The sequence below is a fragment of the Microtus pennsylvanicus genome, chromosome 2, assembly GCF_037038515.1.
Source record: "Microtus pennsylvanicus isolate mMicPen1 chromosome 2, mMicPen1.hap1, whole genome shotgun sequence".
Taxonomy (NCBI): Eukaryota; Metazoa; Chordata; class Mammalia; order Rodentia; family Cricetidae; genus Microtus; species Microtus pennsylvanicus.
In genome coordinates this window covers 17,387,972-17,511,357 of record NC_134580.1, presented here as the reverse complement: position 1 = coordinate 17,511,357, position 123,386 = coordinate 17,387,972, and the positions used below count along the sequence as shown (strand labels likewise).

Sequence of the window (123,386 nt, the reverse complement as noted above, 5' to 3'; positions counted from 1 at the left end):
GGCTGGGTGGTCTCTGCATGAAGCTGGGGCGGGCATCTCTGCTCCACTTAAGTAAAAAAATGAGGCCCGGCTGTGGTGGTGGTGGTGGTGGTGGCGCACGCCTTTAATCCCGGCACTCGAGAGGCAGAGGCAAGCAGATCTCTGTGAGTTTGAGGCCAGCCTGGTCTACAAAATGAGTTTATGATAGCAAGACAGCTTGGACTGTTACACAGAAAAACCCTATCTTGAAAAACAAAAACAAAAAAATTAAAAATAAAGCCCACAAAACAAACAAAGCAAAGAAAGGTGAAGAATTTCCCCACCGAATGTGACCTTAGGAGTGATTTTTTAGAAATTCTACAAAGAGAGATGCCCCCCTATTCCAGTTTTTCTGAGGATTTTATTTTTGAAGGCAGGGGTATGTTATATACCTAGACTGCCTATGAACTGGCGATGTAGCTAAGGATGCTTTTACAGTCCTGATTCTCCTGCTTCTATCTCCCAAGCCCAGAGCTTACAGGCCTGTGCTACCACACTGTTTTATGTGGTGCTAGGGATTCACAGCCTGACATGCTTGGCAAACATTGCTTCAACTGAGCTATATCCCCAGCCTGTAAAGTGGTTTTATTTTGTGTTTTTTTAAAGTAATTATTTTTAAATTATGGATTTCTGTTTAATTTTTGATTAACTTGCATCCTACATAATTTGGCTTACAAGTTTCTTTTCTTTCCTTTCCTTTCCTTTTTTTTTTTTTTTTTTTGGTGTGGTTTTCTTGACCATATAGGATATTTTATTTTGCTGTTGCTTGTTTTTGTTTTGTTTTGTTTTCCAGGCATGTTTGCATATGACTTAGAGAGTTTCTGCTACTGATCTCATTTCATGTGGTCCTAGATAGTCAAATCTGGATGACTTCTGTTTTTAAAATTTATCAGGGTAAGGTGGCCCACACCTTTAATCCCAGTACTTGGGAGGAAGAGGCAGGCAGATTTCTGTGAATTCCAGGCCAGTCTGGTTACATAGTTAATTCTAAGCCTACCAGGGTTACATGGAGAGACCCCATCTCAAGATGAAATAAAACACAAACCCTTATCAAGAATTTCCCCACTACATTAGTCTCCTGAGCCTCCTCCTCTGTATGTTCTGTGTCATAAACGAGATGTATTCTGATGAATTAGTTAGGGGTCTGATTTAGTTCTAGATTAGATTTTTAATTTTTTAAAAAATACATCAGATCTGTAAGTTTAATTTATACTCTTCTTGAGAGAATGGGAGAGAGCATTTCTTTCCGTAAACATTTAGGGGCCTGTCATAAAGGCTTCCTCTTGGGTGTGTTGCTGGGGATACATGGGAAAAAGGAAAAAGGACCTGAGAATTTATAGGGTTGGAGTTACCTTCAGAGACGAAGGCTGGATACACCGTCAGGCTCCCTCTCACGGGGTGTGGTAGAAGTACTGCTCTTCAGGACTGTATGTGGACGTGGCCAGCCTGAGCTGCTCTCCTGCATCAGTCTCTTCTGCATTTCCATACAGACACCCTACGGCCATTGTATTTGTCCATCATATCTAAAAGAAAACATGATGTTGCTTCTAGACCTTTCTCTCTGATGGCCTAAATAGCCCACAGTACTGATCGAAAATGGGATGGATTGGCTCTTCCATATCTACCTGGAATTGATCTCTCGTCATTTTGAGTCACACCTCCTCCCATCCCCAGCCTGTTCTCCATCCAGCATCCGACGTCAGTCCACCTCAGGGTCAAAGTCGACCGGCTCCCATGCCACAGATACCTTGTACCTGGATGGCCTCTGCATTCTATTTCCCAGAATCCTCAGTTCACCCCCCCCCCCTTCCAACCTTGCTCCTGCCTGCTCCAGGACGTCTAGGAGACCTCTGGCTTTTCTGCCCAACCTCTGTGCCTTTAGTTCCATCCGCTGCCTCTTTTCAAACTCACACAAAGTCAAATGTGTTGCCATATGACACAGAAGAACTGTGGCCTGTAAATATTCAAGTGGGCAGAGGAGGAAGGGCAGTTGTTTAGAGATTACACTGAAAATCAGGACTTGCTCTAGAAACTAGTACAGGAATAACAGTGAAAACACACTTCTGCCAGGTGATGGTGGTGCACGCCTTTAATCTCAGCGCTCAGGAGACAGAGGCAGGTGAATCTCTGTGAGTTCTAGGCCAACCTGGTCTACAGAAAGAGTTCCAGCACAGCTAGGACTGTTACACAGAGAAACCCTGTCTTTTCCAAGTCACTGTAACTTGGGGAGCTCAAGTAGTGCGCTTTCCCTCTCTGATTCAAAGCAGCTTATTTGTGTTTCTCAGTAGAAAACACTTTTGAAAGTCACGAAAGTCATGAAATTTGCTCACCATTTTCCCCCAAAAGAACACACAGAAGAGTTCAATCCAGTTGGATCGATTCCCATGAATTCTACTGATTTTAAAACTCAGTAAATTTGGGAGGTTCCTCAACCCCTTCAAAAGAAGTTCCAGATGTGTCAGGAACAGTGTGAGAGAATTGTTTCTTGTTTTAATCTATTTATATTTTATGAGTATGGGTGTTTTTCTTACATGTATATGCACAATGTGTGTGTCTTGTGCCCACACAGGCCAGAAGAAGGTCCCTGGATCTCAAGTATAGACGGTTGTGAGATGCCACGTAGGTGTTGAGTTGTAACCTACTATGTGGATGCTGGGAATTGAACCCAACATCCTCTGTAAGAGTAGCCAGTGCTTGGCTTTGTGGGAGCCTAGGCAGTTTGGATGCTCAACTTGCTAGACCTGGATGGAGGTGGGGGTTCCTTGGACTTCCCAAAGGACAGGGAACCCTGATTGCTTTTCGGGCTGAGGAAGGGGGGGGACTTAACTGGGGAAGGGGGAGGAAAATGGGAGGCAGTGGCGGGGAAGAGACAGAAATCTTTAATAAATAAATAAATTAAAAATAAATAAATAAATAAATAAATAAATAAAAGAGTAGCCAGTGCTTTTAACCTCTGAGCCATCTCTCCGGCCCTGGGTAGATTGTTTCTAACCCTTCTTGTTTGGTTGAAAAACGAAGATAACTGAACATTCCTGATTAGAAACCAGTGACGGAACCCAGACTGCACGTTGTTCTGCTGTTCAAGGGCCTGTGTTTTCCAAGTACTCTGGGCTAAGCCTCTTTGCAATGTGCACAAAGAAATTGTTTCTGTAATTGCCAGGACACCAGTGTCTCCAGGCAAATGAAACACATTCATGTCCCTTTTCTCTGCCTAGTGAGCAGAAATAAAGGGTGCAATGGGACGATTTTTGCCAATCCTTGGGGCTACCATGGGAACCTGCGGTGGAATTCCCAGCAGTTCAGGGGCCAGCCTTGCCAAATCGAGAACATAAAGGTTTATAAGGCCTGACAAAGGAGATTTCCATCGCGTGTTAATAGGAGATAAAGAAAGACTGCTCAAAGAGATGTATGATGTGACCTGGGAGCAGTTTTCTGTTTCAGGCCCTAGGCTGGTCAGGACCCACATCCAGTGCTGGACTCTGTCTTTAGCAGTACTTCTCTTTCCAAAACACCCTCCTGGCTATTATGCAGGGAGTGGGACCAGGGGTTCTTCCTCTCCTGCTTGAGTTAGGAAAGCCCCAAGCCAGGGCTTATGCAACCAAGGCGGACATTTCTAAGATCCACTCCCTTAATCTCATTGAAATTCAGGAAGCTGTGTGCCTGCTCCTGGCTGCAGTGCAGTTTGGCTGAGCTTTTGTTCCACTTCTGAATAGTTCTTGCTGGAAGTCCATCACCCAGAGGCCAGCTCTCCCAACAACCGGACAGCAGCAGAGGTAAGCATGAAGACATTAAATTACAAAGTAAGTACATCCTTTGTAATCTCACGTTACCAGTTTGTGTTCCCCCTCTGGTTGGGACTCATAAAGTTGCTGGTGGAATTTGGAACATACTATATCTGAAGGCTCAGATGAATCCGGATGGGTTTGGGTGGTTTTACTCACTTTGAAAATTAAGTGCTTTTTCCTTTTTAAGTTCACGCCCCTAGTGTATGAGCATATTTCTTTGTGTAAGAAAGTGTTTACTTAAGCCGGATATGGTAGTGTTTACTTGTGCAGAAGTTTAAGGCCAGCCTGGGCCATAGAGTGTGATATTTTGTCTCAAAAGAGAATTTTTAGAGGAATTTCTTGGGAGTGACTTATTATGACTAGAGGTTTTTTTCCCTTGTCGAGACTGTCCATGATGGGTTCATTGCATAGGAGGGAATGTGGTCCAAGTCTGTCCATGAGTCTCAGCTTGGCTGAGTGTCACCCTCAGTAGTATGCCTGTTTCCAGTGCCATGACACGGGAGGGGCAGTTCAGGGAGGAGCTGGGTTATGACCGGATGCCCACACTGGAGAGAGGCCGGCAGGACACAGGACGGCAGGACACGGGCAGCTACGCGCCTGACTCAAAGCCGAAGGACCTGCAGCTGTCGAAGAGGTTGCCCCCATGCCTCAGCTACAAGACATGGGTATTCTCGGTGTTGATGGGGGTGAGTCGCTCAACACTGTTTCAGAGGACTTCCGGTGCTGGCCTTGTTCTGTAGAGTATGTGACCCCGTAGACTGGGAATCAATCTGCCTCTGGTGGGCCAGGCAGGAACAGTTCCCATGTGGGTGGGGGGCCCCTAGAGTGCCAACATATTATTTTTGTTTGTGTTCTATTAGTTACTTTTCTCAATATCTGCCGGGGCGGGAGTGTTATGTCCCTAAACCACACTTACCCTGAGCCCACAGGTCACCTGTCAGGTAGCTGGCATGTGAAGGTTGGAAGCCATCTTCAGGGTAGCTCTGTGGAGTGAATGACAAGAGCTGTGGCCAGGGCTGGGGTCAGGACTATAGAGCAGGAAGAGCTACAGCAGCCATAAGGACTTTGGGGACTATGGGGGACCACAGAGAGGGTTAAGTTGGGTATGGCTAGAGAGCAGATATAAGCTAGCCCAGGGTAGGGCAGTGCCATGTGGGGCCCCAGGATGCATGTACACAGTCTTGCAGATAACCCCGGGTGCTTAAAGTGTGCACAGTAGCTGAGGACCAAGCCACTGCATGCATCTCTCTATGACCCAGACATAGGCAAAATAAATATGGGAGGGTGTTGGTTAATATGGAAACAGTTAAGTTGCACTCACAGGGCTGGGTACTGCCTCCTCAGGTGTCTCATCATCAAACAGTTATAACCTGAATCTATGCCGCTGTTTTGCAGAGCTGCCTTCTTGTGACTTCCGGGTTTTCGCTCTACTTGGGGAATGTGTTCCCCTCTGAGATGGATTATTTGCGCTGCGCAGCAGGTTCTGTAAGCACACCCCTCAGCCACACCAGCACCCTAATTCTCCCGTTGTGGGTTTGAACCTCTGTGACCTGGGGTTTATAGGTTGCTGGTAACTATTTATGTGACTAGTTTTGTTTCTGGTAACTACTTGTGTGACTAGCTTCCTCTCTGGTAACTACTCGTGTAACTAGTTTCAGTAGTCTGACCCCTGTGTGGGAAACAGCACTTTTGAACCCGGTGTGCTGTGGTGTCTTCCCGCTCCTCTTGTCCTGGGTGCCATTATGGCCTCCGCTCTTGGTAGTTAGGAGACTGCATCCCTGCTCCCCCCAAATCCTGATGCCATGTTTCTAGAATCTCACCCATTGCCAAAAGATACTGTCCTCAAGGAGGGAAGGAGAGAGCCACTAACACCCCCAGACTCTGTGTCTCCTGCCTCCACAGTGTCTGGCCAGCTAAAGAACAGAGCACATTATCATCTGTGTGGTAGCTGGGCTCTGGGGACCTTCTCATGGTGTCTGTTAAGAGACTCCATGACCACAGAAACTCTTATAAAGGAAAACATTTAATTGGGATGACTCACAGTTTCAGAGGTTCAGCCCATTATCGTCATGGCAGGTGGTGTGCAGGCAGACATGGAGAAAGAGCTGAGAGTTCTACATCTTGGTCCACAGGCAACAGGAAGCGAACTGTCTCTACACTGAGTGTAGCTTGAGCATAGGAGACCTCAAAGCCCACCCTCACAATGACATACTTTCTCCAAAAAGACCACACCTACTCCAACAAAAACACACTTCCTGTTACTGACACTCCCTCTGAGGGCCATTTTCTTTTAAATGTCCACACACCCTAAGGTCCTTCGAGGTCTTGGATCCCTAGGTTCATTCCTTATGCCTTTCCCTATTGAGCTGGGGGCCAGCACAGGTCAAGGTTCCTGGGAGTCTTTTCTTCCCTAAACTCCCTGCTAGGATCCCCTACCCCTCTCACAGGACTGCTCCCATCAGTGGCCTGAGTTATCTTAAAAGACAAAGGACCACATGGGGCCCAGCAGTTAGGAGCATTTTCTGCTCTTGCAGAAGACCAGGGTTCACTTTCCATCACCTGTAATGGCTCATAACCATCTGTAACTTTAGTTCTAGGGGAGCCAATGCCCTTTGCTGATCTCTGTGAGCACCAGGCACACACGTGGTACATAAGAACACATGTAGGTAAAACACCCACACACATAATATACAATAAATAATTCTTTTTAAAAAAAGAAGAAAATAAAGACTGCAGACACCAGTTTCTCTTAGCGCCACACCCCAGCCATGTGCACATGCTATCGTTGGCCTCTTTGCTCCTTTGAAAGAACGTGAACCCCTTCCTGCTGCTTCCTCTCTGGCTATGTTTACTGTGTCCTCATCATGGGAGCAGGATCGCTGTGTTTCTGACCAACACTGATCCAGGGTGGCAATGATCCCTCAGTCTCAACGGTGGGAAACACTCATGCCTGCCTTGTTACACCCCTGGCAGCTGTCTTCCCAGAAGCTGGGGTTTGATCGTTGGGTTACCTAAGTAGGTCCTAAGCCTTACCTGGGGCCTTGACACAGGTTTCCTTTCCCTCCCATACCACCCACTATATGTGTTATGTAGACATTCCCATTGACCTCTGTCCCATGAGCCATATCCTTTTAGGTCCCATCTATTGTTCTAGGGGACTAGGGTCCCATTGCCCACATGATTGATGCCACAAGGCTTACCTGACCCAGATTGGTCCACCTCCAGCTCTCCTGACATTCTCACTAACCACCTCCCCTGGTTCATGATCTGGCTTTGGAGTCACAGCAGGGTCAGACATGGCCTGGATGACAGCCACTGAGATAACGGGATCCCTAAGTAAAAGGGGACACTTCTATTTTGGCCACATGGATACATTTCCCTTTTGGGTAATTGTTCAACAACACCAAGTTATAGTATGACTTCCACTAGATGCTTTTAAAATTAACTTTTGAAGTATAACATTTTAATAAATTCTTTGAGAATTTCATACACATGCATACAATGTATTTGAACTATATTATTCTTCCACTCCTTCCCCTGTTCTCTCAGATCTATCTCTGACCTCCCTACTCCCCTCAACTTCATTTCATTTTTCTTTTTAATAACCCACTGAGTCCAATTTGAGCTGAGTTAACCCACCAAGGGCCATGTCATTAAAAAAAAAAAAAGACCTGTCTTTCCCTTCTCCCACAGTCAGCAACTCCTCAGTTAGCGGTGGGGACTGGTGAGCCCCTTCCTCCTAAATACTGTTTTTAAATACAGTTACTTTGAAATATCAAGGGACTTTCAGAGTTGAGGGAGCTCCTTGTATCAAGTAGACTGACTCAGATCACTGTAGAGACTTAAACACTGTAACACATGATTATCTTAATTATACTCTGAGCTGGAGTTAAAACCCAAAATCTGTAGCACCATTGGCAAGAGCCCTAGCTAACACTGGGCTACACCCAGCCTGCCACGCACTATTTGAAGGTTGACACCATGACCAGGGCACAGGACTCAGGCGAACTCTTGGCTCACCCAGATTCTGGCTTCTTTTCAGTGCATCCCCTCCGCAATTGTGAGCTTCGCTGTGGGGAGGAGAAACGTCAGCGCGGTAAGCAGGCTTTGTACTTATTTTTTTTAAAAATTATTTAATTAATGCATATATGTGTGTCTTCATGAATTCATGTGTACTGTGTGTATCCAAGTACTTGTGGAGGCCAGAGGGTGTCAGATCCCCTGCAAGTGGAGTTCTAGGTGGTTGAAGGCACCTGAGGTGGGTGCTGGGAATCAAATCCAGGTCTGATTCCTCGGTAAGAATGGTAAGCATATCTCTGCAGCCCCGCACTGGACTTAAGCCGCTGGTGAAGCCTCTCCTGCAGACTTGGAGAGCCCACAGCGCCGAGCTGTGGAAAGCAGATGTCCTCTTGATTTCATTAGTATTTCTAATGAAGGAAATGCCTCCTGCTCTGTTTTCCAGATTCCCAACTTCCAGATCTTGTTTGTCTCCACGTTCGCCGTTACCACCACATGTCTGATCTGGTTTGGGTGTAAACTGATCCTGAATCCCTCAGCTATAAACGTGAGTCACTGGAAGGGAATTGGGTCACATGGATTTATGTTTTGACCCGAGTCATGTCTTCCCACTGATATCGAATGCTGCTCCCACTGAGCAGGGGCAAGCCCTGGTTAGAGAGTCACCGTAAGCCGCCTTTGCTGGCGGGTGTTGAGGAATTTTGCCTATGCTTCTGAAGGAAGGAATCATCTCTATTGAATTCTGAGTTTCTTCCATTGGACAAATCTATTGAAAAATGATATTTTAGGGTCAAATTCCCAACAGCAACAGGCTTGGGATGCAGCTCGGGGGCAGAGCATGTGCTTCTAGAATGTGCAGTGCTTCACATTTTAGTCCATTACCACACATGCTAGAAAAGACAGTAACTTACTAATGTATCTTATTCAATCTATGATACTCCTGTTTATGAGGCATTCTGCTATCTTTTGTACTACTGAGAAAAGTGGGAAAAGATTACATAAAATGTAATATTCTATGAGAAAAAAAATCTCACCAGAATTAAGGATGCTCTATCTATTCTTGTGAGAACATACAAGAGTTCAAGGACCACCCAGGCTGCTGTGTAGAGAAGAAACGCAGCCGACTGCATATGGCAAGTTGCTGGATATGAACAATAAATATAAAAATTTAATTGTGCCACAAAATTGAAAATATTCTCTAAACACAGATGCTTTATAGAATTAAATGTGTAGAACTGGTTATGCTAACTCTTCCTGTTATTCCCAGCACTTAGGAGATGGAAGGAGGAAAATCAGAGAAGTTTAGGGTCAACCTTGGCTATATAGTTTGAAAACAGTCTGGGCTATATGAGACCATGTTTCAAGAAACAAACAAAAAACAAAAACAAAACCCTAACCAACCAAACAAAACATATAAAGTTCCTGAGAATATGCCTAACAAGAAATTATAAACTATGGCAATTACCTTTTTATAATTATTTTATGTTTACCTGCATGTCTGTCTGTGCACTGCGTGTGTGCCTGGTGCCAATGAAGGCCAGGAGAGGGTGGATGCCAAGTACACACCCCAAACAAATGGAGGGTGAGCCCATGAGACAATGCAGGGCACAGTGAGAGGCCCCTCTCCAAAGTCTGCATAGGGCCTGGTTCAGGGGAGAACAAAGGAGAAGGATCCCTCGAGGACAGGTGGGGACATGTCCTCCCACAGCCAAAGTACTGGAGAAGGGTAAGCTGGGTGTGGGTTACAGGAACTATTGTAGCCGGTCAGACCAGAGTCACATCGTACTGGGGCGTCAGGCTATGATATGAGTTACAGCAAGTACTGAATCAAATTATCCGGATAGACCCCTTACCTCTTACCTGCCACATAGATGAAGACTTGAGCTGTGTGGGTGCAGCTAGAAGAGACTGCTCTCTCCCAAGCATGGGAGCACCCTTGACAGAGGATACCTTCAACACACTAGGATCCCCAAGAGAAATTGGTGCCCAAGGAGGAGGAAATCACAGAGCAAAGTAACTCGGCACATGCCGAGAGTCTCTCTGATGACAGCAGCAGGCCCTTCAGAGAACTATTTGGAACTTGTATGTATTTTCTTAAAATGAAGACATTGCACCATCCCAAGTGGAAGCCTTGGAGAAACACTGGTACACCATGGATAAGAAGCATGCATGAGGGGCTAGAGCTCTGGCAAGAGACCAGCAGTCCCAACCTCACCTGATGTTTACATCTGCAAGACTTCAGTCCCACCTGCGCTAGAGGTCAGACTCCATAAGTAACTAGGCCCTCCACAGCCCCAACCACCTTGAGACCTGATGGTTATTGAGCTACCTGGGGTAGGAGGAACCTGAGGAGCACAGTATTTGTCCCAGTCCTGCTCAGAAACTATGTCTCCTTCAAGGACATCCATGTGAATGGGACATTCAGGAGCATGCTCCATCTGTGTGGGTTGTGCCACACTGCAGGCCCTTCCTCAGATCCTCTGGGCTCTGCTAAGTGCTGGGAAACCTTTGGGGTCCCTACACAGCTATTACCTGTGGTAGGACTCAGCCGTTCATGCTCTCTACCCATTTCCTCATGGGTTGGTGTCATGGCTAATCTTGTCAACTTGAGCACATCTGGAACCAACCAGAACCCAAGCAGCTGGTGACAGCTGTGAAGGGTTTGCCTTGATTGTATCTTTTGAGGTAGGAAGACCTCTAAATCTGGGCCATACCTTTTGGTAGCAGCCCACATAAGAGACATGGAATAAAGCACTCTTGCTTTTGGCCTGCTTGTCCTCGCTGGTGCTGGTGAGTTCATGTGTCCCGTGACCGAGGCGTTCCTTTGCTCTTATATTAGAACCTACTTTCAGGGGATTCCAACACAGACTGGAGGCCGGCAGCTCTCTAGGATCCCAGCACCAGACTGAACTACTTCATATGACTTTTCCAAAAGACATGAGAAGAGTCATCTATTTACCCCAAATAGAAACAATTTTACAGACCCAAGAACCATGCCTTGACCCGAGTTACTCCATTTTTAATGCAGGTGCCAAGAAAGAATGACTCAATCTACATCTTGTTTATACAAATTAAGAAAAAACATTTGCCAAGATGTTTATGTTAAATGGTAAATGACACCTGGGATATATCGGTAACACCAGGCACGTGAGCTTTTCTCCTACTAGATGGAACCCCTCACTTTGACTATAAAAGAAGGTGCATCCCCAGACAGAAGTGTGGCAGGCACAGAGACTTAGAAACTTGTCATGAGTTCACCAAGACTCCCTCACTGCCCTCATCCCTATGTTTCAGACCTAGCATAATATCTTTTTGTTTTAATCACACCAGCCCACTTCAAACTGACCATTGACCCTTGAAACTGACCCACTTGCAAACCCTCCCCGACCTGCCTTTGACGTCCTTTGCCGGAGCAGCTTGTCCAGTCCCTTCTCACACCTGTGTCAACTCTGCCCCTGACTTCAGAACTTCAGCTTCTCCAACTTCTCCTATTGTCAAGTATGGTAATACACTCGGTTGCAGGTTTTTATCTCAGCTCAATGCTATTTGGTTCTCCTTGCCCCTGAAGATCTGGGGATGGGGATTAAGTTGCGCTTGTCTACCAGTACTCTCTAGCCTGGCCTCAGGGACGGCTGGACCTATTTTTTCTCTGGCTTTATCCTCACTGGTCTGGCAGGGCTGGGTCTACAAGGCAGGTGGTCTCAGTTGTAACCACTCTATATGGAGCTCCCTGGGGAAGCTGCAGTCCCTGAGGTAATCTACTCTAACCGTCACAGGCTTCTCTTGTCCGAGAACTCACTTTCGTGAATTATCTGTCACTGAAGTGAGTGTCCTGACTGTTCATTGTCAGGATCCCAAGGAAGCAGGCACGCGGAATTATTTTAAATACCATCCACATATAATTATTTCTGATATCATTATGTTACAACACAAATGCATAGTCCAAGTACGTTGATTCTTTGATATTTACCAAGGCTCCCCATGTGGAAAAACAGATTTCTCTTAGTGTTCCATGGTAGTTATAAAAGAATGAACGTTTTGTTTTATTTATGTAGAGAATTGCATTTGTTTTTTAAATGTTGACTTTATAACTGTCTAGATATGGTGAAGACAGTAGTTCAGGAGACACTTGGCATTGAAAAGAGAGTTACTGCTCACAGATTCCAGTGGAGGAAACACCCACACCATCAGAGCCACCAGGGGAGCAGCAGGGCAGTGTACAAGCAGAGGTAGTGACGGGGAAATAGGCAAGCATTTCCATTGTGGCCACCACAGAAAAGGACAGGTCAGACAGGAGAGACAGATGACCCTCCAGCTTGAATAGCTTCCAAAGGTGCTGGACTCTAGGCCATCCCTAGTTGCCTGGATCCTGCCCTGGGGTGACAGGCAGATAGATAGTAACCAAGTTAGGGGCCATACAGGATTGGAGGGTTGTGTACACTGTTTTTTTTTTTGCCTACTCTAGTGATTACCCATCCCTAGGAAGATCAAGGCTGTCCAGGGTCAGCATGACCACATGCCAAGCATCAGAACACAAAAAATAAAATGTGCTTAACTTAGCACATTTCTGGTTTTACGTGTGTGTGTGTGTGTGTGTGTGTGTGTGTGTGTGTGTGTGTTGCTTGTTTTTGGCGAGACAGGGTCTCACTATATAACTCTGGTTGACCCAGAACTTGATTTGTAGACCAGGCTGGCTGTGAACTCACAGAGTTCTGCCTGTCTCTGCCTCCTAAGCACTGGAATAAGGTGTGTACCATCACGCCCTGCTGGATAAGAGTTTGTATGTGTTTGTGCTTTGGATCAGTTTCTGAGAAAAGTAAGTTAAATTCTTTACCTGCAGTTATTGGTTTATCTATTACTCCCCTAAAGTCTGTCATTACTTTGTATATTCTGATGTTCTGTTAGTCAAATATTACTGTATAGTCTTTCCCTTACAAATTTGCTTTCAAAGCTACACATATAGTATACAACTATCATCCCACAACTTGGGAGGCTGAGAGAGGAGGACTGTGAATTCCAGACTAGCCTACTACATACAGAGTGAGTTCAAGTTCAACCTGGGCAACTTAGTGAGACTATTTTGAAAGAGGGGCTATGGTATAGTCAGTGGTAGAGTACTTATTTAACATGTAAGGGATCTCAAGTCCATCTATTGCATAGTGAGTGTGTCCATATCAGTTAAGTATTTATTATTTATGTAGGGCCAAGGCACAACTTCCAGTCCTTGTGATGCTAGGCTTGTGCTCTGCAAATGTGAACATTTATGTAACTGCTGACACAGTTGGCCTCAACGTGGTTCTGCCAGCCTTTGAGCCTTGTATTTGCAGTTTCTAGAAACTGCACATGGAGCTGAGCATACTATGAAAACTGTGCTCGTGTTTTCTGTGTGCTTAGAAGAGCGTGGGAGCTTAGAGTAGGGTGGGAAATACAGTTTAAGGGCTTTGACATGAGGCAGTTATGCTCCAAAAGGGATAAAATGTAGTTTATCATGAGCAAGATAGAAGTAACCAAGGCCCAGGAACACAAACTCAGGCTACCTTGAATGACGTTCTACTGTGGAAGAGGGTATATGAACCATTATAGACCCACAGTAAATGGAAGTCCTAAGGCAGTGCATTTACCAGGAAGGCAAGCGGTGGGCAGTGGGGAGCCACTTTTGTACCTTGCAGATGTTATGACATGTTTAGCTTGATGGTAATGGAAGCTAGAGGTCTTTTACATATACATTCCAAATGTTTTCCCTAGGAGTCACAAAGATGTTAGGCCAGATACAGATACTGATTGTGAGGGGCTGTTCAGGGACTAAAGACAGGCCCAAATGATTGGGCTCTTTATCTGCCATATTTCAGTTCTCCACAACTACGAGGTTCTAGTTATTCAATCAGTATGGGAGATTTCAGCCCAGGTGAGACTTCTATAGAGAACTTTGGCTTCCAGGCCCGGTGGCCTATGTCATGTCTTTGCATAGCCATTCACTAAGAGTAGTTTTAAAAACAAGAACCTGGGGCCAGTGATGTGGCTTAGCAGATACAGATGTTTGCTGTCAAGCCTGACTACCTGAGTTCAATCCCCAGGACCTACAGGTAGAAGAAAATGACTGACTCCTGCAAGTTGTCCTCTCCTCCACATGCATGCTGTGACTGATGCCCCCACCCCCAGTGAATAGGTGTAATTAAGAAATTTAAATATCAAGAAGTTTAACAGTGGGGAGAGAGAGAGAGAGAGAGAGAGAGAGAGAGAGAGAGATTGAAAGAGAAAAAAAATCAAACTAAAAACAAGACCCACACAAAAGAGAGGCAGTTTGTCGCCCATGGCTTACTCAGGCCTATGAGAAGGAAAGGAGAGCGGGGTTAGCCAGAAGAAGGAGGATGGTAGCTTTCTGGGGGAAGGACTAGTATGGCTGAGGCACATTTCCCTTTGCAGATCAATTTCAACCTCATCCTGCTCTTGCTGTTGGAGCTCCTCATGGCAGCCACAGTGATCATCTCAGCCCGGTCCAGTGAGGAGTCCTGCAAGAAGAAGAAGGTGGGTCTCCCACAGCTACCTCCTTATGTCCCTGAGCTGGGCCTGGCTGTGGGAGGCCACGAGTGCAAGGGCACAGGTATGGGTTGGGGAGCTGCTGGCTGAGCCTGGGGGCGATGGTACAGCCCCACTGCCTTCCCAGTGTCCTTCCCCTCCGGTACTGTCTTCAGGACTGTTACTGGGAGACCAGTTCTGCAAGAATGTTGGTAAGCTGCAATTGCAGTGACTGGACACATCCGCATGCAAGTGGAAATGTCTGTACTTGCATTGTTCCTCCGGACTGAAGGGCACAGACCCTGAGGCTTTTAGAAGTATAACTGTGCCCATGCAGCCAGCACCCTTCTCCAGCATTCTATGGCTCCACAAGGCTTTCCTTCTTCCTAGGGTTCCATCTCAGATGGCGCCAACATTCTGGATGAAGTGGCTTTTCCTGCTCGGGTCCTAAAATCCTACTCTGTAAGAAAAACCCCTTCCTCTTCTTTCTTATGTTGACCTAGGGCTTGGCTATGTAGCCTAGTTTGCTCTGAGCTACCGACCCTCCTGACTCAGCCTTCCGTGTGGTAGATACCGCATGGGCACCTCTGTCACTACGCGGGGCTCCTAATGGGGCAACTCCATGTTCATCCCCCTCAGGCTGAGTTCTGCCCATGAGCCTCGCTATGGCTCAGGTTGTAGCTCCCACCATCATCCACCTCCTTGGCCTTGTCTAGTGGTCTCTCCATGGTCAATGTGAAGAGGCCAAAGAAGGGCACCTACTGAGCCCATGGCCTCTTCCGGGGAGGTCTGTATCTATACTCTGCATTCAGAGACTTCCAGAATGTCTCTTATCTCACCACAGGGGCAGACCATTGGCGTGGTGGCCTAGCAAGGTAACTGTGTCATTTCCCCCCCCCCCCAGGTGGTAGAAGTAATTGCTGGTGTCTCCGCTGTCCTTGGTGGGGTGATCGCTCTAAATGTAGATGAAGCTGTCTCGGGCCCACATCTCTCAGTGACATTCTTTTGGATTTTAGTGGCTGTGAGTACTTCCTGGATGGTCACCTTGTCTATGTATATAGCTAACTAGACATGGTTATTGCCAGTTTTGAGCTTCCCTCCTTACACCCTACATGGCTGGATTTTTTAGCACTGTGTTGGTAAACTTCACACAGGAGAGCACACAGGAGAGTCTCCCTCCCCCAAAGAATCTGGGAACCAAGGATTAAATGTATTTCCATAAAAATTATCTTAACTGCTGCCATTATATTACTTTCATATTTTTCTAAGAAATCCAATTATATTAAATGCTACTATGGTAAACATTTAGCACAGGTCTAGCATATGGGAATGTGTGACACTCGGCCACTCCTTTAAACACAATCCTTTTGCCATTTTAAAACATTCCAAGTCTACCTGTGTGATTTATTGTCAAGAGTCTTAACAATCTGTTGGGTTCAGATGCAGCCAAAGTTCGCTTGAGCTCATGATGCGCCCCAGAACAGTCAGCCTAAAGCGACTCCTCCACATTCAGTATTTCTGCACATCTCAGATGGATGCTGAAACCATACCCATTGTGGCTTGTGTTTCCAGATGTCCTTTTACACCATGCCATTGTAACTTGTCATTGGCTCCTGGGATGAGAGGTGGGGCTGAAGCCTATCCTTGGCATTCACATGGCTGAATGCAAGAGCCTTACCCCTGCTTGTTGGCCTGCTTGTTCTGTTGCTTCCTGATTGGTAGCTTTGTATCCTGCTCCTGCTGTAGCCAAAGGGCACTTTTGGAAAGGCCACGCACGTGCAGCCACCTCAGCCTCGCCAATTCCTCTGCCATCTCCACTCACCTTTTCTCTAAGGCCTTGACAAGTGCAGACCCCTTCTTGGTTTATCTAGGCTCAGGTATCCTGGGGCCAGTGCTGTTATCCTGGGGCACATATATTTCCTTTACAGTTGCTTGTATGGATAAGAAGCTTTGAGCTGGAAGACAGTTCCAGGAGCCCCTCAGGCTGTTTAGGGTCCTTGGAACTCCTGGGGCCATGGCCCAGACAGATGGCCAAAGGGCATCCATCTCTAAGATGTTCTCTTCTTTCCCCAGTGTTTTCCAAGTGCCATTGCCAGCCACGTGACAGCAGAGTGTCCCAGCAAATGTCTGGTAGGTGAGGCCCAGCCCTTCTATGGTGGCATGGGTCACACTCTGGGTGTGGCTGAACAGGAGTTGAGAAGGAGAGGCTCTCAGGGGCCAGTGGGAGGGCCAGGACAGGCATCACTGCCCTGGAGAGGATCCACAACTGTCCTGGGGCTCCAGGGGCCAAGCTACCCTATCTCTGAAAACAAGACATAAGCACTTCATGTTTGGAAGCCAGAAAGTCCTGTTGCTAAGGAAGGATGAAGGAAGAGACCACTCTAGCTTTGTCCCACCTCCTGTGGGAGCCGGTTAGATGTTAGCAACCACTGGTCTTTGGGCCTAACTGTTCTGAGAACGAGTATCCGTGCTGGGTTGTGTGGCCCCAATACACGGGGGAGTTTAGAACAGGTCTTAGAAGAGTGGGAGAAATGGATAGCACACAAGAGCTGAATTTTCGTCAGATTAGATGGTCTCATGTGAAATTCAAAACCTCACATGTCATACACAGCACTGAGGGAATGAATGAGTAGAGTTTGTCCGGGGCCATACAGTGGTCCAGCCTCACAAATTCCCAGACAGGTAAGCACTGGCGACACCTGCTGCCCAACCTCGTCTGTTGTGTCTGCCAGGTGGAGGTGCTGATTGCCATCAGCAGCCTGACATCCCCACTGCTGTTCACTGCCTCCGGATATCTGTCCTTCAGCGTGATGAGAATCGTTGAGATTTTTAAAGATTACCCACCAGCCATCAAAGTATGTATCCATTCTGTTTTGAAACTCTTTGTTAACAAAGTCTGGGGAGGTGGCTCTGGGGCATCCACTATTTTCCTGAGAGTGGCCAGGACAAATGGACATTCGCCTGAAGAAAGTGGCCTTGCCCAGTTTGCTCTGGGTGGGGTGGGTTGTGTGTGGATGGGGTAGGATCTGATTTGCTTTCTCCATGTTGGTTCTATCCCCATGGGCTCAGAATCTGCTTCTGTGTGCTCTCCCTGCTTCAGGTCCCTTCTGAGCCCTTTCACTGAACAGAGCTGGAAAGAATTGTATGTTTACAGATAGGCTTTTGTATTGTTTCCAATTCAAGTTGAACATTCTCTGTTTATCTTCCTGAAGTTCTTTTCATTTCATTTTATTTTTTAAAAGAAAACAAACCATCTTTTTTCATTTTACATACCAATCCCAGTTCCCACTTCCTCCCTTCCTCCCACTACTTCCTGAAGTTCTTTTACTTGATGTTCCATAGACCAGGCTGACCTCCTCAGACTCACAGAGATCCTCCAGCCTCTGCCTCCCGAGAGCCAGGATTAAAGGCATGCACCACCACAACCTCCACTGGGGGTCATTTTTTTAAAACCCAATAATTTACCCTAGTGTTTGGTAAACACCCAGAGGAATCAGGACTCTTCTATACCCTTTCATTAATCTGTTCAAATGTTGCTCCACTGACCTGACAAGTCCCTGGTGATGGGAACTGGGTTACTTCCCCCACCTGCTGTGATGAATAGCTCCTGGTGACCAGCCTTTATGCACATTTCGTATGACTCTGAGGATGAGCACCTGGGAGAGGGACTATACAGACAACAGATGATTCTGGACTCCTAAGTCCTCACTAGACGACTTTCTAGCACGAGTTTTGCAGACCACAGCAAAGCCATGGACAACAAATCTGATCTTAAGATGCTTCTCTTGTTGAAGCCACGTTTGTATAACACCCCTTGTTTCCATCAATCCTTTCACACACTTTCTCACAGGCTATGCTCCTGCCTTCAAGGCCCTCTCTTTATATCCCAGCACCTGCTCCCACCTGTCGCTATGTACTGGGACTGCCCTGTGCTAACGGGAGAGGCTGTAAACCTGCCTCTTTCTCCTCCAGACAGGAGAGCTCCTCTCTGTGCGACACACATAGCTTTTGCTCTTATGCATGAATTTATATTTTAATTTTTGAGACAGGGTCTTGTTGTATAGTCCAGTCCATCCTTGAATTTGAGAGCCTCCTGCCTGGGCCTCCTGAGTGCTGGGATCCTGGGCTCACGGTATCATGTCTGTCAGCACTATGTCCTTTCTGTGTTAACATTTAGTGGCTCTGTGTCTTTGTGGATCGGTGGAAGGCATCCATCTGGTTGCTTTGTGGATATTTCTGAAGCACTCCTTGCTATGTGAAGTGCATTTTATTGCCTCTGGTCCCTGGGCTCCCAGGACAAGGACTCTTGCCCTGTCTTCTTGTTCTCCCTTATTGCCTCCCCCGCACCAGCAGCTGGTGTTCAGGTCTCTTTGCTGGTAGGTCTGGGCCCTTGACTTTCCTTCAGCCAAAGGCCCTTCAGAACCAATTGTACCAATCTCAGGATTGTGTTTCCTGCAGATATATAGTGGAAAATTTTGATTTCTCCTGCTCTTTGCACACCCTCAGCACGAGCCTCGAGAGCCTCACATGAGGCTCTTTAGCCTCCCTATGGTTGTTGGATCCGAGGGGTGGAAGAAACACAACCTGGGTCCTTTTTATGCTTACTTGTTAACTGCAAGCTAGCAGAATTGGTTGAACTGGAATGTTCTGATTCAGATTACTGAAACAAGAAAGCGTGTTTGGGCTTCTAGGGCTCGGTGGCCAAGGGGGGAGTGTTCTGACTCCATGGAAGCCTTAGACAAGGTGGAGAATGTGCAGGGTCTGCTTGTGGATCTGCTCACGTCCCGGTCTTTCATCCTAGTCCTACGATGTGCTCCTCCTGCTGTTGCTGCTAGTGCTGCTGCTCCAGGGGGGCCTCAACACTGGCACAGCCATCCAGTGTGTGAGCTTCAAGGTCAGCGCCCGGCTACAGGCTGCATCCTGGGACACCCAGACCTGTCCCCAGGAGCGCCCAGCAGGGGAGGTGAGTGGCCTGCCTCCCAGGATGTCTATCCTGGGTCCTCAGAGGGACCCTCCACTGATGTCCTTCAATATTTGTTGTGGCATTTTGTGTTTTTTCTTATTTGCAGTTTTAAACACCTAAGAGAAATCTTGGAGAAATAAAGTTCAAACTAGGTTATTTTTTAAATGACTAAATGAGCATCAATCCATTCATGAAAAAATACCATGGCCATAGTGCTTTAAGTTCTGCTCTCACAGACACGGAAAAAGCCTTCCAAAGACTTCCCCAGAGGGTGCCAGGCTCCATGCTGTGCACAGGAGGGCTACCCCTGCCTGGCATGTGGGGCTCCCTACACCTGGACATTCCTATTCTGTGGCCAGTGGGCTGGGAGTGGTCAGCCCACAGTTACCTGGACAATACTCTCCCCGCCCCCACCCCCACCTAAGTTCTGATGCTCCCACAACTGAGGGTGGGTCTGCTAATGTCTCCCTAAGCCATCTGACCCTGCAGTGTCTTCCTGGACAAACTTGCCCACTGCCATCACGGAAGTGACCACAAAGTACCTAGCTGTTCTGTGCCCAAGGAGATGTCCAGGCAGGTCCTGCCTGGAAGGTCTTTCTTTGTCTTGGGCCAAATGAAGTCCACATTGGTCTGTGTCCTGACCAGCAGGCCACAGAGCCAGATGAATAAATTGTTCTTGCCAGGTTCTAGAACTGTCCATCTACGGAGGTCTGAATAAGTGTGCAAGCTAGAGTTACTCTATCTCATGCTGGAGGTGTGTCTCTGCCTCAGTTGTCCACTTCTTTTGCTGCCAGGTACACCTCCATTTTAAAGCCTACCCCACTGGACACCTACAGAACTGTGGGAGGGTGTGTGGGCATTTCTGAGATGCGTCGTCCCTATTCTAGCGCCCTCTCCCCTCAGATTGCACATGCAAAGAAGCCTGCATACAAGAACACAAGACGCTGCCTAGGCCCAGCTGAATCTGCCTTCCGTCCAGGTCTGGCCCTGATGAGGTAACACTGTCCTTGTGTCTCATCACAGGTGGCCAGAAGCCCCCTGAAGGAGTTTGACAAAGAGAAAGCCTGGAGAGCTGTGGTGGTACAAATGGCCCAGTGACTACAGGACGAGAAGACCGAGTCTCGGCGTCTGTCTGGCCTCCGGCATGGTCAACTGCACAGACTCTGTCCTGCAACCGCTGCTTTCTAACACACGCTTTCGCTCCTGTGCAGCAGCCAGGCTGCAAGGCGGTTCTCACTTCCTGTAGTAGTTTAACTTTGGAGCAGGCAAGCGTTGAAGGTTGCGCCCTGTCGAGTGGGTCATTCTGTGCTTCTCAGATGACCCTGCTGGCCTGGGTAAACCTTGTTTTCCAGCCCTCTTCACTTCCTGATTTGATCCTCACTCACTCATGGGAGCTGATGTTTTGGCCTTAGGGCACTTCCATGCCTCGGCATGCTTGCCATAGTGTGGGGATAGTTTGATTGTGAGAATTGCATTGGCTTTGATTAAAATCATGGCCAAGAGATGATGTGTATGCCACCTCCCGAAACGCCAGAGGACACCTGGATTCTCTCAGCTGGCAAGAGCACCAGGGAATCCACAGTAGGTTGGGTGGGTGCCTTGTGAAACCGGGAACCATTTCAGGAATGTCTTCACTGAATCGGTTTGGTTCCTCCTCCGGGAGGTGAGCCGCAGTGTTCCTTTCCTGAGCTGGGGTGTATCAATGGGTTCTAAGGAAGCTATTGAAAAGACCAGAGGTGCATTTTGTGCCCCCGAAGAGCTGCCAGGGTCAGAGAGGTAATAAGAAGCCTCCTAGGCTTCTCACTTCTAAATGCCCTGACTCTGACTTCCAGGACTCATGAAAAGTGCAATAGGTTGTTTTTAGTCCAACGGAAATGCAAGTGAGGCACCTGTAGGGTGGAAAGTACCCAGTAAAGCAGCTCCATCTCCAGCCTCGGGAGTCCCCGTTCTATCTTCATCCTCTGCGGCCCCAGAGGGCTGGACCCTGCACCAATAAGTACCATGAGAGGTCATTCTTGCCTGCATATGTGCAGAGCTCTGTAGGCTTTGGACCTACTGCAGCTCTGCCGCACGATATTGGGTGGCAAGGGAGCCATGGGCAAGCTGGGATGGCAAGCCATCTGCTAGGAGATGAGAGAGACTCGAATGTTCAGGACCAGAATGAGGCAGCAGGGGATTGCTGAGGACTTGCACTTTCTCATTTTAGAGAGCTTAAAAAAACCAACTCATATAAATGGGGCCTAAAAATTGTCTCTTGTATACTTTTGTTTGGTAGAGTTTAATATGCTTGGATGCTTGGGCAATAAATGCTAACATGCAAATGTGTTCATAGCCTGTTATAAATGCTTCTGAAAAGAAACAAACCCAAAACAAAAACAAAACAAAACAAAACAAACAAACAAACAAACAAACCAGGGGTGAGAAATAGGACCCTAGAGTGGAATGCCCATTTTTATTGTATTCTTTGATTTGTATGATAAAAGCTGGGCCACCAGTCAGGGAGAAGCCTCCTCTACCTGGGAAATAAAGATGCCTTTGATCCAGTGCTTCTCAACCTTCCTAATGCTACCTAATGTCTCCCCGCCCATAAAATTATTTCACTGCTACCTCATAACCGCAATCTTGCCACTGTGATGACTCCTAATGTAAATATCTGATATACAGAATATGTGATATGTGACCCCTGCAAGGGGGTCATGACCCACAGGTTGAGAACCACTGCTTTAAGCCAAACAAAAACGATTTGAAGTTTGGGCTTTAAAATAATGATGACTCTGTGGATGGGTGGGCCTTCCTCACCACTGCCCAAAGTGCCACATAGGAAGGCAGCCTGGAGCACCAAGGACACAGCATAGGTACCCCACTAATGAACCAAGGTACCAACGCCCCTCTATATTCCTCTGGGCACAGAGGACTTCTTTGGCCACCCTGATCTCAAGGAGACAAACGGACTGGGGAAACACGCGCCTGGAAGGACCGTGGGACTCTAGTCTCCACCTCGGGCATCTTATGGACAGTAAGGGAGCCAGGAGGGAGGAAGTCCAGGGTGGGGCAGGGTGTGACCCCCTGGTCTTTGTGACTTGGTGCAGTCTGTAGTCTGAGTGCCAGGTTGTCTGTGTGACTCTGACAGGTGCATGGGACATGTGGAGCGGGAGCTCATGACCCTGGCGTGGGTTGAAGGCACTTGAGAGGTAACCCTGACTCATGGCCCGCCCCCGTACCCGCTCCGGCACTGGCCACTCCCTGGAACGTGGCATGGGACTAGATCCAGAACCAAAGCTCAGTAAAAGCTCCAGCAACTGTGTCCGGACTCTGTCTGCTCCTCGGGTACCGACTGCCCACCGCAGCCGGCGGCCTCTCCTCCTGCGCAGCCGTCCGCATGCCTCACCGCCTGCGCGTCCACGAAGCCCCACACCCCGAGTGGGGCGCCGCTCAGCATGCCTCAAACCCGGCCACCAGCGCCACCTGTCTGCACAATGCGCCGCGCAGCCAAGGCCCGTTGCCAGGGGCGACCACAGGACGCCCAGCCGCGACATCCGCGGCTGGGGCAGAGCAGCACGCGCTTCAGGGCGGGTCCCAGGTGAGCAGTTTTCCCTTCCACACGCCAGGCCTGTCCTCGCTGGCGCCCAGGTCCCCCTCCCATCCCGCGTTCCGAACCCCGCCCCGCCCCCTTCCGATTGGAACCCCAGACCTCGCTCCTTAGAACCGCAGAACTTTCCCAGCCTTACTCTGACACCTGTCCGCTTTCACCCCACCCCGCCTTTCCAACCTTCTTCCCCTCACCTTCCCACCTTCCTCCAAACTCCATAACTGCCTCCCCTCCCTGACCCTAAACCTGTATCCCAGTTTTTAACCTGTCTTGACCTCCCCTTTTGAGCTCCGGACCCGTATTCCACCCCTGACTCATTCTTCTCACTCGGAGGCCCCTAACTCTGCTCTAAACTTATCTTTTCAACCTCAGACTTACTTCCTTGATCCTTAACTGTCCTCCTACTCTTAACTTTACCCATCTCACCCTCAAACCATCCCCCCACTGGCCCTTTCTTCTCATCTGACTTCTCACCCCCAAACCTCCCTCTCATGACGTGTCCTATTACCCCAGACCTCCTCTCCAGACCTCCTTTCCACACCTTGGGTCTCAGAACCCCATCCTTGCTTCCCTGGGTATGTCTGACCTCTCCACCCTTGTCTACAGGGGCTGGGGGCCAAAGGAACCAGCAACGCGAGGCTCGCATGGAAAATGGCGAAAGGAAGAAGCTGTCTTCCACTTCACCGGATGAAGATCACAAAGAAGAAAATAGTCCGTACCGTTTGTGTTCCACGTTTGCAGTCAGTCTTACTCAAAGGAGCAGGCATGGGGGTTTGGGGAATAGAGGACGGAAGCCCAGATTTTGCCGCCCACCCCGGGGTCCTGGAGCTTTTGAGGACTGTGTAAATCAGTTTATGTTGGTCCTGGGAAACTTCTGGGGGTAGAAGGGAGAGCTCTTTATCCAAGCGGATTCCTGCGCTTGCCCTTCAGACATGGTTCACGTTCATTGGTGAATACCTAAATACCTTTAAGTAAAATCACGTGTCATAGAACACATTCAGTTTTAGAAGATATAGTTCAGGCTTACCAGCTGGGGTACTCCCCATCTGCTACACAGCTGGTATTTGCCTTGTCATTTGGACCATTCTGTGAGTTTTACCAGTCTTTCTCTTATGGCCATGATGGTGGAATGTTTGCTTCAGATCTTGGCCATTACTGATAGTGAGTCTTACTGGTTTGAAGATATTTCTTGTACAATCTGGATACCAATTCTGTGTCAGAACAATGTATTATAAATACTCAGGATCTGTGGCTGGCCAGCCATTTCGGTCTTAATGATTGCTTCCATAATCTTAAATTCTAGGAGTTTGGTTGATTGGTTTTGTTTTTCTTTTGGTTTTCCACGGCAGGGTTTCTCTTTGTAGTTCTCTCTTCGAACTCATTCTGTAGACCAGACTGTCCTCAAACTCAGAGATCTGCCTGCTTCTGCCTCCCTAGTGCTGGGATTAAAGGTGTGTGCCACCACTGCCCAGCCCCTTTTCTTTTTTGAGACGAGGTCTCACTACGTAGCTCTGGCTACCCTGGAACTCTCTGTAGACCAGGCTGGTCTAGAACTCACAGATACCCACTTATCTCTGCTGGGATTAAAGGCGTGCACTATATATATCCTGGCTGGCCTGGAACTCACTATGTATGTCCGATTGGCTTTGAACTCACATAAATCCACCTGCCTCTGCATCTCCAGTGCTGGGATTAAATAATGAAATCACAACTACCCAATCAGTGAATTTCTGTTTGTAATGAGACCTACTCGCCTGGCAGTGGTGGCACACACCTTTAATTCCAGCACTCGGGAGGCAGAGAAATGATCTTTCCATAGATCATGAGAGCCCTCGTATCTTAAAGACTCTACCCACCTTCCTTCCAGAAGGGCACACCCTTTTGTTTCTCTTTTCTTTCAGAAGCGTTGTCACTTCACTTTGTACATCGCAGGTCCGCTAGCTAAGGGGATTGAGGCGGACAAGGCTTGGAACTCTCAGCCCAAGTTTGACTATTCAGTGACTCAGCTTCTGCCTGGCAGTGTCTCTGGGGTCAGCCGGGTGTAGGTCTTCTTTGGGGCTTTCCGTTCTGCTGTTCTGGTCTTTCTGCTCATCCTCTTTCTGTGCCACTGTTGTAATTCCAGAGACTTTCTAAGGAAGCGCTCTGAACTTGTCCTTCAAGGTTGCTGAGGTTCTCTGGGATATTTGCACTGCTGGGGAAATTTTAGGACCTGATTAACTTATATACACGTATATCTCCTGCTGGGGCTGTAGTTGTTGTCTATGTTGAATTTATGGGTCAGTTTGAGGGTGAATTAACATCCTAATATTAAATGTTCTGGAACAGAACATTTAGTTATTTCGTTCTTCTGAGCACCTGTGTATGGTTTCCACTGGACAAGTTCACAGTGTGTCTTTTGCTAGATTTACTCCTATACACTGGGGTCTTTTAAAGGCTGCCATAGATGACATGTTAATTTCATTTTCTTTTGTGAATGTACATGTGTGTACATGTACACGTTCATGTGTGCGTGCACTGTGTGGAAGTCGATGTCTGTCACGGAACCTAAAGTTCACGAGTTGAGCTTGACTGGTTGGCCAGCAAATCCCAAGCATCCTCCGTTATCTGTCTCCCTCGTGTGGGATTACAGGTGTATGATATGATGCTCAGCTTTTCGTGGATGGTGGGGACCAAACTTGGGTCTTCATGCCTGCACACTAAGCACTGTACCCACAGAGCCATATCCCCAGCCCTGGAGTTTCATTGTCTAATAATGATTTCTTCTGTGTAGAACTACAATTGATTTTCATGTACTGACTTGCTATTTGCTAAATATATTTTCTATCTCTAGCAAGATTTGGATTTTCCATGTGAACACTCTATAAACTCTTTCAGTCCTTAGGCTTTTTATTTGTTTCTTGTGTTATTAAATCGGCTAACACATCCAGTAAAACACTAGAAATGGTATATTAGATATTTTCATTTCCCTCCCCAATCTCAAGGGGGAGAGTATGATGTTCTATGAGCATCAGAGGAAGTTTCCTTTCATTGCGGCCTTAAAAAGTGTGCATGTGTGCATACGTGCATGTGCATGCATGTGTGTGTGTACAGAAGCCAGAAGAAGGCATCTGATACCTCAGAGCTTGGGTTACAGGCATTTGTGACCTTGTAACATGAACTCTGGTCCTCATGGCTGAGCAGCCAACACTCTTAACCACTGAGCCGTCTCTCCACCCTCTCCTTTTTTTATTTATTTATTTATTTATTATGTATACAATATTCTGTCTGTGTGTATGCCTGCAGGCCAGAAGAGGGCACCAGACCCCATTACAGATGGTTGTGAGGCACCATGTGGTTGCTGGGAATTGAACTCAGGACGTTTGGAAGAGCAGGCAATGCTCTTAACCTCTGAGCCATCTCTCCAGCCCCCTCCACCCTCTCCTTTTAAAGCAAACCATTACCAACTATTTTGGTATGTTTTCTTCTGCATCTTTTGAGGTCACACTGTTCATTTTATTAGTTAATTTTATGTTGTAGAATATTAACTGTGAAACGTTGTGTTATATTTGTTTATGCTACAGAATATCTGTGTAAAGGTATGTTACTTTTGTTTATGCTGTATTTGTTTAATGATGTAAGGATGAGCATTTAATTACGTAATGATGCGTTGCATCTGTTTCCCCTTGCCTGTCTAAGGCACCTGATTTGTCTGAAAAAGAGCAGAATGGCCAAGAGCTAGGAGGAGAAAGGACAGGTGGGTCTGGTGGGCAAAGAGAATAAATAGGAAGAGAAATCCAAGCTTGTAAGAAAATATGAAGTGTGAGAGGAGGAGAACAAGAGATAATCCTGGGGCAAGAAGCCAGCCAGACATAGAGAAGCAGTGGAAGGAAAATATGCAGAAGTTTGCTCTAGGGCAAAGGGTAGAAAAAGAGAAGCAGGTTAAGTTACAAGAGCTAGCCAGAAAAGAGCTAAGCTAAGGCCGAGCATTTAAAACTCATAAGAAGCCTCCATGTCCTGATTTGGGATGGTTGGTGGCTAAAAGAAAAAAGCCTGGTATAATTTTACATATTAAGGTGGTGGGTTGTGCTAACAGCTTTTCAAACACTAAACCAACTTTCCATTCCTGGAATAAGCTCCATCTGTGTTTAGAGTTCTTTCTTCTCCCTTTCGGATTTAATTGATGAACATATTAGGACTTGTGCCTGTCGTTAGGAGTGTGCACTGTTTCTTCCTCGGAATGCCCTTGTTGGGTTTTCGTGGTGAAGGTATAGCCTCGTGGTTTTGTTTTTCCTTTAAATATTTGAAAAGACTGACTTGCGATGTCATCCACAGCTCAAGCTGTCATTTGGGGCAATGTTTTAATTGTGGAATTAATATCTTGAACAGAAGCGAGCTGATCTGGATTTTCTATTTATGTTGGTTTTTATGTGTACTTCAAAGAAAACGTTCATTTCATTTGGGCTGTTGAAGTGTTGATATGCAGATGCTAATAAAATTTTGTTAATACCTTAATATCCACAGTCAGTGGCAATAGCTCCTTTTTCTTGCTAATTTGTGTTTTAGATATTTCTTCTTAACCCGTCTAGTTTCAAGTTTTCTTTTCCTTCTTTTTTTTAAAAAATTTATTTTTTACAACCCAACAGCTGCTTCCCCTTCTTCCTGTCATCCCAATCTTTCCCCACCTCTCCTCTACCCTCCCCCATCCACTCCTCCTCCATTTCTGTTCAGAGGAGGGCAGGCGTCTCGTGGATATCAACCAAACATGGCATATCAAGTTGAAGGCTGGACAAGGCAGTCCAGTATGAGGATAAGGATCCCAAAGCCCAGCAAAGGAGTCAAAGACAGCCCCTGCTCCCACTATCAGGACTCCCACAAGACCAAACTACACAACTATAAAATGTGTGCAGAGGGCCAAGGTCAGTCCCGAGCAGACTCCCCGGTTGTTAGTTTTTGTGAGCCCCTGTGACCCCAGGTTAGTTGATTCTGTGGGTTTTCTTGTGGTGTCCTTGACCCCTCTGGCTCCTACAATTCTTCCTCCCCGTCTTCTGCAGGATTCCCCGAGGTCCACCTAAAATTTGGCTGTGAGTCTCTGCATCTGTTTCCATCAATTGCTGGATGAAGCCTCTCTGATGACAATTGGGCTCAGCATCAATCTATAAGTACAGCAGAATATCATTAGAAATCATTTCATTGATTTTTTTTTAGTCGTATTTGGTTCTAACCTAGGCCTCTGGGTCCTGGCCTTCCAGGCAAGTGTCAGGTGGGTTCCCATTTGTGGCATGGATCTTAAGCTACCCCAGTCATTGGCTGGTTACGCCCATGATTTCTGCTCCACCTATACCACAGTATATATCATAGGCAGGACAAATTGTAGGTTGAGGGTTATGTGTCTGGTTTGGTGTCTCAATCCTTGCCTGGTTACAGGAGATGGTCAGTTCAGGCTCAGTATCTCCTGTTGCTAGGAATCTTAGCTAGAATCACCTTCATAGATTCTTGGGAATTTCCATTGCACTAGGATTCTAGTTTATCCCCCAAGATACCCCACAATTCTAGTCGTCTCTCCCAGTACTCTCCCCATCCAACCTCCTTCTACCAGATCCCTCCTGTTCCCATTTCTCCCACCCCCTCCTCTACCTGTGATGTCCATTTTCCCTTCCCAGGGAGAGTCATACATCTTCCCTTGAGTCCTCCTTGTTTCTTAGCTTCTCTGGGTCTGTGGATTGTATGTAGCATGGTTATCCTTTACATCTAATATACTCTTATAAGTGAATACATACCATGTTTGTCTTTCTGGGTCTGGGTGACCTCATTCAAGATGATCTTTCCTAGTTCCATCCATATGCCTGAAAATTTCATGATGTCATTGTTTTTAATAGTTGAGTAATATTCCATTGTGTAAATGTACCACAATTTCTTTATCCATCCTTTGGTTGAGCAGCATCTAGGCTGTTTCCAGGTTCTGGCTATTATGAATAAAGCTGCTATGAACATAGTTGAGCAAGTGTCCTTGTGGTGGAGTATCCTTTGGGTATATGCCCAAGAGAAGTATAGCTGGGTCTTGAGGAAGATCGATTACCAATTTTCAAAAAAACTGCCATATTGATTTCCAAAGTTGCACTCCCACCAGCAATGGAGGAGTGTTCCCCTTGCTCCACATCCTCTCCAATATAAGCTGTCATCAGTATCTTTGATCTTAGCCATTCTGACAGGTGTAAGATGGAATCTCAGAGTCGTTTTGATTTGCATTTCCCTGACAGCTAAGGTTGTTGAATATTACTTAAGTGTTTCTTGGCCATTTGAGATTTTTCTGTTGAGAATTTTCTGCTTATATCTGTACCCCATTTTTAATTGAATTATTTGGTTTGTTAATATCTAGTTTCTTGAGTTCTTTATGTATTTTGGAAATTAGCTCTCTGTCAGATGTGGGATTGATGAAGATCTTTTCCCATTCTGTAGACTGCTGATTTTTCCTATTGATGGTGTCTTCTGCCTTACAGAAGCTTTTCAGTTTGAGGTCCCATTTATTAATTGTCGAACTCGGTGCCTGCACAATTGGTGCTCACTTCAGGAAGTGTCTCCAGTGCCAATGCGTTCAAGGCTATTCCCTACTTTCTCTTCTGCTAGGTTCAGTGTATCTGGTTTTATGTTGAGGTCTTTGATCCACTTGGACTTGAGTTTTGTGCAGGGTGATAGATGTGGATCTTTCTGTATTCTTCTACATGCCAACATCCGGTTAGACTAGCACCATTTGTTGAAGATGCTTTTTCCCCCATTGTACAATTTTGGCTTTGTCAAAAATCAGGTGGTGTCCATAGCATATGAATTTACATCTGGGTCTTTGATTTGACTCTATTCCATTAGTCCATCTGTTTGTTTTTAGGCTAAAACAATGCAGTTTTTATTACTATAACTCTGTAGTAGAGCTTAAAATTGGGGATGGAGACACCTCTGGAAGTTCTTTTGTTGTACAGGACTGTTTCCGCTATTTTGGGTCTTTTGTTTTTCTATATGAAGTTGAGTATTGTTTTTTCAAGGTCTGTAAAGAATTGTGTTGGAGTTTCTGATGAGGTTGCATTGAATCTGTAGGTCGCTTTTGGTAAGATGGTTAATTTTACTATGTTAATCCTACTGATCCATGAGCATGGGAGATATTTTCATCTTCTTATATATTCTCTGGTTTCTTTATTCAAAGACTTGAAGTTCTTGACATATAGGTCTTTCACTTGCTTGACTAGAGTTATACCACGATATTTTATATTATTTGTGGCTTTGTGAAAGGTGTTGTTTCCCTGATTTCTTTCTCAGTCCATTTATTGTTTGTATATAAGAGGGCTAGTGATTTTTTTTTTAGTTAATCTTGTATTGGGCTACTTCACTAAAGGTGTTTATCAGCTGTCGGAGTTTCCTGGTAGACTTTTTGGTGTTGCTTATGTATAGTATCATATCTCCAAATAATGTTACTTTGACCTCTTACTTTGCAATTTGTATCCCCTTGATCTCCTTTTGTTGTCTTATTGCTCTAGCTAGAACTTCAAGCTCTATATTGAATAGATATGGAGAGTGGACAGTCTTGTCTTGTTCCTAATTTTAGTGGAATTGCTTTGAGTTTCTCTCCATTTAGTTTGATGTTGGATATTGGCTTACTGTATATTGCCTTTATTATGTTTATGTATGTCCCTTATATCCCTAATCTCTTCCAAGACTTTGTATAATGAAGCAGTGTTGGATTTTGTCAAAGGTTTTTTTTGGCATCTAAATGAGATGATCATTTTTTTCTTTTACTGTTTAATCATTAACAAATTTTTATATGTTGAACCATCCCTGCATCTCTGGAATGAAGCCTACTTGATCATGGTGGATGATTTTTTTGGTGTGTTTTTGGATTCAGTTTGCCAGTATTTTATTGAGCATTTTTGCATCAATGTTCATGAGCGATATTGGTCTATAATTCTCTTTCTTTGCTGAGTCTTTGTATAGTTTGGATACCAAGGTGATTGTGGCCTCATAAGATGAATTTGGCAGTGTTCCTTCTGTTTTTTGTTGTTGTTGTTGTTTTTGCCAAATAACTTGAGGAGTATTGGCGTTAGCTCTTCTTTGACAGTCTGGTAGAATTCTATGCTTAAAAACGGCTGGTCCTGGGCTTTCTTTGGTTGGGAGAGTTTTAATGGCTAGTTCAATTTTGTTAGATGTTATAGGTCTATCTAGATTGTTTATCTGATCTTGATTTATCTTTGGTAAGTAGTATCTGTCAAGAAAATTGTCCATTTCTTTTAGATTTTCCCAATTTTGTGGAGTACTGTTTTTTTTTCCTTTTAATTTTCTTGGTGTCTGTTGTTATGTCCCCCTTTTGGTTCTGATTTTGTTAATTTGAATATTCTCTTTCTGCTTTTTAGTTAGTTTGGATAAGTGTTTGTCTATCTTGTTGATTTTCTTAAAGTTCTTTGTATCATTCTCTTTGTTTCTACTTTATTGAGTTCAGCCCTGGGTTTATTTTCAGCCATCTTTTCCTCTTGGGTATCTGCTTCTTTTTTGTTCTAGAGCTTTCAGGTGTGCTGTTAAGTTGCTACTGTGAGATCTCTTTAATTTCTTTATGCAGGCACTTAATGCTATGAACTTCCCCTCTTAGCACCACTCTCATGGTGCCCCATATGTTTGGGTTCACTGTGCATTCATTTTCATTGAATTCTAGGAAGTCTTTAATTTTTTTATTTCTTTCTTGAACCAGTAGTCATTCAGTAGAGAGGTGTTCAGTGTTCATGAGTTTATAGGCTTTCTGTTGTTTCTCTTAGTGTTGAAATCCAACTTTAATCCATGGTGGTCTAATAAGATGCAGGAGTTATTTAATTTTCTTATATCTGTTGAGACTTTCTTTTTTTAAAAATATTTATTTATTATGTATACAATATTCTGTCTGTATGCCTGAAGGCCAGAAGAGGGCGCCAGACCTCTTTACAGATGGTTGTGAGCCACCATGTGGTTGCTGGGAATTGAACTCAGGACCTTTGGAAGAGCAGGCAATGCTCTTAACCACTGAGCCATCTCTCCAGCCCCCCTTTCTTTTTTTTTTAATTGAGAAAAGGAGAAAAAAAAAAAACAAGTTTCCACCTCCTCCCAGCCTCCCATTTCCCTCCCCCTCCTCCCACCTTTCTCCCCCTCCTCCCATCCTTCTCACCCTCCCCCCACTCCTCTCCCCCTCCCTCTCCAGTCCAAAGAGCAGACAGGGTTCCCTGCCCTGTGGTAAGTCCTAGGTCCTCCCCCCTCCGTCCATATCTAGGAAGGTGAACATCCAAACTGGCTAGGCTCCCACAAAGCCAGCACATTACGTAGGATCAAGACCCTGTGCCATTGTCCTTGGCTTCTCATCAGCCCTCATTGTTCGCCATGTTCAGAGAGTCCAGTTTTATCCCATGCTTTTTCAGTCACAGTCCAGCTGGCCTTGGTGAGCTCCCAATAGATCAGCTCCACTGTCTCAGTGGGTGGGTGCACCCCTCGTGGTCCCGACTTCTTTGCTCATGTTCTCCCTCCTTCTGCTCCTCATTGGGACCTTGGGAGCTCAGTCCAGTGCTCCAGTGTGGGTCTCTGTCTCTATCTCCATCTATCACCAGATGAAGGTTCTATGATGATATGCAAGATATTCGTCAGTATTGCTATAGGATAGGGTCATTTTGGGTTCCCTATCCTCAGCTGCCCAAGGAACTAACTGGGGACCTTGGCTTGGGCTCCTGGGAGCCACTCTAGGTTCAAGTCTCTTGTTTCTTTGTGACCAAGAATGTGGTCAATTTTGGTGAAGGTTCTGTGGGGTGCTGAGAAGATGGTATATTCTTTTGTGTTTGGGTGAAGTATTCTGTAGATTGTTAGGTCCATTTGAGTCTGTTACTTCCGTTTTTTATTTAGTTTCCATCTGGATGACCTGTCCATTGGTAAGAGTGGGGTGCTGGGGTCTCACACCATTAATGTTTGGGGTTCAGTGTGTTATCTAAGCTTTAGTAATGTTTCTTTTACAAATGTGGGTGTTCTTGCATTTGGTACATAGATTTTAAAAATGGAGATATCATGGTGGCTTTTCCCTTTGATGGGTCTGATGTGTCCTTCCCCATCTTGTTTGATTAAGTTTGATTTGAAGCCTATTTTTTAGATATTAGAATAGCTACATCAGCTTCTTGAGTCTATTTACTTGGAAAATCTTTTTCCAACCCTTTACTCTGAGGTAATGTTTATATTTGATGTTGAGGAGTATTTATTTGTTTAGTTAGTTTTTCACAATCCCACTGCAGTTTCTCCCCTCTCTTCCTCTCCTTCTAGTCTCTCAACACCACTTCCCCTCTGCATCCCCATCCACCCCTCCTCCTTTTCTGTTCAGAATCAACCAACCTGGGCTGATAGGGGCTCACAGAAACTGAATTAACAACCAGGGAGTCTGCATGGGACTGACGTAGGCCTTTCCCACCTTAATACGAGGGGCAAGGAGGTTCTCTGTCTTACTGCAACTTGACATGCCATGTTTGGTTGATATTCATGGGAGCCCTTCCTTTTCTTTTTCTTTTCCTCAGTACTGGGGTCTAACTCAGAGACTTGTGCATGCTAGGCAAGTGTCTGACCACTGAGCTACAGCCCCAGGACCCCCAAAATTGTTTTATATATCTAACTTTTGCTTGTGTTAATTTTCTCTAGAATATTGTTCACTTAATTGAATTTTACTCTTATCTATTATTTCCTTTTCTCTAACTGTCTTAAGTGGAATTGTCTTCTTTCTAGCTTCTTGGGATGGTGATAAAGATAACTTTCAATATGTTTTCTTTTTCTGAAATCTGCATTTAATAATCTACAGTTTCTTATTACTATTTTAACTGCATTGAAATGCTTTGACATGTCATATTTTATTATATTTAATGCATTTTATTTTCAAATTTACATTTAATTTGTCCCAAGTGTGCTAATAATTCTGGGGCATTTAGAAATTTTCGACTTGTCTTTATATACTCCTGGTTCAATGCGATAATTGGCAAGAAATTTGGTCTCTGTTTATTGTTGCTGTAACAACAGATCTAACAAGACAACTTAAAGGAGAAATTATTTGTTTTGGCTCAAAGTTTAAGAAGATTCAGTCCATCATGGTTGAGAGCGTCAGGAGGAGGCAGAGAAAGGAAGTCACAGAAAGGGACCCAGGCAAGATATAGCCCTAGAGATACTACCACCACAGATACCCAGAAGTGTGCTTCAGAAATGTAGGCATCTCTCAACCCAGTCAGGTGACGATCATAGTAGCCATCACAAGCTACATGGCTGTATATTCTTTTAAATGTGTTGGAGGCTGAGCCTATGACCTCTGTGTGCAGTTGAGGTGTCTAAGTATGTCTTTTAAATGTGTTGGGGGCTGAGCTCATGACCTCTGTGTGCAGTTGAGGTGTCTAAGTATGTCCTTAAATGTGTTGGGGGCTGAGCCCATGACCTCTGTGTGCAGTTGAGGTGTCTAAGTATGTCCTTTAAATGTGTTGGGGGCTGAGCCCATGACCTCTGTGTGCAGTTGAGGTGTCTAAGTATATCTTTTAAATGTGTTGGAGGCTGAGTTCATGACCTCTGTGTGCAGTTGAGGTGTCTAAGTATGTCCTTAAATGTGTTGGGGGCTCAGCCCATGACCTCTGTGTGCAGTTGAGGTGTCTAAGTATGTCCTTAAATGTGTTGGGGGCTGAGTTCATGACCTCTGTGTGCAGTTGAGGTGTCTAAGTATGTCCTTAAATGTGTTGGGGGCTGAGTTCATGACCTCTGTGTGCAGTTGAGGTGTCTAAGTATGTCCTTAAATGTGTTGGGGGCTGAGCCCATGACCTCTGTGTGCAGTTGAGGTGTCTAAGTATGTCGTTTAGGTCTATGCAGTCATCATGTCCAAACTGCCGAATTATACTGCTTCTTTGTTTAATCTTCCATTTTCCAAAAGAAGCATACTAAAAATGCTCCAGGATGCCTGTATCTTTGCTCCTACCAACTTGTGTCTCTATCTTGAAGCTGTTATTATGTGCATATGCATTTAGAACTGTTATTTTTTTCCTGGCAAATTATTTTATTAAGTTTATTGATAATCTGATATATGTATAGAATGCTTTCTGAATACTCCTTCATCTCCGTCCAGTGCCTATCAGCTTCCTGCCCCCTACAAGCCCCTTTCCCAGGTTCATCTATCTTGATTCAGTCTGTGATCCACTAAGTTCAGCCAGGGCCACTTAAGTCATAACCAACTTGGAGCCACTGACTGGAGTCTGGTGGGATCACCAGTTGGTAAACAACTAGCGGAAATAACTCCCCATCCCCCAGAACCTGCCCATAGCCAGTCGTTGATCTGTGGGGTGCAGGACCACTGGCACCTGCCCCTGATTGTTCACAGGCCCAATTCTGGTAACCCAAGCTAAAGTGTGTTTGAGATTGTTGTGTCTTGCCTGCCCAGATGGTGACATTTTGAAGTCCCTTCCACAGTGTTCCTTGAGCCTTGGGATGGCATAAATGTTGTTTACAGCTGAGCAGTCAACTGTCACTTATCAGCCCTCTGAGCAGCCACGAGTCCACATTATTAACCAACAAGAGAGACTTTTCCGATTAATGCCAAGAGTAGCATTTATTCCTATTTTTTAATTTTTTTGTGTATGAGTGTTTTGCCTGTGTGTGTATATGTCCACCATGTGTGTACAGTGCCCACTGAGTATCGGATCCCCAGGAACTATGGTTATGAATTGTTGTGAGCAGCCTTATAGGTGCTGGCAATGAACTGGACACAGGTCCTCTGGAAGAGCAGTGAGTGCTCCTAGCCACTGAACCATCTCTCCAGCCCCACTGTGAGTGCTCCTAGCCACTGAGCCATCTCTCCAGCCCCACTGTGAGTGCTCCTAGCCACTGAGCTGTCTCTCCAGCCCCACTGTGAGTGCTCCTAGCCACTGAGCCATCTCTCCAGCCCCACTGTGAGTGCTCCTAGCCACTGAGCCATCTCTCCAGTCCCACTGTGAGTGCTCCTAGCCACTGAGCCATCTCTCCAGCCCTACTATGTCTATTTTTAGGGTTGCGAAACATCTCTCTTTTGTCTTTAGTAGTGATTTTCACCATATCCTCACTTGTTTTCTGTTGCTGTCCTTAGGGGTCACCCCACAGTGTTAGCATCTCTAATATACTAGGCTCTCCACGGAAACTAAGGCTACACCTCACCAAAGGCCTCTCCTCTCCTCTCCACCTCTTCAGAGTGACTTTGACCCTGCCACACGGTGCCTAGTTTCAGCCATTCTCCATGGCGCTTCATGCCTTCAGCACTTAGCACCAAGTGGGAAACTCTGACACCTTACCAGCTTCAGCTGCTAGCTTGGGTTGCAACCTTGGCCCTTGTAGTGATTCTGAGGAAAGGCTTCCCAGATTTTGCCTCAACAGCACTGGTCTCTTGTTAGCCACAGCTCAGTTTTGAGTCCCAGCCAACCCTCCTCGATTGTCCCAGTAAAGCAGTTTTCACCTAAGTGATGCATGTTAGTCACAGCCGAATGCTCAGCTCCAGATGGCCAGAAACCAGATTCTTAACTTAAAGTACACATGAGCTCAGCGTGGTAGCACATGCTTTAATCTCTGCACTTAGAAAGCAGAGGCAAGTGGATCTCTGTGAGGTTAAGGCTAGCCAGGTTACAATAATGGCTTAAAAATAATAATAATTTTTTAAAAAAGCCAGTATACAAAAAACAAAAGGTCACATGAGCATCTCTGGTAGACTTTTGCTTCCCTCTGAAACCTCACAAGTCAGGCTTCCACTGTCTGTACTTCTCTCAGCGTTTGGTTCTAGTTCCTACAGCTCAACAACCCAACCCTGAGCACTTCCAACTCTAAGTTTCAAATGTTTCCACAATCCTCCATGCCCCCGAAACAACACAGTCAGGTCCAGCAGCAATCCCCCACACCCCAGCAGCAATCCCCCACACCCCAGCAGCAATCCCCCACACCCCTGGCACAAATTTCTCTCGTTCGTTATCGCTATGACAAAATACTTGACCCAAAGGAACTTGAAGCGTAACCGCAGAGGGCACAGTCGATCCAGGAAAGCCAGGGCAGGAGCTCCCCAGCTGGCAGCCTAGAGGCAGGAACTGAGCAGAGACCATGCAGGAATTCTGTTTACTCACTTGCTTTCCTTGGCTTCCTCAGCTTGCTTTCATGGACAGCCCAGGACCACCGAACGAGGCTTGGCATCACCCAGAATGGGCTGAGCCCTGCCACGTCATTCATCAACCTAGAAAATGCTCCACATGGAGAGATGGTTCAGCAGTTAAGAGTGATTGCTTTCTCTTCCAGAGAACCCAGGTTCTATGTCCAGCACCTGCCTGGCAGCTAACAACCCTTTTTAACTCCAGTTTCAGGGAGAATCGAAAGACATCTTAACTGGCCTCTTTTGGCACTGCGTGCGCACACACACACACACACACACACACACACACACACACACACTCCATGGTATATAGACATATGTGCAGGCAGAACATCCATATACATAATTTTTTAATATGCTCTTAAAAGAAAACACTCCCACAGACACAGACTTGACTACAGGCCAGTCTGATAGAGGTGAGGTTCCCTCTTCCCAGAGGACTCTAGTTAGTGTCAAGTTGACAAAAACTAACAGGCTCACACCTTTACATGGGTTCCAGAGTTGAAATTCCAGTTTCCAGGTATTTGTAGCAAGTGATTTTACCTATTGAACTACCTCACCAGCCTGGCTGGCTGGTTGAACTTGTACCCAGTCTGCGTGTGTGTCACTCATTGCGATGCCCCAGGGGATTATTTATTGTCTCCACCCTGCCTCTGGGTCTTTTGGCTGTAGCCTGGTAGTCTTTTTTTTTTAAGAAATCGCTTATTAGTTTTATTAGTGTGCACATAGATAGATTCTTTTGGAACATTTGCATGTGCATATGTGTGTATATGAGTGTGTATGAGTGTGAATGTGTATGAACGTGAGTGTGTGAGAGTGTGTATGAGTGTGTGTGTGCATGTGTGAATGTGTATATGGGTGTGTATGAGCGTGTGTGTATGTGTATGAGTGAGTGTGTGTGTGTGAGTGTATGAGCGTGCGTGTACATGTGTATGAGAGTGTGTGTGTGTGTGTGTGTGTGTGTGTGTGTGTGTGTATGCACATTAAGGCCAGAGGTTGCTATTGTATGCCTTCTACTATCACTCAGCACCCCATCCTTGAGATTGGGAGAAAGGTGGATGAGCAGGAGCCCTTGTCATTCTTTTTATCGTTGTGGCCAGGACTCATCACTGATTGGCTAGACTGCCAATTAGCTACCAAGAAGGTTCCAGACCTGCCTGTCTCCATCTTTTACAGTCAGGATTACAGAAATTTATGACTGCACCCAGTTTTTTTACATGGTTATTGGAGATCCAAACCCCAGGCCTCATGCTGGGTGGCAGGCACTTTGCCAACTGTGTCATCTCCATCCATGTGCTGGTCTCTAAACGCCCCCAGGATACCTGAAATCACTGGTAGTCTTTCCTCCTGACCCCATTCCTCCAGTGAGTGACCTTGTCCTTCCTGGCTTGGAGTATTATAACAACTGAAGACTAATGATTAGTATTGGTTGTTAGATTGGCATGACCTGGCGTCACCTAGGAGGCAAGTCTTCAGTGAGGCACAACTGTGAAGAATTGTGTAGATTGGGGTAGCCTCTGGGCATGCCTGTGAGGGGAGTGTCTTGATCACGTTTACTGAAATGGGAAGACACATCCTATCCATGGGTGACATCCTTCCCTGGGTTCCCTGAACTGTATAAAAAAGAGAAAGCTAAACAACTATGGCATCTGTCACTCTCAGCTTGACATCACATGCAGTGTGCTCGGCTCACCACGATGATTTCCACCCTGGAAGTATGAACTAAAATAAATCCTCCCTCTGCCCCTTAAGTTGTTTTTGTTGGGGTATTTTATCATAGCAACAGGAAAAGCAACCAAGAAAGAAACCAAAACACCAGGATTGGAGCCAGGTTCTGTGTTTCCCACAGAGCCAAGCCAAGAGATTTAAGCCTGAATGGAAATTCATTTTTAGTAGTGATTTTTTTTCTTTAAACTTTCGAATTACGTGAATGTGTGTATGTGTCTACGAGTGCTGTTGGCAGAGGCTAGAAAAGGGCATTGGAACTGGAGTTATAGGTGGTTGTGAGCCATGGGATAATGTACGCTGAAATTGAACACTAATAAGAGTAGCAAGCATTCTTAACCCCTGGGGGAACCTCTCTGGCTCCTATAAAACAGTGTTTCTATACCTAGGAGAACTAGCTATTGGGATTTCATTAATGGTTCACTGTATCTATTAAACCGGAATGAAAGCTAGTTTTCCTTACAGACTTCTCTGTTTTATTTATCAATATCTCTTTATCTATGGTGTGACTTTTCTCAATCTCTTTATCTACAGTGTGACTTTTCTTCATTCTGTTCGTGTGGCCCATGACAATATTGACTTTTTTTGATTTTATTTTATTTTTATTTTTTATTAATTACATTTTTTCATGTATTTTACATCCTGATCACGGTTTCAAGTCCAACACGGGAGGCCCCCCTGGTGGTAATAGCACCTTCACATGTAGCCAGAATTTGCTCAACTCTTCTGTTTGATCTTCTGTTTCACCTATGGCCAATAAGCCTGTGATCTCATTTTCCAGTCGTAACTAGGCAGGATTCAGGCACCACAGACAGGGCAGGTTGTGGGTATGCTTCTCCTCTCGGCAAGAGTTGTGTAGGATGAAAGGTGGGAGGAACCTTCCTTGATGCATCAGGCGGCCAGGAGCCATCTGAAGGTCCTCTTGAAGAGCGGTATGTGCTCTTAACCACTGAGCCATCTCTCCAGCCCTGGGAATTTCTCTATGGACACAGCTATAACTAACTATATCACACCAGTTTTGAAATCTGGTGTTTCAGTTGTCTTTGGTTAAACAGCTAAAAGACCTCTGCATCTTGGATTGTTTTTCCTGACCCACAGATTATTTAGAAGTACATTTGCTAATCTACACATATTCAGTAGTTTTCTGTTATTTTTTACACTTATTTCTGACTTCATTGCTCTGTGGTCAGGAGAATTTTTATGACTTCCAAGCCCTTTAAAATCAGCCTAGAGTTTAAGATGAACTTTAACGACTGTTTCAGCATCGAGCGAACTGTGAGGTGCTGCCAGCCATGCCTGTTCCCGTGACCTCTGTTCATTCCGTCCACTAATGAAAGCCATGCGCTAATTCTGACTACAGACTTAGGGGTTTCTTCTTGTTTGATAACCTCTGCTCCTTGCATTTAGAGGCATTATTATTTGAACATCTTTAAGGACTTGCTCTTGTACCCCGTCCTATCCCCTATTATGGTCTCCACATTCATAGAGGACTTTGGGAGCTCTGGTCAGGGCTTGTCTGAATGGAGCCCATTACTCTACACCTTTTTGTGTCCAAGTAGCATATTTGTAAATATCGCTCCCAGTCTACGGTTTGCCTTTTCATTGTCATTTTCTTTCTTTCTTTTTTTTTTCTTTTTGGTTTTTTGAGACAGGGTTTCTCTGTGTAACAGTCCTGGAACTTGGTTTGTAGACCAGGCTAACCTCAAACTCACTGAGATCCGCCTGTCTCAGCTTCCCAAGTGCTGGGATTAAAGGTGTGCACCACCACCACCCGGCATCATTTTCTTAATAAAGCAGAACATTTTCATGTTTGTGCATGCCATGTGCTCTTGTGTACGCATTTGTGTGCACATACACATGGCGAAGGCCAGAGTTCAACCTTGGGTATCATTCCTGAGGAGCTAGCCACCTTGTTATGAAGCAAAGTCTCTCCCTGGGACTTGGGGCTCACTGATGGGCTAGACTAGCTGGCCAGCAAGCTCCAGGGATCCTCTTGTAATTCTCAGTGGAATTACAAATGCATGTACATTATATGTCAGTGCTGGCGACAGGGCTCATGCTCTCCCGCTTGCAAGGGAGGCATAGTACCAACTGAACTGTAGCCCCAGCTCCAGAACACTCACGTTTCAACAGCTCCAGACTTACCAGTTCCAACTTCTATTTTCTATGCATAGGTGAGGTTGCAATGTTTTCCTCCTGTGCGTTCTGCTAGGAACTTTGTGTGGCTTTCACACGCTTCAGAATAAACCCTGAACATCTTGTGGCAGTTAGGGTTTGCCCTTCCTACGTGGGCGTACAGTCCTTCACCACCACCACCACCCCCAAGCTGCTCTGTGCTCTAGTTTAAGTCCATGAATCTGGTACCTGTGGATTTAGGGTGAAGAGAGCCGCAGGAAGAACAGGTAGGCAGCATTGGACTGATGTTCCCTGAAGCTCTTTGGCGATCAGGGTAGTCTGGGAGGAATCTGTACATTTCAGGGAAGCCGTAGAAATGTACTGTGAAGACTACATTTAGCCAGGTGTGGTGGTGCCCACCTTTAACCCCAGCACTTGGGAGGTAGAGTTAGAAGAAGGTGGATCTCTCTGAGTTTGGGGTCAGCCTGGTCTACAAAGCAAGTTCTAGGACAGCCACAGATGTTATGCAGAGAAATCCTGTTTTGAAAAATCACACACACACACACACACACACACACACGAGTTCACATTTAGGGCATGGAGAGAGAAGGGGAAGCAACAAGGGGTCTGGGGAGGGGAATGTTGTCAACCAATAGCCTTGCTTCCTGGAGGGAAGACTCATTGACACTGCAGGCATAGCCTATGGGAACCCAGCCGATACTGGGGGACCAAAAATGGACCCAGGACATTGTGCTATGTGGCATGTGCCCTTGGGAATGATTGGCATCAAAAGGTTGCCAAGGGAGATGTTGATGTTAGGGAGGACATCCAGAGGAAAGGGAGACGTTGGGGGCCTTTGCTCCATGGAGAAGGAGGATAGCCACTGAATAAAAGCTATGGACTCAGGGGGAGATAGTGGGAGGCTGTATCCTCTCTTGCCACATATTAGACATGTGTGATCTAGATCTAGAGAGGATCAAGACTACCCAATGCATGGTAGTGGACATGTTTAGTCCCAGCACTTGGGGGGCAGAGACAAGTGCATCGTTGTGATTTTTAGGCCAACCTGGTCTACATAGTGACTTCCAGGACAACCAAGGCTATAGAAAGGGACTCTGTCTAAAAAACTGTGAGCAACAAATGACAACAACAGCATGAAAAAGACTACCCAATGCCAGAGTGGCCTGGGACAGGCAGGGAGGAGGAGAGCACCTGGGGCGGAGGTGGGTCAAAGACTCACGCAAGGTTGCAAGGGCATAGACGACTGAGAACCGCAGGGGACTGGGGGGGCAGAGTGGGGAGAGGCAGGTGGCAATGAGGCCTCCCCGTGTGTCCACTGTCAGGCTGGATGACTGTTCTTTGCCTTGATGTCTGTTTGTCTCTTGCAGAATTAAAACAAGAAGTTCCCCAAGATTTGTCTTCTTCCCCCAAATTAGACAGATACAAAATAGCAAGACAATTAACAGAAAAGGCCATCAAGGTAAATGTGTTTCTGTACTCGTGGGTTGGGATACTGTTTATAAAAAATGGGAAATTAGTTTTAAATTTCATTTTGGGCATTGACCTGACTGGATGACTTCCTCCTGAATGGAGATGGTGCCAGGATTACTTTTGACTTTGTCTGAATTTCTTGATTAGCCCCTGCTGGCAGCCAGCTCCTCCTTGTTCCCTGTGAACTTATACAGCAATGCATGGCAGTTTAGTGGGGCCCTCTGGCCCGCATATCTCCTGTGAGTGCCAGGACTTAGTTCCAGGTATCTCCTGAGCATGCTCTTGGGTAGGGTCAGATCTTCCGGTAGGACAAAGTTAGGTGTGTTGCCTAGCAACACAAACGTATCTATAGAAAATAGCACTACAGACTGCCACCAGAAACCGTGTCAGGGCCATGTTGCCACTGGAGGCCATGTTGATGTCTGTGGTCAGTATTGCCGCCAAAGACCATGATGGTGTCTGTGGTCTGTGCTGCTGCCTGAAGCCATGTTGGTGTTTATGGTTCATGTTACCACTAAAGGCAACGTGGATGTCTGTGGCATGTGCTGCCCCCTGAAACTATGTAGATGTCCATGAGCCGTGATGCCACCAGGGTGTCTGTAGCCATGTTGCTAGGGGAGGCCATGTTGATATTCATGGCCAACCCTGCCACTGAGGGCCATGAAGGTGTCTGTGGCCCATGCTGTGGCCAGGACTGTATCAGTGTCCATTGTCTGTGCTGCCACCAGAGATCATGTCAAGGTCCATGGTGTGTATCGCTGACAGAGGCTGTATGGATGTCCACAGTTCATGCTACTGCCTGAATCCATGTTGATGTCTGTGACAGGGATGCCACCAGGGACTAGATTGGTGTCTGTGGCCCATGCTGTAGCAGAGAACTGTGTTGCTGTCTATGGTTTGTGCTGCCACCAGAGACCGTGCTGAGGTCCATGGAACATGCCAGAAGCCATGTAGATGTCCGTGGTTCAAGCTGTCACCAGAAACCATGTGGAAGTCCATGATCCATGCTCCTGTTGACTGTAAAGGGCAAGGAAGCTTCTTTTGCAGTGCTCTGGGTGACTGCAGATTCATGGCTGAGAGAGACATAGAAGGCTTCTGTGACAACCCCATTCCCACACCAGCACCCTAAAATAATAATGGCCTAGACAGGAAGCCATCGAAGAGAACTCTTAAACATCCGGTGGCTTCTGGCGAAGGTGGAGGGGAAGGACTCAGTTTTCTTTAAGGGACTGCACTGGGAGTTTGACCAAGCTCCAGTGACTATATGGGCAATACAAATTGGACTTTTTGGAGGTGGAGAGGTCACAAAGGTGGTGATGGACCTGGGAGGACTGGGCAGTGAGTATGATGGGGTGCATTATGTGAAAGTTCCAAATAATCAATAACATATTATGTTGGGGAAGAGTAAATAAATGAAATTACTTTTAACCCATATAGGGTGCAGAACACATATACATACATGCACACACACACACACACATACGCACACACTTCAGTGTGGCAGGATCTAGGCTCAGCTTGTCTCCACTGATGTCTCTGTGATGGAATCTGAGTCCAGCTTGTGTTTCTATCTTGGGTCTCTGTGATAAGGTCCGAATTCAGATTACCTTCGTTTGGGATGGACTCTGGGCTCAGCTTGTCTCTCTGTCTCTGAGACAGAGTCTGGGCTTTGGTGATACCTTGGTGTGCTGACCTCAAGATCTCAGGCTGCCTAAGGTGTCTATCTGCTTTCAGCTCTTTTTTTTTTTAAATATTTATTTATTATGTATACAACATTCTGCCTCCATGTATGCCCACATGCCAGAGGAGGGCGCCAGACCTCTTTACAGATGGTTGTGAGCCACCATGTGGTTGCTGGGAATTGAACTCAGGACCTTTGGAAGAGCAGACAATGCTCTTAACCGATGAGCCATCTCTCCAGCCCCTGCTTTCAGCTCTTTGATAGTCAGCCAAATCCCTTCCCTGTGGTATTTTTTACAGCTCTCAGTGGGGGACATTCTGAGCTTCAAGTCTCCATTAGGGACTTCCTGATGAGGTTAGATCCCCCCAGAAATTGGCTGCTTTTTCATCAGAGTCACTGATTTAGGACCTCAGTGACATTTGCAAAACCCAGTCACATTTGTGAGATGATGCCAGGGACTGTGGTTTGATGTCCTGTCACCCTGCTGCAGGACTCCAGTGGCTCTGAGCCGCTCCTCCTGCCTGACTCCAGCTGGTTCTGCTCATCCCTGACCCAGCTAGTGACAGTACAGGCCCTGTCACTGCCTTCACTTAGGTGCCCATATGAATACCAGCTTCTTTCCCGCAGCTACATAAAATACCCGCAGCTGTGTCTTTTATTAAGAAAAGAGATGTATTTGCCACCCAGTTTTAAAGGCTGAAGCCAGAGCTTGAGCAGCCCCACCTGTTTGGCTGTGTCGCATAAGTGGCAGATGGCATCGTCGGAGGCATGCGTGTGGGAGGGAGAACACATTTGATGGAGGAGACCAGAGGGAGATGGGGACTTGGCTCACTTTCATAACCGCTCACTGTGTGAGGCACATCCCCACTCTACCCCCATGCTGGTGACCTTGCCTCAAGCACCTGAGCCTTTGGGGGACCAGTCACCATCAAGTCCTGTCAATGGCAGTTCCTTCCCTGACCTTGCCCTCAGCTGGGAAAACTGAGGTAATACAGCTTACTCCTCCCACTAGCTGCCAGCCACCTGCTCATCCACAAGTAGCTAACCCTCTCCAAGTGATGACTCAGGATTCCAGCAGCTTCTAGGCTGGCCCTGCCCCTTCCTCCGTTGACCATTAGCTTCTTCCTTTCTGCCATTCCAACCTCAGGCACCCACAGCTCTTGTAGAAATATGAGGCATGCTCTCTGGCCTTAGTGTTTCTTCTGCTGTGATAAGACACCATGACTAAAAACAACTTAGAGAGGAAAAGGTTCATTTCATATTACAGGTTTGTTGACCATCGTTTAGGGAATTCAGGGTAGGAAGCCAAAGATGGAACCTGCAGGCAGACACTGAAGCAGAGGCACACTCCTCATTGGCTTGCTCCTATGGTTTGTTCAGCCTGCTTCCTTCCTTCCTTGCTTCCTTGCTTCCTTCCTTCCTTCCTTCCTTCCTTCCTTTCTCTCTCTTTCTTTCTTCCTTTTTTGACTTTTTATTGATTTTTATTGAGTTCTACATTTTTTTCTGCTCTTCTCCCTACCTCTCCCCTGCTTCAAACCTCTCCCAAGGTTCCCATGCTCCCAATTTGCTCCAGAGATCTTGTCTTTTTTTACTTCCCATGTATATTAGATCTATGTATGTCTTTCTTAGGGTCCTCATTGTTGTCTAGGTTCTCTGGGATTGTGATTTGTGCACTGGTTTTCTTTGCTTTATGTTTAAAAACCACCTCTGAGTGAGTACATGTGATAATTGTCTTTCTGTGTCTGGGTTACCTTGCTCGAAATGATGTTTTCTAGCTCCACCTACCATCTACAGTGGGCTGGACCCTCCAACATCTATTGTTTTTTTTTTCAGAAGATTGTTTTTATTTATTTTCTTTTTTTTTAATTTATTTATTTATTAAGGATTTCTGCCTCCTCCCCGCAACCGCCTCCCATTTCCCTCCCCCTCCCCCGATCAAGTCACCCTCCCTCATCTGCTCGAAGAGCAATCAGGGTTCCCTGACCTGTGGGAAGCCCAAGGACCGCCCACCTCTATTAACCAAGAAAACGCCCCATGGCTTGCCCACAGGCCAGTCTGGTGGGGGCTTTTTCTCAATCGAGCTTCCTCTTCCCAGATAACTCTAGCTTGTGTCCAGTTGATATAAAACTAGCCAGGACCCTCACTCTTGTATAGAAGAAAGTCATACAGGGAGTCCCTCTGTTATCCTCTAGACCTGCAGGCATTGCATAGCTATGTATTCCTTCTTTGTTCTGAGTCCAGAACTCCTGAGTGGGGGCCACTATGATAGCTGCTCAGGAAGTGTCGGCTTTCTTGGTTGTGTGTTGGCTCCTTTTTGTGTGTCTGAGTGTGTGAACGAGTGTGTAAAGCGGATTGCCTCTGTAATCCTGACCCAATGATAAATACACACAAGCAGCAACTGTGGGGGCTACGACTTCGAACCCCAACACGTGTGCACACATGTATACATACACACACGCACACGCACACACCTCTGTTTGCTGAAGACGTTCCTGTGTCCTCTGGGTAAGCTATGCTGTCTTCCATGGTATAGTCTGTTCCATCCCACTTTGGAAACTCTCCTCAGGTTGACTTGATTCCCTCCTTGCCGAGCGCTTCAGCTAAAACCCTGCTGTTTTTAGGAAAAGAAGATTTTCTCCATCTATGGACACTACCCTGTCATCCGGGCCGCACTGCGAAAAAAGGGCTGGGTGGAGAAGAAGTTTCATTTCCTGCCCAAAGCTCTTCAGAGTGTTGAGAGCGAAGGTAAAGGGCGTGTGGGCAGAGTATCAGACTCACCTTGTCGCATGTTGGAGTTTGTAGATGTGGTCATCAGTACATCAGCCATCCTTGGTGTGGTGGCTCTACACACTTACTGGCTCCCTTCATGTTTCCACCACTGTCCCAAACTCACACATCCCAGGCAGCCACACTCCTACCCTAGTGCCAGTCACTTTTCGGTGTCCCCGTGTTCACGCGGTCCTAGCCGTTCATCCTCCAGCTCCTTTCCCCACCAAGGCCTTTCCTCAAGTTCCCATAGTTCAGGCTGGTCCTCCTAAGACTCATGCCTCAGCCTCTGCTAAGGCTCATCTAGCCTGCAGCACCCCTCAATCCTGACCTATCACAGCCTATGTGGGGTGCTGCACAGGATGTTAGAGCGATGGGCATAGGTGGCCTCTACAGCATTGCCCTCAGAGATTACCTGCCACCCCAGGGGTCATTCCTCAATAGTGGGACCCCAACGCTGCAGGGAGTCTGGTGAGGTCTCCGAATACAGTGGCAGTAATGTCTTTCTTTTTTAATTTTTTTTTATTTTTCCATTCAAAAATTTACACTTCCTCCCTTCTTCCCATTTTCCTCCCACTCCCCCTCCTCCCTCCCTCTCCCTCCTTAAGAGAGGGAAAGGAACCCTTCCCTGTGGGAAGTCCAAGGCCCTCCCTCCCTACATCTAGGCCTAGGAAGCTTTGCATCCAAATAGACTAGGGTCCCAAAAAGCCAGTACATGCAGTAGAAACAAGTCCTTTATCAATGGCTTTAATGTCTTTCTTATGTTTTGCCTGCAGATAATAAAGGTGCAGAGACCAAAGAAAATCAAGAAATACCCTTGGAGAGATTAGATGATATTCATGATGTGATGGTAGGCCCTGTGGCCTGGTACTAGGGTGTACCATGGCCTTTCTAAGACAGAGCACACTAGACAGAGGGTAGAGTGAGACGCCCATATGGGAACATTAGGCATCTGCCTTTCCCGCATCCTGCTCCCAGCTCCTGCATCTCACACCGACTAACATGAGCAAAGGCCGGTGTGACTGTGGACAAGGAGGCGCTGAGTGGTTGGGCTGAGGGTCTATGCATTACAGGATGGAGGCAGAAGGGGCCTGGCCAGTGAACAGATGGGGTCTCCAGTAACGCAGCCCTTGTACCCCATTCACCCCTAGCCTGGTTCCTCTGAAGCTCTCCTACATCTTCTATAAAGAGGACAAGAAGGTTAGTCACAGAGTGGACGTCTTTGCATACATGTAATTTAAAAAGAACAGATGTGTCCAAAATGTCTCTGTGTGAGATCTCATAAATCAGTGCTAAAACAAACAAACAAACAAACAAACAAAATGGACAGAGAGTTAGCTCACAGGCCCTCAATAAGCACATTATGTTTATGGGGTTAATTCCATTTTTATAGCTGGCTGTGCATTTCATCTAATTTGTTCTGCTGTGAGTGCCAGATCCAGTGGGAAGAAGCTGCCTCCTAGGGGTTCTGGCAGTAAGCATCCTCTGGACCACTCTCCCAGGCTCCAGAGTACCACATTCATCTCCAGGCAACAGTTAGCGTGTCTCTGAGTCCCACCTAAACACCAGGGTGGGAAGAGTTCCTGTTTTCCTTCAGCCCCAAGTCAAGAAAAGCAGCTGGCTTCTGGGCAGCAGACACCCCATGTGGTTGGGGTTGTCCCCATACCAACACATCGAGCCCTCGGGAGCCATGTGACTTCTGCTAAGATGGAACCTTCAGCCATAATTATCAGAGTATAGCAGAGTATAGTCTAGCTTCTGTCCCCCCCCCCGCCCAGTTCTCAGCTGAGTCCCCAGCATCTCAATGGAATAGATGCTGGATGTTGATAGAGGGCTCTTCTTGCCAGTCCAGGTTGGTAAAGAACGAGATACCATACCTCCTCTGGACTATCAAGAGGGACGTTGTGGACTATCACAGCCTGACCTGTGACCAGATGCTGAACCACTACGGAAAGACAGCATCGTTTACCACCAAGGTGGATGGGAGGCTCCACCCAGGGGTTCATCCGAGGGGGTGGGCCCCTGAAAACTACAGGGACTGTTCAGGTTCCAGCTCTTCCCCCAAACACCTGCTGCCTCCTGTCCCGTATGCCCACCCGCACGTACCCCTTGTTCTTCCCACTCTGGGTACTCTCATGCCATGGAAGCCCCCTTCTTAGGGAACATGGGTCAAGTCAAAGCCACGGGTCCCAGTGGAGTTCACTTTGTGTGAGGCTGCCCACTGAGGTCCCTAATGCACTGCTCTCTCTGGAGATTGGGCTGTGTGTGAACATGAGAAGCCTGCCTTGGTACGTCCAGGCCAACCCTAACACCTTCTTCCCACGTTGCTATGGCCTCTGCACCGAGAGCGAGAAGCAGGAATTCTTGGGTGAGTGACCAGCGCCATTCTGAGGCACCATACCAGACTTCCCGAGGGCCAGGACTCCAGTCTCTGGTCCACTTCGTAAGGGCCAGGCCAGGCATAGGCAATGTTGGCAGTGTGGGAGGAGTCACCTGGAGCTGAAAGACCTTAAGTATTCAGGTCTTGACTCTGAGGGGACACAGGAGGCCTCGGGCAACACTGGCTCAGAGGTTCACCTCCTACTTCCAATCTCTGTATGGACACCCTGCTGCTCAGAGCCTGGGCTCAACTCCAGCCTGGGTCTGCAGGATGCTCAGTTAAGCTGCCTGCTTATGTGCTGGGTGAGTTCAAGTAAGACCCCTCAGTAGAGGAGGGCTGTGCTCTAGATGGTCCAGGATGTCCAGAAAGACCTCTTAGATTCCTCCTCAGAGGGTTCTGGGAATATCCATCCCTCAGGTCTCTGAGGGGTTATGGGGCAGTGACAACAGAGGAGAAGGGGAGAGCGGTGGCTGGAAGGAAGAGCTGTCGGGACTGGGTGTGGACAGGTGGGTGAGCAGCTGGGGGAAGGTGCGGAAGCACCTGTTGAGGGTGGCAGGCAGACCCACGTGGCGTGCTCTGCTGCCTCTCCACTCTGGGTGGGCAGTGGGAGCGAGGCCTTGGTGTCCTTCCAGATGACTTTCGGCGCACAGTGGCTTCCAGCATCCTCAAGTGGGTAGTCAACCACCAGAATTACTGCAGCAAAATCAAGGCCAAGAGTAAGAAGGAGGAGGCCAAGAATGGTGATCCCAGCCCCAAGAAAGGTACACGCCTATGGGGTCGGGCTTCTGTGCCTTAGCGGGGTGGGGTGTCTGGTCAACAGCACAGGTCTTTAGCTGGCGAGGCAGAGTCTCTATGGCCGATGGACAGGTTGGGCATTGCTGCTTTGGTGGTCACACGAGTATGGAGAAGAGACACCGGTGCTTCTGGTTCAGCTCTGATTCTCATGGCCACCCTGTTCTCGTTTTGACTGTATGCTGAGACATCAGTCATCCTATTTTCACAACGTATCAGCACCGGGCACCCTTATTTCATGATCATACTAGATCCTGTCCCCTGGGTGTGGTTCCTACCCAATGGTCACTGCTGTGACCCTCCATATGGCCCCTGGAAGAGGACCCCAGTAGTGGCAGTTCTGTGTGAGGTGGACGCACAAGCAGCGACCTGGCTTAATAGTTTTTTGTAGTCTACTTCAATAGTTTGTTTTTTAGAACAGATTCAGGCTAACAGCAAAATTGGCAGAAGGTTCATTGGTTTCCTATCCACCCTGGGTCCCTAGGCACTCCACTGTCAATGTCCCCATACCAGCGGTACATTTATTAAAACTGTTGGAAAGTAAACTTTTGCATGATAAAACATTTAAAGGATGTGTTAAAAAATGATTTGTGAGTAAGGCAGCTCCAGGCTGTAGTGGAGGTTGTTTTTGTCAAGACCGGTGACGAAGGGCCCCTGGCTACATATGCTTGGCTGAGGTAATTCCTGCAGCTCCTGGCCCTTTCTCCTGCCTCTGTGGTTCTTCCTTTTTCAGGATGTCTACAATGGGGACCTACAGTATGCAACCTGTTGACAATGGTTTCATTCACTTAGCAGCAGGCTTTGAAGTTTTTCATGCTTGAAGCTTTATGATCAGGGCTGAGCAGTTCACTGTCTGTATGTGCTGGGTTATATATCCATTCGCCCACTAACAGACTTTTATCATGGATCAAACTGCTATAGACCTCTATGCACAAGTTGTTTATGGGAATTCTTTCACCGGTCTGCTAGCCAATTGAGAGGAGTATTTAGGTCTAAGAGGCGGGGTTTTCATTGGGGACTGCTGTGACTGAGAAAAAAGGCAGAGCAGAGGAGGGTGTGGGCCTTTTCAAGCAAGGGGCGAGTGACTATGGGTGTTAGTGGTGGCTTGTGATTTGGTTCCGGCTCCCTTTTGTTCTTTAATATTTTTGCCCAGATTTTGTTTGTTATTAAACAGTAAAGAAATTTTGCAACATCTGGAGCCCCATTTTGGGCACCATATGTAAGCAGAGTTTTCCTTTCCCAGCAGCCACTTCTAGATAACCACTCTGAGGCTTATACTAATTTTAAATGCTCAGCTCATAGCCCAGTCCTCATTAAATTTTGAGAGTCTTGGTTAGTCACTCTGTAACTAGCCAAGCCTTAACGTGTGGTCAGTGTTCCTCAACCTCTGGAATAGCTGAGATGGCAGGCCTGAGCCATGGGCCCATCTGGATACGGAGGTATTTATGTCTCTTTCTATGATTGTGGGTATATTTCAATTGTCCTTTGAGCTGTGTCAGTATTTGCTGCACTGAAGGTCTGTTGTTAGGTACATGTAGATTAATTATTGTTACGTCTTTCTGGAGAATTGACTCTTTCACTGTACAAAGCCTCTTTTACCCCTGATCATTTCCCTTGCTCTGTAGTCTGCTTTGCCTGATAACAGAGATTTTCGACTTTTCTTTTGATTGATGTTAGCATGGTATATTTTCTCCTGTCTCTTTACTTTTAATCTAAGGTAGTTTTTAATCTACTCTGGTCATCTTTTACTGGTATGTGTAGGCCATCGGTGTTGAAGGTGATTATTGATTGACAGCTGCCATAGTTGGTACTGTTTTCTCTGTCTCTCTCTCTCTCCCTCTTTCTTCCTCTCCCCCTCTCCCCAATGTTTCCTCATCTCCTTTTCCACATTTTATGGCATGTGGCTTCATCCCCACAGCCCGGTTTCCTATTCTCATTCATCCCATGAAGGTTAGCATTCCAATTAGCCATGATTCTCCTTATCTGTCTCTGTTATATGATGTTTTACTCTTTTGGCTTTATTTTTTGGTGGGGCGAGTCTGCCATCCATATACCAAATAAATCATATAGAGGCTTATTCTTAGTTATAAACGTCAGCTTTCTTAACTTATATTATCCCATCTACCTCTGGGTGTTTCCCATTCTCTTACTTCTGTAAATCTTACTTTCTGTGTAGCGAGCTGAATGGTTGGCCCCTGATGTCCTCCTCCTTCTCTGGCTCCTTCTCTTCCTCATTTCTCCTAGTTATCCACTCTGCCTGCCAGTCTCTCCTATCCTTGTCCTGCCTTGTTACTGGCCATTCAGCTCTTTATTAGGACCATCAGGTTTTTGTTTTTTAGACAGGCAAAGAATCACAGCTTCACAGAGTTAAACAAATGCAGTATAAACATAAGTCACACATCTTAAAATAATATTCCCCAACATATTCTCTCTCTCTCTCTCTCTCTCTCTCTCTCTCTCTCTCTCTCTCTCTCTCTAATTTTTGGGACATTGGTTTTGTCTTTGACCTCTCTTCTTTGGAAGATCAAGAAGTAGCTGTCCATTGTTTAGCTCAACTTTTTACTTAGAAGAGTAGTGACATTTACACCCCACGTTCACTTTTAAATGGTTTGTTTATGTTCTCTGAGTTTCACAGGCCCCTTGTAGTCTGAAACTGCCACATAAGCTTCCTGCTCTGGCTTTGCAGCATGCTCAGTGAGCCTCCTGTGCCCATCACAACACTCCTCAGTACCATGTCTCTACCAACACTGTGCCTGAAGCCCCGAGCCATTCCCCATCTATGCTGTAGACCTGCTACCTCCCTGGGTAACCTACAGCTACCAGGATGCTGTGTAAGGCAGGGTCCAGGTGCCAGGACCCACCAACACCCCCCGTGTATGTGGTACAGGAAATTCTGTGGGCAGTAGGAATTAGTAATCATAGCAGCTCAAAGTGCTCACAGGTGTCAGCAGCACAGGTCTGGTCATGCTTTTGTGACGATTCAAAAGTACGATCCCCTCCCTGTCATGCCCTCCAAGTCTAGTTTCAGAGCGTGAGCTCCTGGTGGCAGCAGTGATGCTGAACCGTGAGGTTGACAAGGCTGGTGAAGGGGAGGAGTCACCCTCCTCCCCCAGGGGAGAGGTGGTAGGAACGGGAGGGCAGCCTCCGTGCCCTGGGTGGAGCTCACACTCAGTGCATGGGCTTGAATTCCAGATTCAGATAATAGTGACCACAAGTCCCAAGGCCTCTCCGGACAGCTTGTGGACACGGCTTGCAAGGTGTGCCAGGCCTACCTGGGACAGCTGGAACACGAGGACATTGATGCAACGGAGACCAGCACGGAAGCCTTGACTGAGGAAGAATGGAACGACTTGACAAAGCAATACTACTTATTGGTTCAGTAAGATGACACCCCACCGCCTTGACACCAGAGGTGTCGCCGTGCACACACTGGGATGCATGTCTGGGTGCTGGAGCACCTCTCTGGGTGTTGAGGGCACATGCCTTGATGTCGGGATGTTTGTCACATGTCTGGGCATCTGTGTAGGTATCGGGGTGCTTATCTACCTCTGAGTAGATAAGTACCTGTGTCTGAGGTTGGGATGCCTCCTGAATTCTTGGAATAGTCTGATGTTGGAGAACCTGCCTTGGGTATCATGGGTGCCTATTGGCTATTGGGGTACCAAAACTTTCTGGTATTTGTTTACAAATATGATACCACCTATGAGTGTCTTTGGGGGACCATGTCTCATTCTGTACCTTCCCAGCTCCTATCATGCTTGACCACCCCCCTTGGACCCACAATAGCCCCGGTAAGTTTGTACTGCTCAGGGCCTTGGCAGGCTCTGATGAGTGTTGGCAGGCCAAGGTGCATCCCAGGCCTTCAGTCCGTCAGGATGCTGGTCATTCCTCACTGCCAAGGCCCTCATAATAATGCTACTTCCCTACATTCCTCAGCCTCACACGCGCTGTGGTCACCACCAGGAACAAAACAGAGGTTGGAAGAAGCTCAGATACCCTACGGGGACAACATCGGGGAGGCAATGCTTGTTTCAGGGGAACATGATAACCCCCACATACTGTCATGGGTGTTTCCACCCTTTGACCCCTCCTTCCATTTGGTTACTAAGCATTCTCCTTCTCTTCTCCCCTGTCCTCACCTCTCCCTTCCCCTCCTCTCCTCTGCTTTCTGCACTCTCTTCTGTGGACTTATGCCTGTAATCCCAGCACTCAGGAGACTGAGGCAGGAAGGGCTTGAAATCAGGGCCAGACTGGGCTATGCACTGAGTCTTGGGCCAGCATGGGGTATATATAGCAAGCCTCTTGATTTTTTAGGACAATCCTAAAAGTTACAATATAGTTTTGTTTTTTGTTTCGTTTTTGTTTTGAGACAGGGTCTAGCCACTACTCCCAAACCCTCCTCTATGTTTTCTTACTCATCTTCAATTAGCTCTCTCTCTCTCTCTCTCTCTCTCTCTATATATATATATATATATATATATATATATATATATATATATATATATATTTCCCAAATCAGTTATGACAGTGTAGCGTGATGTACTTCCTCCTATTCCAGACACTCTTGTCATTCCTTTCTGTCTATCTTTGTTTTATTTATTTTTTATTTATGTGTATGCATGTGTACCTAAATGAGTGTGCATTCGGATGCATCAGGTGCCCACAGAGTTCTGGGACCTGAAGTTACAGGTGACTGTGAGCCTGATGTGGGTGCTAGGAGCTAACTCTGGGTTCTCTGCAAGAACAGTAAATGCTCTTAATCCCTGAGCCAACTCTCATCCTCTATCTTCATTTAAAAAGCCTGTGACATGCTTGCTGTTGCTTTGAACAGTCACTTTCATGTTTTTGTATATCAGCCATTTTTGTTCATAAAAACATCTCTTAATACATTTTCTTGTAAAGGCAAGAGGTGGTAAACTCTCTCCATTTTTTAATCTCAAAAGATGAACATTTTTCATTTTTGAGAGATTTTTCTCCAGAATAGAGTTCTCAATTTGCAAAGATACATTGATGTTTGGATGCTATTCTGTCTTCTAACTCATGCCATTTTGATCAGGAATTTCCTGCTGGTGTCTTCCCTCTTTTGAAAGGAAGTAGTATCTTTTTCTCCAGCTGCCTTAAGATTGTCTCTGGTTTTAGTAGTTTTCTTATTATGTTTGTAAGAGTGCTTTTCTTTGAAATTATCCTTGTTAGAGTTTGTGTGGCGTCTTTGAACCAGGGGTTGACACTTTCCCCTCAAATTCAGACTCTCGTCATTACTTCTACATCTGTTGCTTCTGCTTCCTTCTCTTTTTGCTTCCTGGGACTCCAAGTGTGTGTGTGTTATGCTGTGTCCCGTGGGTCTCTTACCTGGGAGTCCTCCTGATAGGCTTGTCTGTTCCTGGCTATGTTCCGTGTACTGTTTGTCTATCTATCTAACACTAGTTCACTGCTTTAAAACACATGTTCATGATCTAATCCATCAAAGGAGGAGCATGCTCTGTTTACTCTCCCTCTCAGGGGTTGTCCTCATTCTCCCCTGCATGAGTTGTTCCAGACATAGTTCCTTCCTGATCAAGTTGGCTGTATCTTTGCACTTATTCGCCACTAGTAATTAACAGGGGAACATTGATTTAAAAACTGTTTTGCATTGGCTTCTGAACTGTGTTTCTCAAAAAGCATTGTAAAGAGGGTGAAAATAGAAGCTACAAACTAGAGACAGATCCACTGTCCGCACACCTGACGGACATTCAAATTCAGAAGCTACAGAGGGAACTACAATCAGAGAAAAGAAGTTAACCAAATGAAATGCTCAGTTGGTAGAATGCTTCTGTGTCATATGTGAAGCTCCGAGCTCCATCTCCAGCACCACATAAGCTGAATGCTGTGGCTAGTGCCTATAACCCCAAGCACTCGGGGTAGTAGCCAGGGGATCAGAAGTTCAAGGTCATTCTCAGGTTCACAGCAAGTTCATAGCTACTGGGCTACAGAAGACCCTGTCTCAAGAGAAGAAAAAAAATGGAACAGATACTTGATGAAAGACAAACTCAGCTGTCTAATCAGACTAGATAAGTGCCCCGTATCAGAGCTTATCAGAACTACAGTGAACCGTTGGAGGTAGCTCCTATCACCCCCGAAGGATCTTGAACTCAAAGCTAGCCTGTGCTATAAATGAGACTGTCTCAAAAGCTGAAAAAAAAAGAAAAAGAAACAACAACAAAAAACACCCATGATGGATCCTATGCACACCAGGACACCAAGTGCTGGCCTAAGTCAACAGCTCTAGTGCAATGCTGGTGGAAAAGCAAGAACTGTATGCCCTATGACCCAGCTCTTCCATCCCTGGAGAAATGGAAGCACCCAGCCTTGGAAAGATGCAGGGAGCCCAGACCTGACCGCCCCTGGTCGTGTCAGAGCAGGGACCCATCTCCCAGCTGTGAGGCTGTGTAGGTCCCAGTGTTCCGAACCACGAGTATGACATTCTAGAGAGGCAGAGCCTGTCCCTGTGGTAGAAAGTGACAGTAATGAAGAGCTCCCGTCGACTGGGACGTAAACCTGGAGAACTTTTTGAGCAGCCCATGCTGTGTGTCCTTTGAGCTGGCGATAAAAACACAAGAGTACACCCGAGCAAAAAAAAAAAAACAGCAAACCTGCTTTCTCTGTGAGGACTTTCTATACTCAGCCATGTTTTTCTTAAACCTCTACGAAGGAGAACCCGAGGCTTCACCACTGGGTGGCAGCATTGGGTTCCAATGTGGTGTGAAATGACCCTGTCAGGAGAGCAGGTTCTCGGCTGCTTTGCTGTGACTCTACCCTTAGATTCCTCACAGCCCGCTGAGAGCCTGGGGGTGTGGGGTGTGGGCGGGGGTTCATCCTTGTTGAGACTGGCAGCTTCCCACATGGGTGTTCCTGTGTCGGGACCCAGAAGGCCAAGAGGCTACGCTTCCTGGGACCTGCAGGAACCCTGTCTGTTCTTTGGTGGGCGTGGACATGTCCAGAATCTGAACGTTTGTTGAAACAGACCAGGTTCCTGCTCTGTTTTCGGCTATCTCCTAACTTTCACAGTTTCCATCCTCTTGTTATGTGACAGAGGCATAATGGCATGGTGACACACGAGTCCAGTGCTGGCCCACCTTCAGGGGTGACTTCCAGAGCCCAGGCTCCGGTGTCCTGCAGAGATCATAGGCAGTTCCTTCCCACTGGATGGCAAGACGCTTGTCTTCCTGAGCCACAGTGGTGAAAGCGTCATGCTGTCCGGCTCTTGCTGATATTGCTTTAGTTATTGCACTAGCTGGGCCCATCTTCCTGGATCAGACAATGTTATGAGGACCCTGGGGGTTGTCTCTACCTGTTTGCATTGTACTGATTCTGGCAGAGCTGTCCTATCACTGTGGGATTGATCAGCGTGTAACATCTGTGGAGGAAGACCACATCTGCTTGGTAACTGGCCAGTAAGGGAAAGATCACGTACACGCCAACCTGTTTCCTGCGCCCAGGGGTGGAAACTGGCAATAGTTAGAACTCCAACCCACATGGCAGGGATAGCCATCATGCACGTTCTCCTAAACGCTGCCCTCCTTTCCCACACATGTCTCCTGTCCCCAAGCCCTTGCTCCCACCTCTGGGGCTGCAGCCAGAATTGTGTGCAGGGAGTCTGCACTGAACAATCCCCATTGTACTGCATCTGCCCACATAAGGAGACTCCCACAAAACCCGAGAGGGGCTGTGTGTGTTGTTGTGGATGTCTCTCCCAGCTGCCTGTAGTGTACCCTCAAATTCTGAAAACTGCTCAGAACATCTCTCCTGATCCCCGTCCTTAGACCCTGAGATTATGGCTGCTTTCTAAGTTAGGCCTTTCCCTACAAGTCTGAAGTCACCAACAAGGACCTGGGGGCAGGTTGATAGTCCAGGTCACAGGACAATATCCTGGCTGCTACTGTGGGGCAGGTAAGTCTGCATTGCAGTTTGGCTTCCTCTATAAGGATCTTTCTGGCAACAGCAGTGCAGGCAGTGTCTTGGCACAGGGATCCATCTCTGGTTTCCCTTTGGTACAGGATTGGTGTTCTTGTCTGTATAGGCAATCCAGATCCATGTATCAGGGTCTTTGGTTCTCTCTCTCTCTCTCTCTCTCTCTCTCTTTCTCTCTCCTTCCTTTTTTGAGACAGGGACTCTATTATGTAACCTTGGTTATCCTTGAACTTGCTATATAAACCATGAAGGTCTAGAACTCACAAAGGTCTTCCTGCCTCTGCCTAAGTACTGGGGTTTGAGGCATGCACCACCATGCCTAGTTAAGGTCATTACTTCTTGATACACCCTGTCCAGGTATACCCTCTAAGGTCCACTCCAGATCTCCTCAGTTGGTAGACGTCCTGCTGCCCCTAACCCTTTCTTACCAGACAGCCATTCACCTGTCCTAGAGCAGAGGCACCCACCAATCACTGGGGCTGAACGCTGCCTCTCAGCCCCTCATGCCCTTTCTGGATCTTGCTTTTTAGTGGCAATGCTTTCATCCTTGATTCGAGAAGTTACTTTTCACAATGCCAGACTCTGTTGAGTAAGATCAGTTCTGTGAACCCTCAGACAGAGATCGACGGGATTCGGAACATCTGGATCATAAAGCCCGCAGCAAAGTCCCGAGGTCGAGGTGAGTTCACTGGGCAGATGCTCTGTGACAGAGAAAGGTTCAAGCAGTGCTGCTGAGGCCGGACAGGGGTGCCCAAGCTGCGCTGGAGGAGAAGGTGTCTGTCAGTGCTGCTCTGGAGTCTGCTGATTTAGCTCAGATTTCCTCATTTGTGTTCATCCACTAAACAACCTCAGAGTGTTATTTTGGGGTGTTTTGTTCTGTGTGTGTGTTACCTTGATCTTAGCAATTGGCTTATTCTGGCCTCTAAGAAGGGTGGAGGACCTTCATCTCAAGCAGTGTACTTCCCATCCCATGGATCCACTGTAAATCTAGAACCGTCAGAGGCAAATTCCAAATCCCTCATAAAATTCGCCTGTGGGTTATTCACCCCCCTTCACACTTTCTGCCTCATCTGCCCAAATTGCAGTCAGCATTGCCTTCCCTTCTTTCTTAATGCTGTGTGTGTGCATGCGTGTGCATGTGTATGTATGCACATGTGTGATGGTGTGTGCATGTTCATGTGCACACATGCAGGTGTGTAATTTCCTGATCTTGTGTTTCCAAAGTCAACGGTTTAAGTTTTCCTGTGAGAGATTTCCTCTTCTCTCTGATTTAAATACTAAGTTGGTTTATTTCCAGGCTTTCCTGTGAAATAAGAAAAAATTTAAGGCTACAAAATTTCCTTGGTCGCTGGCATTAGCTGCATCCTTTTGTCCCTGTCTCTGTAGTGTTTAAACAGGCTTTTTAGTTTGTCTATCCTGTTGGTCTCTTGAGCTCTTCTGAAATTTTTTAATTTATAGATTGTTTGTGTGATTTTTTTTAAAAATTAGATTTATTTATTTTATGTGTATGAGTGTTTTTCTCGCATGTATGTATGTGCCTGGTGCCTGTGGAGGCCAGAAGTTGTCAGAATCCCTGGAGTTATTGGGTGGGCATGAGCCCCATGTGAGTGGTTGGAACCGAACCCAGGTCCTCTATAAGAGCAACAAGTACTTTTAATTGTCAAGCCATCTCTCCAGCCCTATATATGTGATCTTTAATTTTTTATTAATGTTATTAATCACATATAAGCCTAAAGGTCTTCTGTTCTTAATTCTCTTTTCTGGGTTTATGTGGTCCATTCCCTTCTGGCATCCTGCAGATGGTCAGATCTTCCTCCATTCTCTTGGGTGTATGTGGTCCATTCCCTTTTGGCGTCCTGCAGATGGTCAGTTCTTCCTCCATTCTCCTGTGACGTGACCTTGGTTGGCAGCATGTGCTGTGTCCCTTCTTGGGCTTTGTGCTAAGCCTCCTTCCCTTCCTAAGAAATCTGTCTCCTCTCACCCGTCGAGCCACACCTTCTTCCCACCGAAGACTCCATCCCCAGAGATCCTTTGTGGGCTGTTCAGATACGCTCTTCTCAATCAATGCCCTTCTCTCTGCTGGTCACTGCATATGCTCTTGCCAACTGCTGGTGGCCATTGGTTAGCGGTCCAAAGTTACCTCAGCTGTTTGTTTCATTTTAGCAAGATCTCAACTTGCTGTGGCCAAATAAATGGAAGCCATGTGCTTTGTGAGAACTTAACCTGTGCTGGAAGGCCCTCTACCCTTTATCAACAGAACCGATGACCAGATAGTGCTGTGTAACTGGCCCCCAACTTTCAACAGAAACTTGTGTCCCTTGACCTGGTCACGGGTACTCTGCCCATCTTGTGGCCTTGTTCCCATCCTACACTGTCATGGCAGAGAAAAGAGAGCTGCGGGGTCTGTTACCCTACACCGCTCACAGTGACACACATCACTCCTTCCTGTATGTGCCACAAGTCATGTGACCTACTTTAGGGTCCAAGGCGGAGAAATTGTCCTCTGAGTAAAGAAAGCCAGTGGGGGGTGGGGAAATTAAATGCCTCCTACCTGTGCCCAGCTTATCTCATTTGGCAGCTCACTCCTTTAGCTCTAACCCTCCCTGGTCTCCAGAGGCCCTGCTCCGAGGACACACCAGACCCTAAAGCGTGCTCTTGCGTGGCTTTCTGCACTGTTTTTCCTTTAATCTCTGAATGCCCTCTGGAGTGCAGGGTTGGCCCCATGGTGGGAGGCTGAACAAGTGGCTGGCACCAACTGTAGCTTTGTCCACTGAATGCACACCCATCCATCCCTGCAAAGCCAGGGTGGCTATTGAGGCTTATTATAACTAAGGGGGTGGGAGGCTGTGCTTCACTGGGCCAAGGTGTGACCTTTGTTCTTGGAGATATCGTGTGCATGGACCGTGTGGAGAACATCTTGGAGCTGGTGGCCACCGACAGCCAGACCACGAAGGACAACAAGTGGGTAGTCCAGAAGTACATCGAGACTCCGATGCTCATCTACGACACCAAGTTTGACATCAGACAGTGGTTCCTCGTCACAGACTGGAACCCCCTAACCATCTGGTTCTACAAGGAGAGCTACCTCCGTTTCTCCACACAACGCTTCTCCCTGGACAAGCTGGACAGGTCAGCAGGGGGAGCTCCGCATTCCTCTACGTACCTAGCAGGAGACCCTTGGGTATGTGTAGATGAGGGACCCTGGTTGTTTGCCACTCAGGGCCCCCGAGGTTGCTCATCACTGCCAAAGCATCAGGGCATTAGGGCTGCCAGGTTCAAAGACTCAGGGTGCCTGTGATGGACAAACCACATTCCAGTTCATAGTGAGAACCTGCCTGAATCCTCAGGGATGACCCAGGACTTTCAGTGGTTTAGTGATTGTCAGTTGGCAGGCAGTGTTGGGGGCCTGGATGCCCTAGGGGACTTTGGAAAGGAGAGTCAGATGGGAGGCTGAGGGTTGCCCAATAGAAACTTTGCCGAGTGAACTCTTCCTCCAGCGCCCTTGGAATCACACCTGTTAGGCCACAGTTGGGATGGGGCTGGGCATAGTTGAAGGCAACCACCCCTGTCTGTGTGTTGCCTCTGGACAAGAGCCTATAGCAGAGTCTAGAAACTCACTGAAAATGAAGTCTGGGAGCTGCATGCAGCCTCTTTGCATGGGCTCAGCTGAGCCATCAACTCTGTGCTTGGCAATATTATGCACCCTTCTTCAGCTCAGGCCGATGCAAGATTCCCAGAGATGGTGTCTGAATGGGGATAGCCCAGCTATACAAACAGAAGCTGAAGAAGTAGATGGGGGTGGGCTGTATCTTTTAAATGTTCACCTTTCTTGCATGTGGCTGTGAGGCAGGCCTCACTCTAGAACTGGATAGAAATTCCCAGGGTGACATGTCTGCCCCATACCTGCAGTTCAAACGAAAATACCCTTAGCCCCAAACGGTGTCTTCCAGTCTTCTAAAAGGTGCTGTTTGCTTTAAGTCTGCAGAGAGCAAGACTGGAGTATAAACTAACTCACTGGGAACTTTAGGTAGGGACTCACATGTTCCTACTGATGTATGTGTGGGGAAACTGGGGCCTGGGCAGGTTACTTTTCCTCGTGGTTGGCTGGCTCTGCATTGGCGGGCTTCTGCTATATCTTGGTACAGTCTGTGCTGTTCCCTCAGGCTGGCTGAGGGGGTCCATGGCTGCTGCTGGGGTAGCAGAACTAGCAGTCCAACCCCTACCCCAAGTCTTGTGCAACAGCCATGCACCAGGGAAGCTGGGCAGACAGCGCTGGCCCTGTAGAATGGTTGTTGGCATACTCCAGTCTCACAAGCACTTGTGCCCACTTGCCCACAGTGCCATCCACCTGTGTAACAACTCCATTCAGAGGCGTCTCAAGAATGACAAGGAGCGCAGCCCGCTGCTACCTGGCCATAACATGTGGACCAGCACCCGCTTCCAGGAGTACCTGCAGAAGAGGGGCCGAGGGGGGACCTGGGGCACCATCATCTACCCATCTATGAAGAAAGCAGTCACCAATGCCATGCGGGTGGCCCAGGACCACGTAGAAGCCCGTAAGAACAGCTTCGAGCTCTACGGAGCCGACTTCATCCTGGGGCGAGACTTCAAGCCCTGGCTCATCGAGATCAACTCCAGCCCTACCATGCACCCCTCCACTCCCGTCACAGCCCAGCTCTGCGCCCAGGTGCAGGAAGACACCATCAAGGTGGTGGTGGACCGCAAACTGGACCGAAACTGTGACATTGGCAACTTTGAGCTTCTGTGGAGGCAGGTAAGGATAGGAGCTTACTTGGCTGCTAGTGTATGTCCACGAAGTGGGTGGGCCTGGGCTTCTGTGTGGCAGCCACCTCATTCCCAGTCAGTCGAGGACACAAATCCTGATTTTTTGGGGTCCTGACTGCACGCAGGACTGTCAGGAGCCTGGGTCTGCCTGATCTGCTCCAAGCTCAGCCTCCTGTGTGCATCAAGCCAAATGTTTATTCTAGATGCAGCATCTAGACAGCCCTGTCATTTAGCCCCTGTGGCCTTCACAGTCTGGTCTTCCTACCTGTCATTTCTCCATGTTCCAACTATATGGGTAATGGGAGAGGCCCTTGCCTGGATATCTGGGGAGGCTCCACAGCCCCTTCTAGACCGTTTCTCTCCAGAGCCCCTTATCCTCTTTCTGAAATCTCTCTAGTGGCTTCTCCTCAGGGATGATCTAGCAGGTTACGCATCGCTGAGGCTTTTGCCCCTGGACTCCTGAGGGTTGAGCCCCAGGACCTGGAGGAAAGGAAGCTGGGCTCTGCCTGAAAGAAGAGCCCAGTGAGTACCGGAGCCTTGAAGAAGCACAGACAAAGCTTCGGAGGCATGGCAGGTGGCTTGGCATGGGGCCAGCCAGGCAACTCTCTGAGTCAGGGATCCTGACAGTCTCCACCTCTTCTCACAGCCTGCCGTGGAGCTGCCGCCGTTCAATGGTTCTGACCTCTGTGTGGAAGGGATCAGTATGAAGAAAGCCAAGAAGCCAATGCCTCCCATTACCAACCTCAGCTTCTCGGAACCGCTCTCAGATACTCCACTCAAAGTGCGGAACCCCCGGGCCCTACCAGATCCAACTACGGGGCCCTCCCGAATGGCCCTGCGGCAGGACTGGAAACGGGAAGAAGCGAAGGTACTTTCAGCTACCTGGTCTGTACCAGTAACAGCTGCTGAGGGCAGAGTTAGAGCAAAGCCTGCGTATGCCTTCCCGGTTAGTAACTACGAACATGGAGACAGTAAGACCCCCAAAAGCACTTTTACCAGAACTCAGTCCACCAAACACTCGGATCCAAATTTAACAAGCGTACAGCACCTTTCCCTGGTGCTGCAGAATAGGAAACCCATGGAGAGGCCCCGGTCTCCACCATCCAGAGCCTCCAGTAACCATGGGAAGCTTATGCCTTTTTGTCCCATCATATTTGAGGAGTTCTGGCTCCATCCCAATCCTCGAAGAAGATCTTCGAGCTGCAGTCTCCAGAGCAGGACACAGGGCTGGATCAAGGGTATGCCCTAGACAATCTTCAGTCTGAACTCACAAGCAAGGGGAGGGGGGTGGGACACACGGGCAATGACCTGTTCAGGCACTAGGGTTTCTGAGCGAGGTGAACAGCATAGTGGGGTCCTGTTGCAACAGTCCCAGTGGGATCCCCTCAGTAGTACTTGCTTCCTCTTAGGGGGAGCAGGGATCTGGGGGTAGGTTATAGTGTTCAAACAGCATCACGTGTCAAAGTAGAGGGATTGCTGGGCTATTGCTCACAATGTTGTAAAGATTCTGATGGATGGAGCTGACACCTTTGTGATACGGGCTGTGTCTACACCCAGGGCGTCACATGCCACCTGTTACCTGGCATTGGCTCAGAGAGTGTTGGGCCAGGCCCCCACCTTTTTCCGTTAAAGTATACTCATGCCCCATGGTGTATCCCTCGATCTAGTTAGTCTATCTCTTCTACTGCCCCCCAGCTACCTGGTCCTATCTATAGCTCTCCTTGCCTGCTTGCTCTCTGTGTCCCTGGGCGGGAGGTTTGGAGGACAGGCTCTCACTGCCACCTCTACAACTGTACCCTAATGCCAAGGATGGTAAATGTGACATGTGGCGGCTGCTTGGCACGTGCTGGACACAGGTGTGTGTTGCCTGTGGAGGCTCTGGGTGGGAAGAACATCCACACCAGCTCCCATGCCTATGCCTGGCTACCCTGTGTGGGCATCTCTGTAAGCGTGTCTCTAGGAACCATGGGGCTACACACCTAGAGACCTCTTTCTGTGGAGAAATGTCAACAGAAACAACAGCTCTGACAAGCCGTAGAGTGTCTCTAACAGTGAACCACACACTGGGAGCTAAACGGGGAAGTTTATCTCTAACAGCCTGGTCAGCAAGGCCATACTTCTGAGGTGTCTCGGGGAGGGCTCCCCTCCTACAGTTCCTGGTGTCCACCAGTGATCTCTGGTGACCACATCACTCCCGTGTCAGTCTTCACACAGGCATTTGTCTTCCGTGGGTCTGCCTAGAATTCCCTCTGATAAGGACACCAATCCTTGGGTTCAACTCCCACCCACACTTTAGTATGACCTCATTCAGACATGACATTAGCAGAGAGTCTAGTCCCAAACAAGAAAGGATCCAGCTTCACCCCACTTCACCTCATTGCAGATGTAGACTGTGCTGATTCCCACTCTGGCTGACACCCCCAGACAGCTGTTGCTCTAGGCACCCCTGGCCCCTGCTGCTCTTGCCTCTTGTCAAGCCTTAGTAGGCTTCTTGCATAATCCCACTTGATAGTGAAATCGAAATTAGCTGTTGTCACATATTTAGCAACCCCTTCAGTTTTCTTTTCTGTCAAGTTCTGGTTCACATCTTTGGTCCTGTCTGAAAAAATCATGGTTCCCATTTTCTCTTACTTGTCATGGTTTCTGTTAGAGACTCCCCTTTTATCCTTTTTTTTTTTTTGCCACAAATATTGCTTCCTACCCTATAACCTGTCTTTTCCCTCCTTTGTGGTATTTTTATTTTTTTATGTAAAACCATCTTAACTATAATACAATCGATCTCATCAGCATCTCTAAATTTGGTGACTTTTTTTAGTTTGTTAATGAAGGACTCGAGATCATAACAATAACCCAGGAGTATCTGCTAGCAATGCATCTCCTGGAGTTGGGTCATCATTAGCATGAGACAAGATCAAATCAATTCCCAACAGACCCCTCTGGGGAATCCTCCCCATGCTTGTGGTCACCCCAACTGCATGGTCTATGCCTACATACACAGGCCTGTCCCTGTATGTGTCAGTCTGCCTCACTGATCCACAGTATCTTCACACTGTGGCCTTGCTGCTTTACGCAAATCTCTTTATCTTGTTTCCTTGGAAACGGCTGAGCTGTCCTGGAATGGTACCTCCATCTACATCATAGAATCAGGCTATCAATAGCAAACAAACACCAAGAGTAAAAGCCATTAGAACTTTTGGAGAGCATTAAGGTGGATTTGTGTCTCAGTTTGGGTAGAGCTGGCTTCTTTATCATGATGAGCCTTACAATCCATGAAAGCGGTACACCTCTTCATTTGCATTCTTTAAAGTCTTTCTTTAAATACCTCTACTTTAAAAAATATTAACGGATGAGTATTTTATCTATTTGTTTTATGTGTATGAGTGTTTTGCCTACATGTATGTATGTGCGGCATGTGTGTGCCTGGTGTCAAAAGAGATCATTGGATCCTCTAGAACTGAAGTTATAGGTGGTTGTAAACCACGGTGTGGGTGCTGGGAACTGAACCACCGTGTGGGTGCTGGGAACTGAACCACCGTGTGGGTGCCGGGTCCTCTGCAAGAACAGAAAGTGCTCTTAACTGCTGAGCCATCTCTCTAGCCCTTAAACTCCTAAACTTTTTTTAAAATATTTATTTATTTATTATGTATACAATATTCTGTCTGTATGTATGCCTGCAGGCCAGAAGAGGGCACCAGACCTCATTACAGATGGTTGTGAGCCACCATGTGGTTGCTGGGAATTGAACTCAGGACCTTTGGAAGAACAGGCAATTCTCTTAACCTCTGAGCCATCTCTCCAGCCCCAACTCCTAAACTTTTAAAATGACATTTATGTGTGTGTGCATGCACGTATGAAGGTCGGAGGACTCTCTCCCTCCATTATGTGGGTGCTGGGGATCAAACTCAGTCCATCAGGTTTGGTGGCCTTTACATTAAGACACCTCTCTGGTCCCTAAACTATAATTTTCTTTGCTCTTTTTTGACCGATTCCTTCCTCTGTATATTTTCTTTGTAAATGTTCTCTTTTGATAGAATTTTATTATATTTATAAATTATGCCCATTTTGTAGAAACACTATTGACTTTTAAAGGCATCATCTGAACAAATCTTGTCAGTTCTATTAAATTATTCAAAGAGTTATTGGGTTTTTGTCATGAGCTTGCTATATCAGAAACATGTCAATTTTTTTGAATAACAAACAATAAATTCAGACTGGAGAGATGGATGGCTCAGAGGTTAAGAACACTGGTTGCTCTTCCAAAGGTCCTGAGTTCAATTCCCAACAACCACATGGTGCCTTACAACCGTCTGTAATGAGATAGGGTGCTCTCTTCTGGCCTGTAGGCATATACTGTATGCATAAATAAATAAATCTTTTAAAAAAAAAAAACAACAACAGCAGTAAATTCAGTAAAAACAGAATGTGGCTGTTTCGTTGACTGCACCACGCTAGATAACTTCTGTTTTCCTTGGTAACCCTGGTCAAGGCAAATATGTGTTCTTTTATTCCAACCTTAATTGCTAATATTACCTCTCCAGTCACACCCAGTAAATATATCTGCATGTGTGTGTCAGTATACATGTGCGTCACAGGATGGCAGGAAAGGGCTCAGAGGCACAGTCGGCTCAGGAGCTCTCAGAAGCCTGAATGCGGTGGGGCATAAGGGATGCTGGGGAAGGATCTGGAGTCCGGATACAGGGTGAGAGCTGAGTGACAGGACTGAGTCCAGCTGTAGAGGTGAAAGGGCAAACCTAGGTCCAACAGGAAAGCAGGAAGATGAGCAGACAGCGGTTTAAGTAGGTCATGTCAACAGCGGGGACGGAACTAGGCAGAAGCCCTTGACGCCCGAGACAGTCTTTCTCAGCCTGTGCTGCGAAGGTGGAACTGAACAGATGGTGTGGTTCATGGGGCCACTTGTGCCAAAAGTCATCTTCCGCCATCAAACGGGATCAAAAGCTGCTTGTGAAACGGAGTCTTCCGGAGGAAGGCATAGCCTGAAACACCAGTTTTACACAATACGGAGTGACTTAGGGCAGGACACAGCCTAGTAATTTTCAGATGTTGAATTACATTGTCTATTATAGTTCAAATATTTAACTAGATCATCCTTTTCTTTTTCCTCAAAATTATCACCCTTTTTATTTATTATTTTATAGCACTGTCCAGGACTTTATCCATTTATTCATTATCCTCAGGCATATATAAGCCGGTCAATCATAATTCTTATTCTTGCGCAACTTCTTGTATTTTGGCTCTTTTTTAAAGCCAGGGTTGGGGTGGAACTTTACACCTGCTTGATGTTCTAGCGTGTTTCCCTGTTGCTGTGATAAAACACTGACCTAAAGAAACTTGAGAAAGAAAGGGTTTATTTGGCTCACAGGTTCCTGTTCCATTACCAAGGGAAACAGGAACGCAAGGCAGGAGCCTGGAGGCAGGAACTGAAGCAGAGTCCTGCTTACTGGCTTGCCCTCCTTGACATGCTCAGATATTTTCCTTATACAGCCCAGACCCACCTACCCCTAGATATGCGGGGGGGGGGGCTTCTACATCAATTAGCAATCAGGAAAATGCATTCTCCACACACATGCCCACAGGCAGTTGATAACTGACGCTTATGTGAACCTAAGGCAAGCACTCTACCACTGAGCTATATATACCCTTAGCCCTTGGGTTAGTTTTATAATGTAATAAGAAGCTGCAAACAGGGAACTCACCTCCTCCTGCCCTCCCATTTCTTCCCCCTGAAGCCCTCATGCTTCTCTGTGTGTGTATGCACGTGCGTGTGCACATGTGTGTGCATGTATGTGTGCATGTGCACATATACAGCTGAGGATTCAATCAGCATTTAAAGAAAATTTTATTACATTTTTCCAGGGAGAGAGGTACGTGTGTATGTCATGACATGAGAGTGTGGAGGTCAGGAAACAACGTGCAGGAATTCTCTTTCTACGGCGTAGGTTCTGGGGACCCAAGTCAGGTTATAAGGGTTAGCAGCAATTTTGTGTGTGTGTGTGAATACTAGAAATGCTAGCTTATAGAGATAAAAGAAGAAGAAAATAACTGCTTTTGATAGTGCTTAAAATAATGCACACCCCCAAAGGTGGTGATGCACACTTTTGATGCCAGCAGCAGAGGCAGGAGGAGCTATGTGACTTCAAGGTCAGCCTTGTCTATGTAGCAAGTTCCAGAACAGCTAGAGCTACATAGTGAGACCCTGTCTCAAACAAACAAACAACACAGAAATGAATATATAGGAAACTTTACCACCTCACCAGATCACCCCTGATCTAGTAGGCACAAGAAAGTGGGCTGTTGGTGCCACGCATCTCTCGTTCTTCTGCAAAACTGTCACCTCAGGGATGTTTTGCGTGTGTTTCTATGCAGTGGTTTGTACTAGTGTATCCTGTGGATATCTTCTGCGAGATTGTTCTTCTGATCCTCCTGCCTCTACCTCCCAAGTGCTCTCTTAAATGAGATGCATTTGCCTCTAGCAAACAGAGCCCACCTGAGAAAATGCTGCTATTAAGAAGCCATGCTTAACTCTATTCTGTTTTATCTAGAATTACTTCCCAGGCTCTGTCAGGCTTTATGTGGCTGCAGTCATCCCACGTTGGGCACCATTTGTGGTTGGAGTTTCTGTCCTGCCCAATTCCCACAATCGTTAAATCCCAAAGAAATCACACAGAGATCTACATTAGTTATAAACTGATTGGCCCATTAGCTTAGGCTTCCTATTAACTCTTGTAACATATATTAGCCCATATTTTTTATCTGTGTTAGCCACATGACTCAGTACCTTTTTCAGCGAGGCAGTCACATCTTGCTTCTTCTGTGACTGGACAAGGACTGCAGAGGAATGGGCTTCCTCCCTCCCAGAATTCTGTTCTCATTGACCCGCCTCTACTTCCTGTCTGGTTGTCCCGCCTATACTTCCTGCCTTACTACTGGTCAATCAGCATTTTTTAAAATATAATTGACAGAATATAGACATTTGTCCCACACCACTATTGCCTTTTGCTGTTTTAGTATTCTGGTTCCTCCCCCACCCCTTTTTTCTTTTCTGTGTAGTGTAAGTGTGTATGTTCTTTATATATATGCACATGTAGGTGCATATAAACATGTACAGATGCAGAGGCCAGAGGCTGACCTTGGATGTTTTTCTCTATGACCCTCTATCTTATTTTTTGAGACCAGGCACTCACTAACTGGCTAGACTGGTTGGTCAGAGAGCTCTGGAGAGCTGTCTCTCTTTCCCTATCTCTTTAAGGCTGTAAGGCACATGCCTGGCTTTTTACCCTGCATGGTGACTGGGGCGTGAAGTTGTCCTGGGGATCTGAATTTGGGTCCTCACACACCTCACCCAACACTTTACCAGCAGAGCCATCTCTCTACTTTAATGTTTAAATGCACAGAAATTGCTCGTTTCAGTATCTACTTTTCTTATGATTTGCAGTTTACACTTATAAAGTGTCCCTATAATCCAGAGTTGTGAAATACTCCTATTCTCTTCAAAAAGTTATATTGCTTCATGCTTTACACTTAGATCTGTATTTCATCTTTCTTTGAGTGTCTGAGTGGAGTACAATATGGGAATAAACATCCATTGCTTTTTCTATGTGGATAGTCAACTAATCCAGACATATAGGCTGTAGCATGTGCCATGCATGTGTTAAAATTCCAAGCTGCAGTGTTTCATAAAGCCAGGAGCTGTGTAATACGGTTATGCCTATGTAATGGGTGTCTGCTTTCCCATCTATTTTATTAGCCAGGCTGCTTTAGTGATAATGCTACCCAAAGACCATGGCTTCCAACAACTGCTTCTTATGAGCCAACTGTACCTCTTCTGGTCCTCTCAGGGAAGACTGAACTGGGCTCCAGGTGCAGTCTTAGCCCAGCTACTCTTGTCTGACTCTTCCTCCTGGGACTGGTGGTCCCAGGGCCATGCTACCACTTTCTGCTAATTTTTCAGGCTGGTATTGCATCTGCAGGAAAAAGAGCGAGGTGCGTCCCCTCCACATCTCTGAGGCTTTGGAGGTCCCTACACTCACAGCTACAAAATCAGCCTCTTCTTCAGTCACCCACTCACAGTGAGGGGACTGCGTATGAGGTGGACAGAGGCCACTGAAGCTAGATGTTGGGGCAGGAGCCCAGCCTTCCCCCTCCAGGACCATGTCAATCAGTCAGAGCACCCAAGTGGCTCAGGGAGTTTGTGTACAAGTTAGGAGCTCACTTGGAGAAGGTGGGTGATGTGGCACCAACCCCTGAGGAAACAATTCCAGCACCAAACAATGCTGGGAATCCCGTGGGTGGCTGGGAGCCTGGAAGTCCCCTTGGAGACCTCAACTTCTGACAAGTCCAGACAAGCAAACTGTACCTGAGGGCTGGTTTTATGTGGTCTCTGAACTAAGGATGTTTTTTATGTTTTTAAAAGGTTGGAAACAAAACAAAACAAAATGTGTAACCGAGTCCACGCGTGCCCCTCCCCATATCCTAACATAGCTGCCGTCATCCTTGATGCCGATGTTTTCTATGCTGAGCAAAGCCGATTGCCACTCGGGTCAGTCTTGGCTTAGAGGTCCAGACAGAAGCTGCAGTGTGTCTCCTGACCAGAGTACCCACAGTGCAGCACCTCCCAGGCACCCCGAGAGGTGCCTGACCCCCATGTTGTCCGTGTGCCACAGAGGTCAGTATGGCCTCCCTGTCTGTAAGGAGTGCAGTATGAGGCTTGTATCCATGGACTCCTGTATCTTCTTAAACTCTACGGAGTACCAGGCTGTGATGGTACCAGGCTGGAAGGTGGCAATTCTGTCTAAGCCGATGACAGTCTGGTAAATGGTGATCCCTCAGTCGGCAGGTCTTCTGAAAGGCAGATTAGCGCCAACTGGACCTAGCGAGAGCCTCTCTCACCATGAGCTTCTGCCTGAGTTACCAAGATATGAGCAGCCAAGATCTGTTTTCATCAGCCGTAGCCCCTCTGATTAACAGTCGTCTTTGGGTTGGTAAAGATGTAGCAAGGGTCACGTGAGCGTGTGAGCTCCTGGAACCACAACACAGTCACTGACCACGTCTAGCCCTGAGGTGGTGACGCTCTAAACCTGTCAGGTCCCGATGGAAGCCAGCCCATTAAGAACGAAGCCAGACCAGGGGCACTTTGAACCTGTGCTCTGGGACAGGCAAAGAGTCAACATAGTTTCTCTCAAAGGAGTGGCTGCCCAAACAGCTCACCCTGCGTGTTCTTGCCTGTGCATCCCTGATGGCAGATTCTCCTCCTGGCAATCATCAGAAATGACCCCAAAATGGAGACATTATAACAGCCTAGTAGTAGATGAAGGAGTGACTTATTTGGTGGCTGCCTTACGTGGATGCGTAGGGGACTCAGTCCCACAGCCTTGGAATCTAACCAGTGTGTGATTTTCCCTACTGAGCCAGATGACAGGGAAACAAAGTGAGGGGTGGTTTTCAGATCCCGGAGTCCCCTCTTTGGAAGTGGCAGCCCTGAAAGGGAGACTGATACCTGAGATGAGAGGAAATCCTGCCTGCACCCTCATGGGGAAGTTCGACAGAGCCAGACCCCACAGTTCTAGGCCCAAGACCCCCAGTCCTCCCCAACACAAGTCACCCAGCTCTGTCCTGCAGTTCTGAGTTCTGACTTCTCATGGCCCAGTGGGCTATGGCAGGACAGGTGCCCAGAAAATTCTGAATCCACTGCTCCCAGCTCCAACAACTACCTGTGTAGTCTTCATCCATGTAAAACTCACAGCCAATCAGCAAGTGTTTGGCTCCCAGGCCTAGACCCAGCCACAGCTATGTAGTGACAGCCAGCGTACAGCGACATCATCCCTCAGAGAGGGGTTGAGCCACAGACCAAGCCTGTCCACAGCCTGTGTTATAGGATGGCTGCACTATCCTAAACACTAGCTCACTCCTGCTGACACCCCTGGGGAATGTCCCCCACCAAGGGACCGGTGGTGAGAATCCCGGTCCCTTCAGTCATGTCAGCGGGACTGGCATTGCTTTTCCCATCCATATTTCTCAGCTGCCAGATGCCAACAGAAGACAAGGCTCTCACGTCACAGAAGGAGGATTCCTGTGACTCAGCCCAGCACAGTGGGACTGCATCAGCCTTGAGGGCAGGGATCACTAGTTTTCAGTAGCAGTGAGCAGCCTGCCTTTTGTCCCTTTTGCCTCAAAACTGCTTAAGGCAGGTAGGGCGTTGGGAAATGGCTAGGGGAAGAGCAGTCAGTCTGACATTACCAGGACAGGCCATCTGCATGCGGACACATGCTGCACACTGCCTCCACTTCCTCCCCAACATATATCACTTCGTCTTTGCCTGGACTGAGGGAGTCTCTGTCATGGGTTTTAGTGTTTCTGTTCAAGCATTGCTGGTTGCTACAGCTGTGGCCTACTCACCTTGCCTCTTGTGTGTCTTGTGGCTCCTGTTCTCCTGTAGCCGCAGCTGGAATTCAGACTCATGAGGCTCCTTCCAGCCTTAAAGAAACACAGTTAGCCAGCTGGATGACATCGTAGCTTCACTAATGAGCCATATTTGCCACCAATGGACACTGTCGTCTCCCAGACTGGATGAACTTTGCTGACATGGAGCTTATGCCCCACAGAGGCTAATGCTCCAGCAGTGACTTCCCAGCCAAGACTACAAAGGCACTCAGAACCAGACTCAGTTTCGAGAGCCACTTAGGAAGGCCAATGATGAAGCTCTCCACAAGGGCACCTGCACTCTCCGAGGTCCATGGCCGGCTCCCATAAGGCTGCTTCTGCCTACTGGTCCTCCATGTTTGCTCTCACTAGGAATCAGACAGAGATCTGGGCTGCCCAACTCCTCTATGGATGGGACCAGTTTTCTCGATGTCTTCAAATGTACCAGCCGAGTCCAGAGCATCCTGCATCAAACCCCTGCGGGTCAGGACTAGGCTCTATATATCCCATCTAGGCCTACTCTTCCTAGAGTTGGGGTTTCCCCAACTATCATTTCTTTTATTCAAATTGAACTTTATTTTATGTACATTGGTTTAAAAGTGTCAGATCTCCTGGAACTGGAGTTACAGACAGTTGTGAGCTGTCATGTGGGTGCTGGGAATTGAACCCCGGTCCTCTGGAAGAGAAGCCAGTGCTCCTAACCCTTGAGCCATCTCTCCAGACTGCCCCCCATCATTTCATAGGCAGTGCACATCTAGGGATAAATTTTACATGTGAGTGATGGGGCCCAGCACCCTACATGGTCCCTCTTGCTTGGATTGGTGCTAATCAGGCACGTTTGTCCCTTGAGAACTAACCAAGCCAGTGTGTTTAGACCCTCACCACAAAATGTCCTGGGAAGAGAGTGAGTCGCCTGGCTTCTCCAGCCATTGGGTAACGAATCACATGACACCCGCTGTTGCTCCTGTTTCCAGATACATTTTACAGTCACATGGCTTTTTGGAGTTCAAACAACACACCACTGGGATTTTAACTACCAGAGTATTGAGCCTGCGAATCATTTTGTTCTTGATTTTCCCCACAGTAATATGTAGTATTTTAAAAAGCAGAGGCCTAGCGTACCTTTCAAGAGATCTTTTCTGAGACCTTTGGTGGTTTGTTGTTGTTGTTGTTTTGGCCCCTGGCTATACTGGAAGCTCACTCTGTATAGACCAGGCTGACCTTGAACTCCACCTCTGCCTCCTGAGTGCACCAGCACTGCTTGGCATTGGTGATTTTTTAATGCCTAGGAAATGGCTTTCCTTTCATCGTGCATTATAGAACAAAACTCACATGGCAAAGACAGATCTCTGGAGAGCTTGATGGGTTCTTATACATCATGCCTGCAAGGCCACAATCAAGATAAGGGTAATTTCTTCCCTATTCCTCTTGTCTGGGAGATGGCTGCTGTACATATCTTGGCAGCTGCTCCCAAATAACCACAAAGAAGCTTAATATTAATTATACTTGGCCAATAGCTCAGGATGACTACTAGCTAACCCTTACATCTTAAATTAACCCTGTACTTCTTATCTTCCCTCTGCCACATGACTGTACCTACTTTTTTTTCTTTTTGGTTTTTTCAAGACAGGGTTTTTTTCTGTAGCTTTGGAGCCTGTCCTGGAACTAGTTCCTGTAGACCAGGCTGGCCTTGAACTCACAGAGATCCACCTGCCTCTGCTTCCCAAGTGCTGGGATTAAAGGCTTGCGCCACCATGCCTGATGATTTTTACACACTGCAGTCAGTGCTCTTAACCCCTGAACCATCTCTCCAGCTCCTAGGTCTTCAAGATCTTAGCTGAGACTTTGTCTCAAAAAAAAAAAATGGCTTTTGACTCCAGGAATGGATTGGAATGCTTGTTGAATCAGAGTCTCTGTGATTTACTGTCTCTGCTAATCCCACTGAGAACATATCAGAGATGTGCGTTACCCTCTGCTAGGTGGCTCTTAATCCTGTCAAGTTGACAGTCGTGATAACCGTCACCCTGGCTGACTAACGGTGTTCAGGATACCTTTCTCTGTGAAGTGCTTCACTAAGTCTTCTCTCTATTATTACTATAATTATTAATAATAATAATAATTTCACCTCTTGGCTTTATCTGTATAGTTTTTTATACCTTCTGTATGTTTATTTGGCAGATATGTGCTGGCAACTGCCTTCCCGCTCTGTGGCTAGCCTTTTCCCCTCCTTAGTAATGTCCTTGCTTGCTTGCTTCCTGCTTCCTTCCTTCCTGTAGTAGAGACCTTCTTTGTGATGAAGGCATGCATATGTTATCCATTTGTTTGCCAGTGTCCCCTGGTGTTACTAGTGCTTTGGTGTTCCTTTGAAAATAACTCTGCCTACCCCATCATGAGGACTCTCTGTGCTGCTTTCTTGAAGCCTATGGCATTGACTTGCACATTGTGGAATGACTTTTTGTAGTGCAGGGCTTGGGCTCATTTGTGCTCGGGTGTCTAGACACTCCGGCACTACTATAAAAAATTACAGCTTTCCTCCTGTGTGCTGGGGCATCTTTGTCAAGAGTAGATTCTCTGCAGACACCTGTAATGTTAGCACTTGGGAAGTCAAGGTGGGAGGACTACCAAATGCTTCCAGCTGGTCAGGGCTGCATAGGCCCTGGCTTGGAAAACAAAAATAAAGCTGGAGGGGGGCGGGGATAGTTCAGTGGGTAAAATGTTTGTTGTATGAGCAAGAGCACATGAGTTCAGATACCCAGGTCAAAGACATGCGTGTAACCTCAGTACTGAGGGCTGCAAAGACAGGAAGATTTCCCAGAGCTCACTGGCCAGGCCGTCTAGTAGAAATGGTGAGCCTCATGTTCAGTCTTAAAACAAAACAAAAAAGATAGTTCAATAGAGAAAGATACCCAACATCAACCCCTGTCCTCTGCACATGCCTACATGGACACATGCACCTGTATACACACACACACACATACAACACACACTACACATACACAGACTCTTAACTATGATAGCGTATACCTGTAATCCCAGCACCAGAAAAGCAGAGGCAGTGTGATTGCTCCGAGTTTGAAGCCATCCTGGGATACATAGTAACCCTGTCTCCAAAGAGAAACAAAAACAAAACCCTTGAATGAGTCCTGAATTTCAGTTCCTCTGCTCCTCAGTCTGTTTACCAATTTTATGCCAATCCCATGTTGCCTTAATTACTGTATTTATTTATGTTAATTACTGTATTTTTAAAACAGATCTTGAAATGTAATCTTATATTAGTTTCCCAACTTTGTTTCTTCTTTCTTCAATGAGTCTTAAATTTTGAAGTGAATTTCAAAATCAGCTTGTCAATTTCAAAAAGACCTTGGAGATTTTTACTGAGACTGTATCAAATCCATAGCTCCCTTTAGGAAGAACTGGCACCCACAAGCGAGACCGCCACTCTATACTGAGCTGAATCTCAACATTGCTTTGTTATTAGTTGTTTTATATATGCAGTATTTGGTTCATAGCCATTTTTTAATTAAACTTGTTCTTAAGTATTTGATGTATATTGATACTTTTCTAAATATATTTAATAAATAAATGTTGATACTTTAAAGAGTGATACTTGGAATTTCATTTTCTAGTTGTTTATGGCTTTAACAAAGAAAGTACAGTTGGTTGTGTACATTGGCACTGTGGTCCCCGAGTCCTGGTGAGTCCACTTCCTAGTTCTGCTCCTTGCTCAATGCCTCTAGATGTCTAACCACCATGTCACCTGCAACTTGTCCTCCTTTCTTGATGACCTCATGCCTTTGTGTGTTACTCCAGCATCGTAAGAGTAGGCAGACATCCACTATGTGCTAACAGGAATGACAAGCAATCCTCTGCAGAGATAATGAAAGAGCCTTGCAGAAAAAAAAAAAACCAAAAAACATGTAGGCTGCAATAAACTGTCACCAGAGAGGGCAGGGGAGACAAAGAGTTCCAAAGAAAAAGTGAGACATTGTGTCAGGACCAGAAATGGGTGGAGCCAGTTAGTTGAGAGACTAGACACATGTAACGTTCTGGGAAAAGTCTCCGTCTGCCAGCCCGAGGTCCCAGCAAAGCATTCTGAAATGATACTGTGTAAAAGAATCCCTCCTTCACCTTATCCCAGCTTGATTGCTTTCTCTTTCCTTTCTTATTTTAGTTTGACACTAAGGACTCCATTTTTACTCTGACAGCTTTCCCATGTAGTAATGGCTGTGGGGTTTCCACAGCACGACATTAGCACATGGGGCTGTTTCTATTTATATGTCATGTTCTGAGAGCTGGCTTTTGGCTTTGGTTCTGAGCATGTCTGAGTTTATCCTGCATTCGTCTTGCCATGGTTGTCCCTTATTCTCACAGGCACGAGGCACCGTCTGATGTGCATGTGAAGTTAGCATTGTACCACCTTGTTTCTCTACAGAATGCGGCAAGGCCTTCATTTTATTGTGTTTTCCACCCCATACCCCCTCTTGACCAGCTCACCAGCAATCCTGTCTAATTTAAGAGTATCTGGGGGGGAAAAGTTAATGCAGTGGTTTGTAGTGTTATCAATTCAACCATTTTTAACTTTCACGACAGTGGTTTCTTTGGTCGCTGGGTGTTCTAGCTTCCTTCCTGTTGCTCTGGCTCTGACCCAAAGCAAGTTCAGGGAGGAAAGGGTTTATTTGAATTACACTTCAGGCTACAGTCCATCATGGAAGGAAGTCAGGACAGGAACTCAAGCAGGAACTTGAAGCAGAGACCCTGGAGGAGCGCTGCTGGCCGTCTGGTTCCAGTGCACACTTAGCTAGCTTTCTTTTTATTTATTTATTTATTTATTTATTTATTTATTTATTTATTTATTTAGGATTTCTGCCTCCTCCCCTCAACCGCCTCCCATTTCCCTCCCCCTCCCCCGATCAAGTCACCCTCCCTCATCTGCTCGAAGAGCAATCAGGGTTCCCTGACCTGTGGGAAGCCCAAGGACCGCCCACCTCTATCCAGGTCTCCTAAGGTGAGCATCCAAACTGCCTAGGCTCCCCCAAAGCCAGTACGTGCAGTAGGATCAAAAACCCACTGCGATTGTTCCTGAGTTCTCAGTATTCCTCATTGTCTTCTATGTTCAGCTAGTCCGGATTTATCCCATGCTTTTTCAGACCCAGGCCAGCTGGCCTTGGTGAGTTCCCGATAGAACATCCCCATTGTCTCAGTGTGTGGGTGCACCCCTCGCGGTCCTGAGGTCCTTGCTCGTGCTCCGTCTCCTTCTGCTCCTGATTTGGACCTTGAGATTTCTGTCCCGTGCTCCTTAGCTAGCTTTCACCTGTAGATCAGGACCGCTTGCTCAGAGAACAATACAACCCCACGCCCCCACAGCAATTAGTAATCAAAACAGTCTCCCACAGCCTCACCCACAGGCCAACCTGCGCTGGCCAACCCTTCAGGTGAAGGTCTCCTCACAGATGACTTGAGGCTGTGTCAAGTTGACAAAGCTAACTAGGTCACTGAGTTATCTGGGCTCTTGCTCTCTTCCTAAAACCACGTTAGCCCGGGGTTTCACTTCCTTTAGCTTGCTTATTGCTTGGTCAGAAACCATTGCTTGTGTGACTTCAATATGTGACCTTTGCTCGGCATTGCTTCATCAATGAGCTTTCGTAAACATCCCATTCAGAGCAAATAACATGGACGCGCACAACAGCTGAGTGTCGTAAGTGGTGTCGTAAGTAGATTCGTCTATTGTATGTTAAAGATATTTTTCTACACTTGTGTTTCGTTTGGCCACCTTCTTCTGTCAGTTACTAAGCATGTCTCTGTGGACATGCCAGTTTCTTCTAACGCGTCTGTTCATTGTCACTGTAGGGGAATGTGTTACAGTTGTAGTGTTGCAGAGATATCCTGACTAATCAGGAAGCCAGGATATATTTAGAGCTGCAACAGGACAGCTCTGGAGGGATAGAGCCATAACAGGACAGCTCTGGAGGGGTAGAGCCATAACAGGACAGCTCTGGAGGGGTAGAGCCATAACAGGACAGCTCTGGAGGGGTAGAGCCATAACAGGACAGCTCTGGAGGGATAGAGCCATAACAGGACAGCTCTGGAGGGGTAGAGCCATTACAGGACAGCTCTGGAGGGATAGAGCCATAACAGGACAGCTCTGGAGGGATAGAGCCATAACAGGACAGCTCTGGAGGGGTAGAGCCATAACAGGACAGCTCTGGAGGGACAGACCCATAACAGGACAGCTCTGGAGGGGTAGAGCCATAACAGGACAGCTCTGGAGGGGTAGAGCCATAACAGGACAGCTCCGGAGGGATAGAGCCATAACAGGACAGCTCTGGAGGGGTAGAGCCATAACAGGACAGCTCTGGAGGGGTAGAGCCATAACAGGACAGCTCTGGAGGGATAGAGCCATAACAGGACAGCTCTGGAGGGGTAGAGCCATAACAGGACAGTTCTGGAGGGGTAGAGCCATAACAGGACAGCTCTGGAGGGGTAGAGCCATAACAGGACAGCTCTGGAGGGGTAGAGCCATAACAGGACAGCTCTGGAGGGACAGAGCCATAACAGGACAGCTCTGGAGGGGTAGAGCCATAACAGGACAGCTCTGGAGGGATAGAGCCATAACAGGACAGCTCTGGAGGGGTAGAGCCATAACAGGACAGCTCTGGAGGGATAGAGCCATAACAGGACAGCTCTGGAGGGACAGAGCCATAACAGGACAGCTCTGGAGGGGTAGAGCCATAACAGGACAGCTCTGGAGGGATAGAGCCATAACAGGACAGCTCTGGAGGGATAGAGCCATAACAGGACAGCTCTGGAGGGACAGAGCCATAACAGGACAGCTCTGGAGGGGTAGAGCCATAACAGGACAGCTCTGGAGGGATAGAGCCATAACAGGACAGCTCTGGAGGGATAGAGCCATAACAACAGGACAGCTCTGGAGGGGTAGAGCCATAACAGGACAGCTCTGGAGGGGTAGAGCCATAACAGGACAGCTCTGGAGGGGTAGAGCCATAACAGGACAGCTCTGGAGGGATAGAACCATAACAGGACAGCTCTGGAGGGATAGAGCCATAACAGGACAGCTCTGGAGGGGTAGAGCCATAACAGGACAGCTCTGGAGGGATAGAACCATAACAGGACAGCTCTGGAGGGATAGAACCATAACAGGACAGCTCTGGAGGGATAGAACCATAACAGGACAGCTCTGGAGGGATAGAGCCATAACAGGACAGCTCTGGAGGGGTAGAGCCATAACAACAGGACAGCTCTGGAGGGGTAGAGTCATAACAGGACAGCTCTGGAGGGGTAGAGCCATAACAGGACAGCTCTGGAGGGGTAGAGCCATAACAGGACAGCTCTGGAGGGATAGAGCCATAACAGGACAGCTCTGGAGGGATAGAGCCATAACAGGACAGCTCTGGAGGGACAGAGCCATAACAGGACAGCTCTGGAGGGATAGAGCCATAACAGGACAGCTCTGGAGGGACAGAGCCATAACAGGACAGCTCTGGAGGGATAGAGCCATAACAACAGGACAGCTCTGGAGGGATAGAGCCATAACAACAGGACAGCTCTGGAGGGGTAGAGCCATAACAGGACAGCTCTGGAGGGGTAGAGCCATAACAGGACAGCTCTGGAGGGGTAGAGCCATAACAGGACAGCTCTGGAGGGGTAGAGCCATAACAGGACAGCTCTGGAGGGGTAGAGCCATAACAGGACAGCTCTGGAGGGATAGAGCCATAACAGGACAGCTCTGGAGGGATAGAGCCATAACAGGACAGCTCTGGAGGGATAGAGCCATAACAGGACAGCTCTGGAGGGATAGAACCATAACAGGACAGCTCTGGAGGGATAGAGCCATAACAGGACAGCTCTGGAGGGGTAGAGCCATAACAGGACAGCTCTGGAGGGATAGAACCATAACAGGACAGCTCTGGAGGGGTAGAGCCATAACAGGACAGCTCTGGAGGGGTAGAGCCATAACAGGACAGCTCTGGAGGGGTAGAGCCATAACAGGACAGCTCTGGAGGGATAGAGCCATAACAGGACAGCTCTGGAGGGGTAGAGCCATAACAGGACAGCTCTGGAGGGGTAGAGCCATAACAGGACAGCTCTGGAGGGGTAGAGCCATAACAGGACAGCTCTGGAGGGACAGAGCCATAACAGGACAGCTCTGGAGGGACAGAGCCATAACAGGACAGCTCTGGAGGGACAGAGCCATAACAGGACAGTTCTGGAGGGATAGAGCCATAACAGGACAGCTCTGGAGGGACAGAGCCATAACAGGACAGCTCTGGAGGGGTAGAGCCATAACAGGACAGCTCTGGAGGGACAGAGCCATAACAGGACAGCTCTGGAGGGATAGAGCCATAACAGGACAGCTCTGGAGAGGTAGAGCCATAACAGGACAGCTCTGGAGGGGTAGAGCCATAACAGGACAGCTCTGGAGGGATAGAGCCATAACAGGACAGCTCTGGAGGGACAGAGCCATAACAGGACAGCTCTGGAGGCTGGAGCTGCAGTGGGACAGCCCAGCCCTGGACGAAAGGTGTCCTGACTATCAGGAAGCCAGGCTACCTGAAGCTGGGGTGCTGTGGGGGATGTCTCCTGGCAGGATATAGGGATCCTGCTCTTCTGGAGAGCTGCTACAGCTGAGTTCTCTGCTCTCTTCCCATAAGGGAGCATCATAGCAGAGTTATCTGCTTCATCTCCTTCGCAAAATGTTTCTTCTTTTGCTAACACTCTACTAAAGGGGATGTCCCTTCAGAAATGTAGCCGTCTCCTCCAGCTCTGGAGAAAAGTTTTTACTTTTTTTCTGCCCAGCCTTGCTCAGGCCCCCTTAAGAAGCTTCCTAGCAAGGTTCTTCTGTTCTGCTCCACCTTGCTGAGGCCCCCTAGGGAGCATCTCAACAAGGTTGTTCAGCTCAGTCCCCTAAGGGGCATCCCAGCCAGGTTCTTAGTCTGCGCTTGGAATGAGGGTCATCACCCAAGACTCTTTTGAGAAAGTAATTTATTCGGGAAGGAGGCGTCGAGGAGAGTGGCTGCCTCTGCCAGGGAGGGATTAGTGGCAGTGGCCTTTAACTGAAGGGGTGGAGAGGATTATATAGGGCTTCTTAGGGGTGGAGTTTTCCCAGGGAGAAGATGGGATTGGTTAGTTTTTCCCTGCTCAGGGATTGGTCAGTTTAGTTGATCAAGGACAGAGATTGCTCTGGTTTCTTTCACTGGTCCTTTTTAGCTTTTTGACTCTAATCTTAGGACCAGGGCTTATTTCTTCCACTGGCTCTGATTCTAGGTACAAAGTGTATTTCTTTGACACTGGTTTCAGAGTCAGGGCATGTTTCTTTGGTCCTGGGTTCAGGGATAAATATGTTTCTCTCCCTGGCTCAGGTCTCAAATTAGATCCAGGGTGTGTTTCTTTCACCGGCTCTGGGTTCAGAGTCAGGGTGCTCAGTGATTGGTTAGTTTCCTACTCCAGTTGTTCCTTTTATACTGCTAGTCTTATTTTAGTTAGAATTTGCTTGTGTTTCTTTTTCTTCATTCTCTAATCTCATGCCTTAGACCAGCGGTCCTCAACCTTCCTAACTCTGTAACCCTTTAATACAGCTCACCTTGTGGTGACCCCCAACCATAAAATTTTTTGTCACTACTTCATAACTGAAATTTTGCTACTGTTATGAATTGTAATGTAAATATCTGTTATGCAAGATATCTGATACATGAGCCCTGTGCCCACAAGTTGAGAACCTTAGCTATTTCTCAGTCCAAAACTGACAGAGTATTTCAACCTGTGCCTTCAGTGTTTCCATTCCCTTTATCTAGCTGAGCTCTATTGAAAGCCAGTGCTAACAGACAATGTCAGCATTGTGTAGCCTCAAACAACACATGCTAACTTCTTCACAGGTTCTGCAGGTCAGGGCCAGACAGACCACCGTGCCATTACTGCTGATCGGCCTCCTCAGGTAGGCCATGAAAGTTCAGAGACACTAGGGCCTTGTGTCCCACAGCAGCCACCGTCTTCAGCTGTTGCTGTGTCCATCCTGAATCTGTGTAGGAGGAGAGTGCGCACGTGCTCAGGTGCCAGGAGGCAGGCCACAGAGCCAGTGGAACGGGATTACCACAACACCCACGTCTGATTTCACTGATGGCCCTTCACACACCTGTCCTTGAATTCCTCTTTCTCTGATGTTTACTTTTTGTTTTGTTTTGTTTTTCAAGACAGGGTTTCTCTGTAGCTTTGAAGTCTGTCCTGGAACTCACACTGTAAACCAGGCTGGCCTCGAACTCACAGAGATCCGCCGGTCTCTGCCTCCCAAGTGCTGGAGTTAAAGGTGTGCCCCATCACCGCCTGGTTACTTTTTTCTTTTTTGAAATAGGCTCTTAAGTAACCTAGACGGAACTCAAACTCTCTGCATAACTGAAGAGAAGCTTAACCTCTGATCCCTCTGTCTCCTGGAGTGCTAGGATTGTAGGCATCACACTTATGCAAAGCTGAACCCAGGACTTTGTGTGTAGGGGACAAGTGCTCCACCGCCTGAGCCACGTCTCCAGACCCTTCTACTTTTCTCTCATCCATGCTCCTCCTCCTGGTTTAGAGGTTGTGCAGTCTGTCACTGGTGTTCTGGTGGTACCTGAAAATACTCCTTACCAGATTCTAAAGCAAAGAAAGTTGTATTTTTACTTCCTGCCTACCCTGGTTGCCTAATAGCCTTGAGGCTCGTAGCTGGTCCCCTGGCAGCGACCTTGCTATTGTAATCAATTGACTAACATTTCTCTGTGTGTGGCAGTGTTGGGGGCGGGCCAAGGATGGACAGCATCCCTCAGTGAGGTTCTGCTGTAATCAGGTGCCTGCGTGGGTTCCACTTGTGTTTCTCACACTAGTGCCGCACAGACAGGCAACAGCCACCTGCTCTCAGCACACCATACCTGCGGAGCTCTGCCTGCTTTTAAAAACTGTCATTTACAGAGTGGGCAGGATGGTTCAGGGGGTAACGGAGCCTGCCATTGGTTGTGATGTTCTGAGTTCAATCCCTAAGACCCACACAGTAGAGGAGAAAACTGGCCCTTTAAGGTTGTCTTCTGACATATGCACATGTGCCAGGCACTTGTGCCCGTGTGTGCACACCAAAGAAAAGTAAAAATTACAAAGAGAAAGCAACGCTGTCATCATCCCTTCCTACAGGAAGCTGTCAGCCTGCTAACCGTCAGCCTGCCAACCTTCTAGCCATCCATTCGTCCAGTGATGTGGCTTATTCCATTCATCCTGGATTGGCTGGGATTTTCTTTAAACTGTTGTGCACTGAGCCAGATTGTGGTGGTGCATGCCTTAATACCAGCACTCAGGGACAGAGGCAGGGGGATCTCTGTGAGTTCAAGGCCAGCCTAGTCGTGTATGTACTGAGTTCAGGGCAGTCAAAACTACAAAGTGAGAGACCCAGTCTCAAAACAACAGCAATAACAACAAACAACCCTGTACTGTCACTTCTGGCCAATGAGAAATCCTTTAAGTCTTGCCTTCAACCCTGCTGGTTCTCCTTCACTTTGGCCTCAGGCTAGCCTTTGCTAAACCTTCCCAGTGGCAGCGGGCAGTCCGAGCCTCCATTGTTTGAGCTGCCTGGTTTCTGTATTGCCTTTTGAATGGTTCCTGGTTTCACTTCTGCTGCTTTCAAGCCTGTCAATGCTACAAATCTACAGATGTTAATTTCTATCCTGATATCCACTTCTAGTTCTGTCTTGGGGGTTGGGGGTGTCTTTTAGTTGGTAGAGTCCTTGCCTAACATGCATGCAGTGCTAGGCTCAATCCCTAGCCACACATAAACTCCAGGAGATTGCAGCAGGAGAATTAGATGTTCACAGTAGTTACCTTCAGCTTTGTAGAAAGTTCAGTGACAGCCTAGGACACAGGAATCCTTCTCTAAAGAGTAGTGGTAGGACCTGTGTTTTCATAGCATTAGCTAGGCTGCATTGTAGCCCAGTGACAGAGGACTTGTCAGTGGCATGCATGAGGTCCTGAGTTCCAGATCTAACCACACGCATGCATGACCACACATACGCATTACACACACACACACACACACACACACACACACACACACACACACACACCTTGTGGTCATCTCTATAGCTTATTTTTCTCTCTTATGCTTTCAACATTGCATATGGAATTGTGGGGCTTATGTCCCACATCTACTTGTCCAGCGATTCTCATTGTTTACCCTGCTCGTACTTTAAGCCGCGTCTACCCGAACTTGCTCACACTTTACTGTGAATTCTTTTCTTTAACAAATTCTTAGTAGAGGTCATTTGCATTCCTTCCTGAAAGCGGTTCACCCTTCAGAGAACAGAGTCTGCTGTGCTTGTACCCCAGCCTCCTCACCAGCCAGATAAGACTTTGTCTTGCAAATCCACAGGCAGGCTGAGGGGGCATCCATTCCCTTTTCTTAAAGAGCTCTCCTTTCATTCTTCTCAGGATCAAGGGTGAAGGTGGGACAGAGTAGTGGAGGTCTAAATAACCTTTCGTGGTTTCTGCTTTCCTGGGACAGGGATCTCTTTCCTCCAGGGGATGCCCCTCTGTCTCCCATACCCCAGGAGGCCTTGTAGCTGGCCCCTGGCAAAAGCCTCAAAACAGGAAGTTCAATGTCCCTCTCCTCTTTCTCCTTTGTCCTGCATGGCCTTCCTAGCTTTCCGCCCTGTCCGCTGTCTCTATGGCTTTCCAGCGATGCCTCTTATACCATCTGCCCCACATTTGTTCAGTCTGAACTCCAGGAACCACTTATATGGCTGCCTGCCCAAGTCCAGGGACCCGCCTTCTCCTTCAGTGCGTCTTCTCAGCCACTACTAGAGTCCCGTCCACACTCCCTCCCTCAGGAAGGCCCAGGTCTCTTGCATTGCTCGGGTGTATTTGCTCTGCCATGGCTCCTTGGCTTGGAGCTAGCCCACCCTTGTTTTGTTACCATTCCCTGTCCAAGAGGAGACACATTTTGCAAGGTGCAAGGCCTCTGCCTCTGAGCTGCCACCCTTGGCTTTGTTCCTGGTCACCTTCTAGCCTGGCACCCTAAGGTCAATGTGTTGAGCTAGCACATGGGACAGGGACTTGGCCCAAGATGACCCCGACTCCATGAGCTGGATGGACGGCTGGTTACCCTTGCCTTCATACCATCTGTCAGTCCCCTGTGCCCACTCCCATCTTAGTCAATGCCAGGGCTCAGCATTCATGTCCACCCAGGACTTGAAGGTCTCGGGCTGTGTCTCCTGGAACAGCCTGGACACTAGGTCTCTCTTGGGCACCACCTCCAGGAAGGCAAAGTGTGGGCAAAGATCTTGAAGAAAGGCTAGAAGAAAAAGGCCAGTTCAGGACCAGTAGGAACCTTGCCCAGGAAGGTAAACCTCTTGGAGGTAGGAGGATTTTGCAACCCTCTTGCGCTCAATGATTCCTAGATCCTGCGCTCTGGTGTCCTGCTGCCTTGGCCTCACAAGTGGGAACTGTGCCTTCCCATCCGTCCCCAAGACCAGCACAGGGACACAGACCCCACACACTCCTGGCTGGGACTGTCTATGCATTGGCGGTGTTGAGGGAATTGGCAGGTAGAGAGGGACAAAATGAGATCATCCCCAGCCCCTACAGCCTTCACCCCAGACTTCACCCCCAGCTCCTCGGGCCTAGTTTGTGTGTTGAGAAGTCTGGATTTTCTGAAAGCTAGTAAAGGCGGCAGGTGGCATTCATGACGTGAGAGTGATGGGGAGCCTGATGGAGCTAGGCTTTCTTTCGTTCTGTGGGTACAGACAGCATGAAGTAGGTGTAGCTTATTACAGCCCTAAGAACATGGTCTCAGGACCGAGGAGTCTGGTGTTTTGATGATGGGCGTGGTTTAGTGGGTGTGGCCTCAGGGTGCGATGAGTGGTCCCCGAATTCAGATTCACCCGGACAGAAGTGACTGGCGCAGGAGGCATAATTCCCCTCTGGCAGCATTGGTCAGAACAGGTGGGGTGAGGTGGAGAGGTAGGGAAAGCGCAGTAGTACCTCAGGCAGCCGGAAGGTGGAGACAGTGACTGTGGTAGTGGATGTTGGGGCGCTGGAGATGGGAGGGTAGAAAGGGCTATAGGGCGAGACCTTGATTGAAGGAGCGCTGGCCGCTGGCCGAGAGGTCCGGAGGCAGAGGGATAGTGCTGTGCGGGCGTGGCAGTGGGCGGAGCAATGTGCTGTGGGAGTGGGAATGAGGCAGTGGATGGTGACAGAGCAGTGGGGAAGTGGGATGGGGCAGTAGGATGAGGCACTGGGATGGGGTAATGGATACATCAGTGGGCTAGGGGAGTGGGAACAAGTTGATGAGTTGGGACAGAGGGATGGGGTAGTGGGGGAGCGGCAGTAGGCGCCGCAGTGGGCAGGGCACCGAGGGGCTGCTCCCCGTCGGGCCAGCGGGGCGTGTCTCAGAGCCCCTTTCCTCGCAGGGCTTCCGTGGGACCTCCAAGCGCCGTGCCTAGTTTGCTGTGGCTTCCGCCCGCCCCGCCCTGCAAGCCTCTCACTGCGCCTAGATACCAAAAGGCGCCTTCTGCTGCTCGGGCGGCGGGCGGCCAGACATCTGGCGGAGCCTGTGGCGAGGACCAGATGAGGACCAAGACCGAACCGAGACGCCCCCAGATCGTGACTCGTCTCTGCGGGAACCGACACATAGACGAGGGACCTTGTATACAGAGCTATTTTAGAGAAATTGCGATTGCCACCATGGTATTTCTTGTGGAACCCCACCTTCTCCTATGCCCGCACCCCAGTCATTCCTTCTGCTCGGTCCCTGGGCAGACATTCATAAGCCTGTTAACTCTAACCCCTGCTCTGGCCACGAAACAGGAGAGACAGCCACCCCGGCACCATGACGACCTTTCCTCTCTGAAGGTCGCCCCTTTGCCCCTGGGTGTCTCCCACCGGGGAGGGTCCCTTGCAGGACACTCATTCATTTATTCAACAAGTCTGACTGTGCTGGTCAGCATGCTTTGCACTCAAACATAGGTGCTAGGCAAGGGGATCTGAACAGCGTGCCCACCTTGGGGTGGATCCCTCGGCTTCTATCACTGGGCAGTATTGGAGCCCTCTGGTGTTCAAGGCACCGGACAGCCCATAGACACCTAAGCATGGGGAAAGGCCCAAGTCTCCCCTAGACTAAGGCTGATGAGGCTCCTGACAAGGTGACATTGAAACTGTTGGGGACATGGAGTTCTGCTGTTGTATGAATAAGTACCCCCCAAAAGTTCATGTCCTGGAAACTTGGTCCCCAGGGCAGCAGTATTGAGAGAGGGGGGCCTTTGCCAGAGCCTTGGTGATCAGATTCATCCTTTCATGGATCCACAGGCTGTCCTGTTTTAGGGGCAAGTAGAGCTACCCTTGCACAGCCTCCACACATGACCGAGCACCAAGCCGTCAGGCACACACCAACATCCAGCATCAGATGCCTGCCCCATGCTCTTGAACTTCCTAGCCTCCAGAATCATGAGCCAAATAAAACTTCTTTATAAATGTACCAACATGTGACATTTAGTTTTAGTTTTGACAACGAGAAATGAGCTGAGAAGGCGGGGGGGGGGGAGGCTTTTTCCCTTGGCCTCAAGCTGCAGAAAGTGGCAAGGGGCAGAGATGAGGGCTCCTTGTGACTGTCACTAACCCTCTCTCTCTCTCTCTCTCTCTCTCTCTCTCTCTGGCCTATCCCTGCCTCAGGAGGTCCACTTAGGGTCACTTGCAGCCCCTTCTTCACAGCGTTTGGATGGTATTGTTCAGAGTGGTAGATGTGTAACTTTGCAGCTAAGTCTGGTCTGAGCTGGCCATGAAGGGTACAGTCCTAACAAGAGTGGACGCATAGGTCTCCACCCTTCTCTTTACCCTTGTGGGAATGCCTATGAGGTCATTAGAAGGCCTCTTGCCCAAGGTACCCCCAGTGTGCACTGCTGCAACAGATCCCAGGGTATAGCAGGGTCTTTCAGAGCTGGTTCCCTCAGTCACACCCACGGCTGACCACATTCCCGTACGGAGGCTTGTCCTGGACTTTCTCTCCCAGGGACTGTGGCCACAGGCAAGCAGGGCCCTTCCCTCCCTGTTTTCTTTCCTCACTAACAGTGCAGTGTGTGGTTCCAGCAGTGACCACAGACATCCCCACCCACCAAGCACTGGTCTGGCCCAGGTGACTTAGAGCCTGGTCTGTGGGCTCTGGCACTTTGGGCTGGGCTAACAAGGGTGAGGCCAGACAGTGGGTCCTAGCTGTGGCCCCTGCTTCCATCCCACTCAGCATGCTTTGTTGATTCCCTCCTGATATGGGCTATGTTTTCCCCTGGTCTGTGGAGGAGTGCTGACCTCCATCCTTAAGTATCTGTGGAACAGCCATGAAGGACTGAGATGTCCAGACCCAGCTTCCTGGAATTCCTCAGGGGTTCACCCCTCTCTATGCCTCCTGTGTCTCCCTGACATGGTACAGTGGCCTTCCAGAGTCAGAGGTGGGAGCAGGGAGTCCCTGTCCTGTCCTGGAAGAAGCTGGACATAGGGACTTGAGCTGAGAGGGCCTGCTGGGTGAGAGATGTAACCAATTTAGTACCTGCTATACGGATCCTAAACTGGAACAGGCCCGACTCTCTTTTCTTTCTTTTTATTTTATTTTCTCGAGACAGGGTTTCTCTGTGTAGCCCTAGCTGTCCTGGAACTCACTCTGTAGATCAGACTAGCCTTGAACTCAGAGATCTGCCTGCCTCTCTCTAGAATACTGGGACAAAAGGTACGCAACACCATTGCACTGAGCCAGACCTGACTCTTAATTTTGCCATGTGACTTGGTAACTAGCAGAAACCCAGGGTCTTGATCATCCAGGGAGAGACCTTTTTGACTAAGAATAGTCTGTTCCTTATTGACAGCCTTGGGATTGGCTTTCCTAGGGCCTAGATATCAGGGAGAAGCCAGGGGTGGTGAGATGGGGTCTGTCACTCTGGAGTCTAAGTAGAGAGTGGGTAAAGAGTGGGTCCGGAAGCGACAGAGCTCTCTGCCTCTTAGAAGTGCCCACCTTCTCGGCCTTTGCGCTGTTTCCTCTTCACAGTGAGGATTCTAGGAGAGATAATCCCAACATACAGACAGAGTCAAAAGTTTGGTTCTTAAAAATCTCCATGTATGCACTATCTATGTCTGCTTATGTTTTTACATCACTTACTCAGGTACCAAACTGGCTTTGAAGTAAATCTTCATGGAAGCTAAAGTTAAACTGACCCAGCTCTCTTTGAGCTCACAGTAAAAACTAAGCTTTTAAGGGAAAAAAAGCCCTAACTCCAGCTGTCCCTAGGTAAGCTTAGCCACACCCCTAGTCTAGTACACCAATTAAAGGGACAAAATAAGTGACAAAAGTGGATATGAGGGGCTGGAGAGATGGCTCAGGGTTAAGAGCACTGACTGCTCTTCCAGAGGTCGTGAGTTCAATTCCCAGCAACCACATGATGGCTCACAACCATCTGTAATGAGATCTGGTGCCCTTTTCTGGTGTGTGGGTATACATGGAAGCAGAATGTTGTATACATAATAAATAAATAACTCTTTTTTTTAAAAAAGTGGGTATGGGATCAATATGACCACCTTGGGGAAACAAGTAGAGGTGGCTCTTCTTTGGAAGAATTAACATGAGTTTTTAAATTTAAAATCTTTTTATGATGTATTCATTTTTGCTTTGTGTATTGATGTTTTTCATATTTGCATTGCATACAAATATTGCATATTTTACATACGTGCACTGCATCACATGTCTGTGAGATGTCAGATCACTTGGAGCTGAATTGCAGACAGTTGTGAGCTGCCATGTGGGTGCAGGGAATGGAACCCAGGTTCTCTGGAAGAGCAGCCAGTGCTCTTAAGCCATATCTCCAGCCCCTAAAATCTTTTTTTTTTCAAAGATAAGATATAAATAAATGTACACTTCTGGTCAAAATGTTTGATCCTCATCTGGATTCTGGTTCTACACAATGGTTCCTATTGCTTCAAGGGATAAACTAATTTAAAAAAATTGACTGCTCCTGTTTCAAGAGCAATTTTTTTAAATATTTATTTATTTGTTATATATACAATATTCTGTTTGTGTGTATGTCTGCAGGCCAGAAGAGGGCACCAGACCTCATTACAGGTGGTTGTGAGCCACCATGTGGTTGCTGGGAATTGAACTCAGGACCTTTGGAAGAGCAGGCAATGCTCTTAACCACTGAGCCATCTCTCCAGCCCTCCCAGGAGCAATTTTCATATTCACTAATGGACCCTGAGATGCTAAACTCCTTATTTCAGGATGTTCATCTCTATTCTTATAGGTATATTTTGTATGTACAAACATTTTAAATCTTTGTATGTTTGTCGTTTTTAGAGATGGGGTTTCTCTGTGTAGCCCTGGCTGTCCTGGAACTTGCTCTGTAGACCAGGCTAACCTCAAACTCACAGAGATTCACCTGCCTTTGCCTCCCAAGTACTGCATTTTGTATTTTAAGTCTTTTACGGCTATTTTTAGCCACTACTGACACTTTGAAAAACAAAAACAAAAAACAGAGCTGGGCAGTGGTGGCGCACACCTTTAATCCCTGCACTCAGGAGGCAGAGGCAGGCAGAGCTCTGAGTTTGAGGTCAGCCTTGTCTACAAAACAGGTGTTTCAAGTCTGGTATCTTAGCCAAGCCTATGTAAGATACAACTCTAAATATTTTTTTAAAACAGTCATTTAAAAAGCCTGCTTCAAAGGGAGGAAGGATTGCAGGAGTCAGAGGGGTCAAGGACACCACAGGAAAACAGCCCACAGAATCAACTAAGGGGGCTCATGGGGGCTCTCAGAGATTAAAACAACAATCAGGGAGCCTGCTTGGGTCTGAGCTAGGTCTCTGCATGTATATCATGGTCGTGCAGCTTGCTGTTCTTGTGGGACTCCTAACAGTGGGGGTTGTTTCTCACTCTTTCCCCTGCTCTTTGGACCCTTTTCCTCCTACTGGGTTACCTCATCCAACCTTGATATGAGGAGATGTGCCAAGTCCTACTGTAACTTGCTATGCAGAATTTGGTTAATATCTCTGGGAAGCCTGACCTTTTCTGAAGGGAAACAGTGGAGGAGTGGAAGTGGGGGAGGTGGGAGGAAGGGCTGGGAGGAGAGAGTAGGGAGGAGAAACTGAAGGAAAAAACTGTTTCAAGGCTTATAAATACATCTTGGAGTTTATAGATAATCTTTTTAAGTAGCATAGAAACTGTTTTAAAAGCAAGACAATAGAAAAGATCAGAATATACTGTAATAACAGAAGTGGAACACAGAGGGAAAATCCTCAAGGGCCCACATTATTGTTGGGAGTTTCCTTTTATGGGAATTCCCATAAGAGAAGAAGGAGTTTGGTTGTTATGGGTGTAATGAGAGTGGTTCTCTTTTCTCTTCTTCCTTTTTTCTTAAGGGAGGGGAAACTGCAGTTGGGATATATTGTATAAGAGAAGGATAAATAAACCAGGCAGTGGTGGTGTATTTATTGTGGGCAGAGGCAGGCAGATCTCTGTGAGTTCGAGGCCAGCATGGTCTACAAGAGCTAGTTCCGGGACAGGCTTTAAAACACTAGATAAACCCTGTATCAAAAGAGAGAGAGAGAAAGAGAGAAGAATAAATAAAAAGAAAAAATTGTCTTAATGTGTTACATTACACCATAATAATATACTTAGGGCAATTACTTATCTCTGACTTTAGATAAAATACTTGTTAATGATTGACATACTGCAGAGATAAAAAGGACGATTAATAAGTTCTGCCTGTGTTTATGACTGCTAAATATCTAAAATACCATTTATATGTTTTGTGTTTTAGTTACCTGCTCTTGAATTTTCACTTAAAATTCTTGTTAGAAATGTTTTTGTTGAGTGGTGGTGGTGGCACACACGCCTTTAATCCCAGCATTTGGGAGGCAGAGGCAGGCAGATCTCCAAGTTTGAAACCAACATGGTCTACAGAACTAGTTCCAGGACAGCCAGGGCTACACGGAGAAACCCTATCTCAAAAAAACAAAACAATACAAAAAAACTACGTTTCATAAAAAAATAATAGCAATAATAATGATAAGAAATAAACTGTCAAGTAAAGAAAAAGAAATATAAAGGTTATTATATATATATACACACACATTATATTTTTATTTTAAGAGTTTAAAGGAAAAAATCCTTTTGGATAAGAAAGAACTTTGTGTGGGTGGCAGTGGTATATGTCTTTAATCCTAGCACTTGGGAGGTAGAGGCAGGCAGATCTCTGAGTTCCAGGCCAGCCTGATCTATACAGAGTGAGTTCCAGGGCTACACAGAGAAACTCTTTCTCAAAAAAAGAGGAAAAAATGGAAACGAATGGGAATAATATTAGAAGATTATAAGATAAAGGTTACCATATTTTTAATATTTTATTTTGAAAATATTTTTATTATTTATGTATGTGTTCATGTGTATGTCTGTGTATGAAGAGATCAGAGGGGTGTATTAGCCCTGAAGCTGGAGTTATATTTCTGAACCGCTTGATACGGGTGCTGGAAATCAAACAATGCCCTGTGCAAGAACGATGTGTGCTCTTAACCACTGAGCTGTCCCTCCAGCTTTTAATTATGCGTATTATGGTCTGTTGGTGGGTTTGTTCATGGGAGTGGAGGGAGCAGGGGAAGCCCCGAGTGAGTGAAGTCCTGAATGAACGTGTATTGTTGGCATGGGCACAGCCATAACAAAGACCAAGGCCTCGACCCTTGGGCGATTGGCACAGCCATTCACTGTATGGGCAAGGCTCAGAAAACAAATCTTCTTCCTCTGGTCCAAGTATGAGTGTCATGGGCAGTTGATTGGTGTGCACTGAGATGAGTAACTGCTGCTTCCTCCTCCTGGATGTTTACAGCCTGGGAGTACTCACTACAGACACCTTCTGCTAGCTGGCTGGGAGACGATGCCATACATCATAAACACAGTGAGGTTCCAGGCTGTCTAGGTGGCTGGGAGACTGTGCCATACATCATAAACACAGTGAGGTTCCAGGCTGTCTAGGTGGCTGGGAGATTGTGCTATACATCATAAACACAGTGGGGTTCCAGACTGTCTAGGTGGCTGGGAGACGGTGCCATACATCATAAACACAGTGAGGTTCCAGGCTGTCTAGGTGGCTGGGAGACGGTGCCATACATCATAAACACAGTGGGGTTCCAGGCTGTCTAGGTGGCTGGGAGACGGTGCCATACATCATAAACACAGTGAGGTTCCAGGCTGTCTAGGTGGCTGGGAGACTGTGCCATACATCATAAACACAGTGAGGTTCCAGGCTGTCTAGGTGGCTGGGAGATTGTGCTATACATCATAAACACAGTGGGGTTCCAGACTGTCTAGGTGGCTGGGAGACGGTGCCATACATCATAAACACAGTGGGGTTCCAGGCTGTCTAGGTGGCTGGGAGACGGTGCCATACATCATAAACACAGTGGGGTTCCAGGCTGTCTAGGTGGCTGGGAGACGGTGCCATACATCATAAACACAGTGAGGTTCCAGGCTGTCTAGGTGGCTGGGAGACTGTGCCATACATCATAAACACAGTGAGGTTCCAGGCTGTCTAGGTGGCTGGGAGATTGTGCTATACATCATAAACACAGTGGGGTTCCAGACTGTCTAGGTGGCTGGGAGACGGTGCCATACATCATAAACACAGTGGGGTTCCAGGCTGTCTAGGTGGCTGGGAGACTGTGCTATACATCATAAACACAGTGGGGTTCCAGGCTGTCTAGGTGGCGGGGAGACTGTGCCATACATCATAAACACAGTGAGGTTCCAGGCTGTCTAGGTGGCTGGGAGACGGTGCCATACATCATAAACACAGTGGGGTTCCAGGCTGTCTAGGTGGCTGGGAGACGGTGCCATACATCATAAACACAGTGAGGTTCCAGTCTGTCTAGGTGGCTGGGAGACTGTGCCATACATCATAAACACAGTGAGGTTCCAGGCTGTCTAGGTGGCTGGGAGATTGTGCTATACATCATAAACACAGTGGGGTTCCAGACTGTCTAGGTGGCTGGGAGACGGTGCCATACATCATAAACACAGTGGGGTTCCAGGCTGTCTAGGTGGCTGGGAGACTGTGCTATACATCATAAACACAGTGGGGTTCCAGGCTGTCTAGGTGGCGGGGAGACTGTGCCATACATCATAAACACAGTGAGGTTCCAGGCTGTCTAGGTGCTGCTTCGCCATGGCCCAGCTTTCCTGTACTTACTTGTCCTTTCCCCATTTCCTCCTACTCCTGATCGGGGTTGCAGTGTCCAGAGGCCAGATGTGTTAGGTCTCCCTGAAGCTGGGCTTAGAGATGGTTATGAGACGCCCAATATGGATGCTGGGAATCGAACTCAGGTCCTCTGCAAGAGTAGTTCAAGCTCTTAACCATTGAGCAACCTCTAAGTTATTAAAGTTTTTATGATCAAAACCAATGGCCCTGAGATAAAAATTAATGCTTGTTCTGTTTGCAACAGTAAGGCTTTTGAAGTATTAATCTGCTCTCAGCAATGTTTATCAAAAAAAAGCTTTAAAAAAAAGGTCTTTGTTTTATCCTTTCTCTAGATAATTTTATCTATACCTAGACTAAATGTTGTATCATTTTACTAAACTTTTAAAATTTGTGAATGAATTTTAATTTAATTCTCTTTATGTTTTCTCATTCAAGTGTGTTGAATATCCACTGCATGTTGAAGATCCTCTTCTTTAATTCCAGACATTCCTACTAAATTACAGAACAATCATGGAACGCATTGATTATAACAGACAAATATATAAATCTTTATAAAAATTGGCCTAGTACATAAATAAAACTAATAAATACAAAAATTAATCAAAGCTTTGGCTTCCTTCTAAAATTTACTTCTTTTAGAAAGCATCCATCATCTTCTCATAAGTGCTTGATATCCTATGAAAATTAAGTAAAAACTGTATGAACCATTTCTATTAAAGGAAAATATGTACTGTTATAAGGACTTTAAACTATAAAAACTAACAATTCAAAAATAACCACAGAGTCTTCCTCCAAAGATAAAACCAGATGATTTCATTAAAAAAAAAAGACATATCAAAGATTGCATTCTGGCTGGAGGAAAAAGACTTCATCCAAGTCCGTCTGACCTACTACTCCTCTGCTTTAAGGTTCATCTGGCAACATATTCAGTGGTCTTCAAAAATGCTGGATAAAGCTTGGCTGAGATAGTACACAGCTTTCATCCCAGCAGTTTGGAACCAAAGGCAATCAGACCTCTGTGAGTTCAAAGCCAGCCTGGTCTACAGAGAGATACAGAGAGAGTTCCAGGACAGCCACAGAGAGAAACCCTGTCACACTGAGAAACCCTGTCTTGAAACCCTCATCCCAAAATGTCTACAAGAACTATGAAGTTATCATTTTAGTTCTATCACTGTTATTAATGTTTGGTACATAAAAAGCCAATCTTTTGTTTGTTTTTGTTTTTTATTTGTTTTTGAGACACGGTTTCAGTGTATAACAACTCTGGCTGTTCTGGAGTTCACTTTGTTAGACCAGGTTGGCCTCAGACTCACAGAGATCCTCCTGCCTCTGCCTCCTGAGCGCTGGGATTAAAAGTGTGTGCCACCACGCCTGGGTGACAATCTTAATAAAATAAATTTAAAAAACCACTACATTGTTATCTAATTTCTTCTGCACTGTGACTTTCCACTTAGTTTTCCAAACTAAATCTGGTATAATACCAATATAATAAAATGGGCTGAGTTTACCAACAGTCGACAACAGTTATGATATTAAAAACCCATCTTTGGGGTCTAGAGAGATGGTTTGGCCATTAGCAGCACGTTCTGCTTCTGCAGAGGTCCCAAGTTCAGCTCCTAGCACCCACGTTGGGTGACTCACCACAGCTCACAATTCCAGCCCCAGGTGATGTGATGTCTTTGCTCCTGCACTTATTGGCACACATATATACACATACACAAATTTAACAATAATAACATAGCCCCTCCATATATAACTGTATAGCTGTAAAATCAAACTAGAGAAATAAGTAAAAAGAAAAGATGGCAGATTTGTTTAAATACTCTAAATGTAAATAAAATAATTCATAGAGCACAAATAATTGTAAACTCAAGAGGAAACATATAGTCAATCTAATTTTAATAAATATATATACAAACTTCAGTTGTTTAAATGCTTTGTTTCTTTTATTAAATATCTTCATACTATTGAGCCAGACAGAACTTTTTTTTTTTGAGATTGATTTATTTAAGCCAGGTGGTGGTGGTGCACGCCTTTAATTCCATCACTTGGCAGGCAGAGGCAGGCAGAGCTCTGTATGTTTTAGGCCAGCCTGGTCTACAAAGTGAGCTCCAGGACAGCCAGTGCTGTTATGCAGAGAAATCCTGTCTTGAACAACCAAAAAAAAAAAAGAAAAAAGAAAAAAAAGATTTATTTATTTATTTAGTATAGTGTTCTGCCTGCATGTATCCCTGCAGGTCAGAAGAGGCCACCAGATCTCTATAGATGGTTGTGAGCCACCATGTGGTAGCTGGGAATTGAACTCAGAACCTCTGGAAGAGCAGCCAGTGAGTGCTCTTAACTTCTGATCATCTCTCCAACCTCTTAGACCGAACTCTTGATTATTGATTATTTTTATTTTAGGTATATTACTCTTAATATAAAGTACAATAAAGAAAATCAGATTCTGATCTTAATGACTTTTAATGACACAGTCCAGGGATTCCTTTCTTGACAGCTTCAGCAGCCATTCCTCTCTCCTGAAGACTGCTGTCCTGCCCACTGCTCAGGCGCACGAATCTGCACCCAGGGCACCCGCATCCTCAGAACGAGCTTCCTAGCAATGTAGGACATTTGTTAATGTCATAAACAAGTGGCCCCTGCATTCACGAACTATGACAGCCAACAGAGGGAACTGCAGAGAGAGTCCCCAGAAGCTGTACCCTCCCCTGAACCTCTGCCAGCAACTATGACTGGAAGTTCATTGACTGTGGGCAGGCTGGAATGTTGTGGGCCCACCCAGAGCTTAGTGACATCACCTTGTGCTGTGTTCAGCCCCCTAAATAACCACCCCTTGCCAACCTCCGTGTCCAACAGATAAAGCCGTTTGGGATGGTTAACATCCTAGTCTCCAGCAGTCAAAAGGCTGTGCCATTAGAGAACATTGGAGGTCAGCAGCTGAGATTTCCATACCTCCTGTGATCACTTCCTGTGAGCCACCTACTTGATGTTCTCACCAATGCATTTGAAAATTGACTTGACTTGTGACTTTGTTCTGTTCCTATAAGAGCTTCATCAAATTGTTACATGGAACTGAGACGATCTGAATCTGTGTTCCTCAGACATGATCACTCGTATTTGGCTTCAGAATGAGTTCTCTTTCATCCCCTTTGAGGTAAGAATTGGAGTTTTTGTGTTGATACATGAGTGACTGGGTCTCTATTGATTCGTTATTTCTTTTTTATTTGTTTGTTTTATCTAGACAGGGTCTTACTATGGCTGTCCTGGAAGTCACTATGTAGACCAGGCTGGCCTCGAACTCCTAGAGATCTGCCTGCCTCTGTGTCTCAAGCGCCCGCATTAAGGCAGTGGTTCTCAACCTTTCTAATGCTGTGACCCTTTCATACAGTTCCTCGTGTTGTGGGGACCCCCAACCATAAAAATTATTTTTGTCACTACTTCATAACTGAAATTTTGCTACTGTTATGAATCTTAATGAAAATATTTTTGGAGATAGAGGTTTGTCAAAGGGGTCGCGACCTACAGGTTGACACCCACTTTCGCCAATACATACGGCATCTTTGTGGCTGGTTTTCCTTTCTGCCTCCAGTGTGTGGAGAAGTCTGGTTCGACAGAGATGGGCACTGAAGTAGTTGGTCACTACAGCGAGGGCTCCAGTAGACTGAGGCTTATAAGAAGAGTTAATGCCATGGACAGACCAAGAGCGTCATGGTGGAGGCTATGAGGAAGATTCAGGCCCATGTGATGGGGTGGGGAGTAGTGTCCTTTATTATGAGCAATCCACAGCACAGACCTGCAGGCCAGCTCTGAATCTCTGGTACAGGAGAAGTAGGTGTGTGTGTGTGTGTGTGTGTGTGTGTGTGTGTGTGTGTGTGGTGTGTTACATTGCCAAGAAGAGAAGGATGGGGCTGGAGAGATGGCTCAGTGGTTAAGAGCATTGCCTGCTCTTCCAAAGGTCCTGAGTTCAATTCCCAGCAACCACATGGTGGCTCACAACCATCTGTAATGAGGTCTGGCGCCCTCTTCTGGCCTGCAGGCATACACACAGACAGAATATTGTATACATAATAAATAAATAAATATTTTTTTAAAAAAAAAAAGAAGAAGAGAAGGATCTTGCTAATGTGTAGGAGAGTGTAGGGTCAATGAAGAGAGGTATATTTGGTTAGAGTGTGCCCATTATAAAGGTGGGGAAGGTGCCACTTAAGTCTGTAATCATCCTTTGGGGAAGAATTAGTACAGCAATTGTGAAAACAGAAGGAAAAAAGAGGCTGCTTCGGGTGGACATGTCCTGATTAAACCCTAGCCCAAAGCCTGACACTGGCTGGGCAGTGGTGGCAGCCCAGCACTCGGGAGGCCGAGGCAGGCAGATCTTCATGAGTTCAAGGCCAGTCTGGTCTACAGAGCAAGTTCGAGGACAGGCTACAAAGCTACTGAGAAACCCTGTCTCGAAGAACAAAACAAAACAGAAAAGTCTAAGCGTGATGACAAAGCTGTTGCGGTCCTTATCAAAGGGCCTTCCTGTGTGAATTAAAGGACATCTACAACGGGACATGGACTGGAGAGACAGCTCCACCTTGCCTCCTGTACCTACTTAAGGAACTCCCTGCAGAGACCTCCACTCAGGGGAAGCTAGGATTCCTGACTCTGCTGCAGAGAAGAATTTCAGTGACTCTTAAGTTAAATCTCAAAAGGTTGCTATGAAACCCCCCACTGCTCCTGCTTCTTTTTGGCAAATGAGATTCTAGTGACTTCAGAGATGTCAAGGCTAGGATTACAAAAGATAAAAATCATAAATCACAGGTCACGGGAATTGCACGAGAAAAGTTTAGGTATGCCTTTTACAGCCATGGAGGGGTCTCGGAAGAGTCCTAGAAACCTGCAGGTTTACATTGGGGGAGGACAAAGGCTGTGTGTGCTCATTCTTCCCGTGTGATTCACTGCCACTTCAGCGTTCTATGTGAAGAAACACTGTCTCTGTGCAGGCAATCTCCGCAGCAATTGTTCAGTCGGACTCCGGGGTTCTTTTCCTTCTCTGTGTTTCTTGCATCTTTCCTGATTTCTCTCCTACTGCAACGATGTTTTCCAGTGTGGATATCTGAGTTTAACCCACGTGGAATATATATATACACATACATACATATGTACATATATATATATTTGTTATATAGATTCATATATCATACAGTTCAGGGAATTGGAAGATATTCTTCTTCCGAGTATTTTTCTGTTTCTTTTCCCCCTTTCTTCTCCTGTGACTCCAGGATGTAGACGGAGTTGGGCTTCATGCTTTCATGGTGTCTCTTTTAGTTCGGTCATTGTGACCAAATACCTGACAGAAGCGAGAAAGGAATTGTTATGTAACTCCCAGTTCCAGACAGTTCAGTCCACTGCTCTTTGTTTCCAGGAAAACTGGGCTTCCTTTGGGTGTTTCTTTTCTCATTAATAAAGCAATTTAGAAGTGGACTCAGAAGGAAGCTAGAAGACAATTTTATCAGAGGTCAAGAGGGTAGGAGAAAACCCAGGAGCCACCAGTAAGAGACAGATGTCACACCTTTTAAGTCAGGCGTGGGATAAAAGTTGACAGCTTAAACCAGGCCGTGGTGGCACACAGCTTTAACCCCAGCACTAGAGAGGTAGAAGCAGGCAGACCTCTGAGTTCGAGGCCAGCCTGGTCTACAAAGTGAGATTTTGGACAGTCGAGACTACACAGGGAAACCCTGTCTTTGGGGAAAGAGAGAGAGAAAGAACACACATCCTGAGGATGGGAGTGAACTAGTGAGCTGGGCCAAGCTCCCAAAGCATCCATCTTATTAAAAGAACAGATAGGAGAATAATTGCTATTGTTACTTTGTATGAAATTGTTTGTGCTATGGCTACTGGAATATGGTTTCATAGACCAAGCACTGTTTGCATTTTTCAGGGTTTGTTTCAAACATGCGCTGTTTGTTAGACAACACCGGGGTCAGGAAGGGCTTCCAGGTGTACCCTGCAAGTTCACTTTTTTCACTTGTCGATTTTGATGTAGCTTTTTTTTTTGGTGGGGGGGGGGGGGGCTGGGCATTGAAACAGGATCACTCTGTGTAGCCTTGGCTGTCCTGGAACTAGATATGTAGACATCCTAACCCATCGTCGGGACAAAGGGTTCCTGAAATGCAGGAAGGCTCAGAAATCAGGACTTAGCAGCGTGGGAAAAACTGTTGGGCAAAACCCCATTGTGAGCTCCTGGGCCCAGGGCCTTTGGCCCAGGCAGCCAGGTTGGCCAGGCTTTAGAGCAGAACGCTGAAAGCAAGAAACAGTTAGGCTGTGTCCTGGGGCTGGCCAGCCATAATGGCAGGCAAGTGGGGTGGAGATAAATCCTGCCAAGTGGAGCTTTGCAAAGACGACGCCTAGGAAGGGCTGGGGAGGGTGGCAAAGCACAGAAACCGAAAGTCCGGCCTATAGGATTGGCAGAAGGCTCAATCTGCAGGCGAGGTAGGGAGACCCCACAAGCCTCCCATCCCCCCGCCCAGCCTGTTTCTGACCCTCCCTAGCCTGGCTCACAAGCTCTACCCAGAGCACAACTCCTGCCTGCTTCTGCCCCTTCGGGAGTCATCCTGGATCAATACAGCTTCCAATTAGAACTCGGTTATTTTAATGGTGGTTTTAAATCGCTGCTTATTATGTTGCGAGTTAATAGATTGGAATTCCTTTTTCTTAAGCTCTACCCTGACTCCATTTAAACACTGCTTTGAAAGGCTGGAAAACGGCTTGTTTGGTGCGTAGCCTTAATCCTATACCCAGCAAACCGCCCCCTCCCTTCCGCGGCCCATCTACCCCTCTCCCTGCTCCGCCACGCAAATAAGGGACAGTAAACTTCATTCTTTTCGGCGCCAAGAACTGTATGAGGACAAGACAGCAAGATCATGGAGCACACGTGGAGCGTAGAAGGCAGTGGGAATGTGAGTTTCACAGGTGGAGAAGCAGACCCAAGGATTGGGCCTGGGAGATAGCAGAGAAATGGGAGCTGCCTTGGGTCTGCGGGCGGGGCCGCGCACGAGGTGGGCACACCACCTGGAGGCTGCAGGGCGGAATGCATGCGGGATGTAAGAACTAGCTTTGAAGAGAAACGGTGAGCAGCAAGGGTAGAGGTCACCGAGATGTGGGACCCGGCAGGTAGGTGAGGCTCTCGTCGCCTGGATCTAGGTGAAGTAACCTTAACCTTAAAGAAGGGCGCCAGTGCTGCTCTGGAAGGGTGGGGGAGACTGGACCACCTGCGTCTCACTGAAAACCATAGATGCTTGGCGTCTTGGGCGGGAGCCCTGGCTCCAAGCATAAAGGGTCCCCTGGGGGGACTAGTCAGGCGCTGGCACAAACACGTCCCTGGCCCCACCTCCTGCAGATTGGAGGTCTGGTTTCCACCGTGTCCCTGTCCCTGAGGGCCAACTGGAGCAGGTTCACAGTTCCCCTAGGGCTACACAGAAGTGCACAGGTGGGGACTAGCAGCAGCTGCAGGGCGGGTCCTCGCGACCTGAGACCCATCCCGGGTGGGCACACAGAGGAGGCAGCTGTCGCAGGGGGAGCAGACAGGACTTGACTCCTCAGCCCTTCTGGACGGGGGTGGCGGTTCGAGGGTGGGGGGAGTCACATCTGCAATGGGAGAAGGGCAAAGTCTCCCGGGGGCCTCAGGCTGCCTGGCTAAGGGAGGCAGCCAGAAGCACAACTTCAAGGCTCCGGGCTGGTGAAGGTGGCAGAGGAAACTGAGCTCTGCCTCGGGTTCCCAAGAACCCAGCAGCAGCTGATGACCCTGCATCAACATTGCTTCTTATACTAGGAGGAAGGTCCTCCTAAGTCACACAGCCCACCTCAGACACTCAGGGAAGCTGCCAGCTCACCTCTGTGGCTCACTGTTTTCTTGGCCTCAGAGTCCTGATAGGTGACCCCACCTGTGTGACCCCCACGGAGCTTTGTAGGCCTCTGAGCTTGGGCTTCCTGGCTGCTCACATGTGGGTCCTCTGGCCTTGATCCCTGAAGCAGTTAGGTCTCTAGCATCTGTGGATGTGGAGGCCACTAAAGTCTACTGCCAGCAAGCTCACCTTGGTCTTCCCTGGGAACTGACCATTGCGGGGGTGCACACGTGTGAAGACAAAACTACAACCCCTCAGGTCTGTTTCCACTGATCTGTGCATCTGTCACTGCACACTGTCATGGCCCTGGGAGTGTGAGACCTACAACTTTTTTAAGACAGAGCCTTGCTATATCTCTGTAACTGGCCTGGAACTCACTGTGTAGACCTGACTGACCTCAGATTCGGGATGCTCACTCTGCCTCTGGGTACTGGGATTCGAGGCTCTCCCCAGTCTTGGCAAATGATAGCTTGTCCTTACTGCTCAGATTTGGTTTTTGTCTTAGTCAGTGTTCTATTGCTGTGAGGAGACACCATGACCAAGGCAACTCTTATAAAAGAAAGCGTTTAATTGGGGTCTGCTTACAGTTTCAGAGGTTAGTCCATTATCTTCACGGCAGGGAGCATGGTGGCAGGAAGACAGACACGGCCTGGAGAAGTAATTTAGTGCTCTACATCGGAATCCACAATCAGCAAGAAAAGAGAACCACTGGGCCTGGCTTGGGCTTTTGAAACCTCAGAGCCCTCCACCAGTGACACACTTCCTCCAACAAGGCCACACCTCCTAATCCTTCTCAAGTAGTGCCACTCCCTGATGACTAAGCATTCAAATCTATGAGCCTATGGGGCCATTCTCATTCAAATCTCCACAGTTTCGGTACTTCTACTTCTGTTCCTTCCAAGTACATCTTAGAATCTGCTTGTCTGTGTCTACAATAAGATCCTGCTGGAGCCAGGGATGGTGGTCTACACACAGTACGTGAGAAGTGGAAACAGGAGACAGAAGGAGTGTGAGTTCAAATCCAGCTCCACCTATGTGTCAAAGTCCAGTCTAGTCTGAACTACATGAGACACTGCCTCAAAACAAAACAAATCCTGCTAGATGTGTTAGCATGACGACTTAGTGGGTAAAGACCCTTGCAGGGCAAGCCAGGTGACCTGAGATCCATCCCCTGAACCCACATAAAGATGAAAGGAGGGAATTGGCATCCCAAAGTTGTCCCCTGACAACCACGTGAGCACACAGGCAACATGCACCCACACACACATCATAAACCATTGAAGGGGTCCCACTTTAACAGTCTTTTAGGGAATTTGGGCATTGTCAATTTGTCTGGCTACTTCCTGCTGAGTGGGGGTGCTGCATTCTTGGGGGTATTTTACATCAACATTTCAGGGGGTCTCAATGAATCAAACCACATAAATTTGCAATGAATCCATAGGTTCTCATCCTCTGTGGAGACAAAAGCAGAACCTCTTTTCCAAAGCATCAAATCCTTAGGCCCATAAAATTATTTTATTGCTACTTCATAACTAATTTTGCTACTGTTATTAATTGTAATGTAAATATCTGATATGCAGGATCTCTGATATGTGACCCCCAAAGGGGTCACAACCCACAGGTTGAGAACCCTGGCTCCGACTGAAACTAATGACTTCGGCATTTGTGATGCATAAGGAGAAGTGACAGGAAGATATAGGGGGCTTCCTGGAGCAGGACAGTTCACAGAGATCAACTGCATAGCTAGATGTTGGCTGCAAATAGGCCAAAAATGAAATTGAGAAAACAAGTCCATTTTCAACAGCATCGAAAACAATACAATACATAGAAGTAAGCCTAACAGTAGAACAAGGGTAGCACATTTAAACACTTAAAGCCAAGTGACAAGACTGGAGATGTAGCTCAATTGGTAGAGTGCTTGCTAGCATGCCAGGAGCCCTGGGTTTGATAGTGAAGCACTCCTGCTATCCCAGTCCTAGAGAGGTAAGTGATCAGAAGTTCAAGGTCATCCTCAGGTACAAGTTGGAGGCCAGCCTGGGCTACATGAAATGCTGTTTATGAAGAAATAAATCACACAGTATTTCCAGATGTTTAGGTCTAAATCAACGGAGAAACACTCCAGGTACATAGATTAAAAGAATCAAAATGTGAAAAAGCTTCTTTCTCTTGCTGCAGAAAATAGTAACCCAATCATAAAGTTTATATGAAAATGTAAAAGATCAATCCAGTAGACATAAAATAATTTTAACAAAAACAAGTTGGAGGGCAGACACTCTCTAACTCCAAAGCTTATTACAAAGCTGCAGTAACAAAAACAGTACTGGCATGAGGCCCAACACAACACACGGTTCCATGATGCATCTACAAACGGTCCACTGATTTCTGATAAAAATACTGATGTGTCTGCTGCCTTTCCAACACATGGTACCATGACAATTTTATGCCCATGTCAGAAGACGAGCTTAGACCCTTGCCTCACACCATGCACGGAAATCAACTCAAAATGAACCACAGACCTAAACAAAGGAAGATGCTTTATGTTGACCTTTTGGTTTCTACATGTGAGTTCATCCAACACACACACACATCACATCATACACACACAAGACATAGGATCCAAGTAAAAAGGTAAAACATCTGATCATATGTTTTAACAAAGATACATGGAACCCGGTAAGTGGTGGCACATGCCTTTAATTCCAGCACTTGGGAGGCAGAAGCAGGTGGATCTCTGGCTCTGATGCCAGCCTGGTCTACAGAGAGAGTTCCAGGACATCCAAAGCTACACAAACAACCCCCAACTCGAAAGAGAAGGAGGAGGAGAGAAGATGTAGGAGTGGAGCTGAGTGCAGTGGTAATTTCTGAAATCCTCAACGCTTGCTCAGGAGGAGGCGTGAAGAGGAATTTAAAGTTGTCCTTAGTTAAATGTTGATTCAAGTCCAATATGAGCTACTCAAAACCATGTCTCAAAACAGTAGCAAGAAAAGATGACACATAAATATCTTGAAGCAAGCAAGCACACACGTAGGCGCACACACGCACATGCACAGACTGCTGATATCACTCGCGTTTCACCATTAGAAACACCCAGATTGATACACCCAAGCTATCATTCCAGTCCACTAGGCTGGCCCATCATAAGGAGTACAGCAGCAAGTGCTGGCAGAACATGGGAACCGCAGAGCCCTTATAGCACGCTGGTGGGGAGGTAAAATAATGAGTATCCAGTTTCTTCAAATGTGAATAAACTTGCCATGGAACCCAGCAACGCTTGCTATTTTGTTGTTTGTTGTCTTTTGTGTCTACCCGAGAAAAATGCCATGCCCACACAAAGACCAAGCCACAAATATCTATCATAGCTACATACATGACAGCCAATTGCAGAAACACCTGGAATGTGTGGCAGCTGGTGAAGCAGCAATCCAAGCATGGTTTATCCCTGCAAGGGGACATTCTTGTCAAAGGAATTACTAATACCACACTGCGGGCAAACCTCAAAACGCCTGCCTGTGAGAGTGGCCAGACACTGAACTCAACAAGTCGTGAGACTCCATTCAGTGTCCAGAAAAGGCAAATCTATAAGACAAGCAAGTGGGCTGGTGCTTGCCTGGGCTGACGGAGGGAAGAGGAAGTGACATCTGCCGGGACTGGGAGCACGCTGAGGAGATGGAAATATTCTAAAATTGGGTGGCGGTGATGGCTGCGCAGCTAGATAAACTTACTAAAATCATAGAGTTGTGGGCGAACTTCTGAAACTGCTCGAAGTGGGTGGATTTTTATAGAATGTAAATCACACCCTAACGAAGTGGTTTTAAAAATACCTTTTTGCAGATTTTATTAGGTTTCTATTTAATTCTCTGAACTGTTTAAAGTGACTCAGAGTATTAGTTTAGGAAGAATTTGCTTTAAAAATAAAAATGTCAGCTATCTGAAAGACATAGCCAGCTCTGCTCTTGTTCTTGGGAATACTCTGGGGAGGAGGAAGGAGGGCGCGGTACTCTAGCACATCCTGAGCACCTCGTGGCCACTGCAACCATGTCCATTCTGAGGCTGAGCAAAGCTCCACGGCCCTTGGCCTTCCGAACCACCTCCTGCCTCGCCCCCCCCCCCAAACCTAAGCCTGCAGCTCTCTCCAACCTGGCCTCCATACCATACTCTCCTTATAGTTGCCTTTTCCACGGATCCCGAGCTCCGCAAGGAAGAGTGGAGCATCTATACAAAGCTTCTCCGGGAACGGAGGGATGGAATCACCTGAGAAGCCCGCATAAGGCTGGGGCTGAGGTCGTTGGTGCATTTCAGAGAAAAGCAGTTTAGAAGGTTACTGGGAGGTAAGGGGTAGACAAAGAGGATGCACACCTGGGCCAGGTTTGCAAACTGCTGGAGCGTAAATCTCCCCACAGCTGTCGGCCAGCAGGGGGCGCCGCTGCCAGCAACTCCGCGATCTGGATACCCACAGTTCTAAGACTAGGGGTGGCCCCGTGGGAACTAGGGTGGACAAGGACGCTAAGTAACCCGGTGTCCTGACCACGCCCTAGTTCAGCCCTCTACTTTGCCTCAGACTGTGTCCCTCCACAAAGAGGTCCCATGGCTTCAGGCGTGAGACCACCGCTCTGAGCCCTGGATGAAAGAGAACCACCACTCCTCCCTCACCACCAGGGTGAAATATCTCATAGCCAGCCTCGCGCTAGGACGACCCGCAGACCCTGAAGGCAAAATATAAAGCTTTCACCTCCTTTTTATCCATGAGGGCATCAGGTGCAAGAAAGGCTGGAGAGGAAGACCTGACCGGCGCCTACAGCCTGGAGCTGTGCTGGCTCTTTCTATTGCAATGCCAACAAACTAGGGTCAGGCTCTGTGTGCCCTGTACGGGAGGTAGGACCTGTGGGTCCCCCTCGCCACGCCCAGTGGTGTCCTGGTGAAACCTGGACAAAGGGTCACTTTTGTCGATCCTCCTTCAGGTCTTATAACAGGCTCAGGGTGCCCACAGCTAATCAGGCCAGCAGGGTCAGGTACCTGCCAGAAGAGGAGGCCTGGCCCAGTTGACCACTTAGTGGGGACAGAATGTCCCAAAGGCTAGAGGACAAGGAGGGCGGGGCAGGAGAAGGCCAGCGGACCAGGGCCGGAATCCCCAGTGCCACCCAGGCCTAGAGGACTGATGCCCCCGGATAAGCAGAGTTTTCTGGCCCTAACCGGTCAACACAGTTCAGGCCTGCTCCCTCCTGCTCCCACACACTTGTCCTCGGGTGCTTGGGGGAGGGGCCTCACGTGTTCGGGTATCATAGGGCGGGATCTTTCCCAGGCTGTGCAGTCTCCTGCCTGGCTGGGTCAGACTGACCTTCTAACTCCCAAACTATCTGAACCGTACCTCCTCCTCCCAGTCTTGGAGAACTGTGACCACTCAGCCCTCCCTCTTTGCCTGCCCCTGTCCCTGAGGCTGGGCAGTGTCTGTACATCAGTACTATTCTTTCTACCTGCCTCCCTTCCTGCTTTGAGGGTCTGGCCTGGTGCCCACGCCTGCTCTGCCTCTCAGGTTATCGTCAGTATTCTCTCTGTCTGTCTCTGTCTGTCTGTCTGTCTGTCTGTCTGTCTGTCTGTCTGTCTCTCACACATACTCACATGTACATACACCACCACCGCCCTTGGGGAATATACCCTAAATTTCCCTTTCCCTGAGTTCTCTGGGGGTAGAACTACCAACTGTCCAGGTAGATGAAGTTCAGGATGCAGGGTCCTGAGATGTTCGTCAAACCTGCACCCCATGGGAAGAAGAGATACCTCCACGGGTAAAAGCTTGTTGTCAAGCGTGATGTCCTGCGCTGGATCCCCAGGATCTTCATGGTATTGGAGAACCTACTGCTGCAAGTTGTCCCCGACCTCTGTATACGTGCACACACGAATTGGTAAATGTAATAAAATTTTAAAAATTAAGTTTTAGAAATGAAACCTGTACTACAGACAGTCATCAGTGGCCAACTCTATCTCGGGATGCACACTCATGTGGTCCTACTGTCCAGAAGGCTGGCCAGGGTGAAGACCAGGTACACAGTGACAACGGCCCCCACTCTGTGCCAGCCTGTCTTTCTCCCAGCTCCAGGCTGTTCCTCTATAGCTATCTTCTTCCTTCCACCAGATCCCTGGTTAGTCCCCAAGAAACTGCCAACAGGAGTCTCCTCCACAGGCTACTTTGCCCTTTGAGTGGGGGAGGGGGAGTCATGTGACAGCAGTGTCATATGGGGGTGGGGGTAGGAAGAACGCTCTAGTATGGGCAGCAGGCTCAGCCTAGGTTAATTCTGCACAGACGCATACATACATGCATGTGCCAGCCCACATAGACAGTTATATTGGGGCACATGCACAAATATATTGAGACCTACTTGGAACCTTAAAAAATAAAAAAAAAATAAGTAAAAAACATATAGGTTCTCATGAGACCCTTTTTCATAAACATACGAACATATGGGTACAAACATGTGCACACACAAACAAACAAACGTACTTGGTATTTCACACACCCACTGACACACTCATACTTAAGTGCACACACTTTGCACATCTACGTGGACTAACTAACACATACAGAACACAAAGTTACATGCATCCTTTGGTGGATTGACAGATCCTGCTGGGTTTTTCCACAGGAGGCCTCTTCAGGACTTGAACCGGAGCTAGGCCAACACTGAGACCCAGGCTCTCTCAGATCCAGGCACTGTGCTTAGGTAGGCCCTGCAGGATCCCAGATATGTGTGGTCACGAGCGGCCTGTTCTGCTCCGATCCCATCTCTCAGCAGCAGGACCAGCAGGAAAAGGCATCCCTGGGCCCTGCTTAGCCTTTGCCACTGAGGTCAGCCTCCCTGTCCTTGGACCCTTTCCTCAGCTACCTTGAGTAGAGCAGGCTATGCTACTGGAGCACTAGACCAACCAGGAAAGGGGTCCTCAGGCATATGGGTCTTACCTTCTCTCTCCTTAAAGCTTAAGCTATTCTTGGAGCTGTGTGTGTTGTGTGTATGTGTGTGTGCATGTGAGTGTGTGTGTGCACGTGTGTGAGTGTGTGTGTGCGTGTGAGTATATGTGAGAGAGAGAGAGTTGGGGGGGGACTAGGTCCAGCTTAGTAGACCAGGCTGGCCTTGAACTTACAGCAATCCTCCTGCCTCTGCCTCCCAAGTGCGACCACATAGGCCTGGACTATTGTGAGCACCGGTCTGCTGGTATCCCTTCTCCAGATGTCAGCAAAGCCCTGTCTGTCACATCTGAAAGCATGGCACCAGTTGTGTCTCAGTTACTGCCCTTTGGCAGGCCCAAGTACTAGGAGGGCTATCTGTTTCCCTCCAAAGTGGAAAGAGGGAACATCTGGAGAGCAGACACATGGTCAGTAGATGTTGTCCCCTACTCTTGCTCTTTGGAGACCTGACTAGCAGTTGTGTGTGTGAACTGAGCACCACAGGGCACCTCCGGGCGCTGGCCCTCTACATCACCCACAACAGGAAGAGGAAAAGGTCCAAGCAGAGGCTTGATGTATTCAAGATACCAAAGTCTTGAGCAGCATCCAGAGCCCAGGACCCCATTGGGTGTCTGAGTTATCTTTGCCTAGGACCCCATTGGGTATCCTAGTTAAGCTTTAACTGTCAACTTGACTTGGCTTGGAATCAACTTGAGAGAGGGGCCAGGTCAGACTGGCCTGTGGTTATGTCTGTGAGGAATCGTCTTGATTGATGGTGGATGTGGGAGGGCTCAGCCCACTCTAGGTGGTACCATTCCTGGGCAGGTGTGCCCGGGTTGTGTTTCAGCTGTCTCTGGCCTGGCTTCTGGCTCCTGCTGACCACTATGTTAGCGTGAGGCCAATAGCCCTGCCCACCCCAGTTGCCAACTGGTCCTCCACTAACATAGTGTCGGGGCTGGGAAGTAAGGAGACACCCTTGACCCAGAGAAAGTCAGCTGACCTTGAGTCTCTGAGGATGCTAGACAGAACTAGTCAGCAAGCAACAGACTCCATGGGTTCAGCTTTGAGTTCCAGCTTCAGCTCCTGTCCTGACTTCCATTGGCCCATTGTGACCTGGAAGTGTAAGAAATAAAAGTTGCTTTTGGTTAGAATATTTTACCACAGAAAGGAAACCAGAACTTTTGGGTTCATAGAAACCCCTGCCAAGCCTGGTTTGAGACCCAACACACCTGCCACTCAGAAAGCCTGACAGGAGCCCATTCCCAAGCCTGACCAAGGCCTACAGAGAAGCTACAGACAACTGTTCTGCCAGATCTAGCCTGAGGCCTTTTATCTGGTACCTTCCTTCTTCGGGTTCTCTGATTAACTGGAATGGCCTGGGAGGTGGGGGGCACCAGCCACAATGATTGACGAGGACACAGAGAAGCACCAGCTCCTCTCAGGCAAACTGTAACAGCTGTCTTCTCTAGGGCATCAGCCACATGCCCATCTTTGAGCAAGAGCCTCAGAATGAAGATAAATCTTTCTGAGCTGTCTCAGTAGCAACAGCCACAGCGCCTTGGGAAGAGACTGTTGTAGCCTCCATCAAAGGCTGGGTCAAGGGTGTCTCCTTACTTCCCAGCCCCGACACTATTAGTGGAGGACCAGTTGGCAACTGGGGTGGGCAGGGCTAGTGGCCTCACGCTAGCATAGTGGTCAGCAGGAGCCAGAAGCCAGGCCAGAGACAGCTGGTGCTTCTGAGCTCCTTGCTGGGAAGGAGGCTGCCAATCATACTGCCCTTGGGGCATCTTCCATAGTGGTTCGGTGGAGGCCCTGTGTTCAGGGTCCAGATCTGAGCCTACTTAATTGTTATGACCTAGGGTAGTTAACCTTAGCCTCAGTTACCCCACCTGGTTCGTGCAATGCTAGACAGAAGCGGCCCACCTCAGGGAGGGGGGACCCCTTTGACTCATCCGGGAGGAAGCGTCTACCCCACCCCTTCTAACATTAGAGTCCCACTCCCAGCCCCCAAATAGCCCCTTTTTTCCTTTAAGGCTCTTTTGGGTAGAATGTTTTACCATAGCAACAGAAAGGAACGGCGAACACTGGCCTGGTCTGGTCTCTAGGTGCTAGGATCATGTACCTGCCACCCAGAGACGCTTTCCTGAAGAGTCTGGTCAGGAAGCAGGCAGTAGCCAGTACTGGAGGAACAGCCCCTGCCACAACCTGCCATAGGGAGCAAATGTGGGTCCGTTGTGTAATCAAAGCTCAGGGTTTCAACTAAGGCTGTCTGGCAGTCATGTGTGCCCATCCCAACAGAGGTTCCTGTAGAAAGAGCATTGGAACTGCTGAGAAATCCAGAGCAGAGTTCAGGGATGAGCGAGGCCTCTGGTCTGTCTAACCCACTGCTTGATACTCTCCCAGCCACTTGCGCTGGACTTGGGTCTAGCAACTTTTCTATAGTGCCGTCCCCAAACCCTCCTGAGGCTGTGTCCAGAGTCGGACTACTCAATAGCTGTCTGTGGAAAGTCCTGTTCTTCTCTCTAGCAAGGCCAGCAACCAACACCTTCTTCCTCAGATTATCTTCTCCTGGAGCCCCCGTGGGGTGCCACTGATAGGCCTGGGTATCTTGCCAGATGCCGAGGCCTTGGGGTCTCCACAGATTGAAGCCTGTGACTGTGGATCAATGGGTGAGCATGCAGACCCTCAACTCTCGCTTGTCCTGTCCTTGCTGCCGTCTGGGGGTACCCAGCCCCTGCCTCAGACAACCTTTTTGGACCAGGCGTGAACTACACATCTGCACCTGGTGTGTCCCTCTAGATCCTCTTCTCTCTTGCTCAGGGCACTTGCAGGCTAGGGTCTGGGTGCTCAGGAGGAGCAGGTAAGCTCCCCTGGTCTCCAGGAATCACTTCCCTTTGCCACACACAGCTTTGGCACCAAAGCCATAGCAAGACTTCATTTTGGAAGCTACCTTGGAGACCGTCCCTGCTCCCGCCTTCCTCTATGGGAATCGTCCTGACTTTAGGCCCAGTAGGTGAGGAGACAGAGGAGGCGGACCCACAAGGGTCAGGAAGAGCATTCTTGGGGCCAAATTTCACCCCCTCATGGGCACCCAACGGTTGTGCTGGGACCTGGTTGGGGCCTAGTCATGTTCACACCAACCACCCTGCACAAGATGCTAAGTGTCCTGTAGGGTCAACCTGCAGAGCCTGACAGAACGGTCCTAAGGATGTCTTTAAGTCAGTCATGTTGACTGAAAGTTTTAAGATGTGTAGCTTTAAGGACCTAGTGCCAAAGGAAACCACGTGAGCCACCAGATGATGCTACAGAGGACCAGCCGAGGTGCTTCTGCGAAGCGGGGAGCTCAGAGCTTGGCAATTTTCCTGTGGGGAGAGGTGGAATGGGGAGAGGGAGGAAGAAACCCAGGAAGCTGTAGCCTAGAGGAGGCAGGAGCCTAGCGGGGTATTTGAGGCAGTCTGCCCATTCTGCCCCCACTCCAAATATACTGCAAGGCCAGCAGTTCAGACTCAGGAAGGACTGGAGTCTAGCCGATAACTACAGGCATGTCCTGGTCCTGAGGAGTTCATTGTACCAGGCTTTAGACTCTGGATGGGTTCTGTCTCAACAGAAGAGAGCATCCTATAAATATAAGGGGCCTGAGCAGGCAATGACCTTCCTTCGCCCTCCACAGAGCCTCCGGCATTGAGGAAGAGGATGGCTGGGGAGGGTGCTGGAGGCCTGCTAGTTCCTGACGGCCCCCTGGTGTGTCCTACAGGTACTAGTGTAGAGGAAGCATATACACCTTGTCTCTGCCCCCAAGCTGCCAAAGGGTTGCTGCACTCTTGGAGGAGGGCCCTATCTACGGGGAAAGGGCGCCAACACCCACACCCAGCTATCCAGGACCTTAAGACACAGTGAATTGAGCTCGGCTTTACTTTCTCCCCAGGGAGATACCAGACCTCACTCAGGATCTCCAAGGTCCAGAAAGCAGAGGCTCAAGTCCATTGCAGCATGTGGGTCACAAAGATCCCGATAGGGCAATGTATTGGGAGCCCCAGACAGAGAGCCCAGGGGTGGGGTGGTTTCTGAATCTTTCATTGGACCTCGTACACTGAGTAGTCTGGGGCAGCCAGACACTGCAGCAGGCCAGGCTTCCTGGACAGCATGTGCTATAGTTTGGGTTTGGAGTGGCTCCAAAAGCCCTTCTGCTTAAGGCTTAGTCCCCCAGCTTACTCCCCACTGGGAGGTGGTAGAGCTCCCAGGAGGTGGGGAAGTAAGGTTACTGGACACAGGAGCTTGAGGGGGTTTTGGGACCTCAGACCCATTCTGTCTGTCTTGTTTCCTGGCCACCACAAAGTAAACAGGAGCTATGTACCCCTTACCACCTGGCCAAGAGCAGTGGGACACACAGTTAGGGAGTAGAACCTCTGGTACTTTGTACTGGAAGCCAAAACAAACCTTTGGTCCTTCTGTTTATCGGGTGTTTTTGTCAGAGTGATGGAAAGCTGAGTAACATTCCTGGCATTCCAGCTCCGGAATTCTGCCGGTCCTGGATCTGGGAGCTAACCCTGGAGGCTTCTCAGAATCTCATTGTGGGTGTGGCCCATTTACCAGAACTGCCCACAGGCCCTACACCCTGGGCTTCTATTGATGTGTGGTGCTGCCTAGCCTCACTGGTAGGATAAAAAAGGCTCAAGGCAGACCAGACCTAAACCCCCTTCTGGATCCTAAGGGGTTGCGTCGAAGTGCCCCCACCCCCACCTTGGTCTGTCATCTTTCTGCTGGAAAACCAGTACATTGGAGTCTCAGCCTAGAATCCTATGCTGTCACCCAGGGCCCTGACACTATCCTACTCCTTTGCAGCTTCCAATGGGCTAAGGCAGAGGGTGTGTGTGTGTGTGTGTGTGTGTGTGTGTGTGTGTGTGTGTGTCCTATTCTGCTGTCTATACAAGATTCTTGCCCCTCTGGCTTTCAGTATCCCCAGGGAAACCAAGATAGACTGGCAGCCCTAGCTTGAAGGAGTTGAAGCTGGAATGGCTTTGGTGACTACTGGGCAGTCAGCAACTCTCCAGGGACAGATTGAGCTAACAGGGTAGGGGAAGGGGTGTTCAGGTATCCCCTACCTCCACCCCCTTGGCCACCAGTGCCCGCATCTTCTGCATCTCTTAAACTTGGCAGCAGCCACTTACTGTCCCCTGTGTCTGCTCCACCTCCATAGCACTCCTGGAGAAGCTGCTACATACTCAGTGACCCCCTGGTCTTCGGGAAAGCCTGGAGGCAGTGTTCCCTGGATTTGCTGGACTTGTTCCCCAGAGCAGAGCAGAGCTCTGATTTCCTGATTCTTGTCCAGGTTCTGCCATTGGGTCTCTGTGGAGGTCATAGATTCAATATGGCGGCATTGGGCATTTCATGATTCCCATCTGCTGCTGTTCCCCATCCTAGAGGTGAAAGACTCCTAGGACGAGCTCTGCCAGTGGTGTTAGCATGTGCCAAGGTCAATGTGTTGTTCTGGTGTGCATCCCACCAGGTAGGGGCCTCCTCCTCACCTCTGCAGCAGCCATCAGCAGCACCCTCTTGGAGCACAGATACATACATGGAAGGGCTGAAAGAGGCTGACAACTCCCATTGTCCTACTCAAATTTCTCTTTTCCTTCCTCAAAATGCTCTGGCTGAAGGACCTGGCAGCTAAATGCATGGAGGAAAACCAATCTCGCCAGGGTTTGACTCAGGATCCTGCCGAGCTCAAGGAGCCATGGCTGGTCAAGTAGGTGAGCAAATGCAGGCATGGGTATCCTTGAGGTGACCGATGGCGATAGGTGTTCAGATGATGGCCCTAGCATCCTCAGCCAGCAAGTAGGGGCCATCTCTGCGGAGCCTGGAGGCTGTGGAGGTGCCTGGCTCACTTTGTGAAGCTCAGTCTGGTACTCCCAGCCTGTGTTGGTTCTCTGGAGAAATGGGTAGCAATGATACCCCCAATTCATCTGCTCTAGAGGGCAGGCTAGAGACTTTATTTCTTCCACTCCACTTTCCAGAGGCTTCTGCTGTTGTCCCCCCCCCTCCCCCCCGTCAGGTCACGGCTCAATGCTGTTGGTCACACCTCAGCACACCCTGTTGTACTCAACCCTACCTACCTACACTTTCACCAGAGATTGTTTTGTCCCATCCTCCCTGGCAAATTTCTACTCATCCCTCAGAATATCCAGCAGGCTTGAAGGCAGAATGCCACTCACAACCGCAGGAAAAAAGACTGTTTCCCTCCCTAAGGGCAAAGGCTACACCCACCAAACGCCTCTAATGGTCCAGCCTTCTGTCTCTGGGTAGAGAAAAAGGTGACAAGGGACACTGGCAAGTAAGACCCTCTTGGCTAGCCACAAGGCACTAGGCTGCCCCCACTGCCCAGCTGACAGAGGCTCAGCAGTAACCTGGAAGGCTACTCAGGCCCCCAAACTCTTCAGAGTCCCACCCTGGATCCCAGTCCAATAAACACAAGATATCCATTATATACCAAAACATTTAATTGAAATACCTGTATAAAAAATATGATTTTCAGACACACTTTTGAACTTAAACAACTCCCATCCCTGATGCCTACTCACATCAGGGTCACAAAAACACAGCTGCTAAAATAAATTAAGGGCTTGAGACTCTGTCCCCCACCCCAGCTTTCAGAGCCAGCAAGCAGACTGTACAAGGTCAATAATTTAAAACCCACCCCCCAGTGCAAAGGTGCCCAGGGTGGCAGGGTCCCCCACTTCCCTTAAATTAGCCACTGTACAAGTTCTTCCTCCTACAGACTTGTGAGCTGGGGACCTACTCCAGATGCAGGAAGCAGGATGGGTTCTGTGGGCTGCACAGCCACCCTAGACTGTCCTGTATACACCCCAGGGGCCTGGAGGAGGTGGCTGTTTGGAGGAAGTAACCTCAGCAAATAAATTAAACAATAAATAGCCCCAGCAGGGCAGGGGCGCCCTCCAGGGTGGTCACACCATAAATAAGAGACCCTGGCACGCCTAAGTTGCGTGCCTGGGGTGGCAGATGGGCTCCAGTGGCCCAGCCGTTGCATTGCTTGTGCAGACATGCCCAGACGAACACATGAGACTGGAGGGTGGAAGGTGGGCACCACAGAGGTGCTCCATGTCAGACACAGTTGGTCAGGAAGGCTGCCTCCAAGATGCAGCAGCAGGGTAGGGGTCTCTGGTTCAAGTATCCACCCAAGGCAGGCGGGACCTTGCTTAGCCCGCAGCCATCTTTGGACAGAAGAGCTCAAGAAAACCCAGGCCCTGTGGAGCAGCGTTCAAAAAGGCACTCAAAGCAAAGGAAACAGGCCCGGTGCCGAGAGCAAAGGTCACCAGGGGTCAGAGGTCACTGCTTTTGCAGGAGACATCCCAGGCAGAGAATGTTCATTCTGGGAGGGGGCTGGCTAGGCTGAGCCCAGGCCCCCAGTGTGGAGTTCAGGTTCCTCCTCCTCACAAGCTCTCACTGCTGGAAGTGGTGCTGGCTCCGTCATCAGTGTCCAGAGCACAGAGCCGAAGGTCACAGTTTTCTGGAACGCTCCCCTCTGTCCCCAGCATCCAGGGGTGGGCAGCAATTTGGTCCAGTGAGGGCCTCTCTGAGGGCCGCAGGGAGAGACACCACTCAATGAGCTGCTGGCACTCTGCAAAGAGAACAGGGGTCAGAGTCCTACCACCGCACTTCCCTGCTCACAACCCAGGTCTAGGCTATACAACACACACCTGGGGAGACCCTCCTCCGGAAAAACAGCCTGCCACGCAAGATTTCCTCGTCCTGCTCGAAGGGAATGTCCCCACACACCATGTCATAGAGCAGTACACCCAGAGACCACACAGTGGCAGAGCGTCCGTGATAGCGGTGATAGCGGATCCACTCTGGGGGGCTGTACACACGAGTGCCTAGGAGAAGAGTCGGGATTAGTAACAATTAAGACATATAATGGAAGCACGGACGCACACACTGGGCGCCCGCCCTCATTAGCTCGCAGCCTGCCTCCACTCTGGCCTCCCGAATCTTGCTTGTCATCACCCTGGAAAAACCCCAACACAGCAGCAGGCGGGGCTCAGGAAAGGAGGGACGTGGCGGGCAGGGGAGGGGCAGGAGTGAAAGGGAGGTGAAGGCCCACCCCCAACAGGCCCCACTGCAGGAGCACGTCACATGAGCTCCGGCTCCGGTTTCACAACAAACAGATACAAATGTAAGCTACAAGGAACCAGGGCGGGTGTTCCAGCTCCTCCCGCCCCGGCTTGACTGCTCAGCTCTGCGTGGCCAGGGAAAGGGAGGAGAGGAGCTCGGGAAGAGGAGGGGCGGGAGAGACGAGGAGGGAGGAGGCGTGGGGGAGCCCCGGCTTCCCCGCGCTCCGCAATGCGGGGATTTCTACTGCGGCGCCCCCGCGCTCCGCAAGCACGCACGCACGCGAGGGAGGCCCGCGAGCGCCCTCCCCGACACAGGGAGGGGCCAAGGCGCCGAGGCGGCTGGCTGTACCCTGCGTCACGCGCGCACCGCGGGTCTCCCTGGCTGCCACCCACCGTCCCCAGACCCTGCGCCCTAACACCGCAGAGGGCTACCCGGGTGTCCCCACTCGCCGCCCCCGCCCCGCCCCCACCCCCCGCAAGCCCGACGCGGCGCGCGGCCGCCCAACAGTCGCCGGAACGCTACACCACCCTGCTTACCGTCAAAGTCAGTGTAGACCGTGTCCTTGAGCAGCGCGCCCGAGCCGAAGTCGATGAGTTTCAGCTCGCCCGAGCGCAGGTCCACTAGCAGGTTCTCGTCCTTGATGTCGCGGTGCACAACCCCGCAACCGTGGCAGTGCCGCACAGCGGCGAGCACCTGCGCGAAGAAGCGGCGCGCCAGGGGCTCGTCCAGGGCACCGCGCTCCGTGATGAAGTCGAAGAGGTCCTGTGCGGGTTCCGGCCGCTCCAGCACCAGCAGGAAGCCGTCGGGCCGCTCGAACCAGTCCAGCAGGCGGATGACGCCGCGCGCGCCGCCCGCCGCGCCCACCTTGCGCAGCAGCACCACCTCCAGGGGCACGGCCACTCCGCCCTGGGGGACAAGGCGGTCAGCGGACAAAGCCAAGGCGGCCCGCGCCTGCCCGCACCCGCACTACCCGCACCCGCACACTTACGAGGCTGCCCCACTCGGTCACCCGCTCCTTCACCACGTGCTTCACGGCCACCTGCGGGGGGGAGGGCGACACGCGAGCGGTCAGCCGGGTGGCAGAGCGTGGCCAGCGACCACGCGGGTGCGCCTGGAGCCCCGACTCACCGGGAGTCCGTCGGCGATGCGGCTGCCCGCGTAGACCGTGCCGAAGCCCCCGCTGCCCAGCACGGCGCCCACCTGGTATACCTTCTCGAAGCTCTCCTTGTCCGCCTTGGCTGTGGGGGACACGCAATCCGGTTGGTGATGGCCCAAAGCCCCTCCAGCCATCGCCCCGGCCCCCTCCCCGGACCCCGCACGTACCTGGCTGCAGGATTTTCACCGGGAGGTGGTCCACGCCGCCAGGCCCGCAGAGATGCGCCAGGGAGCCGAACTTAGACAGCAGCATCGCGGGTGGCCTCGCGTGCGGTGCCGCCTCTGACCCGTCCGGCACGGACGCGGGAGGGCGGTCTTCCCGACCGCAGACAGCGCGGCGGATCCCGCGGCCCCGAGGCCGAGCGCTCAGCGAGGCAGCCGCGCGGCGCAGTTGCCCGGTGGCCGCGCGAAAGCGCGTAGACGGCAGCTGGCCGAGCGGCTCACACGCCCCGGCCGCCTCGCCCCGGGGTTTTGGACTACGGAGGTGCGTATCCTTCCGCGAAGGCGGGGCCGCCCGAGGCGCCGCCCCCTCCGCCCGAGGCTTGCTTTGCTGTGCTGCTCTAGTATCGCAAGGCGTTGCTGGGAAAGCCGGACGTTCCCTGTCGGTTTGTCAAGGGCCCGTGGCGCGCGGGGACGGCGACCCGTCCGGACTAGCTTGCCGTAGTAGAGTCGCGGAGGGGCACGGCGTACCGCGGCTACCCATACCACGCTCACTCGCCCTGCGCACGCGCAGCTCGCGCGCGGGCGGCGGCCCCTCTGCCTCGGGCAGCGCGGGCGGGGCCGCATAAGCCAATGAAAACCGAGGTTTTGAAAGGACACGGGGACCCAGCCAATGGCGACGCGGGGCGGGGCCTTCCGAGCCTCAACCCCCCCCCCTCCCGGCCGCGCAAAGGAAGGTCACTCTCCGGCTCCGCGAGTTACGCGTGTTCTTCCCCCGCTCTCCGTGGGCGTCCATTGCGCGTGGAGCACGAGGAGCCAGCTCCGTCAGAGAGACGGAAGTCCGGGAGGACACCCATGCGGAGGCCTTCGCTGACACTCGCCTTGTGTGCGTCACCCAGTGCTCGCGCGCCACGGTGCGCACGTGGCCCGCCGAGGGAGAAAGCGTCGCCCTCAGACCTTTCAGCCCAGCCCCACCTCCCTGTAGCACGCCTTGTGTTTGCCCATCATCTGAGCTCAGCCCTCATGCTCCTAGCTGGGTACCTAGGGTAGCCTGCCTAACCTCTAGATCCTCTGCCCTGGGGGCCTGCCCCTCCGCTTTACAGCAACCTGACAAAGTGTCCATCGGCTGCCCACAGCTACCAGTTGGGCTTCGTTGATGACTATCATGTCCTCAGTACCCTTCTGAGCAGTCCCCGTGCCCTTTTTAAGGCAGTGATGAAATTGGACTCTGCTGTTGTTGACCCCAGGCCAAGTCACTGGCCCAAGAGCAGCCCAGGACTTGGCGATGTCAGTGGTCATCTGCCAGTCTTAGCTGAATTGTGACTGGTTGAGAGCAGGGAACTAAACATATTTACCGTTGCTCCCCGGACGATAGATAGAAGTCTAAACAATTCAGCTGATATTCCTGGGGTAACTGGAGCCTGACCTCTCACTCCACTTGTCATTGTCCCTCATGTTACAGGCCACTCTGGAACCCTTCTGAGGTGCCACCTGTCTTGATCCAATCCAGGGCCCACCCAGTTTCCGTACACCTCCCCCCCCACACACACACACATGGGTCTCAAGTTCTTGGAGCTCCCTCTGGCTCTCCTCTGAAGAGCTTCCAGGCACTGACCATATCTGTCCAGAACACCTGCAGCACCTACCAGTAGGATTCACAGGGTGGAGAGTCTGCCTATGGATGCTTTCAAAGGACCAGCTAACCAACAGGACCTGTCCTTCTCCAGGCCAAGATAGTCTGGTTGTATTGGACCCCAGACTTTGGGACCGGGAGGAGAGGCAAAGAGTGTTCCAGAGCTCTCTGGGTCTAGGTGGATAGTAAATTCAATGGTAAAGAATGGCTGGGGTTCCCCCTGGTCCCTCTCTAGTGACCCCCCTACCCAGCATGTGAACATCTAAGCCAGTTCTCTCCAGATCATCCTGGTCTTCAGCTTGGCTAGTTCCTCATAAAGTCAGCCTTACAAGACCAGAACTGGGGAGGATCACCGCATCCCTGCTCCCTAAACTCCTGAGGGGTGCTCTAAACACCTTGAATTTCCTCAAACTACCAGCAATGAGGAACTGCTCCTCAAAGGTGCTCAGTCACCCATAGCTCCTCTCCCCTCACTTTGAAGGTAGGCTGAAGACCCCTCGCAGTCCTAGAGGGCCTGAGAAGAAGGAAGGAATCTGTGGAACAGAGAGCAGCCTTCTCCTCAGTTGGACTTTTATCTTTACTGTGTTGAAGAGCGATTGCTTTGTAGGCCTCTGTATGTGTGGAGGGCCCCAAACCTACTGAGCTCTGTGACGTATCAGGATAGACCCTGACCCTCACCCCCAGGAACCATAGGAGCCTTATCATAGTCCATTTGGCCTGAGGGAAGGTCCGGTAAGAGGCTTGATCTGAACAGCTACCCACACATCTGTTCTGGAGCGGCATTGAGAAATCCCTGTGTCACCAAATAATCCCGCCTCACCCTACCCCCTACCAGCAGTCTATCAAATGGAGGTTCTGTTGGGTCCTGTCTGTGGAGCCTCCTTCCTCTTTGCACGGGAGTCTATGCTCCCGCTAGACACAGCTGTTGGAAGCTGGACCTCAGGCCGTCCCTACTCTACAGGTTTCAACACCCCTAGCCAGTTCCTGTGCAGGGTACCAGTCCTCCGCCTGTTTTTTCCTGGTTCCTGGAAGGCCCATCCGGTAAGCCTTAAAAATAGCTCTGGGCCCCACAGGTCAGTTGTTCCATAGCTGGAGCACTCCAGATGAGAAGGGTCTTACTGCAGATACCCACGCCCAGCTCCTTGCCTTCCTACCACTCAAAGGCTGCCCTGGGTCCAGATCAGCGTGACACAGGTGCCCGCATCTGTTGGCCTTCCTCTCTTAACCAGGTGTTACTCAAGGAGGGGTCTGATGGAGCTGGATAGATTCTACCAGACAGTCTGTACCCTCTTTCTCACTCAGCCCCCCAGCCATCCTCTCCCCCATCTGCATGCAACCTTGGAAACAGCCATTCCTGCCCTGCAGTGGGCACAGACAGAATGCACAGCCAGCCCCACCGGGTCACTCTGTCCTGCTGGTGGGAGAGGCTATGCTGTTGCTGTGGTGACAAAATCCAGGCTGCCTTTCCTGGTAGGAAAGAAGAGGTGATGGACTGGACTGGAGCATGGTCAGGGCCGCAGCATGTGTGCACGTGCACACACACACACACACACACACGTCATCTGTATTTACAAACCCAGTCTCAAGTCATTGTCCTCAAAACAACATGCACACACAAACAAAAGCACAGTTCAGGCACTCTACAGATCTGTGATACTACAGAGGAGGGCGAGGTGGGGCACCTCCCACACTCTCCCCAAGCTGCTCTGGCCCCTCAGATGTCTCTGAGTCTTCACCTCCCTGTGGATCTCATCCACATCGAGTGTTCTTGCCAATGACAACCCATGTCTGACTGCCCCATTGGTAGGCCCTGGGTCTTCTTAATCCCTGACTGTCGTTGACGTCCCTCCATCCTGAGAGTCTCCCCACTTGCCCTTTGTTTACTACAGAGACCCGTAGCTCTATTCTCTCCTTCCCATCAACCATTGTCTCTGGTTCCTTTGCTCAGGCCAGGCCCAGTCCAGGCCTCTTTGGCCATCAGGGTTAGTCCTTTCCACAAACAGTTCCTGCTTGACCCTGAGCCACCTCTGACCTGGTTCCCCTGCAAGAGCTGATGACCCCCAACTGAGCAGGCTCCTCCTTAGCCCCCATCGCCTAGCCAGGCACT

General features: G+C 48.3%; 3 protein-coding genes across 7 annotated transcripts; 2 read left to right on the top strand and 1 right to left on the bottom strand.

Annotated features, from left to right (window-relative positions):
* The first annotated feature begins 3,281 nt into the window (after positions 1–3,281).
* Mlc1 (modulator of VRAC current 1) lies at positions 3,282–21,624 on the top strand. Of its 5 annotated transcripts, XM_075960282.1 has the most exons (13): positions 3,282–3,424; positions 3,667–3,791; positions 4,291–4,489; positions 5,199–5,288; positions 7,846–7,899; positions 8,266–8,367; positions 14,244–14,345; positions 14,727–14,798; positions 15,241–15,357; positions 16,410–16,466; positions 17,069–17,191; positions 19,138–19,299; positions 20,323–21,624. In XM_075960282.1, exons 3-13 carry the CDS (start codon positions 4,295–4,297, stop codon positions 20,395–20,397), a joined length of 1,149 nt encoding a protein of 382 aa, XP_075816397.1. In that variant the 5' UTR covers positions 3,282–3,424; positions 3,667–3,791; positions 4,291–4,294; the 3' UTR covers positions 20,398–21,624. The 5 variants fall into 5 exon arrangements, with proteins under 5 accessions (XP_075816397.1, XP_075816398.1, XP_075816396.1 ...); XM_075960283.1 differs by lacking the exon at positions 3,282–3,424 and having other exon boundaries at positions 3,541–3,791; XM_075960281.1 differs by lacking the exon at positions 3,282–3,424 and having other exon boundaries at positions 3,541–3,791; positions 4,276–4,489.
* Positions 21,625–22,435: 811 nt separating this feature from the next.
* On the top strand, positions 22,436–63,956 carry Ttll8 (tubulin tyrosine ligase like 8). Its single transcript, XM_075963526.1, has 13 exons — positions 22,436–22,879; positions 23,495–23,599; positions 42,254–42,345; positions 46,659–46,782; positions 47,580–47,653; positions 48,651–48,779; positions 49,057–49,171; positions 49,816–49,944; positions 53,168–53,354; positions 58,453–58,601; positions 60,808–61,051; positions 62,261–62,696; positions 63,354–63,956. The coding sequence occupies exons 1-13, from the start codon at positions 22,504–22,506 to the stop codon at positions 63,954–63,956; spliced, it is 2,763 nt and encodes a 920-aa protein (XP_075819641.1). The 5' UTR covers positions 22,436–22,503.
* Positions 63,957–116,677: 52,721 nt separating this feature from the next.
* Positions 116,678–120,061, bottom strand: Pim3 (Pim-3 proto-oncogene, serine/threonine kinase). Its single transcript, XM_075960279.1, has 6 exons — positions 119,656–120,061; positions 119,461–119,570; positions 119,321–119,371; positions 118,869–119,238; positions 117,918–118,094; positions 116,678–117,838 (listed from the first exon to the last, which is right to left on the bottom strand). The coding sequence occupies exons 1-6, from the start codon at positions 119,738–119,740 to the stop codon at positions 117,651–117,653; spliced, it is 981 nt and encodes a 326-aa protein (XP_075816394.1). The 5' UTR covers positions 119,741–120,061; the 3' UTR covers positions 116,678–117,650.
* Positions 120,062–123,386: the final 3,325 nt, after the last annotated feature.

What these genes read in the sequence shown, in the direction of transcription:
- Mlc1 (XM_075960281.1), top strand. Translation starts at nt 4,277, where the DNA reads ATGCCTGTTTCCAGTGCCATGACACGGGAGGGGCAGTTCAGGGAGGAG. An exon ending in GGAGGAGAAACGTCAGCGCG is followed by an intron (nt 7,900 to 8,265) that starts GTAAGCAGGCTT and finishes TCTGTTTTCCAG; the next exon opens with ATTCCCAACTTCCAGATCTT. An exon ending in AGTGTCCCAGCAAATGTCTG is followed by an intron (nt 16,467 to 17,068) that starts GTAGGTGAGGCC and finishes TGTGTCTGCCAG; the next exon opens with GTGGAGGTGCTGATTGCCAT.
- Ttll8 (XM_075963526.1), top strand. Translation starts at nt 22,504, where the DNA reads ATGGCCCGCCCCCGTACCCGCTCCGGCACTGGCCACTCCCTGGAACGT. An exon ending in TCAGAGTGTTGAGAGCGAAG is followed by an intron (nt 46,783 to 47,579) that starts GTAAAGGGCGTG and finishes TTTTGCCTGCAG; the next exon opens with ATAATAAAGGTGCAGAGACC. An exon ending in CAATACTACTTATTGGTTCA is followed by an intron (nt 53,355 to 58,452) that starts GTAAGATGACAC and finishes CTTGCTTTTTAG; the next exon opens with TGGCAATGCTTTCATCCTTG.
- Pim3 (XM_075960279.1), bottom strand. Translation starts at nt 119,740, where the DNA reads ATGCTGCTGTCTAAGTTCGGCTCCCTGGCGCATCTCTGCGGGCCTGGC. An exon ending in GGTCTACACTGACTTTGACG is followed by an intron (nt 118,095 to 118,868) that starts GTAAGCAGGGTG and finishes CTCTTCTCCTAG; the next exon opens with GCACTCGTGTGTACAGCCCC. An exon ending in CCGGAGGAGGGTCTCCCCAG is followed by an intron (nt 117,839 to 117,917) that starts GTGTGTGTTGTA and finishes TTCTCTTTGCAG; the next exon opens with AGTGCCAGCAGCTCATTGAG.